The 122874-nt window shown below is 42.8% G+C and overlaps 8 protein-coding genes and 1 long non-coding RNA gene across 30 annotated transcripts; 3 read left to right on the top strand and 6 right to left on the bottom strand.

Moving 5' to 3' along the window:
- Nucleotides 1-64841: 64841 nt before the first annotated feature.
- Nucleotides 64842-70784, top strand: LOC127345136 (PHD finger protein ALFIN-LIKE 5). 2 transcript variants are annotated; one of them, XM_051371568.2, is made up of 5 exons: nt 64842-65078; nt 65171-65203; nt 66085-66313; nt 70036-70171; nt 70249-70784. In XM_051371568.2, the coding sequence occupies exons 1-5, from the start codon at nt 64973-64975 to the stop codon at nt 70534-70536; spliced, it is 792 nt and encodes a 263-aa protein (XP_051227528.1). In that variant the 5' UTR covers nt 64842-64972; the 3' UTR covers nt 70537-70784. The 2 variants fall into 2 exon arrangements, with proteins under 2 accessions (XP_051227528.1, XP_051227527.1); XM_051371567.2 differs by having other exon boundaries at nt 70246-70709.
- Nucleotides 70785-71070: 286 nt separating this feature from the next.
- LOC127345140 (uncharacterized) lies at nt 71071-73731 on the top strand. The gene is made up of 6 exons (XM_051371573.2): nt 71071-71515; nt 72101-72176; nt 72482-72612; nt 72715-72785; nt 72929-73010; nt 73417-73731. Exons 1-6 carry the CDS (start codon nt 71156-71158, stop codon nt 73435-73437), a joined length of 741 nt encoding a protein of 246 aa, XP_051227533.1. The 5' UTR covers nt 71071-71155; the 3' UTR covers nt 73438-73731.
- Nucleotides 73732-73805: 74 nt separating this feature from the next.
- On the bottom strand, nt 73806-76628 carry LOC127345139 (2-C-methyl-D-erythritol 4-phosphate cytidylyltransferase, chloroplastic). The gene is made up of 12 exons (XM_051371572.2): nt 76433-76628; nt 76213-76286; nt 76046-76117; nt 75573-75628; nt 75407-75486; nt 75162-75244; nt 74986-75063; nt 74643-74711; nt 74452-74520; nt 74290-74336; nt 74118-74208; nt 73806-74034 (listed from the first exon to the last, which is right to left on the bottom strand). Exons 1-12 carry the CDS (start codon nt 76557-76559, stop codon nt 73981-73983), a joined length of 900 nt encoding a protein of 299 aa, XP_051227532.1. The 5' UTR covers nt 76560-76628; the 3' UTR covers nt 73806-73980.
- Nucleotides 76629-77635: 1007 nt separating this feature from the next.
- LOC127345137 (protein NRT1/ PTR FAMILY 4.5) lies at nt 77636-80694 on the bottom strand. The gene is made up of 5 exons (XM_051371569.2): nt 80491-80694; nt 80182-80399; nt 78966-79406; nt 78778-78884; nt 77636-78701 (listed from the first exon to the last, which is right to left on the bottom strand). Exons 1-5 carry the CDS (start codon nt 80576-80578, stop codon nt 77888-77890), a joined length of 1668 nt encoding a protein of 555 aa, XP_051227529.1. The 5' UTR covers nt 80579-80694; the 3' UTR covers nt 77636-77887.
- Nucleotides 80695-81203: 509 nt separating this feature from the next.
- Nucleotides 81204-85819, bottom strand: LOC127345138 (protein root UVB sensitive 6). The gene is made up of 14 exons (XM_051371570.2): nt 85375-85819; nt 84590-84688; nt 84392-84505; nt 84069-84140; nt 83856-83966; nt 83622-83741; nt 83332-83433; nt 83177-83249; nt 82615-82695; nt 82472-82536; nt 82285-82386; nt 82012-82191; nt 81698-81896; nt 81204-81579 (listed from the first exon to the last, which is right to left on the bottom strand). The coding sequence occupies exons 1-13, from the start codon at nt 85711-85713 to the stop codon at nt 81828-81830; spliced, it is 1527 nt and encodes a 508-aa protein (XP_051227530.1). The 5' UTR covers nt 85714-85819; the 3' UTR covers nt 81204-81579; nt 81698-81827.
- Nucleotides 85820-92666: 6847 nt separating this feature from the next.
- On the bottom strand, nt 92667-93191 carry LOC139838214 (uncharacterized). The gene has a single exon (XM_071827595.1). It carries the CDS (start codon nt 93189-93191, stop codon nt 92667-92669), a length of 525 nt encoding a protein of 174 aa, XP_071683696.1.
- Nucleotides 93192-105888: 12697 nt separating this feature from the next.
- LOC127345141 (uncharacterized) lies at nt 105889-117576 on the top strand. Of its 8 annotated transcripts, none has more exons than XR_011756130.1 (10): nt 112915-113266; nt 113532-113614; nt 113964-114019; nt 114218-114332; nt 115169-115781; nt 115875-116425; nt 116527-116598; nt 116875-116975; nt 117099-117360; nt 117464-117576. XR_011756130.1 is itself a non-coding variant. In XM_051371574.2 (4 exons), the coding sequence occupies exons 1-4, from the start codon at nt 106100-106102 to the stop codon at nt 114235-114237; spliced, it is 540 nt and encodes a 179-aa protein (XP_051227534.1). In that variant the 5' UTR covers nt 105889-106099; the 3' UTR covers nt 114238-115776. The 8 variants fall into 8 exon arrangements, 1 of the variants encoding a protein (XP_051227534.1); XR_011756129.1 differs by having other exon boundaries at nt 112915-113435; XR_011756128.1 differs by having other exon boundaries at nt 112915-113435; nt 113532-113708.
- Nucleotides 107010-112732, bottom strand: LOC127345143 (uncharacterized). 14 transcript variants are annotated; one of them, XR_011756143.1, is made up of 11 exons: nt 112139-112731; nt 111436-111845; nt 111088-111170; nt 110683-110738; nt 110370-110484; nt 108921-109533; nt 108276-108826; nt 108103-108174; nt 107726-107826; nt 107341-107602; nt 107010-107237 (listed from the first exon to the last, which is right to left on the bottom strand). XR_011756143.1 is itself a non-coding variant. In XM_071828562.1 (4 exons), the coding sequence occupies exons 1-4, from the start codon at nt 112517-112519 to the stop codon at nt 110465-110467; spliced, it is 540 nt and encodes a 179-aa protein (XP_071684663.1). In that variant the 5' UTR covers nt 112520-112732; the 3' UTR covers nt 108926-110464. The 14 variants fall into 14 exon arrangements, 1 of the variants encoding a protein (XP_071684663.1); XR_011756139.1 differs by having other exon boundaries at nt 107011-107237; nt 110966-111170; nt 111267-111845; XR_011756140.1 differs by having other exon boundaries at nt 107011-107237; nt 110994-111170; nt 111267-111845.
- LOC127345144 (uncharacterized) lies at nt 115963-117118 on the bottom strand. The gene is made up of 3 exons (XR_007878467.2): nt 116714-117118; nt 116492-116603; nt 115963-116339 (listed from the first exon to the last, which is right to left on the bottom strand). It is a non-coding gene; the product is annotated as an uncharacterized lncRNA (long non-coding RNA).
- Nucleotides 117577-122874: the final 5298 nt, after the last annotated feature.

The following is a 122874-nucleotide window of genomic DNA, read 5'->3' as shown; positions in this document are numbered from 1 at the left end:
AGAAGAATGAGAATGATGACAGCCTCGTTTTAGCCGATTACGAAGGTGAAGACTTGCCAACAATTGAGTGGAACAGGAGAATCCCCAGCTTGTAGAAGGCACCGTGTTTCAAACGATGATGGACTGCCGTAATGCAATTACTACATATCACATTCTCACTAAGAATAATTTTGAGGTTATTAAAATTGAGCCAGGTAGGTTCACAATTAAATGCCCATACCCAAGGTGTAGGTTTAGGCTGCATGCATCCATAATGCGCAGAAGCAGCTTGGTTCAGGTACTACGCCAACCAGTTGTGTATTTAGATCACGGTGTAAAATTTGTTATCTATTACTGACATCCCTTATCATTATGTTTCAGATAAAGAAGAATAAGGAGATCCATAGGTGTCCACCTCTAGGGGAGAGCCGTAGCTGAAAACAAAGCTAGCGAAGACTAGGTGGTTGGCAGATATAATCCTAGATTGGCTGAGAGAAGATCCTTCACTTGGTCCAACAAAGCACTCGTAAAAAGGTGGTTGAGAAGTATAAAATGGAAGTACCTTACATGAGGATGTTCTATGCAAAGGAAATGGCTCTTGACAAGATCAATGGTCCATGGAATGAAAGCTTTCAGTTGCTTTACACTTTCAAAGCTGAAGTGGAGATGGCTAGTCCAAGCAGTGTTGTAGCGATAGACAAGCATACAGTTCCCTACAAATTGAAAAGCGGGAAGGTAATGCACAAGGAATGTTTTAGAAGGGCTTTTGTTTGTTTCAAAGCGTCTTGAAAGGCTTTTTGGACGGTTGCGAGGCCTTATTTGGCCGTGGATGCATCAGCTCTTCATGGCAGGTTTAAAGGACAGCTAGTTGCTGCCATCTGCAGCTTGATGGACATAATTGGATGTTCCCTGTTGCTTATGGGGTTTTGGAGGTTGAGTCACAGAAAGTTGGACTTGGTTTCGCAGAATTTGCGCGACCTTATAGGTCATCCACCAGGACTTGTTATCCACACGTACGCTTGCAAAGGTTTGGAGACTGCGGTAGAAGCAAGTATTCCCTGGAGTGGAGCATAGGGAATGTATGCGACACTTGGTACAGAATTTTACAAAGAAATTCAAGGGTAAAGTTTTTACTGACAACCTATGGCCAGCTTCATACACATGCAGCTCTAGGAAGCATCTGTTTCATTTGGATGTGTTGTATAAACAAAAACCTAGGGTGAAGGAGTACTTGGATGAACATCATGGTAGGGTGTGGTCAAGAAGCCAATTCAATGAAATTTGCAAGGTAGACTATGTAACAAGTAACCTTGCGGAGAGTTTCAATTCAAAGGTCAAGTCATTGAAAGGGCTTATGCTGTGGCAAATATTTGATAAGATTAGGCAGATGATCATGATAAAGATCGATCTGCGTCAAAGAATTGCATCCACAAATTATGTTGGCCATCTCATGCTCCCATCTTTGATTAAGTCTTTGCATGCCAGGGCAAAACAATTGAGGATGCAATGCGTCAGAAAAGGAATGGAGGCTGAGGTAACCTACACTGACAAAGAAAACAGGCAGTGGAGGTATCCAGTGAGTTTGGTTGATAGGACATGCCATTGTAGGGGATGGCAGATCCGTGGGATACCCTGCATACACGCATTGTTTTTCATGAGTGTTATAGGGGGTGAAGATGGTGAAGTTGATCAGTATGTGTCAGAGTATTTCTCTGTTGCCAAATTTAGGGCTGCATATGCTATGAATGTTCCTATCTTGTTGGGAAAAGACCAATGGATGAAAGTCGATCCAGGCTTCAAACTGTACTCTCCAGTATTGACTAGACCGGTAGGTAGGCCGAGCAAGAATAGGATCAGAGCTAGTGCAGAGGGTGGTGCACCGATTCGAAAACATAAGTGCAAACGTTGTGGAATCCCTGGACACATTGCTAGGCTTTGTAAAAATGGAGTTGACCCAGCTTTTGGAATGGAAGATCAGGCGGGAGCAGAAAATGCAGAGGAGAATGAAGCAGCAATTCAACTTGAGATTGAAGCAGCAGTTCAACATGAGGTGATTGAACCAGCAAATGCAGAGGAGATTGAAGCAGTGATGCGTGTGGTTGACACGTCCGTTGGGAACCCCAAGAGGAAGGTGTGATGCGCACAGCGGCAAGTTTCCCTCAGTAAGAAACCAAGGTTTAATCGAACCAGTAGGAGTCAAGAAGCACGTTGAAGGTTGATGGCGGCGGGATGTAGTGCGGCGCAACACCAGAGATTCCGGCGCCAACGTGGAACCTGCACAACACAACCAAAGTACTTTGCCCCAACGAAACAGTGAGATTGTCAATCTCACCGGCTTGCTGTAACAAAGGATTAACCGTATTGTGTGGAAGATGATTTGTTGCAGAAAACAGTAAAACAAGTATTGCAGTAGATTGTATTTCAGTATAGAGAATTGGACCGGGGTCCACAGTTCACTAGAGGTGTCTCTCCCATAAGATAAACAGCATGTTGGGTGAACAAATTACAGTTGGGCAATTGACAAATAAAGAGGGCATGACCATGCACATACATATTATGATGAGTATAGTGAGATTTAATTGGGCATTACGACAAAGTACATAGACCGCTATCCAAAGATGCATCTATGCCTAAAAAGTCCACCTTCAAAGTTATCATCCGAACCCCCTCCAGTATTAAGTTGCTAACAACAGACAATTGCATTAAGTATTGCGCGTAATGTAATCAGTGACTACATCCTTGAACATAGCACCAATGTTTTATCCCTAGTGGCAACAGCACATCCATAACCTTAGAGGTTCTTGTCACCCCTCCAGATTCACGGAGACATGAACCCACTATCGAGCATAAATACTCCCTCTTGGAGTTACTAGCATCAACTTGGCCAGAGCATCTACTAATAACGGAGAGCATGCAAGATCATAAACAACACATAGACATAACTTTGATAATCAACATAACATAGTATTCTCTATTCATCGGATCCCAACAAACGCAACATATAGAATTACAGATAGATGATCTTGATCATGTTAGACAGCTCACAAGATCCGACAATTAAGCACAATGGGGAGAAGACAACCATCTAGCTACTGCTATGGACCCATAGTCCAGGGGTAGACTACTCACACATCACTCCGGAGGCGACCATGGCAGCGTAGAGTCCTCCGGGAGATGATTCCCCTCTCCGGCAGGGTGCCGGAGGCGATCTCCTGAATCCCCTGAGATGGGATTGGCGGCGGCGGCGTCTCTGGAAGGTTTTCCGTATCGTGGCTCTCGGTACTGGGGGTTTCGCGACGGAGGCTTTAAGTAGGCGGAAGGGCAGGTCAGGAGGCGGCACGAGGGGCCCACACCACAGGGCCGCGCGGCCAAGGGGGGGGCGCCGCCCTAGGGTGTTGCCACCTCGTGGCCCCACTTCGTCTCCTCTTCGGTCTTCTGGAAGCTTCGTGGCAAAATAGGACCCTGGGCGTTGATTTCGTCCAATTCCGAGAATATTTCATTACTAGGATTTCTGAAACCAAAAACAGCAGAAAACAGCAACTGGCACTTCGGCATCTTGTTAATAGGTTAGTTCCAGAAAATGCACGAATCAAGAGAGGAGTATGATGCAACATGATCAAGGAGAGTGAAAGCTCTAAGCTTGGGGATGCCCCGGTGGTTCACCCCTGCATATATTAAGAAGACTCAAGCGTCTAAGCTTGGGGATGCCCAAGGCATCCCCTTCTTCATCGACAACATTATCGTGTTCCTCCTGAAACTATATTTTTATTCCATCACATCTTATGTGCTTTTTCTTGGAGCGTCGGTTTGTTTTTGTTTTTGTTTTGTTTGAATAAAATGGATCCTAGCATTCACTTTATGGGAGAGAGACACGCTCCGCTGTAGCATATGTACAAGTATGTCCTTAGTTTCTACTCATAGTATTCATGGCGAAGTTTCTTCTTCGTTAAATTGTTATATGGTTGGAATTGGAAAATGATACATGTAGTAATTGCTATTAATGTCTTGGGTAATGTGATACTTGGCAATTGTTGTGCTCATGATTAAGCTCTTGCATCATATACTTTGCACCCATTAATGAAGAAATACATAGAGCTTGCTAAAATTTGGTTTGCATAATTGGTTTCTCTAAGGTCTAGATAATTTCTAGTATTGAGTTTGAACAACAAGGAAGACGGTGTAGAGTCTTATAATGTTTACAATATGTCTTTTATGTGAGTTTTGCTGCACCGGTTCATCCTTGTGTTTGTTTCAAATAACCTTGCTAGCCTAAACCTTGTATCGAGAGGGAATACTTCTCATGCATCCAAATCCTTGAGCCAAACAACACTATGCCATTTGTGTCCACCATACCTACCTACTACATGGTATTTTCCGCCATTCCAAAGTAAATTGCTTGAGTGCTGCCTTTAAAATTCCATCATTCACCTTTGCAATATATAGCTCATGGGACAAATAGCTTAAAAACTATTGTGGTATTGAATATGTAATTATGCACTTTATCTCTTATTAAGTTGCTTGTTGTGCGATAACCATGTTCACTGAGGACGCCATCAACTATTCATTGTTGAATTTCATGTGAGTTGCTATGCATGTCCGTCTTGTCTGAAGTAAGAGAGATCTACCACCTTATGGTTAAGCATGCATAATGTTAGAGAAGAACATTGGGCCGCTAACTAAAGCCATGATCCATGGTGGAAGTTTCAGTTTTGGACATATATCCTCAATCTCAAATGAGAAAATTATTAATTGTTGCTACATGCTTATGCATAAAAGAGGAGTCCATTATCTGTTGTCTAAGTTGTCCCGGTATGGATGTCTAAGTTGAAGAATAATCAATAGCGAGAAATCCAATGCGAGCTTTCTCCTTAGACCTTTGTACAGGCGGCATAGAGGTACCCCTTTGTGACACTTGGTAAAAACATGTGCATTGTGATGATCCGGTAGTCCAAGCTAATTAGGACAAGGTGCGGGCACTATTAGTACACTATGCATGAGGCTTGCAACTTATAAGATATAATTTACATGATGCATATGCTTTATTACTACCGTTGACAAAATTGTTTCATGTTTTCAAAATCAAAGCTCTAGCACAAATATAGCAATCGATGCTTTTCCTCTATGAAGGACCATTCTTTTACTTTCAATGTTGAGTCAGTTCACCTATTTCTCTCCACCTCAAGAAGCAAACACTTGTGTGAACTGTGCATTGATTCCAACATACTTGCATATTGCACTTATTATATTACTCTATGTTGACAATATCCATGAGATATACATGTTACAAGTTGAAAGCAACCGCTGAAACTTAATCTTCTTTTGTGTTGCTTCAATGCTTTTACTTTGAATTATTGCTTTATGAGTTAACTCTTATGCAAGACTTATTGATGCTTGTCTTGAAGTGCTATTCATGAAAAGTCTTTGCTTTATGATTCACTTGTTTACTCATGTCATATACATTGTTTTGATCGCTGCATTCACTACATATGCTTTACAAATAGTATGATCAAGATTATGATGGCATGTCACTCCGTAAATTATCTCGTGTTATCGTTTTACCTGCTCGGGACGAGCAGAACTAAGCTTGGGGATGCTGATACGTCTCCGACGTATCGATAATTTCTTATGTTCCATGCCACATTATTGATGTTATCTACATGTTTTATGCACACTTTATGTCATATTCGTGCATTTTCTGGAACTAACCTATTAACAAGATGCCGAAGTGCCGATTCTTTGTTTTCTGCTGTTTTTGGTTTCAGAAATCCTAGTAAGGAAATATTCTCGGAATTGGACGAAATCAAAGCCCGTGGGCCTATTTTTCCACGAAGCTTCCGTAAGTCCGAAGACGAAACGAAGTGGGGCCACAGTGGTGCCCAAACCCTAGGCGGCGCGGCCCACCCCCGGCCGCGCCGGCCCGTGGTCCGGGGCCCTGTGCCCCCTCCCGACTTGCCCTTCCGCCTACTTAAAGCCTCCGTGACGAAACCCCCGCATCGAGAGCCACGATACGGAAAACCTTCCGCAGACGCCGCCTACGCCGATCCCATCTCGGGGGATCCAGAGATCGCCTCCGGCACCCTGCCGGAGAGGGGAATCATCTCTGGAGGACTCTACGCCGCCATGGTCGCCTCCGGTGTGATGTGTGAGTAGTCTACCCCTGGACTATGGGTCCATAGCAGTAGCTAGATGGTTGTCTTCTCCCCATTGTGCTATCATTGTCGGATCTTGTGAGCTGCCTAACATGATCAAGATCATCTATCCGTAATTCTATATGTTGCGTTTGTTGGGATCCGATGAATAGAGAATACTTGTTATGTTGATTATCAAAGTTATATCTACGTGTTGTTTATGATCTTGCATGCTTTCCGTTACTAGTAGATGCTCTGGCCAAGTAGATGCTTGTAACTCCAAGAGGGAGTACTTATGCTCGATAGTGGGTTCATGCCTGCATTGACACCGGGACAAGTGATGTAAAGTTCTAAGGTTGTGTTGTCTTTGTTGCCACTAGGGATAAAACATTGATGCTATGTCTAAGGATGTAGTTGTTGATTACATTACGCACCATACTTAATGCAATTGTCTGTTGCTTTGCAACTTAATACCGGAGGGGGTTCGGATGATAACCTGAAGGTGGACTTTTTAGGCATAGATGCAGTTGGATGGCGGTCTATGTACTTTGTCGTAATGCCCAATTAAATCTCACTATACTCATCATGATATGTATGTGCATGGTCATGCTCTCTTTATTTGTCAATTGCCCAACTGTAATTTGTTCACCCAACATGCTGTTTATCTTATGGGAGAGACACCTCTAGTGAACTGTGGACCCCGGTCCAATTCTCTTTACTGAAATACAATCTACTGCAATACTTGTTCTACTGTTTTCTGCAAACAATCATCTTCCACACAATACGGTTAATCCTTTGTTACAGCAAGCCGGTGAGATTGACAACCTCACTGTTTCGTTGGGGCAAAGTACTTTGGTTGTGTTGTGCAGGTTCCACGTTGGCGCCGGAATCCCTGGTGTTGCGCCGCACTACATCTCGCCGCCATCAACCTTCAACGTGCTTCTTGACTCCTACTGGTCCGATTAAACCTTGGTTTCTTACTGAGGGAAACTTGCCGCTGTGCGCATCACACCTTCCTCTTGGGGTTCCCAACGGACGTGCCAACCACACGCATCAGTTAGTTCCAGAAAATGCACGAATATGACATAAAGTGTGCATAAAACATGTAGATAACATCAATAATGTGGCATGGAACATAAGAAATTATCGATACGTTGGAGACGTATCAGCATCCCCAAGCTTAGTTCTGCTCGTCCCGAGCAGGTAAAACGATAACAAAGATAATTTCTGGAGTGACATGCCATCATAACCTTGATCATACTATTTGTAAAGCATATGTAGTGAATGCAGCGATCAAAACAATGTATATGACATGAGTAAACAAGTGAATCATAAAGCAAAGACTTTTCATGAATAGTACTCCAAGACAAGCATCAATAAGTCTTGCATAAGAGTTAACTCATAAAGCAATAATTCATAGTAAAAGCATTGAAGCAACACAAAGGAAGATTAAGTTTCAGCGGTTTCTTTCAACTTATAACATGTATATCTCATGGATATTTTCAACATAGAGTAATATAATAAGTGCAATATGCAAGTATGTAGGAATCAATGCACAGTTCACACAAGTGTTTGCTTCTTGAGGTGGAGAGAAATAGGTGAACTGACTCAACAATGAAAGTAAAAGAATGGTCCTCCATAGAGGAAAAGCATCGATTGCTATATTTGTGCTAGAGCTTTGATTTTGAAAACATGAAACAATTTTGTCAACGGTAGTAATAAAGCATATGTATCATGTAAATTATATCTTACAAGTTGCAAGCCTCATGCATAGTATACTACTAGTGCCCGCACCTTGTCCTAATTAGCTTGGACTACGGGATCATCACAATGCACATGTTTTAACCAAGTGTCACAAAGGGGTACCTCTATGCCGCCTGTACAAAGGTCTAAGGAGAAAGCTCGCATTGGATTTCTCGCTATTAATTATTCTCAACTTAGACATCCATACCGGGACAACATAGACAATAGATAATGGACTCCTCTTTTATGCATAAGCATGTAACAACAATTAATAATTTTCTCATATGAGATTGAGGATATTGTCCAAAACTGAAACTTCCACCATGGATCATGGCTTTAGTTAGCGGCCCAATGTTCTTCTCTAACAATATGCATGCTTAACCATAAGGTGGTAGATCTCCCTTACTTCAGACAAGACGAACATGCACAGCAACTCACATGAAATTCAACAAAGAGTAGTTGATGGCGTCCCCAGTGAACATGGTTATCGCACAACAAGCAACTTAATAAGAGATAAAGTGCATAAGTACATATTCAATACCACAATAGTTTTTAAGCTATTTTTCCCATGAGCTATATATTGCAAAGGTTAATGATGGAATTTTAAAGGTAGCACTCAAGCAATTTACTTTGGAATGGCGGAGAAATACCATGTAGTAGGTAGGTATGGTGGACACAAATAGCATAGTGGTTGGCTCAAGTATTTTGGATGCATGAGAAGTATTCCCTCTCGATACAAGGTTTAGGCTAGCAAGGCTTATTTGAAACAAACACAAGGATGAACCGGTGCAGCAAAACTCACATAAAAGACATACTGTAAACATTATAAGAATCTACACCGTCTTCCTTGTTGTTCAAACTCAATACTACAAATTATCTAGACCTTAGAGAGACCAAATATGCAAACCAAATTTTAGCATGCTCTATGTATTTCTTCATTAATGGGTGCAAAGTATATGATGCAAGAGCTTAAACATGAGCACAACAATTGCCAAGTATCACATTACCCAAGACATTTATAGCAATTACTACATGTATCATTTTCCAATTCCAACCATATAACAATTTAACGAAGAAGAAACTTCGCCATGAATACTATGAGTAGAGCCTAAGGACATACTTGTCCATATGCTACAGCGGAGCGTGTCTCTCTCCCATAAAGTGAATGCTAGGATCCATTTTATTCAAACAAAACAAAAAAACAAAAATAAACCGACGCTCCAAGAAAAGCACATAAGATGTGATGGAATAAAAATATAGTTTCAGGGGAGGAACCTGATAATGTTGTCGATGAAGAAGGGGATGCCTTGGGCATCCCCAAGCTTAGACGCTTGAGTCTTCTTAGAATATGCAGGGGTGAACCACCGGGGCATCCCCAAGCTTAGAGCTTTCACTCTCCTTGATCATGTTGCATCATACTCCTCTCTTGATCCTTGAAAACTTCCTCCACACCAAACTTAGAACAACTCATTAGAGGGTTAGTGGATGATGCGTGTGGTTGGCACGTCCATTGGGAACCCCAAGAGGAAGGTGTGATGCGCACAGCGGCAAGTTTCCCTCAGTAAGAAACCAAGGTTTAATCGGACCAGTAGGAGTCAAGAAGCACGTTGAAGGTTGATGGCGGCGAGATGTAGTGCGGCGCAACACCAGTGATTCCGGCGCCAACGTGGAACCTGCACAACACAACCAAAGTACTTTGCCCCAACGAAACAGTGAGGTTGTCAATCTCACCGGCTTGCTGTAACAAAGAGTTAACCGTATTGTGTGGAAGATGATTGTTTGCAGAAAACAGTAGAACAAGTATTGCAGTAGATTGTATTTTAGTAAAGAGAATTGGACCGGGGTCCACAGTTCACTAGAGGTGTCTCTCCCATAAGACGAACAACATGTTGGGTGAACAAATTACAGTTGGGCAATTGACAAATAAAGAGAGCATGACCATGCACATACATATCATGATGAGTATAGTGAGATTTAATTGGGCATTACGACAAAGTACATAGACCGTCATCCAACTGCATCTATGCCTAAAAAGTCCACCTTCAAAGTTATCATCCGAACCCCCTCCGTATTAAGTTGCTAACAACAGACAATTGCATTAAGTATTGCGCGTAATGTAACTAGTGACTACATCCTTGAACATAGCACTAATGTTTTATCCCTAGTGGCAACAGCACATCCGTAATCTTAGTGGTTCTTGTCACTCCTCCAGATTCACGGAGACATGAACCCACTATCGAGCATAAATACTCCCTCTTGGAGTTACTAGCATCAACTTGGCCAGAGCATCTACTAATAACGGAGAGCATGCAAGATCATAAACAACACATAGATATAACTTCGATAATCAACATAACAAGTATTCTCTATTCATCGGATCCCAACAAACGCAACATATAGAATTACAGATAGATGATCTTGATCATGTTAGGCAGCTCACAAGATCCGACAATGATAGCACAATGGGGAGAAGACAACCATCTAGCTACCGCTATGGACCCATAGTCCAGGGGTAGACTACTCACACATCACACCGGAGGCGACCATGGCGGCGTAGAGTCCTCCGGGAGATGATTCCCCTCTCCGGCAGGGTGCGGAGGCGATCTCTGGATCCCCCGAGATGGGATCGGCGGCGGCGGCATCTCTGGAAGGTTTTCCGTATCGTGGCTCTCGGCATCGGGGGTTTCGTCACGGAGACTTTTTATAGGCGGAAGGGCAGGTCAAGAGGCGGCACGGGGGCCCCACACCACAGGGCCGCGCGGCCAAGGGGGGGGCCGCGCCGCCCTATGGTGTGGCCCCTCCGTGGCCCCTCTTCGTCTCTCCTTCGGACTTCTGGAAGCTTCGTGAGAAAATAGGCCCCTGGGCTTTGATTTCGTCCAATTCCGAGAATATTTCCTTACTAGGATTTCTGAAACCAAAAACAGCAGAAACAAAGAATCGGCACTTCGGCATCTTGTTAATAGGTTAGTTCCGTAAAATGCACGAATATGACATAAAGTGTGCATAAAACATGTAGATAACATCAATAATGTGGCATGGAACATAAGAAATTATCGATACGTCGGAGACGTATCAGCATCCCCAAGCTTAGTTCTGCTCGTCCCGAGCAGGTAAAACGATAACACAGATAATTTCTGGAGTGACATGCCATCATAATCTTGATCATACTATTTGTAAAGCATATGTAGTGAATGCAGCGATCGAAACAATGCATATGACATGAGTAAACAAGTGAATCATATAGCAAAGACTTTTCATGAATAGCACTTCAAGACAAGCATCAATAAGTCTTGCATAAGAGTTAACTCATAAAGCAATAATTCAAAGTAAATGCATTGAAACAACACAAAAGAAGATTAAGTTTCAGCGGTTGCTTTCAACTTGTAACATGTATATCTCATGGATATTGTCAACATAGAGTAATATAATAGATGCAATAAGCAAGTATGTAGGAATCAATGCACAGTTCACACAAGTGTTTGCTTCTTGAGGTGGAGAGAAATAGGTGAACTGACTCAACATTGAAAGTAAAAGAACTGTCCTCCATAGAGGAAAAGCATCGATTGCTATATTTGTGCTAGAGCTTTGATTTTGAAAACATGAAACAATTTTGTCAATGGTAGTAATAAAGCATATGCATCATGTAAATTATATCTTATAAGTTGCAAGCCTCATGCATAGTGTACTAATAGTGCCCGCACCTTGTCCTAATTAGCTTGGACTACCGGATCATCACAATGCATTGTTTTTACCAAGTGTCACAAAGGGGTACCTCTATGCCGCCTGTACAAAGGTCTAAGGAGAAAGCTCGCATTGGATTTCTCGCTATTGATTATTCTTCAACTTAGACATCCATACCGGGACAACATAGACAACAGATAATGGACTCCTCTTTTATGCATAAGCATATACCAACAATTAATAATTTTCTCATTTGAGATTTGAGGATTGTTGTCCAAAACTGAAACTTCCACCATGGATCATGGCTTTAGTTAGCGGCCCAATGTTCTTCTCTAACATATGCATGCTTAACCATATGGTGGTAGATCTCTCTTACTTCAGACAAGACGAACATGCATAGCAACTCACATGAAATTCAACAATGAATAGTTGATGGCGTCCCCAGTGAACATGGTTATCGCACAACAAGCAACTTAATAAGAGATAAAGTGCATAATTACATATTCAATACCACAATAGTTTTTAAGCTATTTGTCCCATGAGCTATATATTGCAAAGGTGAATGATGGAATTTTAAAGGTAGCACTCAAGCAATATACTTTGGAATGGCGGAAAATACCATGTAGTAGGTAGGTATGGTGGACACAAATGGCATAGTGGTTGGCTCAAGTATTTTGGATGCATGAGAAGTATTCCCTCTCGATACAAGGTTTAGGCTAGCAAGGCTTATTTGAAACAAACACAAGGATGAACCGGTGCAGCAAAACTCACATAAAAGACATATTGAAAACATTATAAGACTCTACACCGTCTTCCTTGTTGTTCAAACTCAAAACTAGAAATTATCTAGACCTTAGAGAAACCAAATATGCAAACCAAATTTTAGCATGCTCTATGTATTTCTTCATTAATGGGTGCAAAGCATATGATGCAAGAGCTTAAACATGAGCACAACAATTTCCAAGTATCACATTACCCAAGACATTAATAGCAATTACTACATGTATCATTTTCCAATTCCAACCATATAACAATTTAACGAAGGAGAAACTTCGCCATGAATACTATGAGTAGAAACCAAGGACATACTTGTCCATATGCTACAGCGGAGCGTGTCTCTCTCCCATAAAGTGAATGCTAGGATCCATTTTATTCAAACAACACAAAAAACAAAAACAAGCCGACGCTCCAAGAAAAAGCACATAAGATGTGATGGAATAAAAATATAGTTTCAGGGGAGGAACCTGATAATGTTGTCGATGAAGAAGGGGATGCCTTGGGCATCCCCAAGCTTAGACGCTTGAGTCTTCTTGATATATGCAGGGGTGAACCACCGGGTGCATCCCCAAGCTTAGAGCTTTCACTCTCCTTGATCATGTTGCATCATACTCCTCTCTTGATCCTTGAAAACTTCCTCCACACCAAACTCGAAACAACTCATTAGAGGGTTAGTGCACAATATAAATTGACATATTCAGAGGTGACACAATCATTCTTAACACTTCTGGACATTGCATAATGCTACTGGACATTAATGGATCAAAGAAATTCATCCAACATAGCGAAAGAGGCAATGCGAAATAAAAGGCAGAATCTGTCAAAACAGAACAGTTCGTATTGACGAATTTTAAAATGGTACCAGACTTGCTCAAATGAAAATTCTCAAATTGAATGAAAGTTGCGTACATATCTGAGGATCATGCACGTAAATTGGCTTAATTTTCTGAGCTACCTACAGGGAGGTGGACTCAGATTCGTGACAGCAAAGAAATCTGGAACTGTGCAGTAATCCAAATCTAGTACTTACTTTTCTATCAACGGCTTAACTTGGCACAACAAAACACAAAACTAAGATAAGGAGAGGTTGCTACAGTAGTAAACAACTTCCAAGACACAAAATAAAAACAAAGTACTGTAGGTAAAAACATGGGTTGTCTCCCATAAGCGCTTTTCTTTAACGCCTTTCAGCTAGGCGCAGAAAGTGTGTATCAAGTATTATCAAGAGACGAAGTGTCAACATCATAATTTGTTCTCATAATGGAATCAAAAGGTACCTTCATTCTCTTTCTAGGGAAGTGTTCCATACCTTTCTTGAGAGGAAATTGATATTTTATATTACCTTCCTTCATATCAATAATAGCACCAACAGTTCGAAGAAAAGGTCTTCCCAATATAATGGGACAAGATGCATTGCATTCAATATCCAAGACAACAAAATCAACGGGAACAAGGTTATTGTTAACGGTAATGCGAACATTATCAACTTTACCCAAAGGTTTCTTTGTAGAATGATCAGCAAGATTAACATCCAAATAACAATTTTTCAGCGGTGGCAAGTCAAGCATATTATAAATTTTCTTAGGCATAACAGAAATACTTGCACCAAGATCACATAAAGCATTACAATCAAAATCTTTAACCTTCATCTTAATGATGGGCTCCCAACCATCCTCTAGCTTTTTAGGAATAGAGGCTTCGCGCTCTAGTTTCTCTTCTCTAGCTTTTATAAGAGCATTTGTAATATGATGTGTAAAAGCCAAATTTATAGCACTAGCATTAGGACTTTTAGCAAGTTTTTGCAAGAACTTTATAACTTCAGAGATGTGGCAATCATCAAAATTCAAACCATTATAATCTAAAGCAATGGGATCATCATCCCCAATGTTGGAAAAAATTTCAGCAGCTTTATCAAAGGCAGTTTCAGCAGTTTTAGCAGGTTCATGCAGTTTTTCGCGCTTTGCATTAGAAGTGGAAACATTGCTAACACCAATTCTTTTATTAGTATGAGTAGGAGGTGCAGCAACATGTGTAGCATTAGCATTACTAGTGGTGGTAATAGTCCAAACTTTAGCTATATTCTTTTCTTTAGCTAGTTTTTCATTTTCTTCTCTATCCCACCTAGCACGCAGTTCAGCCATTAATCTTATATTCTCATTAATTCTAACTTGAATGGCATTTGCTGTAGTAGCAATTTTATTATGATGATTCTCATTAGGCAAAACTTTTGATTTCAAAAGATCAACATCAGCAGCAAGACTATCGACTTTAGAAGCAAGTATATCAATTTTCCCAAGCTTTTCTTCTACAGATTTGTTAAAAGCAGTTTGTGTACTAATAAATTCTTTAAGCATGGCTTCAAGTCCAGGGGGTGAACTCCTATTATTGTTGTAAGAATTCCCATAAGAATTACCATAGCCGTTGCCATTATTATAAGGATATGGTCTATAGTTGTTACTAGAATTGTTCCGGTAAGCATTGTTGTTGAAATTATTATTTTTAATGAAGTTTACATCAACATGTTCTTCTTGTGCAACCAATGAAGCTAATGGAACATTATTAGGATCAATAGTCCTATCATTCACAAGCATAGACATAATAGCATCAATCTTATCACTCAGGGAAGAGGTTTCTTCGACAGAATTTACCTTCTTACCTTGTGGAGCTCTTTCCGTGTGCCATTCAGAGTAATTGATCATCATATTATCAAGAAGCTTTGTTGCTTCACCAAGAGTGATGGACATAAAGGTACCTCCAGCAGCTGAATCCAATAAATTCCGTGAAGAAAAATTTAGTCCTGCATAGAAGGTTTGGGTGATCATCCAAGTAGTCATCCATGGGTTGGGCAATTTTTAACCAAAGATTTCATTCTTTCCCAAGCTTGAGCAACATGTTCAGTATCTAATTGTTTAAAATTCATTATGCTACTCCTCAAAGATATAATTTTAGCAGGGGATAATATCTACCAATAAAAGCATCCTTGCATTTAGTCCATGAATCAATACTATTCTTAGGCAGAGATAGCAACCAATCTTTAGCTCTTCCTCTTAATGAGAAAGGGAACAATTTTAGTTTAATAATATCACCATCTACATCTTTATATTTTTGCATTTCACATAGTTCAACAAAATTATTAAGATGGGCAGCAGCATCATCGTAACTAACACTTAAAAATTGCTCTCGCATAACAAGATTCAGTAAAGCAGGTTTAATTTCAAAGAATTCTGCTGTAGTAGCAGGTGGAGCAATAGGTGTGCATAAGAAATCATTATTATTTGTGGTTGTGAAGTCACATAACTTAGTGTTTTCAGCGTTGGCCATTTTAGCAACAGTAAATAAAGCAAACTAGATAAAGTAAATGCAAGTAAACTAATTTTTTTTGTGTTTTAGATATAGCAAACAAGATAGCAAATAAAGTAAAACTAGCAACTAATTTTTTTGTATTTTGATTTAGTGCAGCAAACAAAGTAGTAAATAAAACTAAGCAAGACAAAAACAAAGTAAAAAGATTGAGAAGTGGAGACTCCCCTTGCAGCGTGTCTTGATCTCCCCGGCAACGGCGCCAGAAATTTGCTTGATGCGTGTGGTTGGCACGTCCGTTGGGAACCCCAAGAGGAAGGTGTGATGCGCACAGCGGCAAGTTTCCCTCAGTAAGAAACCAAGGTTTAATCGGACCAGTAGGAGTCAAGAAGCACGTTGAAGGTTGATGGCGGCGAGATGTAGTGCGGCGCAACACCGGTGATTCCGGCGCCAACGTGGAACCTGCACAACACAACCAAAGTACTTTGCCCCAACGAAACAGTGAGGTTGTCAATCTCACCGGCTTGCTGTAACAAAGAGTTAACCGTATTGTGTGGAAGATGATTGTTTGCAGAAAACAGGAGAACAAGTATTGCAGTAGATTGTATTTCAGTAAAGAGAATTGGACCGGGGTCCACAGTTCACTAGAGGTGTCTCTCCCATAAGACGAACAGCATGTTGGGTGAACAAATTACAGTTGGGCAATTGACAAATAAAGAGAGCATGACCATGCACATACATATCATGATGAGTATAGTGAGATTTAATTGGGCATTACGACAAAGTACATAGACCGTCATCCAACTGCATCTATGCCTAAAAAGTCCACCTTCAAAGTTATCATCCGAACCCCCTCCAGTATTAAGTTGCTAACAACAGACAATTGCATTAAGTATTGCGCGTAATGTAACTAGTGACTACATCCTTGAACATAGCACTAATGTTTTATCCCTAGTGGCAACAGCACATCCGTAATCTTAGTGGTTCTTGTCACTCCTCCAGATTCACGGAGACATGAACCCACTATCGAGCATAAATACTCCCTCTTGGAGTTACTAGCATCAACTTGGCCAGAGCATCTACTAATAACGGAGAGCATGCAAGATCATAAACAACACATAGATATAACTTCGATAATCAACATAACAAGTATTCTCTATTCATCGGATCCCAACAAACGCAACATATAGAATTACAGATAGATGATCTTGATCATGTTAGGCAGCTCACAAGATCCGACAATGATAGCACAATGGGGAGAAGACAACCATCTAGCTACTGCTATGGACCCATAGTCCAGGGGTAGACTACTCACACATCACACCGGAGGCGACCATGGCGGCGTAGAGTCCTCCGGGAGATGATTCCCCTCTCCGGCAGGGTGCCGGAGGCGATCTCCTGGATCCCCCGAGATGGGATCGGCGGCGGCGGCGTCTCTGGAAGGTTTTCCGTATCGTGGCTCTCGGTCCTGGGGGTTTCGTCACGGAGACTTTTTATAGGCGGAAGGGCAGGTCAAGAGGCGGCACGGGGGCCCCACACCACAGGGCCGCGCGGCCAAGGGGGGGGCCGCGCCGCCCTATGGTGTGGCCCCTCCGTGGCCCCTCTTCGTCTCTCCTTCGGACTTCTGGAAGCTTCGTGAGAAAATAGGCCCCTGGGCTTTGATTTCGTCCAATTCCGAGAATATTTCCTTACTAGGATTTCTGAAACCAAAAACAGCAGAAAACAGCAACTGGCACTTCGGCATCTTGTTAATAGGTTAGTTCCAGAAAATGCACGAATATGACATAAAGTGTGCATAAAACATGTAGATAACATCAATAATGTGGCATGGAACATAAGAAATTATCGATACGTCGGAGACGTATCAGTGGACAATAAAAATTAACATGTTTAGAGGTGACATAATCATTCTTAACACTTCTGGACATTGCATAAAGCTACTGGACATTCATGGATCAAAGAAATTCATCCAACATAGCAAAAGAGGCAATGCGAAATAAAAGGCAGAATCTGTCAAAACAGAACAGTTCGTATTGACGAATTTTATCGAGGCACCAGACTTGCTCAAATGAAAATGCTCAAATTGAATGAAAGTTTCGTACATATCTGAGGATCACTCACGTAAATTGGCATAATTTTCTGAGTTACCTACAGAGAAAACAGCCCAGATTCGTGACAGCAAAGAAATCTGTTTCTGCGCAGTAATCCAAATCTAGTATGAACTTTACTATCAACGACTTTACTTGGCACAACAAAACACTAAACTAAGATAAGGAGAGGTTGCTACAGTAGTAAACAACTTCCAAGACACAAAATAAAAACAAAGTACTGTAGGTAAAAACATGGGTTGTCTCCCATAAGCGCTTTTCTTTAACGCCTTTCAGCTAGGCGCAGAAAGTGTGTATCAAGTATTATCAAGAGACGAAGTGTCAACATCATAATTTATTCTAATAATAGAATCAAAAGGTAACTTCATTCTCTTTCTAGGGAAGTGTTCCATACCTTTCTTGAGAGGAAATTGATATTTTATATTACCTTCCTTCATATCAATAATAGCACCAACAGTTCGAAGAAAAGGTCTTCCCAATATAATGGGACAAGATGCATTGCATTCAATATCCAAGACAACAAAATCAACGGGGACAAGGTTATTGTTAACGGTAATGCGAACATTATCAACTTTCCCCAAAGGTTTCTTTGTAGAATGATCAGCAAGATTAACATCCAAATAACAATTTTTCAGCGGTGGCAAGTCAAGCATATTATAAATTTTCTTAGGCATAACAGAAATACTTGCACCAAGATCACATAAAGCATTACAATCAAAATCTTTAACCTTCATATTAATGATGGGCTCCCAACCATCCTCTAGCTTTCTAGGAATAGAGGCTTCGCGCTCTAGTTTCTCTTCTCTAGCTTTTATGAGAGCATTTGTAATATGTTGCGTGAAAGCCAAATTTATAGCACTAGCATTAGGACTTTTAGCAAGTTTTTGCAAGAACTTTATAACTTCAGAGATCTGGCAATCATCAAAATTCAAACCATTATAATTTAAATCAATGGGATCATCATCCCCAATATTGGAAAAAATTTCAGCAGTTTTATCACAGGCAGTTTCAGCAGTTTTAGCAGTTTCAGGCAGTTTTGTACGCTTTGCACTAGGAGTAGAAACATTGCCAATACCAATTATTTTACCATTAATAGTAGGAGGTGCAGCAACATGTGAAGAATCAACATTACTTGTGGTGGTAATAGTCCAAACTTTAGCTACATTTTTCTCTTTAGCTAGTTTTTCATTTTCTTCTCTATCCCACCTAGCACGCAATTCGGCCATCAATCTTATATTCTCATTAATTCTAACTTGGATGGCATTTGCTGTAGTAACAATTTTATTTTCAATATCCCTATTAGGCATAACTTTCGATTTCAAAAGATCAACATCAGCAGCAAGACTATCGACTTTAGAAGCAAGTATATCAATTTTCCCAAGCTTTTCTTCAACAGATTTGTTAAAAGCAGTTTGTGTACTAATAAATTCTTTAAGCATGGCTTCAAGTCCAGGGGGTGTGTTCCTATTATTATTGTAAGAATTCCCATAAGAATTAGCATAACCGTTACCATTATTATAAGGATATGGCCTATAGTTATTACTAGAATTGTTCCGGTAAGCATTGTTGTTGAAATTATTATTTTTAATGAAGTTTACATCAACATGTTCTTCTTGTGCAACCAATGAAGCTAACGGAACATTATTAGGATCAACATTAGTCCTATCATTCACAAGCATAGACATAATAGCATCAATCTTATCACTCAAGGAAGAGGTTTCTTCGACAGAATTTACCTTCTTACCTTGTGGAGCTCTTTCCGTGTGCCATTCAGAGTAATTGATCATCTTATTATCAAGAAGCTTTGTTGCTTCACCAAGAGTGATGGACATAAAGGTACCTCCAGCAGCTAAATCCAATAAATTCCGCGAAGAAAAATTTAGTCCTGCATAGAAGGTTTGGATGATCATCCAAGTAGTCAGTCCATGGGTTGGGCAATTTTTAACCAAAGATTTCATTCTTTCCCATGCTTGTGCCACATGTTCAGTATCTAATTGTTTAAAATTCATTATGCTACTCCTCAAAGATATAATTTTAGCAGGGGGATAATATCTACCAATAAAAGCATCCTTGCATTTAGTCCATGAATCAATACTATTCTTAGGCAGAGATAGCAACCAATCTTTAGCTCTTCCTCTTAATGAGAAAGGGAACAATTTTAATTTTATAATGTCACCATCTACATCTTTATATTTTTGCATTTCACATAGTTCAACAAAATTATTAAGATGGGCAGCAGCATCGTCAGAACTAACACCAGAAAATTGCTCTCGCATAACAAGATTCAGTAAAGCAGGTTTAATTTCAAAGAATTCTGCTGTAGTAGCAGGTGGAGCAATAGGTGTGCATAAGAAATCATTATTATTTGTGGTTGTGAAGTCACACAACTTAGTATTTTCAGGGGTAGCCATTTTAGCAACAGTAAATAAAGCAAACTAGATAAAGTAAATGCAAGTAAATAATTTTTTTTGTGTTTTTGATATAGCAAACAAGATAGCAAATAAAGTAAAACTAGCAACTAATTTTTTTGTATTTTGATTTAGTGCAGCAAACAAAGTAGTAAATAAAACTAAGCAAGACAAAAACAAAGTAAAGAGATTGGGAAGTGGAGACTCCCTTTGCAGCGTGTCTTGATCTCCCTGGCAACGGCGCCAGAAATTTGCTTGATGCGTGTGGTTGACACGTCCGTTGGGAACCCCAAGAGGAAGGTGTGATGCGCACAGCGGCAAGTTTCCCTCAGTAAGAAACCAAGGTTTAATCGGACCAGTAGGAGTCAAGAAGCACGTTGAAGGTTGATGGCGGCGGGATGTAGTGCGGCGCAACACCAGAGATTCCGGTGCCAACGTGGAACCTGCACAACACAACCAAAGTACTTTGCCCCAACGAAACAGTGAGGTTGTCAATCTCACCGGCTTGCTGTAACAAAGGATTAACCGTATTGTGTGGAAGATGATTGTTTGCAGAAAACAGTAAAACAAGTATTGCAGTAGATTGTATTTCAGTATAGAGAATTGGACCGGAGTCCACAGTTCACTAGAGGTGTCTCTCCCATAAGATAAACAGCATGTTGGGTGAACAAATTACAGTTGGGCAATTGATAAATAAAGAGGGCATGACCATGCACATACATATTATGATGAGTATAGTGAGATTTAATTGGGCATTACGACAAAGTACATAGACCGCTATCCAGCATGCATCTATGCCTAAAAAGTCCACCTTCAAAGTTATCATCCGAACCCTCCAAAGTATTAAGTTGCTAACAATGCACAATTGCATTAAGTATTGCGCGTAATGTAATCAGTGACTACATCCTTGAACATAGCACCAATGTTTTATCCCTAGTGGCAACAGCACATCCATAACCTTAGAGGTTCTTGTCACCCCTCCAGATTCACGGAGACATGAACCCACTATCGAGCATATATACTCCCTCTTGGAGTTACTAGCATCAACTTGGCCAGAGCATCTACTAATAACGGAGAGCATGCAAGATCATAAACAACACATAGACATAACTTTGATAATCAACATAACATAGTATTCTCTATTCATCGGATCCCAACAAACGCAACATATAGAATTACAGATAGATGATCTTGATCATGTTAGGCAGCTCACAAGATCCGACAATTAAGCACAATGGGGAGAAGACAACCATCTAGCTACTGCTATGGACCCATAGTCCAGGGGTAGACTACTCACACATCACTCCGGAGGCGACCATGGCGGCGTAGAGTCCTCCGGGAGATGATTCCCCTCTCCGGCAGGGTGCCGGAGGCGATCTCCTGAATCCCCCGAGATGGGATTGGCGGCGGCGGCGTCTCTGGAAGGTTTTCCGTATCGTGGCTCTCGGTACTGGGGGTTTCGCGACGGAGGCTTTAAGTAGGCGGAAGGGCAGGTCAGGAGGTGGCACGAGGGGCCCACACCACAGGGCCACGCGGCCAAGGGGGGGCCGCGCCGCCCTAGGGTGTGGCCACCTCGTGGCCCCACTTCATCTCCTCTTCGGTCTTCTGGATGCTTCGTGGCAAAATAGGACCCTGGGCGTTGATTTCGTCCAATTCCGAGAATATTTCGTTACTAGGATTTCTGAAACCAAAAACAGTAGAAAACAGCAACTGGCACTTCGGCATCTTGTTAATAGGTTAGTTCCAGAAAATGCACGAATATGACATAAAGTGTGCATAAAACATGTAGATAACATCAATAATGTGGCATGGAACATAAGAAATTATCGATACGTTGGAGACGTATCAAGCAGCAGTTCAACATGAGGAGATTGAAGCAGCAAATGCAGAGGAGATTCAAGCAGCAGTTCAACATGAGGAGATTGAAGCAGCAAATGCAGAGGAGATTGAAGCAGCAGTTTAACATGAGGAGATTGAAGCAGCAAATGCAGAGGAGATTGAAGCAGCAATTGAACATGAGGAGATTGAACCGATGGATCGAGAGCAGAGGGAACAGATGGATGTAGAATGGCTTCAACCGATGAGTCTAGAGGAGAGGGAACAGTATAGTCGAGAATGCCTCGAAAGTAGTAAGGCCATGATAGAAGCTAACTTCGAAGAGTACATGGTAGAAGAAAAAGCACAAGCTTTGCAGAAGAAGAAGAACAAGAAAGAGGGCAAAAGGAAGGTAGACACCGGTAATATCCCTGGTAGGGTTACCCGGAGTAAGGTGGTGGCCCCGGCGAGTCACACCAGGAGCAAGAGAAAGATTTTATTCTGAACAACTAATTTAAATTTGTATGAACAATTTGTATTGTGGTTCCCTTTGTATTGGGGATCCCTTTGTGTTGAACAATTTGTATTGGGGATGCCTTTGTGTTGAACAATTTGAATTTGTATGAACAATTTGTATTGTGGTTCCCTTTGTATTGGGGATCCCTTTGTGTTGAACAATTTGAATTTGTATGAACAATTTGTATGCCACATTTAAGCCACATTTATCATTTTAGGGTTTTAGGGTTTTAGGGTTCAATTCAAAATAATTCAAAACATGGTGGAACCTTCCCATGGAGCCTTGTTATGTTACCTACAACCTAGAGAAATAATAATGGAAAAGGAAATATAGAGATATGAAGTTTTTATGCCAAAAGCTTCAAAACCACTTCCTAGTCCATGAGCTACTAGATATGAAGATGCAGGGCTTTCTGCTCAATGCACCTCCCAAATACCCACTATGCTTACAAACTTTGTCCAAATGAGTCCAAATTCTTCACACTTGTGTATCTTTGAGTAGCAAACAATATCTAGTCGGCCAAAATGTAATATATTGTTCAAATAACACAATTTTACAATTTTTATGCCAAAAGCTTCAATTTCCCTTAGTCCGTTTATTATTTGGGTGCCCCTGTTTTACTTAGTGTTACTCAGTTTTCCCCCTCCGGGCCCACTTGATTTACTCAGTCATACTCAGTTTTGCCCTTCCGATAAACATTTCCTCACTTTTCCCCCTCTTAGTTCTACTCAGTTTTCCTAACTTGTACTCACTGGCTGATCTCTGATTGGTCGAGATGTATGTCACATGGATCTTGGTTAGTTGAAAGCTCAACGAACGCTTGCACCGTTCGATCATTTATGATCGGACGGCCTATATCTCTCTCTCTACCACGATGGACGCATACGGAGACAAGAGCAGAGCACATACCTACCAATCCTGGCAGTCGCATATTCCAGTCGCATCCTCCTCTCTTACTACGGCGGTCGCGGCGGCGCGGATCTAACCGTGCGTGCGGCGGCGTGCGGCGGCGCGGATCTAACCGTGCGTGCGCCGTGGATCTAAGAGTGCCGGTGAGGATCTAACCGTCAGAAATAGTTGAAATGTCTCTCTCTGTCTCTCTGTCTCTAACCGGTGAGGATTCTATTCTCAGATCTGTTGAATGATGAAGAACACCAAGACGGCGGCCGTGCCGACAGTGGTCATCGATGCCACGAACATTGAAGCCATCGCCTACAACATCGCTTCGACGGCGTAGACCCAGCCTTCAATGTCGGAGCCTGTTGATGTCTCACTTCCGGTGCCGAGAGTGCGAATCGATGCCAAGACGATTGAAGCCATCGTCTACAACCGCGCTGCAAAGCCGCCGATCCAGCCCTCCGCAGATCCGTCGCTGATGAAGTACACCAAGACAGCGGCGGTTCCGACACTGGTCATCGATGCCACGAACATTGAAGCCATCGCCGATAACATCGCTTCAACGTTTGATGGCGCAGATGACCGTGTTCGACGCCGCAAATTGGGATAAATTATGATAAATTTGTATTTTTCAATTTCCAAATGGGATAAAATTGTTCGAACTACTACCTCCGTCTCAAAAAAAGCTTCTCCACGTTCTTGATGTGTCCATGTACATCCGTATGTATGATTTGAATTCTATCCCAACTTGATTGGGAAGATATTGATATGTATTTGATCCGGAGGCTGGTACATGCTTTCACTTTTGGGATCCCTTCACTTTTATAAAATGTTCATGCATTCTAAAATTATCGTGCGCATTACTTAGCACAAGTAGGAAATTGTACACCAAAATACAGTGCTTAGAGCCACAACAAAATACAGTGGTTAGAGCCATCTACTGAATAACAATTCTATACTAAATCGTCTACCAGAACACATAACTGCTAGGACAGGGATGACACCTAATAAAACTGCACAGATGAATCTACTTTTCTCCTCTCCCATCACTTTAAGTTCATGTTCTAGATTTTCTACCACTTGATCAAATACGGCAAGATCTGTCTCAACTCTCAACTTCTCCTTGCGAATAAGCTCTGAATTCTTCTTTTCTTCCTCCACAATACGCTTCAGCTCGAATATCATCAGGTTTTTACGGGCCAATTCATCACCTAAATTGGCCACCTTCTCCTCCAAATCCATCCTCTGGCTACACCACTGGGTTGATTCATCTTGGTATGCAATGTACCATGGATCATCGGCTTGCCTGGCTAACTGTAACAATAATGGAAAAAAGAACAACTAAAATCACCCCAACAGGCCATGGCGGAACTTCAAATTCAACGGTAGTACAGAGAGCTGAAGCTAGATACCTGCACTTCCGACGAGGTAGGAGAAGTAGAACGTGGCCACGACATGATCGAATCCCCACCCTTGCCGGTGTACCCGCTACGACCAGACATTGAGGACTATTTCGTACCTGCAAACTCCAATAAATTACGGGAACCGAATTGATTAGGGGGCGGGGGAGGCAGAAGCGGAGGTCTTACCAAGCTATACCAATTGGTGCGCGGAACAAATCCCGATCGTTGTGGGCGGCGGATCTGCTTGCTGCGGTGGGTACAATGCGTGCGGACGAAACAAGTGTTGGAGCCGTGGTTGACGTGCAGCGCCGCAGTTCGTCCGACGCCGCCGGGGGACAGAGCCGGCGGCGCGACGAGGCGCCGGCGATGGCTGCTCCGTCCGACGGTGGGGAACGAGCTGCCAGCGGTTCTCCGGTCTAGCTTAAAAATAATTAATTAGCGAACTTGTTGCTTCTCTCTATGATATTCTCTAAAGACATATATCGTAGCGGCAATATGTGAGTTTTCTGAAAAAATAGACGACCCACAGGTCATTGGCTGCGCAGGCCCAACAGAGCGGCAAGATACGATTTTTACTCTCTAAATAAGTAGACGATCTCACCGGGTCATTGGTTGCGGCAGCCACACGGGCGACAATATGTGTCTTTTCCTGAAAAATAGACGACCCCACTGGTCATTGGCTGCGGAGGCCCCACGTAGCGGCAATATATGATTTTCTCTAAATAAATAGACGACCCCACCGGTCATTGGCTGCGGCAGCCCACGAGCGGCAATATATGTCTTTTCCTGAAAAATAGACGACCCCACCGGTCATTGGCTGCAGCAGCCTACAGAGCAGCAATATATGTCTTTTCTGAAAAATAGACGACCCCATGGTCATTGGCTGCGGCAGCCCTATAGAGCGGCCCCATTTGTCATTGGCAGCACCGCGTATAAAATCATGAAATAAAACGGCCCACACGTCGGCCGATAGATGGATGGCTGCTCCGACGCAGCTCTCGACCCTGCCCGTCGGCCACGAGACGGTCAGGGAGGAGCTGCCCCTGTGCGGCCCCACCCGGTCAGACTAACGGTCAAGGCCTCTGACCTGACGGCTACCGGCCGTTCCAGCACTTGTGCGTGTTTCAAACTAGAGGAGGGGAAAACTGAGGAAAAACTAAGGGACTGGGGAAAACTGAGTACAACTAACGAACCAGGGGCACGAAAATAGAAATCCCAATAACTTAATGACGTGATCTTATGCTACGCTTAATTGGGTGTGTCCATTATATCATTCACATAATGACATAACCTTGTTATTAATAACATCCAATGTTCATGATCATGAAACGATGATCATCTATTAATCAACAAGCTAGTTTATACAAGAGGCTTACTAGGGACTCCTTGTTGTTCACATAACACACATGTATCAATGTTTCGGTTAATACAATTATAGCATGGTATGCAAACATTATCATAAACTCAAAGATATTATAATAACCATTTTATTATTGCCTCTTGGGCATATCTCCAAAAGTCTCCCACTTGCACTAGAGTCAATAATCTAGTTTACATTTGTAAAGATATAACACCTTGGTCTTCTGGTGCTTTATCATGTTTTGCTCACGGGAGAGGTTTTAGTCAACGGATCTGACATGCTCAGAACCGTATGTATTTTGTAATTCATTTGCGTCTCAACACATCACTCATTTCCAAATGAGTCGGCATTAAATATGTTTGGTCTTATGGTGGAACCTTAATTGCGCGGTCTGAAATATGTCACTAATATTGTCACACACAATATAGCTTCAAAGTTCTGACTTTGTCAGAACTACACCAAGTTCTCAAAGAACCTCTTGACTTTAACATCCTTTGTCATTGTCAAAAAATGACATACTCTGCCTTCGTTTGTAGAATCCGTCGCAATATTTAGAACTCTTCTAAATCTAGCATAGACAACTTCTAGCTCATTGTGCTACCTTTTAATCAACACTTAGTCTAATTTGAGATTGAAATTTTATTTTCATATGTGACAAAACAAATATTGGTGCAACACCTTACAGCGATTTGTTTGTCATTTCTCCATACAAAACTATATATATATCCTTGGTTCTTCTTAAGTACTCAAGAATATTCTTACTGTTTTTCAATGATCATCACATGAATCATTCTGGTACATGCTCATAACATTTTTAAGAGCACATGACATCTGATTGTGTACATATTATTTGTGATCTATAATCACTCATGTGTTTTTACTTATTGAGTGTCAGATACACTCAAGTCTTGTTAAAACTTCACATGACAAGAACATTTTCTTAATATTTCTATATTGAACTACTTCAATATTCAGTCTATGTACTTTGACTTAAACTTATTATGTGTTTCAATTTATCTTCATAGATCTTGACACTAAATTTGTTTCAGTCCATACCTTTTCATTGAAGTTAATTTCTCAATGAAACCTTTTTAATCAAGTATATAATTACATCACTTATAACCAACTATATGTCATCTACATAAAGTATTATAAATATGTCTCAGCACTCCCACTTAATTTCTTGCAAATGCAAGCCTCTTCATCGTTTCTGATGAAATCAAAAACTCTTTGACTATTTCATCTGGTGAAGATTCCAACTCCGTGATACTCACTTCATCCAATTGAAGTTCGTATACCTATCTAGTATTCTACGGACTAGCAAAACAATTGGTTGTATCTTGTATACACCTTTAATACACACTTCTGTTAAGTAGTGTATTTTGCCATCCTACTAGCATATCTCATAAAAGAAATATGTAGTGATTACTAGAATAATCCACATAGACTATAAGCATTGCTACGGAAGATCTAATCTTATCGTAGTCTGATGTCTACGCCCCCTCCTTTTCCTGTAGACAGTGTTGGGCCTCCAAGAGCAGAGGTTTGTAGAATAGCAGCAAGTTTCCCTTAAGTGGATCACCCAAGGTTTATCGAACTCAGGGAGGAAGAGGTCAAAGATATCCCTCTCATGCAACCCTGCAACCACAAAGCAAGAAGTCTCTTGTGTCCCCAACACACCAAATAGGTGCACTAGTTCGGCGAAGAGATAGTGAAATACAGGTGGTATAAATAAGTAGTAGCAACGGCACCAGAAAAGTGCTTTGCCCGGAGACGGTAAACAAGCGGTAGTAACGCAGCGTAGTAACGATAAAACGATAAACAAGCGGCGATAGCGATATTTAGGAACAAGGCCTAGGGATCATACTTTCACTAGTGGACACTCTCAACATTGATCACATAACAGAATAGATAAATGCATACTCTACACTCTTTTGTTGGATGATGAACACCATTGCGTAGGATTACACGAACCCTCAATGCCGGAGTTAACAAGCTCCACAATTCAATGTTCATATTTAAATAACCTTAGAGTGCATGAAAGATCAACACGACTAAACCAAGTACTAACATAGCATGCACACTGTCACCTTCACACTATGTAGGAGGAATAGATCACATCAATACCATCATAGCAATAGTTAACTTCATAATCTACAAGAGATCATAATCATAGCCTACGCCAAGTACTAACACGGATGCACACACTGTCACCATTACACCGTGCAGGAGGAATAAAACTACTTTAATAACATCACTAGAGTAGCACATAGATAAATTGTGATACAAAACACATTGCAATCATAAAGAGACATAAATAAGCACTTCACTATGCCATTCATAACAGTGAATAAGTATTCTGTGAAATATAGCCTAAGAGACCCACACGGTGCACACATTGTCACCTTTACACACGTGGGACAAGGAGTCTCCGGAGATCACATAAGTAAAATTCACTTGACTAGCATAACGACATCTAGATTACAAGCATCATCATATGAATCTCAATCATGTAAGGCAGCTCATGAGATTATTGTATTGAAGTACATAGGAGAGAGATAAACCACATAGCTACCGGTACAGCCCCGAGCCTCGATGGAGAACTACTCCCTCCTCATGGGAGACAGCAGCGTTGATGGAGATGGCGGTGGTGTCGATGGAGGAGCCTTCCGGGGGCACTTCCCCGTCCCGGCGGTGTGCCGGAACAGAGACTCCTGTCCCCCAGATCTTGGCTTCGCGATGGCGGCGGCTCTGGATGGTTTCTCGTACCGTGGCTTTTCTGTGTCGAGGTTTTAGGTCGAGGGGGCTTAAATAGGCGAAGAGGCGGCGTCAGAAGGTCAACGAGGCGATGACACCATAAGGCGGCGCGGCCAGGGCCTGGGCCGCGCCGGCCTATCATCTGGGGGCCCAGTGTCCCCTCTCTGGCGGCTCTCGGGTGTTCTGGATGCTTCCGGGGATTCTAAGATGCTGGGCGTTGATTTCGTCCGATTCCGAGAATATTTCCTTACTAGGATTTCTGAAACCAAAAACAGCAGAAAACAGCAACTTGCCCTTCGGCATCTCGTTAATAGGTTAGTTCCAGAAAATGCACGAATATGACATAAAGTGTGCATAAAACATGTAGATATCATCAATAATGTGGCATGGAACATAAGAAATTATCGATACGTCGGAGACGTATCAGCATCCCCAAGCTTAGTTTCTGCTCGTCCCGAGCAGGTAAACGGTAACAAAGATAATTTCTGGAGTGACATGCCATCATAACCTTGATCATACTATTGTAAGCACATGTAATGAATGCAGTGATCAAAGCAATGGTAATGACATGAGTAAACAACTAAATCATATAGCAAAGACTTTTCATGAATAGTACTTCAAGACAAGCATCAATTAGTCTTGCATAAGAGTTAACTCATAAAGCAATAATTCAAAGTAGAGGTATTGAAGCAACACAAAGGAAGATGAAGTTTCAGCGGTTGCTTTCAACTTGTAACATGTATATCTCATGGATAGTTGTCAACATAGAGTAATATAACAAATGCAATATGCAAGTATGTAGGAATCAATGCACAGTTCACACAAGTGTTTGCTTCTTGAGATGGAGAGAAATAGGTGAACTGACTCAACAATAAAAGTAAAAGAATGGTCCTTCAAAGAGCAAAGCATCGATTGCTATATTTGTGCTAGAGCTTTGATTTTGAAAACAAGAAACAATTTTGTCAACGGTAGTAGTAAAGCATATGTATCATGTAAATTATATCTTACAAGTTGCAAGCCTCATGCATAGTATACTAATAGTGCCCGCACCTTGTCCTAATTAGCTCGGACTACCGGGATCATCGCAATGCACATGTTTTAACCAAGTGTCACAAAGGGGTACCTCTATGCCGCCTGTACAAAGGTCTAAGGAGAAAGCTCGCATCGGATTTCTCGCTATTGATTATTCTCAACTTAGACATCCATACCGGGACAACATAGACAACAGATAATGGACTCCTCTTTTATGCATAAGCATGTAACAACAATTAATTTTCTCATATGAGATTGAGGATATTGTCCAAAACTGATACTTCCACCATGGATCATGGCTTTAGTTAGCGGCCCAATGTTCTTCTCTAACAATATGCATGCTCTAACCATAAGGTGGTAGATCGCTCTTACTTCAGACAAGACGAACATGCATAGCAACTCACATGAAATTCAACAAAGAGTAGTTGATGGCGTCCCCAGTGAACATGGTTATCGCACAACTAGCAACTTAATAAGAGATAAAGTGCATAAGTACATATTCAATACCACAATAGTTTTTAAGCTATTTGTCCCATGAGCTATATATTGTAAAGGTGAAGAATGGAAATTTAAAGGTAGCACTCAAGCAATTTACTTTGGAATGGCGGAGAAATACCATGTAGTAGGTAGGTATGGTGGACACAAATGGCATAGTGGTTGGCTCAAGTATTTTGGATGCATGAGAAGTATTCCCTCTCGATACAAGGTTTAGGCTAGCAAGGCTTATTTGAAACAAACACAAGGATGAACCGGTGCAGCAAAACTCACATAAAAGACATATTGAAAACATTATAAGACTCTACACCGTCTTCCTTGTTGTTCAAACTCAATACTAGAAATTATCTAGACCTTAGAGAGACCAAATATGCAAACCAAATTTTAGCCTGCTCTATGTATTTCTTCATTAATAGGTGCAAAGCATATGATGCAAGAGCTTAAACATGAGCACAACAATTGCCAAGAATCAAATTATCCAAGACATTTTAGCAATTACTACATGTAGCATTTCCCGATTCCAACTATATAACAATTTAACGAAGAAGATTCAACCTTCGCCATGAAAATTAAAGACTAAGAACACATGTGTTCATATGAACCAGCGGAGCGTGTCTCTCTCCCACACAAGCATTTATTCAAACAAAAACAAGAACAAGAAACATACAGACGCTCCAAGTAAAGTACATAAGATGTGACCGAATAAAAATATAGTTTCAAGAGAAGGAACCTGATAATTTATCGATGAAGAAGGGGATGCCTTGGGCATCCCCAAGCTTAGACGCTTGAGTCTTCTTGATATATGCAGGGGTGAACCATGGGGGCATCCCCAAGCTTAGAGCTTTCACTCTTCTTGATCACATTGTATCATCCTCCTCTCTTGACCCTTGAAAACTTCCTCCACACCAAACTCGAAACAAACTCATTAGAGGGTTAGTGCATAATCAAAAATCCACATGTTCAGAGGTGACACATTCATTCTTAACACTTCTGGACATTGCCCAAAGCTTCTGAAAGTTAATGGAACAAAGAAATCCATCCCACATAGCAAAAGAGGCAATGCGAAATAAAAGGCAGAATCTGTCAAAACAGAATAGTCCGTAAAGACGAATTTTATTGAGGCACCAGACTTGCTCAAATGAAAATTCTCAAATTTAATGAAAGTTGCGTATATATCTGAGGATCACTCACGTAAATTGGCATAATTTTCTGAGTTACCTACAGAGAATTTTGCCCAGATTCGTGACAGCAAAGAAATCTGTTTCTGCGCAGTAATCCAAATCTAGTATGAACCTTACTATCAACGACTTTACTTGGCACAACAAAACACAAAACTAAGATAAGGAGAGGTTGCTACAGTAGTAAACAACTTCCAAGACACAAATATAAAATAAAGTACTGTAGCAAAATAACACATGGGTTATCTCCCAAGAAGTTCTTTCTTTATAGCCATTAAGATGGGCTCAGCAGTTTTAATGATGCACTCGCAAGAAATAGTATTTGAAGCAAAAGAGAGCATCAAGAAGCAAATTCAAAACAAATTTAAGCCTAACATGCTTCTATGCATAGGAATCTTGTAAATAAATAAATTCAAGAAGCATAATGCAACAAGCATAGAAAGATAAAACAAGTGTAACTTCAAGATTTTAAGCATATAGAGAGGTGTTTTAGTAACATGAAAATTTCTACAACCATATTTTCCTCTCTCATAATAACTTTCAGTAGTATCATGAGCAAACTCAACAATATAACTATCAAATGAAACACTCTTATCATAAGTCTCACGCATAAAATTATTACTCTCCACATAAGCATAGGCAATTTTATTAGTTGTAGTGGGAGCAAATTCAACAAAGTAGCTATCATTATTATTCTCATCATCAAATATAGGAGGCATATTGTAATCATAATCAAATTTATCCTCCATAACAGGTGGCAACAAAAGGCTAATATCATTATAATCATCATAAATAGGAGGCAAAGTATCATCAAAGTAAATTTTCTCCTCAATTCCCGGGGGACTAAAAAGATCATGCTCATCAAAACCAGCTTCCCCAAGCTTAGAATTTTCCATAGCATTAGCAAAAATAGTGTTCAAAGCATTCATATTAATAACATTCCCATTAGCATGCATATAAAGTTCCATGGGTTTTTAAATTCTCTCTTCAAACACATCATGGCCTAATTCAAGATAAAGTTCATAAAGATCTCTCATATTTTTGTTGTTTTCCATCATGCCTAACTAGTGTAAACAAGAAACAAAAAGATGCAATTGTAGGATCTAAAGGAAATAGCTTCGAGCACAAATACAATGGCGCCAGAAAATTACCTGGAACCGAAGTATGAGTGCCTTTTACCTTTCCTCCCCGGCAACGGCGCCAGAAAATAGCTTGATGTCTACGCCCCCTCCTTTTCCTGTAGACAGTGTTGGGCCTCCAAGAGCAGAGGTTTGTAGAACAGCAGCAAGTTTCCCTTAAGTGGATCACCCAAGGTTTATCGAACTCAGGGAGGAAGAGGTCAAAGATATCCCTCTCATGCAACCCTGCAACCACAAAGCAAGAAGTCTCTTGTGTCCCCAACACACCAAATAGGTGCACTAGTTCGGCGAAGAGATAGTGAAATACAGGTGGTATAAATAAGTAGTAGCAACGGCACCAGAAAAGTGCTTTGCCCAGGACAGTAAACAAGCAGTAGTAACGCAGTAAAACAGTAAACAAGCAGCGATAGCAGTATTTAGGAACAAGGCCTAGGGATCATACTTTCACTAGTGGACACTCTCAACATTGATCACATAACAGAATAGATAAATGCATACTCTACACTCTTTTGTTGGATGATGAACACCATTGCGTAGGATTACACGAACCCTCAATGCCGGAGTTAACAAGCTCCACAATTCAATGTTCATATTTAAATAACCTTAGAGTGCATGAAAGATCAACACGACTAAACCAAGTACTAACATAGCATGCACACTGTCACCTTCACACTATGTAGGAGGAATAGATCACATCAATACCATCATAGCAATAGTTAACTTCATAATCTACAAGAGATCATAATCATAGCCTACGCCAAGTACTAACACGGATGCACACACTGTCACCATTACACCGTGCAGGAGGAATAAAACTACTTTAATAACATCAATAGAGTAGCACATAGATAAATTGTGATACAAAACACATTGCAATCATAAAGAGATATAAATAAGCACTTCACTATGCCATTCATAACAGTGAATAAGTATTCTGTGAAATATAGCCTAAGAGACCCACACGGTGCACACACTGTCACCTTTACACACGTGGGACAAGGAGTCTCCGGAGATCACATAAGTAAAATTCACTTGACTAGCATAACGACATCTAGATTACAAGCATCATCATATGAATCTCAATCATGTAAGGCAGCTCATGAGATTATTGTATTGAAGTACATAGGAGAGAGATGAACCACATAGCTACCGGTACAGCCCCGAGCCTCGATGGAGAACTACTCCCTCCTCATGGGAGATAGCAGCGTTGATGGAGATGGCGGTGGTGTCGATGGAGGAGCCTTCCGGGGGCACTTCCCTGTCCCGGCGGCGTGCCGGAACAGAGACTCCTATCCCCCAGATCTTGGCTTCGCGATGGCGGCGGCTCTGGATGGTTTCTCGTATCGTGGCTTTTCTGTGTCGAGGTTTTAGGTCGAGGGGGCTTAAATAGGCGAAGAGGCGGCGTCAGAAGGTCAACGAGGCGACGACACCATAAGGCGGCGCGGCCGGGGCACAGGCCGCGCTGGCCTATCATCTGGGGGCCCAGTGTCCCCTCTCTGGCGGCTCTCGGGTGTTCTGGATGCTTCCGGGGATTCTAAGGTGCTGGGCGTTGATTTCGTCCGATTCCGAGAATATTTCCTTACTAGGATTTCTGAAACCAAAACCAGCAGAAAACAGCAACTTGCCCTTCGGCATCTCGTTAATAGGTTAGTTCCAGAAAATGCATGAATATGACATAAAGTGTGCATAAAACATGTAGATATCATCAATAATGTGGCATGGAACATAAGAAATTATCGATACGTCGGAGACGTATCAGCATCCCCAAGCTTAGTTTCTGCTCGTCCCGAGCAGGTAAACGATAACAAAGATAATTTCTGGAGTGACATGCCATCATAACCTTGATCATACTATTGTAAGCACATGTAATGAATGCAGTGATCAAAGCAATGGTAATGACATGAGTAAACAACTAAATCATATAGCAAAGACTTTTCATGAATAGTACTTCAAGACAAGCATCAATTAGTCTTGCATAAGAGTTAACTCATAAAGCAATAATTCAAAGTAGAGGTATTGAAGCAACACAAAGGAAGATGAAGTTTCAGCGGTTGCTTTCAACTTGTAACATGTATATCTCATGGATAGTTGTCAACATAGAGTAATATAACAAATGCAATATGCAAGTATGTAGGAATCAATGCACAGTTCACACAAGTGTTTGCTTCTTGAGATGGAGAGAAATAGGTGAACTGACTCAACAATAAAAGTAAAAGAATGGTCCTTCAAAGAGCAAAGCATCGATTGCTATATTTGTGCTAGAGCTTTGATTTTGAAAACAAGAAACAATTTTGTCAACGGTAGTAGTAAAGCATATGTATCATGTAAATTATATCTTACAAGTTGCAAGCCTCATGCATAGTATACTAATAGTGCCCGCACCTTGTCCTAATTAGCTCGGACTACCGGGATCATCGCAATGCACATGTTTTAACCAAGTGTCACAAAGGGGTACCTCTATGCCGCCTGTACAAAGGTCTAAGGAGAAAGCTCGCATCGGATTTCTTGCTATTGATTATTCTCAACTTAGACATCCATACCGGGACAACATAGACAACAGATAATGGACTCCTCTTTTATGCATAAGCATGTAACAACAATTAATTTTCTCATATGAGATTGAGGATATTGTTCAAAACTGAAACTTCCAGCATGGATCATGGCTTTAGTTAGCGGCCCAATGTTCTTCTCTAACAATATGCATGCTCTAACCATAAGGTGGTAGATCGCTCTTACTTCAGACAAGACGAACATGCATAGCAACTCACATGAAATTCAACAAAGAGTAGTTGATGGCGTCCCCAGTGAACATGGTTATCGCACAACGAGCAACTTAATAAGAGATAAAGTGCATAAGTACATATTCAATACCACAATAGTTTTTAAGCTATTTGTCCCATGAGCTATATATTGTAAAGGTGAAGAATGGAAATTTAAAGGTAGCACTCAAGCAATTTACTTTGGAATGGCGGAGAAATACCATGTAGTAGGTAGGTATGGTGGACACAAATGGCATAGTGGTTGGCTCAAGGATTTTGGATGCATGAGAAGTATTCCCTCTCGATACAAGGTTTAGGCTAGCAAGGCTTATTTGAAACAAACACAAGGATGAACCGGTGCAGCAAAACTCACATAAAAGACATATTGAAAACATTATAAGACTCTACACCGTCTTCCTTGTTGTTCAAACTCAATACTAGAAATTATCTAGATTACAAGCATCATCATATGAATCTCAATCATGTAAGGCAGCTCATGAGATTATTGTATTGAAGTACATAGGAGAGAGATGAACCACATAGCTACCGGTACAGCCCCGAGCCTCGATGGAGAACTACTCTCTCCTCATGGGAGACAGCAGTGTTGATGGAGATGGCGGTGGTGTCGATGGAGGAGCCTTCCGGGGGCACTTCCCCGTCCCGGCGGTGTGCCGGAATAGAGACTTCTGTCCCCCAGATCTTGGCTTCGCGATGGCGGCGGCTCTGGATGGTTTCTCGTACCGTGGCTTTTCTGTGTCGAGGTTTTAGGTCGAGGGGGCTTAAATAGGCGAAGAGGCGGCGTCAGAAGGTCAACGAGGCGACAACACCATAAGGCGGCGCGGCCAGGGCCTGGGCCACGCCGGCCTATCATCTGGGGGCCCAGTGTCCCCTCTCTGGCGGCTCTCGGGTGTTCTGGATGCTTCTGGGGATTCTAAGATGCTGGGCGTTGATTTCGTCCGATTCCGAGAATATTTCCTTACTAGGATTTCTGAAACCAAAAACAGCAGAAAACAGCAACTGGCCCTTCGGCATCTCGTTAATAGGTTAGTTCCAGAAAATGCATGAATATGACATAAAGTGTGCATAAAACATGTAGATATCATCAATAATGTGGCATGGAACATAAGAAATTATCGATACGTCGGAGACGTATCATAGTCAACTCTTTGAACTTTGTCGTAAACAACTTTTCGACAAGTTGAACTTCTTCAAGGATATTTCATCCAAGTCCATCAATTTCATAGATCCATTTACTTTCAAAAAGTATTCATCTATCTTGGATTTCATGGCGTATAGCCATTTTAACGGAGTTAGGGCCCATCATAACTTCTTTGTTTGTAGTTGGTTTATCATTGTTCAAAATCAATCCTTTGTCCACAAATCATTTATTTGATCACAAAGTAAACCATACCTACAAGGTTCAATATGTACTTCGATCTCCATGGCTAAAACACTTTGTAGTCATGGGAGCCATGATCGTCGTGGTCACTTCTGAAACCAATTCCGATGCTGCGCTACTCTGATCATTATGCTCAGTTTCATAAACCTTATCAAATTTATTGTCCTCCCACTCAAATACTTCACGAGAAACAATTTCTCGGAAATAAGAAACATTGACAAACACTTTTGTCTTTGTCTCGTGGGAAGAATTCCCAATTAAATCTCTGGGATAACCAACAAAGACATTCATCCGATTTTGGTTGTAAACTCTTAGACCAAAATTTAAAGAAAAGACTATTAGGGTTTATACCCATACCATAACTTGTATGGTGTCATTTTATACGGATCATGATGATGCTCTATTCAGTGTAAAAGTGGTAGTCTCTAAAGCATAATCCACAAAAATATAATGGCATTAATATTTTATCTCATCATTGACCCAACAAGGTTTGGATACTTCTCTCGGATACTTCATCATCACTATGATACTCCAAGAAACGTGAGTTGTAGAACAATTTCATAACTCTCTTAGATGTTCGCTAAAACTAGTAATTCAAATATTTCCACTATGATCCAACCATAGATATTTTACTTTTCTATTACGATGATTTACACTTCATGCTGAAATTTATTTGAATCTATTCAAATGTTTCAAACTTCTTCCTTATCGAATATATCCACATATATATACTCAATTCATTGTTTGAAGTTTTCATGAAGTAGAAGAATCTCCCGCACGCAACTATGTCCAGTGAACCACATACATCATCATGTATGTTTTTACTAAGTTAGTTGTCCGTTCAACTCTTGGCCTATGAACGGTATTTTTGTCATTACTTTTAGAAAAGATTTTGCAAGCGCCAAACGATTCAAAAATCAAATGACTCCAAAAATTCATTTGCATGGAGTTCTGATACGCGTAGAGCATGCAACCGTTGGGAACCCCAAGAGGAAGGTGTGATGCGTACAGCGGCAAGTTTTCCCTCAGTATGAAACCAAGGTTTAATCGAACCAGTAGGAGCCAAGAAGCACGTTGAAGGTTGATGGCGGCGAGATGTAGTGCGGCGCAACACCAGGGATTCCAGCGCCAACGTGGAACCTGCACAACACAAACCAAGTACTTTGCCCCAACGAAACAGCGAGGTTGTCAATCTCACCGGCTTGCTGTAACAAAGGATTAGATGTATAGTGTGGATGATGATTGATTGCAGAAAACAGTAGAATAGTATTGCAGTAGATTGTATTTTAGTATAGAGAATTGGAACGGGGTCCACAGTTCACTAGAGGTGTCTCTCCCATAAGATAAACAGCATGTTGGGTGAACAAATTATAGTTGGGCAATTGACAAATAAAGAGGGCATGACCATGCACATACATATTATGATGAGTATAGTGAGATTTAATTGGGCATTACGACAAAGTACATAGACCGCTATCCAGAATGCATCTATGCCTAAAAAGTCCACCTTCAGGTTATCATCCGAACCCCCTCCAGTATTAAGTTGCTAACAACAGACAATTGCATTAAGTATTGCGCGTAATGTAATCAGTAACTACATCCTCGAACATAGCACCAATGTTTTATCCCTAGTGGCAACAGCACATCCATAATCTTAGAGATTTCTGTCACTTCCCCAGATTCATGGAGACATGAACCCACTATCGAGCATAAATACTCCCTCTTGGAGTTAAGAGTAAAAACTTGGCCAGAGCCTCTACTAATAACGGAGAGCATGCAAGATCATAAACAACACATAGATATAAATTGATAATCAACATAACATGGTATTCTCTATTCATCGGATCCCAACAAACACAACATATAGAATTACAGATAGATGATCTTGATCATGTTCGGCAGTTCACAAGACCCGACAATTAAGCACAATGAGGAGAAGACAACCATCTAGCTACTGCTATGGACCCATAGTCCAGGGGTAGACTACTCACACATCACTCCGGAGGCGACCATGGCGGCGTAGAGTCCTCCGGGAGATGATTCCCCTCTCCGGCAGGGTGCCGGAGGCGATCTCCTGAATCCCCCCGAGATGGGATTGGCGGCGGCGTCTCTGGAAGGTTTTCCGTATCGTGGCTCTCGGTGCGGGGGTTTCGCGACGAAGGCTTTAAGTAGGCGGAAGGGTAGGTCGGGGGCGACACGAGGGCCCGGGAGACGAGCGGCGCGGCCAAGGGTGGGGCCGCGCCGCCTGCCCTCCTGGCCACCTCGTGGCCCCACTCCGTTGACTCTTCGGTCTTCTGGAAGCTTCGTGGCAAAATAGGACCCTGGGCGTTGATTTCGTCCAATTCCGAGAATATTTCCTTACTAGGATTTCTGAAACCAAAAATAGCAGAAAACAGCAACTGGCACTTTGGCATCTTGTTAATAGGTTAGTTCCAGAAAATGCACAAATATGACATAAAGTGTGCGTAAAACATGTAGATATCATCAATAATGTGGCATGGAACATAAGAAATTATCGATACGTCGGAGACGTATCATCATCCCCAAGCTTAGTTTCTGCTCGTCCCGAGCAGGTAAACGATAAACAAAGATAATTTCTGGAGTGACATGCCATCATAACCTTGATCATACTATTTGTAAGCATATGTAGTGAATGCAGCGATCAAAACAATGTAAATGACATGAGTAAACAACTGAATCATATAGCAAAGACTTTTCATGAATAGTACTTCAAGACAAGCATCAATAAGTCTTGCATAAGAGTTAACTCATAAAGCAATAATTCAAAGTAGAGGTATTGAAGCAACACAAAGGAAGATGAAGTTTCAGCGGTTGCTTTCAACTTGTAACATGTATATCTCATGGATATTGTCAACATAGAGTAATATAACAAGTGCAATATGAAAGTATGTAGGAATCAATGCAAAGTTCACACAAGTGTTTGCTTCTTGAGGTGGAGAGAGATAGGTGAACTGACTCAACATAAAAGTAAAAGAATGGTCCTTCAAAGAGGAAAGCATCGATTGCTATATTTGTGCTAGAGCTTTGATTTTGAAAACAAGAAACAATTTTGTCAACGGTAGTAATAAAGCATATGTATCATGTAAATTATATCTTACAAGTTGCAAGCCTCATGCATAGTATACTAATAGTGCCCGCACCTTGTCCTAATTAGCTTGGACTACCGGGATTATCGCAATGCACATGTTTTAACCAAGTGTCACAAAGGGGTACCTCTATGCCGCCTGTACAAAGGTCTAAGGAGAAAGCTCGCATTGGATTTCTCGCTATTGATTATTCTCAACTTAGACATCCATACCGGGACAACATAGACAACAGATAATGGACTCCTCTTTTATGCATAAGCATGTAGCAACAATTAATTTTCTCATATGAGATTGAGGATATATGTCCAAAACTGAAACTTCCACCATGGATCATGGCTTTAGTTAGCGGCCCAATGTTCTTCTCTAACAATATGCCTTGTTGTAACCATAAGGTGGTAGATCGCCCTTACTTCAGACAAGACGAACATGCATAGCAACTCACATGATATTCAACAATGAGTAGTTGATGGCGTCCCCAGGAACATGGTTATCGCACAACGAGCAACTTAATAAGAGATAAAGTGCATAAGTACATATTCAATACCACAATAGTTTTTAAGCTATTTGTCCCATGAGCTATATATTGTAAAGGTGAAGAATGGAAATTTAAAGGTAGCACTCAAGCAATTTACTTTGGAATGGCGGAGAAATACCATGTAGTAGGTAGGTATGGTGGACACAAATGGCATAGTGGTTGGCTCAAGTATTTGGATGCATGAGAGGTATTCCCTCTCGATACAAGGTTTAGGCTAGCAAGGCTATTTGAAACAAACACAAGGATGAAGCGGTGCAGCAAAACTCACATAAAAGACATATTGAAAACATTATAAGACTCTACACCGTCTTCCTTGTTGTTCAAACTCAATACTAGAAATTATCTAGACCTTAGAGAGGCCAAATATGCAAACCAAATTTTAGCATGCTCTATGTATTTCTTCATTAATAGGTGCAAAGTATATGATGCAAGAGCTTAAACATGAGCACAACAATTGCCAAGTATCACATTATCCAAGACATTATAGTAATTTACTACATGTAGCATTTTCCAATTCCAACCATATAACAATTTAACGAAGAAGAAACTTCGCCATGAATATTATGAGTAGAGCCTTGATACGTCTCCGACGTATCGATAATTTCTTGTGTTCCATGCCACATTATTGATGATATCTACATGTTTTATGCACACTTTATGTCATATTCGTGCATTTTCTGGAACTAACCTATTAACAAGATGCCGAAGTGCCGATTCTTTGTTTTACTGCTGTTTTTGGTTTCAGAAATCCTAGTAAAGAAATATTCTCGGAATCGGACGAAATCAACGCCCAGGTTCCTATTTTGCCCGGAAGCATCCAGAACACACGAGAACCGCCAGAGAGGGGGCACAGGGCCACCAGACCCTAGGCCGGCGCGGCCAAGGGGGGGCCGCGCCCCCCTATAGTGTGGGCCCCCCAGAAGTCCACCGACCTTGCCCTTCCGTCTATTTAAAGCCTTCGTCGCGAAAACCCTGATACGTTCGACGAAACCAAAGAAAACCTTCCAGAGCCGCCGCCATCGCGAAGCCAGGATCTGGGGGACAGGAGTCTCTGTTCCGGCACACCGCCGGGACGGGGAAGTGCCCCCAGAAGGCTCCTCCATCGACACCACCGCCATCTCCATCAACGCTGCTGTCTCCCATGAGGAGGGAGTAGTTCTCCATCGAGGCTCGGGGTTGTACCGGTAGCTATGTGGTTCATCTCTCTCCTATGTACTTCAATACAATAATCTCATGAGCTGCCTTACATGATTGAGATTCATATGATGATGCTTGTAATCTAGATGTCGTTATGCTAGTCAAGTGAATTTTACTTGTGTGATCTCCGGAGACTCCTTGTCCCACGTGTGTAAAGGTGACAGTGTGTGCACCGTGTGGGTCTCTTAGGCTATATTTCACAGAATACTTATTCACTGTTATGAATGGCATAGTGAAGTGCTTATTTATATCTCTTTATGATTGCAATGTGTTTTGTATCACAATTCATCTATGTGCTACTCTAGTAATGTTATTAAAGTAGTTTTATTCCTCCTGCACGGTGTAATGGTGACAGTGTGTGCATCCGTGTTAGTACTTGGCGTAGGCTATGATTATGATCTCTTGTAGATTATGAAGTTAACTATTGCTATGATGGTATTAATGTGATCTATTCCTCCTACATAGTGTGAAGGTGACAGTGTGCATACTATGTTAGTACTTGGTTTAGTCTTATTGATCTTTCATGCACTCTAAGGTTATTTAAATATGAACATTGAATTGTGGAGCTTGTTAACTCCGGCATTGAGGATTCGTGTAATCCTACGCAATGTGTTCATCATTGATACGTCTCCGACGTATCGATAATTTCTTATGTTCCATGCCACATTATTGATGTTATCTACATGTTTTATGCACACTTTATGTCATATTCGTGCATTTTCTGGAACTAACCTATTAACAAGATGCCGAAGTGCCAGTTCCTGTTTTCTGCTGTTTTTGGTTTCAGAAATCCTAGTAAAGAAATATTCTCGGAATTGGATGAAATCAACGCTCAGGTTCCTATTTTACCCGAAAGCATCCAGAACACCCGAGAGCCACCAGGGAGGGGGCACAGGCCCACCAAACCCTAGGCCGGCGCGGCCAGGGGGGCCCCGCGCCACCCTATGGTGTGGGCACCCCTTCGACCCTCTGGCGCCGCCTCTTCGCCTATTTAAAGCCTCCGTCGCGAAAACCCTGAGACGTTCGACGAAACCCACAGAAACCTTCCAGAGCCGCCGCCATCGCGACGCCAAGATCTGGGGGACAGGAGTCTCTGTTCCGGCACGCCGCCGGAACGGGGAAGTGCCCCCGGAAGGCTTCTCCATCGACACCGCTGCCATCTCCACCACCGTCTTCACCGCCATCGCTGCCTCCATGATGAGGAGGGAGTAATCCACCCCGAGGCTAAGGGCTCCGCTGTAGCTATGTGGTTCATCTCTCTCCCATGTACCTCAATACAATAATCTCATGAGCTGCTTTACATGATTGAGATTCATATGAGTTTTGTATCACTATTCATCTATGTGCTACTCTAGTGATGTTATTAAAGTAGTTTTATTTCTCCTGCACGGTGTAATGGTGACAGTGTGTGCATCCGTGTTAGTACTTGGCGTATGCTATGATTATGATCTCTTGTAGATTATGAAGTTAACTATTGCTATGATAGTATTGATATGATCTATGCCTCCTTTCTTAGCATGAAGGTGACAGTGTGCATGCTACGTTAGTACTTGGTTTAGTTGTGTTGATCTATCTTACACTCTAAGGTTATTTAAATATGAACATTGAATTGTGGAGCTTGTTAACTCCGGCATTGAGGGTTCGTGTAATCCTACGCAATGTGTTCATCATCCAACAAGAGTGTAGAGTATGCATTTATCTATTCTGTTATGTGATCAATGTTGAGAGTGTCCACTAGTGAAAGTCTAATCCCTAGGCCTTGTTCCTAAATACTGCTGCGTTACTACTGCTTGTTTACTGTTTCACTGTGTTACTACTGCTGCAATACTACCACCATCAACTACACGCCAGCAAGCTATTTTCTGGCACCGTTGCTACTGCTCATATATATTCATACCACCTGTATTTCACTATCTCTTCGCCGAACTAGTGCACCTATTAGGTGTGTTGGGGACACAAGAGACTTCTTGCTTTGTGGTTGCAGGGTTGCATGAGAGGGATATCTTTGACCTCTTCCTCCCTGAGTTCGATAAACCTTGGGTGATCCACTTAAGGGAAAACTTGCTGCTGTTCTACAAACCTCTGCTCTTGGAGGCCCAACACTGTCTACGGGGAAAAGGAGGGCGTAGACATCAAGCTATTTTTAAAGGCGCCGTTGCCGGGGAGGAAAGGTAAAAGGTACTCACACTCCGGACCTCGGCTACCAAGCTATTTTCCGGCGCCGTAAGTACTCGAAGCTATTTCCTTTAGATCCTGCAATTGCATCTTTTTGTTTCTTGTTTACACTAGTTTGGCATAATGGACAAGAATGAGCTTCTATTTCTGTTTCCTGATTTAAAACATGGATTGTTTGATGCGAAAATTAAAAAACCTATAGAATCTTATTTGCATGCTGGTAGTAATATTAGTATGAACGCTTTGAACACCATTGTTGCTAATAATATGGAAAATTCTAAGCTTGGGGAAGCTGGTTTGCATGATATTTTTAGTCCCCCAAGCATTGAGGAGGAAATTTACTTTGATGATACTTTGCCTCCTATTTATGATGATTATAATGATAGTAGTCTTTTGTTACCGCCTGTTATGGAGGATGAATTTGATTATGATTACAATATGCCTCCTATATTTGATGATGAGAATAATAATGATAGCTACTTTGTTGAATTTGCTCCCACTACAACTAATAAAATTGATTATGCTTATGTGGAGAGTAATAATTTTATGCATGAGACTCATGATAAGAATGCTTTATGTGATAGTTATATTGTTGAGTTTGCTCATGATGTTACTGAAAGTTATTATGAGAGAGAAAAATATGGTTGTAGAAATTTTCATGTTACTAAAATACCTCTCTATGTGCTGAAATTTTTCAAGCTACACTTGTTTTATCTTCCTATGCTTGTTACTTTGCTCTTCATGAACTTGTTTATTTACAAGATTCCTATGCATAGGAAGCATGTTAGACTTAAATGTGTTTTTAATTTGCCTTTTGATGCTCTCTTTTGCTTCAACTACTATTTCTTGCGAGCGCATCATTAAAACTGCTGAGCCCATCTTAACGGCTATAAAGAAAGAACTTCTTGGGAGATAACCCATGTGTTATTTTGCTACAGTACTTTGTTTTATATTTGTGTCTTGGAAGTTGTTTACTACTGTAGCAACCTCTCCTTATCTTATTTTTGTGTTTTGTTGTGCCAAGTGAAGCCTCTAATCGAAGGTTGATACTAGATTTGGATTACTGCGCAGTTCCAGATTTCTTTGCTGTCACGAATCTGGGTCTACCTCCCTGTAGGTAGCTCAGAAAATTAAGCCAATTTACGTGCATGATCCTCAGATATGTACGCAACTTTCATTCAATTTGAGCATTTTCATTTGAGCAATTCTGGTGGCCTAATAAAATTCGTCAATACGAACTGTTCTGTTTTGACAGATTCTGCCTTTTATTTCGCATTGCCTCTTTTGCTATGTTGGATGAATTTCTTTGATCCATTAATGTCCAGTAGCTTTATGCAATGTCCAGAAGTGTTAAGAATGATTGTGTCACCTCTGAATATGTTAATTTTTATTGTCACTAACCCTCTAATGAGTTGTTCTAAGTTTGGTGTGAAGGAAGTTTTCAAGGGTCAAGAGAGGAGGATGATATACTATGATCAAGAAGAGTGAAAGCTCTAATCTTGGGAATGCCCCGGTGGTTCACCCCTGCATATTTCAAGAAGACTCAAGCGTCTAAGCTTGGGGATGCCCAAGGCATCCCCTTCTTCATCGACAAATTATCAGGTTCCTTCTCTTGAAACTATATTTTTATTCGGTCACATCTTATGTGCTTTGCTTGGAGCGTCTGTATGCTTTTATTTTTGTTTGTGTTTGAATAAATTGGATTACATCATGCTTGTGTGGGAGAGAGACACGCTCCGCTGTTGCATATGGACAAGTATGTCCTTAGTTTCTACTCATAGTATTCATGGCGAAGTTTCTTCTTCGTTAAATTGTTATATGGTTGGAATTGGAAAATAATACATGTAGTAATTTGCTATGATGTTTTGGGTAATGTGATACTTGGCAATTGTTGTGCTCATGTTTAAGCTCTTGCATCATATGCTTTGCACCCATTAATGAAGAAATACATAGAGCATGCTAAAATTTGGTTTGCATATTTGGTCTCTCTAAGGTCTAGATAATTTCTAGTATTGAGTTTGAACAACAAGGAAGAAGGTGTAGAGTCTTATAATGTTTTCAATATGTCTTTTATGTGAGTTTTGCTGCACCGGTTCATCCTTGTGTTTGTTTCAAATAGCCTTGCTAGCCTAAACCTTGTATTGAGAGGGAATACTTCTCATGCATCCAAATACTTGAGCCAACCACTATGCCATTTGTGTCCACCATACCTACCTACTACATGGTATTTTCCGCCATTCCAAAGTAAATTGCTTGAGTGCTACCTTTAAAATTCCATCATTCACCTTTGCAATATATAGCTCATGGGACAAATAGCTTAAAAACTATTGTGGTATTGAATATGTACTTATGCACTTTATCTCTTATTAAGTTGCTTGTTGTGCGATAACCATGTTCACTGGGGACGCCATCAACTACTCTTTGTTGAATTTCATGTGAGTTGCTATGCATGTTCGTCTTGTCTGAAGTAAGAGAGATCTACCACCTTATGGTTAAGCATGCATATTGTTAGAGAAGAACATTGGGCCGCTAACTAAAGCCATGATCCATGGTGGAAGTTTCAGTTTTGGACATATATCCTCAATCTCATATGAGAAAATTAATTGTCGTTACATGCTTATGCATAAAAGAGGAGTCCATTATCTGTTGTCTATGTTGTCCCGGTATGGATGTCTAAGTTGAGAATAATCAATAGCGAGAAATCCAATGCGAGCTTTCTCCTTAGACCTTTGTACAGGCGGCATAGAGGTACCCCTTTGTGACACTTGGTTAAAACATGTGCATTGCGATGATCCGGTAGTCCAAGCTAATTAGGACAAGGTGTGGGCACTATTAGTACACTATGCATGAGGCTTGCAACTTGTAAGATATAATTTACATGATACATATGCTTTATTACTACCGTTGACAAAATTGTTTCATGTTTTCAAAATCAAAGCTCTAGCACAAATATAGCAATCGATGCTTTTCCTCTATGGAGGACCATTCTTTTACTTTCATTGTTGAGTCAGTTCACCTATTTCTCTCCACCTCAAGAAGCAAACACTTGTGTGAACTGTGCATTGATTCCTACATACTTGCATATTGCACTTATTATATTACTCTATGTTGACAATTATCCATGAGAAATACATGTTATAAGTTGAAAGCAACCGCTGAAACTTAATCTTCCTTTGTGTTGCTTCAATGCCCTTACTTTGAATTATTGCTTTATGAGTTAACTCTTATGCAAGACTTATTGATGCTTGTCTTGAAGTACTATTCATGAAAAGTCTTTGCTTTATGATTCACTTGTTTACTCATGTCATATACATTGTTTTGATCGCTGCATTCACTACATATGCTTTACAAATAGTATGATCAAGGTTATGATGGCATGTCACTCCAGAAATTATCTTTGTTTATCGTTTACCTGCTCGGGACGAGCAGAAACTAAGCTTGGGGATGCTGATACGTCTCCGACGTATCGATAATTTCTTATGTTCCATGTCACATTATTGATGTTATCTACATGTTTTATGCACACTTTATGTCATATTCGTGCATTTTCTGGAACTAACCTATTAACAAGATGCCGAAGTGCCAGTTCCTGTTTTCTGCTGTTTTTGGTTTCAGAAATCCTAGTAAAGAAATATTCTCGGAATTGGACGAAATCAACGCTCAGGTTCCTATTTTACCCGGAAGCATCCAGAACACCCGAGAGCCACCAGGGAGGGGGCACAGGCCCACCAAACCCTAGGCCGGCGCGGCCAGGGGGGGCCCGCGCCACCCTATGGTGTGGGCACCCCTTCGACCCTCTGGCGCCGCCTCTTCGCCTATTTAAAGCCTCCGTCGCGAAAACCCTGAGACGTTCGACGAAACCCATAGAAACCTTCCAGAGCCGCCGCCATCGCGACGCCAAGATCTGGGGGACAGGAGTCTCTGTTCCGGCACGCCGCCGGAACGGGGAAGTGCCCCCGGAAGGCTTCTCCATCGACACCGCTGCCATCTCCACCACCGTCTTCACCGCCATCGCTGCCTCCATGATGAGGAGGGAGTAATCCACCCCCGAGGCTGAGGGCTCCGCTGTAGCTATGTGGTTCATCTCTCTCCCATGTACCTCAATACAATAATCTCATGAGCTGCTTTACATGATTGAGATTCATATGAGTTTTGTATCACTATTCATCTATGTGCTACTCTAGTGATGTTATTAAAGTAGTTTTATTCCTCCTGCACGGTGTAATGGTGACAGTGTGTGCATCCGTGTTAGTACTTGGCGTATGCTATGATTATGATCTCTTGTAGATTATGAAGTTAACTATTGCTATGATAGTATTGATATGATCTATGCCTCCTTTCTTAGCATGAAGGTGACAGTGTGCATGCTACGTTAGTACTTGGTTTAGTTGTGTTGATCTATCTTACACTCTAAGGTTATTTAAATATGAACATTGAATTGTGGAGCTTGTTAACTCTGGCATTGAGGGTTCGTGTAATCCTACGCAATGTGTTCATCATCCAACAAGAGTGTAGAGTATGCATTTATCTATTCTGTTATGTGATCAATGTTGAGAGTGTCCACTAGTGAAAGTCTAATCCCTAGGCCTTGTTCCTAAATACTGCTGCGTTACTACTGCTTGTTTCTTTGTTTCACCGTGTTACTACTGCTGCAATACTACCACCATCAACTACACGCCCGGCAAGCTATTTTTACGCACCGTTACTCTTGCTCATATATATTCATACCACCTGTATTTCACTATCTCTTCGCCGAACTAGTGCACCTATTAGGTGTGTTGGGGACACAAGAGACTTCTTGCTTTGTGGTTGCAGGGTTGCATGAGAGGGATATCTTTGACCTCTTCCTCCCTGAGTTCGATAAACCTTGGGTGATCCACTTAAGGGAAAACTTGCTGCTGTTCTACAAACCTCTGCTCTTGGAGGCCCAACACTGTCTACAGGAAAAGGAGGGGGCGTAGACATCAATCATCCAACAAGAGTGTAGAGTATGCATTTATCTATTCTGTTATGTGATCAAAGTTGAGAGTGTCCACTAGTGAAAGTCTAATCCCTAGGCCTTGTTCCTAAATACTGCTATCGCTGCTTGTTTACTGTTTTACTGCGTTACTACTGCTGCGTTACTACTGCTTGTTTATTGTCCTGGGCAAAGCACTTTTCTGGTGCCGTTGCCACTGCTCATATATATTTATACCACCTGTATTTCACTATCTCTTCGCCGAACTAGTGCACCTACTAGGTGTGTTGGGGACACAAGAGACTTCTTGCTTTGTGGTTGCAGGGTTGCATGAGAGGGATATCTTTGACCTCTTCCTCCCTGAGTTCGATAAACCTTGGGTGATCCACTTAAGGGAAACTTGCTGCTGTTCTACAAACCTCTGCTCTTGGAGGCCCAACACTGTCTACAGGAAAAGGAGGGGGCGTAGACATCAAGCTATTTTCTGGCGCCCGTTCTTGGGGAGGAAAGGTAAAAGGTACTCACACTCCGGATCTTGGCTACTAAGCTATTTTCGCCGTTGTAAGTACTCGAAGCTATTTCCTTTAGATCCTGCAATTGCATCTTTTTGTTTCTTGTTTACACTAGTTTGGCATAATGGACAAAAATGAGCTTCTTATTCTATTTCCTGATTTAAGACATGGATGGTTTGATGCGAAAATTAAAAAACCTATGGAACCTTATTTGCATGCTGGTAGTAATATTAGTATGAACGCTTTGAACACCATTGTTGATAATAATATAGAAAATTCTAAGCTTGGAGAAGCTGGTTTTGATGAGCATGATATTTTTAGTCCCCCGGGCAATGAGGAGGAAATTTACTTTGATGATACTTTGCCTCCTATTTATGATGATTATAATGATAGAAGTCTTTTGTTGCCACCTGTTATGGAGGATAAATTTGATTATGATTACAATATGCCTCCTATATTTGATGATGAGAATAATAATGATAGCTACTTTGTTGAATTTGCTCCCACTACAACTAATAAAATTGACTATGCTTATGTTGGGAGTAGCAATAATTTTATGCATGAGACTCATGATAAGAATGTTTTATGTGATAGTTATATTGTTGAGTTTGCTCATGATGCTACTGAAAGTTATTATGAGAGAGGGAAATATGGTGGTAGAAATTTTCATGTTACTAAAACACCTCTCTATGTGCTGAAATTTTTGAAGCTACACTTGTTTTATCTTTATATGCTTGTTGCATTATGCTTCATGAACTTGTTTACTTACAAGATTCCTTTTCATAGGAAGCATGTTAGACTTAAATGTGTTTTGAATTTGCCTTTTGATGCTCTCTTTTGCTTCAAATATTATTTCTTGCGAGTGCATCATTAAAACTGCTGAGCCCATCTTAATGGCTATAAAGAAAGAACTTCTTGGGAGATAACCCATGTGTTATTTTGCTACAGTACTTTGTTTTTATTTTGTGTCTTGGAAGTTGTTTACTACTATAGCAACCTCTCCTTATCTTAGTTTTGTGTTTGGTTGTGCCAAGTGAAGCCTCTAATCGAAGGTTGATACTAGATTTGGATTTCTGCGCAGAAACAGATTTCTATCTGTCACGAATCTGGGCTGTTTTCTCTGTAGATAACTCAGAAAAATATGCCAATTTACGTGCGTGTTCCTCAGATATGTACGCAACTTTCATTAGTTTTGAGTTTTCTGATCTGAGCAACGGAAGTATTTATTAAAAATTCGTTTTTACGGACTGTTCTGTTTTGACAGATTCTGCCTTTTATTTCGCATTGCTTCTTTCGCTGTGTTGGGTGGATTTCTTTGTTCCATTACCTTTCAGTAGCTTTGAGCAATGTCCAGAAGTGTTAAGAATGATTGTGTCACCTCTGAACATGTGAGTTTTTGATTATATACTAACCCCTCTAATGAAGTTTATGAGAAGTTTGGTGTGAAGGAAGTTTTCAAGGGTCAAGAGAGGAGGACGATATACTATGATCAAGAAGAGTGAAAGCTCTAAGCTTGGGGATGCCCCGGTGGTTCATCCCTGCATATATCAAGAAGACTCAAGCGTCTAAGCTTGGGGATGCCCAAGGCATTCCCTTCTTCATCGACAACATTATCAGGTTCCTCCCCTGAAACTATATTTTTATTCCGTCACATCTTATGTGCTTTGCTTGGAGCGTCGGTTTGTTTTTGTTTTTGTTTTTGTTTGAATAAATGGATCCTAGCATTCATTGTGTGGGAGAGAGACACGCTCCGCTGTTGCATATGGACAAATATGTCCTTAGTTTCTACTCATAGTATTCATGGCGAAGTTTCTTCTTCGTTAAATTGTTATATGGTTGGAATTGGAAAATTATACATGTAGTAATTTGCTATAATGTCTTGGATAATGTGATACTTGGCAATTGTTGTGCTCATGTTTAAGCTCTTGCATCATATGCTTTGCACCCATTAATGAAGAAATACATAGAGCATGCTAAAATTTGGTTTGCATATTTGGTCTCTCTAAGGTCTAGATAATTTCTAGTATTGAGTTTGAACAACAAGGAAGACGGCGTAGAGTCTTATAATGTTTACAATATGTCTTTTATGTGAGTTTTGCTGCACCGTTCATCCTTGTGTTTGTTTCAAATAGCCTTGCTAGCCTAAGCCTTGTATCGAGAGGGAATACTTCTCATGCATCCAAAATACTTGAGCCAACCACTATGCCATTTGTGTCCACCATACCTACCTACTACATGGTATTTCTCCGCCATTCCAAAGTAAATTGGTTGAGTGCTACCTTTAAAATTCCATCATTCACCTTTGCAATATATAGCTCATGGGACAAATAGCTTAAAAACTATTGTGGTATTGAATATGTACTTATGCACTTTATCTCTTATTAAGTTGCTTGTTGTGCGATAACCATGTTCCTGGGGACGCCATCAACTACTCTTTGTTGAATATCATGTGAGTTTCTATGCATGTTCGTCTTGTCTGAAGTAAGAGCGATCTACCACCTTATGGTTAGAGCATGCATATTGTTAGAGAAGAACATTGGGCCGCTAACTAAAGCCATGATCCATGGTGGAAGTTTCAGTTTTGGACATATATCCTCAATCTCAAATGAGAAAAATTAATTGTTGTTACATGCTTATGCATAAAAGAGGAGTCCATTATCTGTTGTCTATGTTGTCCCGGTATGGATGTCTAAGTTGAGAATAATCAATAGCGAGAAATCCAATGCGAGCTTTCTCCTTAGACCTTTGTACAGGCGGCATAGAGGTACCCCTTTGTGACACTTGGTTAAAACATGTGCATTACGATGATCCGGTAGTCCAAGCTAATTAGGACAAGGTGCGGGCACTATTAGTATACTATGCATGAGGCTTGCAACTTGTAAGATATAATTTACATGATACATATGCTTTATTACTACCGTTGACAAAATTGTTTCATGTTTTCAAAATAAAAGCTCTAGCACAAATATAGCAATCGATGCTTTCCTCTATGGAGGACCATTCTTTTACTTTCATTGTTGAGTCAGTTCACCTATTTATCTCCACCTCAAGAAGCAAACACTTGTGTGAACTGTGCATTGATTCCTACATACTTGCATATTGCATTTATTATATTACTCTATGTTGACAATATCCATGAGATATACATGTTATAAGTTGAAAGCAACCGCTGAAACTTAATCTTCCTTTGTGTTGCTTCAATGCTTTTACTTTGAATTATTGTTTTATGAGTTAACTCTTATGCAAGACTTATTGATGCTTGTCTTGAAGTACTATTCATGAAAAGTCTTTGCTTTATGATTCACTTGTTTACTCATGTCATATACATTGTTTTGATCGCTGCATTCACTACATATGCTTTACAAATAGTATGATCAAGGTTATGATGGCATGTCACTCCAGAAATTATCTTTATTATCGTTTTACCTGCTCGGGACGAGCAGAACTAAGCTTGGGGATGCTGATACGTCTCCGACGTATCGATAATTTCTTGTGTTCCATGCCACATTATTGATGATATCTACATGTTTTATGCACACTTTATGTCATATTCGTGCATTTTCTGGAACTAACCTATTAACAAGAGGGCGAAGTGCCGATTCTTTGTTTCTGCTGTTTTTGGTTTCGTAAATCCTAGTAAAGAAATATTCTCGGAATCGGCGGACGAAATCAACGCCCGGGTTCCTATTTTGCCCGGAAGCATCCGAACACACGAGAACCGCCAGAGAGGGGGCACAGGGCCACCAGACCCTAGGCCGGCGCGGCCAAGGGGGGGGGCGCGCCCCCCTATAGTGTGGGCCCCCCAGAAGTCCACTGACCTTGCCCTTCCGCCTATTTAAAGCCTCCATCGCGAAAACCCTGATACGTTCGACGAAACCAGAGAAAACCTTCCAGAGCCGCCGCCATCGCGAAGCCAAGATCTGGGGGACAGGAGTCTCTGTTCCGGCACGCCGCCGGGACGGGGAAGTGCTCCCGGAAGGCTCCTCCATCGACACCACCGCCATCTCCATCAACGCTGCTGTCTCCCATGAGGAGGGAGTAGTTCTCCATCGAGGCTCGGGGCTGTACCGGTAGCTATGTGGTTCATCTCTCTCCTATGTACTTCAATACAATAATCTCATGAGCTGCCTTACATGATTGAGATTCATATGATGATGCTTGTAATCTAGATGTCGTTATGCTAGTCAAGTGAATTTTACTTATGTGATCTCCGGAGACTCCTTGTCCCACGTGTGTAAAGGTGACAGTGTGTGCACCGTGTGGGTCTCTTAGGCTATATTTCACAGAATACTTATTCACTGTTATGAATGGCATAGTGAAGTGCTTATTTATATCTCTTTATGATTGCAATGTGTTTTGTATCACAATTCATCTATGTGCTACTCTAGTAATGTTATTAAAGTAGTTTTATTCCTCCTGCACGGTGTAATGGTGACAGTGTGTGCATCCGTGTTAGTACTTGGCGTAGGCTATGATTATGATCTCTTGTAGATTATGAAGTTAACTATTGCTATGATGGTATTAATGTGATCTATTCCTCCTACATAGTGTGAAGGTGACAGTGTGCATACTATGTTAGTACTTGGTTTAGTCTTATTGATCTTTCATGCACTCTAAGGTTATTTAAATATGAACATTGAATTGTGGAGCTTGTTAACTCCGGCATTGATGATTTGTGTAATCCTACGCAATGTGTTCATCATCCAACAAGAGTGTAGAGTATGCATTTATCTATTCTGTTTTGTGATCAAAGTTGAGAGTGTCCACTAGTGAAAGTCTAATCCCTAGGCCTTGTTCCTAAATACTGCTATCATTTGCTTGTTTCTTGTTTCTTGCGTTACTACTGCTGCGTTACTACTGCTTGTTCTACCGTCCTGGGCAAAGCACTTTTTAAGTGCCGTTACTTGCTCATATATATTTATACCACCTGTATTTCACTATCTCTTCGCCGAACTAGTGCACCTACTAGGTGTGTTGGGGACACAAGAGACTTCTTGCTTTGTGGTTGCAGGGTTGCATGAGAGGGATATCTTTGACCTCTTCCTCCCTGAGTTCGATAAACCTTGGGTGATCCACTTAAGGGAAACTTGCTGCTGTTCTACAAACCTCTGCTCTTGGAGGCCCAACACTGTCTACAGGAAAAGGAGGGGGCGTAGACATCAAGCCTAAGGACATACTTGTCCATATGCAACAGCGGAGCGTGTCTCTCTCCCACACAAAGAATGCTAGGATCCATTTTATTCAAACAAAACAAAAACAAAAACAAACCGACGCTCCAAGTAAAGCACATAAGATGTGACAGAATAAAAATATAGTTTCAGGGGAGGAACCTGATAATGTTGTCGATGAAGGAGGGGATGCCTTGGGCATCCCCAAGCTTAGACGCTTGAGTCTTCTTGATATATGCAGGGGTGAACCACCGGGGCATCCCCAAGCTTAGAGCTTTCACTCTCCTTGATCATGTTGTATCATCTCCCTCTCTTGATCCTTGAAAACTTCCTCCACACCAAACTCAAAACAACTCATTAGAGAGTTAGTGCACAATCAAAATATACATGTTCAGAGGTGACATAATCATTCTTAACACTTCTGGAGATTGCACAAAGCTACTGAAAGTCAATGGAATCAAAATATCCATCGAACATAACAAAACAGGCAATGCGAAATAAAAGGTAGAATCTGTCAAAACAGAACAGTTCGTATTGAAGAATTTTATTGAGGCACCAGACTTGCTCAAATGAAAATGCTCAAATTGAATGAAAGTTGCGCACATATCTGAGGATCACTCACGTAAATTGGCATAATTTTCTGAGTTACCTACATAGAATTTTGCCCAGATTCGTGACAGCAAAGAAATCTGTTTCTGCGCAGTAATCCAAATCTAGTATGAACCTTACTATCAACGACTTTACTTGGCACAACAAAACACTAAACTAAGATAAGGAGAGGTTGCTACAGTAGTAAACAACTTCCAAGACACAAAATAAAAACAAAGTACTGTAGTAAAAACATGGGTTGTCTCCCATAAGCGCTTTTCTTTAACGCCTTTCAGCTAGGCGCAGAAAGTGTGTATCAAGTGTTATCAAGAGATGAAGTGTCAACATCATAATTTGTTCTAATAATAGAATCAAAAGGTAACTTCATTCTCTTTCTAGGGAAGTGTTCCATACCTTTCTTGAGAGGAAATTGATATTTAATATTACCTTCCTTCATATCAATGATAGCACCAACAGTTCGAAGAAAAGGTCTTCCCAATATGATGGGACAAGATGCATTGCATTCAATATCCAAGACAACAAAATCAACGGGGACAAGGTTATTGTTAACGGTAATGCGAACATTATCAACTTTCCCCAAAGGTTTCTTTGTAGAATGATCAGCAAGATTAACATCCAAATAACAATTTTTCAATGGTGGCAAGTTAAGCATATTGTAAATTTTCTTAGGCATAACAGAAATACTTGCACCAAGATCACATAAAGCATTACAATCAAAATCATTGACCTTCATCTTAATGATGGGCTCCCAACCATCCTCTAGCTTTCTAGGAATAGAAGCTTCGCGTTCTAATTTCTCTTCTCTAGCTTTTATGAGAGCATTTGTAATATGTTTCGTGAAAGCCAAATTTATAGCACTAGCATTAGGACTTTTAGCAAGTTTTTGTAAGAACTTTATAACTTCAGAGATGTGGCAATCATCAAAATTCAAACCATTATAATCTAAAGCAATGGGATCATCATCCCCAATGTTGGAAAAAATTTCAGCAGTTTTATCACAGACAGTTTTAGCAGTTTCAGGCAGTTTTTCGCGCTTTGTATTTGAAGTGGAAACATTGCTAACACCAATTCTTTTATTAGTATTAGTAGGAGGTGCAGCAACTTGTGTAGCATTAGCATTACTAGTGGTGGTAATAGTCCAAACTTTAGCTATATTATCTTCTTTTTCATTTTCTTCTCTTTCCCACCTAGCACGCAATTCGGCCATCAATCTTATATTCTCATTAATTCTAACTTGGATGGCATTTGCTGTAGTAACAATTTTATTATGATGATTTTCATTAGGCATAACTTTCGATTTCAAAAGATCAACATCAGCAGCAAGACTATCGACTTTAGAAGCAAGTATATCAATTTTCCCAAGCTTTTCTTCAACAGATTTGTTAAAAGCAGTTTTTGTACTAATAAATTCTTTAAGCATGGCTTCAAGTCCAGGGGGTGAATTCCTATTATTGTTGTAAAAATTCCCATAAGAATTACCATAGCCGTTGCCATTATTATAAGGATATGGCCTATAGTTGTTACTAGAATTGTTCCGGTAAGCATTGTTGTTGAAATTATTATTTTTAATGAAGTTTACATCAACATGTTCTTCTTGTGCAACCAATGAAGCTAACGGAACATTATTAGGATCAACATTAGTCCTATCATTCACAAGCATAGACATAATAGCATCAATCTTATCACTCAAGGAAGAGGTTTCTTCGACAGAATTTACCTTCTTACCTTGTGGAGCTCTTTCCGTGTGCCATTCAGAGTAATTGATCATCATATTATCAAGAAGCTTTGTTGCTTCACCAAGAGTGATGGACATAAAGGTACCTCCAGCAGCTGAATCCAATAGGTTCCGTGAAGAAAAATTCAGTCCTGCATAAAAGGTTTGGATGATCATCCAAGTAGTCAGTCCATGGGTTGGGCAATTTTTAACCAAAGATTTCATTCTTTCCCATGCTTGTGCAACATGCTCAGTATCCAATTGTTTAAAATTCATTATGCTACTCCTCAAAGATATAATTTTAGCAGGGGGATAATATCTACCAATAAAAGCATCCTTGCATTTAGTCCATGAATCAATACTATTCTTAGGCAGAGATAGCAACCAATCTTTAGCTCTTCCTCTTAATGAGAAAGGGAACAATTTTAATTTTATAATGTCACCATCTACATCTTTATACTTTTGCATTTCACATTCACATAGTTCAACAAAATTATTGAGATGGGCAGCAGCATCATCAGAACTAACACCAGAAAATTGCTCTCTCATAACAAGATTCAGTAAAGCAGGTTTAATTTCAAAGAATTCTGCTGTAGTAGCAGGTGGAGCAATAGGTGTGCATAAGAAATCATTATTATTTGTGGTTGTGAAGTCACACAACTTAGTATTTTCAGGAGTACCCATTTCAGCAACAGTAAATAAAGCAAACTAGATAAAGTAAATGTAAGTAACTAATTTTTTTGTGTTTTTGATATAGAAAACAAGATAGTAAATAAAGTAAAGCTAGCAACTAATTTTTTTGTATTTTGATTTAGTGCAGCAAACAAAGTAGTAAATAAAATAAAGCAAGACAAAAACAAAGTAAAGAGATTGGGATGTGGAGACTTCCCTTGCAGCGTGTCTTGATCTCCCCGGCAACGGCGCCATAAAACAGTCTTGATACGCGTACAGCACGCGACCGTTGGGAACCCCAAGAGGAAGGTGTGATGCGTACAGCGGCAAGTTTTCCCTCAGTATGAAACCAAGGTTTAATCGAACCAGTAGGAGCCAAGAAGCACGTTGAAGGTTGATGGCGGCGAGATGTAGTGCGGCGCAACACCAGGGATTCCGGCGCCAACGTGGAACCTGCACAACACAAACCAAGTACTTTGCCCCAACGAAACAGCGAGGTTGTCAATCTCACCGGCTTGCTGTAACAAAGGATTAGATGTATAGTGTGGATGATGATTGATTGCAGAAAACAGTAGAATAGTATTGCAGTAGATTGTATTTCAGTATAGAGAATTGGACCGGGATCCACAGTTCACTAGAGGTGTCTCTCCCATAAGATAAACAGCATGTTGGGTGAACAAATTACAGTTGGGCAATTGACAAATAAAGAGGGCATGACCATGCACATACATATTATGATGAGTATAGTGAGATTTAATTGGGCATTACGACAAAGTACATAGACCGCTATCCAGCATGCATCTATGCCTAAAAAGTCCACCTTCAGGTTATCATCCGAACCCCCTCCGGTATTAAGTTGCTAACAACAGACAATTGCATTAAGTATTGCGCGTAATGTAATCAGTAACTATATCCTCGAACATAGCACCAATGTTTTATCCCTAGTGGCAACAGCACATCCATAATCTTAGAGATTTCTGTCACTTCCCCAGATTCACGGAGACATGAACCCACTATCGAGCATAAATACTCCCTCTTGGAGTTAAGAGTAAAAATTTGGTCAGAGCCTCTACTAATAACGGAGAGCATGCAAGATCATAAACAACACATAGATATAAATTGATAATCAACATAACATGGTATTCTCTATTCATCGGATCCCAACAAACACAACATATAGAATTACAGATAGATGATCTTGATCATGTTCGGCAGCTCACAAGACCCGACAATTAAGCACAATGAGGAGAAGACAACCATCTAGCTACTGCTATGGACCCATAGTCCAGGGGTAGACTACTCACACATCACTCCGGAGGCGACCATGGCGGCGTAGAGTCCTCCGGGAGATGATTCCCCTCTACGGCAGGGTGCCGGAGGCGATCTTCTGAATCCCCCGAGATGGGATTGGCGGCGGCGTCTCTGGAAGGTTTTCCGTATCGTGGCTCTCGGTACTGGGGGTTTCGCGACGAAGGCTTTAAGTAGGCGGAAGGGTAGGTCAGGGGGCGACGCGAGGGGCCCAGGAGACAGGGCGGCGCGGCCAAGGGTGGGGCCGCGCCGCCTGCCCTCCTGGCCACCTCGTGGCCCCACTCCGTTGACTCTTCGGTCTTCTGGAAGCTTCGTGGCAAAATAGGACCCTGGGCGTTGATTTCGTCCAATTCCGAGAATATTTCCTTACTAGGATTTCTGAAACCAAAAACAGCAGAAAACATCAACTGGCACTTCGGCATCTTGTTAATAGGTTAGTTCCAGAAAATGCACGAATATGACATAAAGTGTGCATAAAACATGTAGATGTCATCAATAATGTGGCATGGAACATAAGAAATTATCGATACGTCGGAGACGTATCAAGTTCCTTCATGCGTTCCTTTCTAACATGACCTAAATGGCGGTTCCACAAATAAGTGGAATTCAAATCATTTGCCTTATGACATTTTAGCGTCAGTGTTATGTATGTGTGTTTCACCATTAAGATTTATAATAACTTATCCATCGTACATGGAGTAATGTCATAATTTGAACAACTCATTGTTTTCATTTGACCAGAGCAAAATAACAATTATTAAGTTCTTTATTATAAATTCTAAGGGCTAGATAGAATGCTAACGACGAACATAATAACACTTTATTTTGTTCTAGACGTGCATTCCTATCATATTCCTTGTCAGTCACTTGGCCATTGTATTCTTGTATTGCGTTGTTTTGTATGACACTTCATACCAACCAATATAGTACTAATACCCAAGAATTTCACAGTGTGACTTAACTAGGAATACAACCATAATATGTATATCATTTATATACACCTGAGCTAGACTTTCTAGTCTTTTCTTTTCTTTTTGCCAAAATATCTTTTGCAGTTTCTTTTTTAGCTTTCCTCATTATTCAGAAAAACACTTTAACATTATTAACTTCTAGGTTTGTTGGTCAAATACCAATAACCTTGAGGTTCTTACTTTAAGTTGATCATCATATGACAAGTGTTTCAGATTTCACTATTAGTAACTTTGTAATATGATGAACAATTTCACTCATAATTTTATCCATCATATCATGACGACTTTCCGAGACCATGTCTGTACATGCTAGGCTCGTAAAGTTTTAACCTTGGTATTCGTATGTGCAAATCTGGCTTGCACCCGTTGTATGCACACGTAGAATCTATCACACCCGATCATCACGTGATGCTTCGAAACGACGAGTCTTAGCAACGATGCATACTAAGGACGATCACTTCATGGATATGCGAATATCGTTAGTGCCCCAATAGTTGGAGGATTGGGACGCCTTGCGTCTTCAACCTTCGTACATTCCCATAAAACTTATGAGTTTATGTAGTCTCACCAAATTATATTCTATCATCTTGCAATAAGGTCTTAGATATCACATATATCTCAAACCTTGATTATTTCTGAAAACTAAATTTTCAGCTCCTTACTTTTCAAACATATTTGAACTTTCAAGTTTCACGGAGACAAGATAACTTTAGGTACTAATTGAAACCATAGTTCTTTGAATCAACAATGTGAGGTTTACTAAAAGTTTGCAATAGAACTTAATTAATTCTTGATTCTTTAACAATACGGTACCAATCCGTAAAGTTTCTTGTCAGATTTTAACAGTATTTCTATCTCAATAACAAGACTAGCGCATGGTAGAAAAACGGATGCCAATACTACAAAAATTAATTCAAAATACTACTCAGACTATGTTTATGATAATTAGTTCATGTTTTAATCTAATTACTAATGAACTCCCACTTAATACAACATCCCTCATAGTTGTTAAGTGGTACACAATCCAAATCCACTACACCAAAACCGATCATCACGTGAGATGATGTAGCTTCAATGGTGAACATCAACATGTTGATCATATCATCCATATGACTCGTGTTCAACCTTTCGGTGTCCGTTGTCCCGAGGCCATGTCTGTACATGCTAGGCTCATCAAGCAAACCCAAGTATTCCGCGTGTGCAACATGGCTTACACCCGTTGTATATGAACGTTGAATCTATCACATCCGATCATCACGAGATGCTTTGAAACGACAAACTTTGGCAACGGTGCATACGAGGGGAGAACACTTTATTATCTTGATATTAATGTGAGGGATCATCTTATAATGCTACCGCCGCGTTCTAAGCAAAATAAGATGCATAAAGGATTAACATCACATGCAATTCATATGTGATATGATATGGCCCTTTTGTCTTTGCGCCTTCGATCTTCATCTCCAAAGCACGGACATGATCTCCATCATCAACGGGCATGATCTCCATCATCGTCGGCGTAGCGTCAAGGTCCATGGCGCCGTCTTCATGGTTGTTCACCTCATGTAGCAACTATTACAACTACTTTGAAATACTACTCAACATGAAATTCAAAGACAACCATAAGGCTCCTGCCGGTTGCCACAATACAATAATGATCATCTCATACATATTCATCATCACATCATGGCCATATCACATCACCAAACCCTGCAAAAACAAGTTAGACGTCTCTAATTTGGTTTGCATATTTTACGTGGTTTAGGGTTTTCGAGTAAGATCTAATCTACCTACGAACATGAACCACAACGGTGATACTAATGTTGTCAATAGAAGAGTAAATTGAATCTTCACTATAGTAGGAGAGACAGACACCCGCAAAGCCTCTTATGCAATACAAGTTGCATGTCGAACGAGGAACAAGTCTCATGAACGCGGTCATGTAAAGTTAGTCCGAGCCGCTTCATCCCACTATGCCACAAAGATGCAAAGTACTCAAACTAAAAACAATAAGACCATCAACGCCCACAAAACCATTGTGTTCTACTCGTGCAACCATCTATGCATAGACACGGCTCTGATACCACTGTAGGGATTCGTTGCATAGAAAACAAAAAATTTCCTACCGCGAGAACGCAATCCAAGCCAAGATGCAATCTAGAAGACGGGAGCAACGAGGAGATGATCAAGACCCACCCTTGAAGATTTCCAAAGCCTATAAGAGTAGGCTCTTATTGCTGCGGTAGACGATCACTTGCCGCTTGCAAAAGCGCGTAGAAGATCTTGATCACGGTGCCACGATCGGGCAGCACCTCCGTACTCGGTCACACGTTCGGTGTTGATGAAGACGATGTCCTTCTCCCCGTTCCAGCGGGCAGCGGAAGAAGTAGAGCCTCCGCGGAATCCCGGCCGCAAGACGGCGCGGGGGCGGTGGTGGTGGAGAACTCCGGCAGGGCTTCGCCTATGCGCTGCGGGAGTTTGTATGTGGAGGAGGGGAGGCTAGGGTTTGGGGAGAGGGGGCTATGGGCGCCGGCCTCAAGGGGGCAGGGGTGGTGCAGCCAAGCCATGGGCTGCCCCCTCCCTCTCCTCCTCATTATATAGGTGGAACCCCAAGGGTTTGCCCAAAGTCTTCGAATAAGACCCCAACAGAAAAACTTCCTTATGGACGAAACCTAGAGGGACAGGGACTCTCCCCTTCCCCCTTTTCTTGGCCGGCCAAGGAGGTGGAGTCCACCATGGACTCCACCCTCCCACTTGGTTGGCTGGTTAGGGTTTATGGAGTCCCTCCGGGACTCCTTCTTCCATAGTGATTTATTCCGGATAATTCTAGAAACCACCTTCCATAAATTCACCGGATCATTTCCAAACTTGGAAAGTGACTTCCTATATATGAATCTTATTCTCCGGACCATTCCGGAACTCCTCGTGATGTCCCGGATCCCATCCGAGACTCCGAACAAAACTTCGAACTCCATTCCATATTCCGTATCTACTTAAACGACATCAAACCTTAAGTGTGTCACCCTACGGTTCGCGAACTATGTAGACATGGTTGAGAACTCTCTCCGACCAATAACCAATAGCGGGATCTGGAGATCCATAATGGCTCCCACATATTCAACGATGACTTTAGTGATCGAATGAACCATTCACATACGATACCAATTCCCTTTGTCACGCGATATTTTACTTGTCCGAGGTTTGATCATCGGTATCTCTATACCTCGTTCAACCTCGTCTCATGACAAGTACTCTTTACTGCATCCGTGGTATGTGGTCTCTTATGAACCATTCATATGCTTGCAAGCTATTAGACGACATTCCACCGAGAGGGCCCAGAGTATATCTATCCGTCATCGGGATGGACAAATCCCACTGTTGATCCATATGCCTCAACTCATACTTTCCGGATACTTAATCCCACCTTTATAACCACCCATTTATGCAGTGGCGTTTGATGTAATCAAAGTACCTTTCCGGTATAAGTGATTTACATGATCTCATGGTCATAAGGACTAGGTAACTATGTATCGAAAGCTTATAGCAAATAACTTAATGACGTGATCTTATGCTACGCTTAATTGGGTGTGTCCATTATATCATTCACATAATGACATAACCTTATTATTAATAACATCCAATGTTCATGATCATGAAACGATGATCATCTATTAATCAACAAGCTAGTTTATACAAGAGCTTACTAGGGACTCCTTGTTGTTCACATAACACATATGTATCAATGTTTCGGTTAATACAATTATAGCATGGTATGTAAACATTATCATAAACTCAAAGATATTATAATAACCATTTTATTATTGCCTCTTGGGCATATCTCCAACAAGACATTGCCAGTTGAAGAAAGAAGGGACATCACGTTAAGAGTTAGGTCAAAATAAAAAGGTTACTTGATATATCGTGGAGATCCTATGGTCAGTTTTTATATTTTGAGGGAGATCCAATGGTCAGAATTGGTGACCGGAATTATAAAGTGCCAAATCGCACCATTGATAAATAAGCCCTCAAAATCCCTCTCTCCGGGGTGGAGGGCAGTATCAATCTGACCCCCGAAACGAAGATCGTGGTCTTGGCAGCGCTCTGTTTCGCGAAACGTTGTGTCCTTCCAGGGGTAGATTTTTAGGGTATATAAAGCACCTCGCGAAGGGGGAGGCGAGACGACGACCGAGGGCCGAACGGGCCTGGGTGGCGCGCACAAAGAAGTAGGGCGCGCCACCTAGCCTCGTTCGGGCCTCGTGGCTCCCCTCTCGTGATCCAAAGCTCCAGGTCCCTTCTTTTGGTGAAAAACTTCCGTGGTATTTTTTCCTAATTTTTTCCTACAAAAACTTGACAAAAAAGAGACTTGACTAAAAACAACATCAGATTCAACTTTTTTATCCAGGTATGGTGAAATTCCGGAGTAAATCATTGAGCAAAGTGCTTGAAAAAGTAGATACATTTGAGATGTATCAGTATGATATTTCTCTCAGCTGGTAATCAAATATGTGTTGATAGTGCTACATGTAACATACCTACCACGGCTAAGGTTTTTCTTAAATCGCGTGCACACACTCCATTTATCTACCGGTCATCCCCTACTTCTTTGGGTTCAACGGGTTGTGACCTCGTCGGAGTTGCGAGGCAGAGTGGGATTCAACCATGCCTAACTTCCTGACAAGGTTAGAGTTGTAGGGTGGAGTCGTCAACGATGAGTATGGAAACCAGGGAGGCAACTTCATTAAAGAGATTGAGTTTACAAGACGAATGGGAGCTACCGACGACAGAGAAGAGGTAGGGGAATTGGTCGAAGAGGCATGGTTAGGAGGAAAATATTGGACCGATGCTAGAGAAGGTACTTGTGCCTACCAACTCTAGTTAGATGGACACGAAAAACGATAAACTGTTGTGACGAACGGCTGAGATTTGCCATAGCCGAACACACGAAACGGATCGACCAAGCCCACCCAAGCCGCCCACAGATAGTCGCGGAAACACCCCCAGAGTTCCCCGGAAATAAAACCCACTCCTCCTCCATCTCCACCTCCATCTCCAGGCTGCCCTCCCTTTCTATTTCTCTCTCCCTGCCGCTCCCCTCCCACCACCGCCGCCTACTCCCCGTCGCCGCCCCCCGCCTCCACGCTCGCCCCAACCCTAGACGCCATTGCCCACGCCCCCATGGACGGCGGCGGCGCCGGAGCGGCCTACACCGCGCGCACGGCGGAGGAGGTCTTCCGCGACCTCCGCGGCCGCCGCGCCGGCATGATCAGGGCCCTTACCGACGGTACGCCCCTCCCTACCGAATCGGCCCCCTATTCCCTTCAGCCTGCCTTGATTCGCCTGATTCAGCTCTTGTTTCCTTTGCTGCTGTTGCAGATGTGGACAAGTTTTTCAAGCTCTGCGACCCCGGTGAGCGCGTTCGATCTCTTCGGTTCCCCCTTCTCTGTCGGGGATTATGGAATGTAGAGGCTTCTTGTGTTCTGGTCGTTTGAGTTTGGCCGCTTTGCTGTGAGATTGGAAGCTAAAATTGGAGAAATCTTCTTTTCCTTCTCTCTCTCTCTCTCACGTGGTGCCTGGAGTTCGGAATTACTGGTGGCTACGGGTTTTGTTGGGAGATTGGTACTCGGGGCCGTAGTTCATCCAGACACAGAAAAGTATTCCGGGGGGCCTTGATTGGAACTGGGGAATCAGTCTTCGTTTCTTGTTGGAACCTAGCACTGCCGCTGTTGCCGTCAGACTGAGATTGGTAGATTAGAGAAAAAGAACTACTCTTCTGAAATACGCAGAATATTTTAGGCCAATGGGTGGCATGGGTTATTGACCAGTTGACTTTCGGTGTGCTTCGGTGTCTTTGCGGGTCTGCATACTTGAGTATGCGCTCTTGGTTTATTAGATTCATTTCTCTTGCCAATTCAGCGAGTCGTGACATAATGCCAGGACTGGATAGTAGTTGCACTGAATATATCAATGCTTCTTTTGCTCCATTCATAGCACACTGCATTGATATCGCACTGCGCTTGGTTGGTTGCTTGCTTGCGTTATTTACCCTATTCATTCGTGTTGCTCTATTTACACCATTCATGTACCCAGTGCCAAGTTTTGGTTGCTTACCATTGTTGAATATTATATTATGATGGTCCACATGCCTCACACTTGCACTCTAGTGAGCAACTGTGCATACTAGTAGAGCGGCTTCTGAGCTCTAATCACTGTAACTATGGACATAATTACTCACTCTGATGCTGTACAGTGTTATTGCTGCTGCTACTGATTCCATTTGCTTTGAACAGAAAAGGAGAACTTGTGCCTTTATGGATATCCCAATGAGACATGGGAAGTGACCTTGCCAGCTGAGGAAGTGCCCCCAGAGATCCCTGAACCAGCATTAGGAATCAACTTTGCTAGGGATGGAATGAATGAGAAGGATTGGTTGGCGCTAGTTGCAGTTCACAGTGATTCCTGGTTACTGTCTGTAGCATTCTACTTTGGAGCCCGCTTTGGCTTTGACAAAGAAACTAGGTAATGATTCTACTATGGTTGAACTGTGCACAGTCCTTACCCTCCCCTCCCCTCATGTGCACTTTTGATTATGTTATGAACAGTACGCAGTAGGGGTTCATGTTTTAGGATTAATTACTGGCGTTTCTGGTTGTTAGCTTGTGATTCTTTTTATTAAAAGATGCCTTAGTGTAGACTGATATTTCAAGTAGAATGAGTGCAAAATTTAAAAGATTGTTATGGCTACACCAAAGCAAGGTGTGACTCTTTGATATTCTTGAGTCGTATTTTAATGACTATCACTCTAATATTTACTGGAAGTTCTGTCTGAGATGACACAGAAGTACGTTCTACTGCACCTAAGTACACCATTTCTGATACACCTTTTATTTCAATAAAAAGAGATGGGAAGGGTTCCACTGCACCTAAGTCAGAGAAGACTTATTGTAATCCACCTAATTCTCGTGAGGAAAATCTTTTACTGTTGCTCCGATGCACACAATCTCTTAATGTTAGGGTTGTATATGGAATGTGTAATGTTCAAATTTGTTAATGCAGAAAATGTAAACGAAATGGTATGTTATTATGGTCCCTAACTTGTTCTTAGTGTTTTCCATTTGCAGTTATTTCACTTCTTTTTGTCAGTAGAGAATAGGACAATAGAACCATGTTTTAGCATGATATTTTGTAGGCTATTTTGCCATTCATGATTCATAAAGGTTACACAACATTATTTATACCTTCCAGTATCTTGTTCTGTCTTTTCGTGTATAATATATGAGGAATTACATATTCTAAAAGAACTACTGTAGAACCATTATTTAGGAAATCTACTTTGGCTCATAGGTGTAGATGCACTCATTATCCAAAAAACATATTTAAAAATGTTAAAAATTCTGAAAAAATATCTGGGTGTACATCTAGACATTCTATGTTCGCACACAAATTCGTGAAAAAAGACATATTTTGTGTTCTCTGTAAAAAAAAACAATTTTCGGTGCTCCAAAATAGTCTTCACCGGTATTGCCACAAAAATATATTTTTTCACACAGATTTTTTTTCTTCATTTTTTAAATATTCTGAACCAAATTCAAAATGCATTTTTCATAATGGGTGCATCTAGACATATGAGCCAAAACACCATGTTCCATGATTTACACTTTTGTTGTCCTGACTATATCATTGTAACAAAAATAACTTATGCAAATTTTAAGACATTACTTTATTAGTGCATCAGGCATCTCAACCTGTGTTTTAGTGTCTATCAGTTGTGTTGCATGGAGAAACGGTTATAGTTTCAGACTCACATGCTATAATCGCTGCATATACTTTTGAACTGCCACTTGGAATTTAAAGCTTTATGTACAGTTCTATGGCTGCGCTTTTGATTCTCATCTTCCTTTGTTATTATACACTAGATCTGGACTAGACTATGCTTTTTTCACAGTTGATCATTATTCATGTTGCGACGGATGATTTTAGTTGAGAAAGTGGTTCTGTTACTATGAGTAGTTGCTTCCTTACTGCAGTTTGTGTTGTAACATCATGCTGTACTTTTTGGACAGCATAATGCTACTTACATAAATTTTGCAAAACCAGATTATGGTAAATGAAAAATGTTACCAGGCACTTCAGTACACAATGTTATAAGAGGGTTTGAAACTTTGAACGCGAGGTAACATGATTAAACATTACAAAATCAAATGATCTTCAGCTTGCATTCTTATATTTGAAAGTAAGAACTGCCATTAATCATTTACAAATCTCTGGCAATCTTTTTCCAAAGGAAAGCAACAAATCTATGGCATTTCAATTTTCTAGGCCTAACACAATGCTTCCCCTAAACTCTTTTCATGCACAATGTAGTGAGCAGTAGAATTAATCTTTTGTGTGTGAAACTAATGTTTTGTTGTGTACCGTGTTAGATTGAGTATTCATTCTTAAGTTGTCTCTTGTAGGCAATTCAAACTTTAAATGGTTGTCAACAATGGCCATAATTGAATGACCTTGGGACAAGTATTCTATGTCCATATTTCTACCCTAATACTTTTTAGATGACAAAGGAAATCCATGGATAGATCTCCCTGTACCCCTTTATAATTAATGACATGGTAGGCATCAGGAAATAATTAAGAGTTATGTATAGCCATATTAAAACCCGTATGGCCATTTGGATCCGTACACGTCGTGGCGTCGTACACTTGGTATGGATGTATTCTTACATCGTTTTCGTATGGTCTGTATGGCCCTGTACCATCGCCAACTGCTCATGGTTGCCCCGTCCTCATCCCCTACCGCTCATGGTGGCACGCCTGCAACGGTGGTCGCCAACATGAGTGGTTGTAGTTGTTAACCCTGATGAAGGAGCTTAATGCAGTTTTTGCCCCTGAGGAACGAGCTGATTTTGTGCCCTCGACAGAAATGAAGGAGCGTAGGCAGAGCAGTGCCACGACAAGCAGGAGGCGTCCGGCGGCCTGGGAGGAGCGGGTGGTGGTTGTGATGGCTAGCTAACTCGAGGTGTAGTGTAGATGAGATAGGTGTGGTTTTTCCTTGGACTCCGGGCCGACCGATGGAGAGACCCGTGCATATAATGTGTTTCAGTTTCAACAGCGGCCGATCGGAAACCTGTATCTGGTTAAACTGCCACTGCCAGCGACTAGCCTCTGTACTTGTAAATAATGCTGAAGAATTCACAGCTTGCTGGCACCGTCGGGGGCATCAAGCTGTGGAGCCGGCGGGCGGCTAAAGTAGTGTCTCAAGCTCGTCGGCGGCGTCAGCATGAGAAAAATGTGGCCAAAACCGACGAGGTGTAGGCGGGCGGGACCGATTAGTGGCCGCCAGCGAAGAGCGGAGATGGTCGCCTCCGAGGAGCAGAGATGGGCGCCCTGTTTTCGTGGGATCACAAGCAGGACGTGAGAAGGAGGGTCGTGATTGGGACGCTGGGTTCGCTGCGGAAATAACGTATAGAATAGGTGAGTATGTGGGTATACAGGGCTTGGATATGGGCTTTGCCTGACCAACCTGATTTAATACTCTTAATTAACTAATTAAGGGATTTCTCTGTGTGTGTGTGTGGGGGGGGGGGTACGGAAACGGGGCTCTTGTGTTTTTTATTTACTTTGATATATTGTGGCATTTTCTAATTCATATTAGATGATGGAGACGTTGTTCTGGACATTAAAACCTTGGTAATAATAGTTCTCATGCAGGATCTCATATTGGATAAATGGCTAGGGAACAATGGGGTGTCGGGGTGAATCACTCCATTGTCTTTCTGTGGATTTCCTTTACAGAAGGACCTTGATATTTTCTTCTCTCCTTTAACATTGTTTTCTCCCATGTTTCCTGTGGGAACATAGGATGGTAACCTGTACCTGATTGTGTCCCAAGTAAGAAGCAGTGCTGAGTGGCTAATTATTTTGAGGATAATAATATTGTTTTCTTAGCTGAATCAAGACAACCTCATAATCCTAAGACAGAGAGGAGAGACGTTTCCTATCCTGTTGGAAAAAAATGATTAGCTTATCTTTGGTCCCATGGGATTATTGTATCTTTCAGAAACTATTTTTATTTGCAACTATGGGGGAGCTATTTGTGTCTTACTGAAAGGTTACTTTGCAAAATCTTTACAGTCACACTGTACATTATCTGGATTTGTTATGTTTTAGTTGATTAATTTATGCTGGTGACACTTGTAAACCTTTTAAGACTTCATTTTCATGCTGCTTTATTTTCTGTTCCAGGAGGCGACTCTTCAACATGATAAACAACTTGCCCACTATATATGAGGTAGTGACAGGAGCTGCCAAGAGACAGTCCAAGGAGAAGACACCCAACACCAACAGTAGTAGCAAGAGCAACAAGCCTAGTTCGAAAGTGGTAAGTGCAAATGCCCTTCTTGTAATTATATGCATCCTACCTGGACTCCTGGTCATGACACTTTGTGCCTGCAGCAGTCGAGGGCCGAACCTCGTGCGAAGGCTAAGCTGTCAGCCCCCAAGGATGAAGACGAGGATAGCGGCGACGACGGCGGTGATGATGAGGAAGAAGAGCACGACAACACCCTGTGCGGAACCTGTGGGACCAACGATGGCAAGGACGAGTTCTGGATCTGCTGCGACAACTGCGAGAAGTGGTACCATGGGAAGTGCGTCAAGATCACCCCCGCCCGGGCGGAGCATATCAAGCAGTACCGGTGCCCAGACTGCGGCAACGGCAACAGCAACAAGAGGATCAAGACATGAGCAGTGGCAAAAAGTGTCATCGGAGGAAAGTTGCTCGCTGCAAGGAAAAAACCATCTGCGTCAAGAGCGTCAAGGTCTCTAGATATCATCATTATTTATGGCTTAGTTTCCAACTAGTCTGTAAGCGTGTGTGTTTTTTATTTAAGAAACTTGAGATTTTCGTGTGTTGTTGACATCAGCCTGTAAACTGTCGGCTCAGGGTACTGCCAACTGACCATTTCTTCATTATTCGTGGATCCTCTAGTTCATGACTCTGTTGCCATCATTCGGCCTGAAATTTGCACTGATCTTGAATTGCTAGAATATGTCTTAAATCTGTTGTTCATCATTCGTTTCTCCATGTACTGTGTTGTTGCCTGTGTTCTGTGTGTTGCAGAACAACATGGCGCAAGTACTGGACTGACCAGTTCTTATCTTCAGATGGAGGACACGCGGCCTAGCGGGCCTACGCGACGTGGACGACGAGAGCCCATGCGGCCCGCACAATCACGGCGAAGCCCAAGTAGTGAAACCTGGCCACTATCAGAGCCCAAACCCACAGAAATATTCCATCCGGCCGAAGAAGACGATCCATCCACCGCGCCGCATCCGACCCTTCTTCCTCCTCCGCTCCGGCGGGATGGCGCGAGCCCTCCTCCGACTAACCACCCGCTGCTGCTCCCCTCTCTACGCCCCCTCCAGCCTACCTTCGCGGCTCCGGAGCCACGGCCTACCTCCCACCCTCCGCTTCCCGTCCCTCTCCTTCTCCGCCTCCGCCGCGTCCACCAGCTCGCATGGCCCCAGCAGCGGCGACGGTGGCGGCAAGGAGGAGGACGATGACCAGGCAAAGTACGAAAACTACCTGGGGATGAGCGACGACGAGCTCATGGCGCAGTGCGACATGGGCACGTTCAAGTCGTCGGGGCCCGGCGGCCAGCACCGCAACAAGCGCGAGTCCGCCGTCCGGCTCCGCCACCACCCCACAGGCATCGTCGCCCAGGTCGGCTTCCGCTAACCCGCTCTATTATCTCCTTGTGCTTTTGCTTTGACGGGGGCTGATTCTAGCTGTAGAGTTGCAGCGTCTCGGCGGTGGGATTCAGCTTTCATGTACTCTGTACTATTTTTTCCCCTTCCATATGATTTACCTACTACGTACCTCTTCGATTATGAAGAAAATGGGAGGCGCATTGCCTAATTGGGAGATTCCGCCGGCTTGTCGCCAAGTAACATATAGATAAATTAGTGCACCCACAACCACAAGGTTGAATTGATGAAGATCGATGTATCATCCTTCCCATTGATGGTGCGGCAGCCTTCATCCATCTCTGTAACCCAAACACATGATGCACCAACCTTCTTAAATGAACATTACAATGCTTACCGAGTTCCTACTGTTTGAAGAGTAGGAATATTGGTTTCCCCATTAAGTCGAAAATGTGGCAGAAAGTACGAGACTTACAAACTGAACTTCAGATCAGCTAAATGCATGATTTCATATTTCCATTACTGTCAACTATCTTATGGTAGAACTAGCTCTTTTCCCCTCTTTTGCGTGATAGTTTATTCTCATTATGGTTCCCCACAGGCTGTGGAGGATAGGTCACAACATAAGAATCGGTCATCCGCTTTATCTCGGCTTCGGACCTTGATTGCGCTTAAAGGTCAGTGTGACGTGCTTCAGTTTTTGCAGGTTGTTTTTTTCTTTGCTCACCAAATGTAAAAGTAATTTCGTGCACACCCAAATTATGATGTTGTAACCTATGCAAAATCAGCAAACCATTTTGTTTGTTGCAAATGACCTCCAGGAAACAACCTAATGTTTCATAATTTTTTATCTTGATCACCATGCACTTGCCATAATTTACAGCAGTGAGAATAATTAAGCTATGTTTACATTTCATTTCCATTTTCAACTTCCATGCTAGCCATACAATACTTTGGTTGTTCACCAACTCAATCTTATCAGTTAGGAGGCCGATAAACCTCGACAACTACACTCCTCCGGTTGAGCTTCTTCAGATTCTGCCCCTGAAGTCTACCATTCGATCAAAGGATGTTGGCAACCAGATTGGCCCAAATAACATTAAATTTTCTCCGGTATGATTCTCTTTGTACACACATGCCAAGTTTTTTTTTTATTTCACCCTCAGCGTTGCCAATTTTAATCCCTTATTTTCCACATTCTCATTTGGTGAGCAGGGAATGCAAGCTCTATTGGATCTTCTATTTGCTGTTGAAGGTTCTGTATCAGAGGCAGCGAAAATTCTAGGGTAATGCATGGCTTTCTAGTCGTTTTTGGAAGTTTGACTAAACAATCAATCTATTATCAAAAAGGATGCTAGTTGTCAGCATTGCATTTGGGTTTATAAAGCCACCTTCTATATAGTATGCTGAACAATTTTACATATTGCAGCTTAAGCACTGGTGCTCTGTCACGGTTAATTTTATCAGATGATTCTTTGCGAGCGGCTGCAAATGAACTGCGAGCTTCCAAGGTATTCTTGCAAATTAGGGCCTGGCCTGTTATACATATCTGTTCATTAAGGAGAGACTATCACAGATTACATGCAAAAAATCATCATTCCAGAGTCTTGTCACTCAGGTCCCAGTGTACAAAAACATAGTTGTACCAATACTAGGATCTCAGTGTCTAAATCGCTAGATAATTACATGATCTCTTACTTTACAGTATTCTTTAGAAATAATATTGTTTGAAACTTTTTGTTAGCTAAACAATGGGTTAGTTTGTGTGACATCTAATTTTGCCATATGAGTCATAAGTTTGAGTATTGGCTGAACTCTAAACCCAATATTTTCACTCTCAAGATATTTAGTTTGTTGCATGCTTATTGCTTGCTACTCTAAAATGAAGACGATCTTAACAGTGTTTTGTCTCTGCAGGGACTGAAGCCACTGAGATGAGACCCTTTGTCATGCTGTCATCTTCAGCTGTGGCACAGGTGCCAAGGTGTTAATTACTGTTGATTTCATGGCATGCCTTTGGAACTTATACCCAATTCCTGTGCAAGGAATGCAAACATACTCATGGTTACTGCCAACAGGGCTATCGTGCCAGCTTGTTTGCCACCCAAATTTGTGACTTTGTTGTGGTACAGTGCAATTGTACTCTCATGTATTGCCATTGCCGGATGATGCCTTGAAAAATTGGAGCTATTTAGTATAAACTTAAGAGATACAACTCTTTCTTTTGCTAAACTGCTTTTCACCGTTGTGTGGCAATTGTAACGATACAAAGCTCCTTTTGATGTGTCAAGTATGAACTCAAACAGAAATTGCCATATTTTCATTGGCACAGAAAGAATGTTACATAGAAGTTATATATCTCGTGTATGAGCTACATGTTCATTTTCCTAGCTTCCAAAATTGTGGATGGGTGCAGGAATGCTGTGCTGATAAATTCATACAGGTGCCTCTCAAATCAGGTAAATATTGTTAATTTTAGCCCTATTTCCCATTCATCAAGCGCTCAGCTAGGAGCAAGTCATCAGGAGTTGTCACCTGCAACAAGTTTACCTTTTGAGTACCAGTTTACTCAAAAATAACAATTCAGAATGTTATAGTTCACATGGCTAATATGATACCTTAATGTTTGTATAAGAGCCCTCAGTGATATAGACAGGATGTTTCAAGTATTCTACGATTGAAACATCGTCAGTGACCTCAAGGTCATCCCTGTGAATGCAAAGTTTATTTAGCAAGGAGAAATGGAAATCAATATATCAAGTCAACTGTATTTCCTGTGATCTGGCTAACCTTTTAACAAGCTCGAAACCATCTTTGAGCAGCTTGGGCTCCATCACCTATAATCAGAATATATTTTGTACTCAAATATGTTTTTTCGCACAAATAGAAAAAATGAACACCAAATAGGAGCATGGAATATGTTCTTGTTATAAAGGGCATTACTATGATTACCTGTGGAGTTTGCATTTCCCACAGAGTTTTCCTATCAAGGGTTTTTACGACAAAGGAATCGCTGTTGGCCTGAAGAGAGAGGGAGGTCATTTAAGCTGTATAGTATAGTTATTAGTCAAATCAAAGTTGGTCAAGGATCTTTGCGAGCTCATCGTGTTAGTGATTTTATGGATGTATAAAGTAATAGTCACCTCCTTTATAGTAGCTTTGACAGGGACACCAAGAACAGCTGCTCCATGCACTGCAGCATCTTCTAAGACCTAAGTCAGTATAAACAAAGATCACTATTATTCCTTGGTAGACCTGCAAAGCCTTTACATATATACCCTCTATATAAAGTTGGCAACCTGAAAATATAGCTATTATAAAACACGAAAGCACAAGGATTAAGTAAGAACTTTTTCAATTGTTCTCAAGGAAGCACAAAGAAGTTTTAAGCCAGATCGGTTATCCGAGCAGTCATGCATGAAGAATATATTCACAAAAAAACATCAGTTGCAAGTTGCATGGGAGAATTAATTGTTGGCTGGTAACCTTTTTGACATCTTCAGAAGATACCAAGGGTCTTGCAGAATCATGGACGCAGACAAGTTCTGAATCTCCATCAATTTCCTGTGAACATTTTTTTTTGTTTACAATATTCATGAAGATCTTTACAATATTTATACACAAAAGCAACATAAGCAGCAACATTGTGGGGTATCACTAACCTGAAGTCCATTAAAAACAGAGTCTTGTCGCTCTTTACCCGGGCATGTAAATTTAATAGGTATTTGCAAGTTTTCAACCGAACCTGTGGAAACAGTTAAGTCATTGGAAATCTTATTCAGAGGCAACAACGTAGCAGTCTTTAAATTTAGTCACAGAACTTAGTTTTAGTAAGTTATTATAGATACTTATAATAGATACAAGCATGCTGAAGACAATGAATGTAGGATGAGTCAAGCCAATGAACCTTCAAATATGTTTTTGTAGGATGGATCACACACCACCACGACTTCTTTCACTTCCTTCATTCCACAGAACGTCCTTAAACTGCAGAACAAAATGCAAAGATTCCATATCTACATGAAACTGCCAAATCAAAGAACTCGAAAAGGTTATCTGGTGGAGAAATGAACCTGTGCACGGCAATTGGCGCTCCCAGCAGCGGTAGATACTGCTTGGGCATGTTTGCCTGCAAGAAGAGGTGCAGAAAACTTAGGCATACCAACCATCCAGCAAAAGGATATGTTAGTTCACTGCAAAATGCTGTAATTATTTAGAACCAGCACATCAAAATTTGATATCATCGTCATGAACTACACCGCAGTCTGTTCATTCTGTTTTGCCCTAATCGTAATGTTCAAGAGAGGCAGCGCAATCTCTTATACATTACATGTATCTTCACTTATTGTATGAGGTCCCGTATAGATACACCATGAGAATATGTATCAACAATGGAAGAAGAGCTATGCCGTTTCCGACCAAAATAATCAGACTGATGAACCTGACCAAAAGCAGTATACAGGGCACACCAAGAACGTAGGTTTCAGAAATCAGAACAACAGCCAGTCAGCAAGAGCTATGTTTGGCGCATGAGATAGAACATTACCCCCATTCTCTTCCCTTGCCCTCCGGACAACAGGATCACCGAGACGCTCCTCTCCTTCACAGCCTCCTGGCCCTGACAAAACAAAAGGCTCGTTTCAGCAACTCCTCATGGTCAAAACAGCGGCACGGGCGTCCCCCCGCCGCCGTCTCCGACGAAATCCACCGCACCTGCGCGCCATCCTGTACGGAGGCGCAGATGGCCGAATGCAGATGCCTCCGCGGAGCGACCCGGCAGCTCCCACCTGACCACAGTTGACCACAAGAAAAGCACCAAGCGTCAGAACAGCAGCTACGAACAATCCGACTGGAATTCTAGCTAATTCACACCCAAGACAAACGGACAAGTGGCGATTGGCCTGGAGCAACAGACAGAGCAACCTGCCCTTACCAATCCGAAGGCGGCGCCCGCGGCGGGACGCCGGGAGCAGCACGGCTGTGGGGGAAGCCGACGGCGGAGGCGTCGTCGGGACGGAAGGGAGCCGCGCCTGGAGGTGGCTGGAGAGGCGGAGCTCCATTCCGGAGGAAGATGGGATGTAGCTGACGATGAGTTGCACGGAGAAGACAAAGATTTGGAGGAGGAATCCTGAAGAAGTGAAGCGAAGTGTGCCGATGCCAAGGATACCATGCCGGTCAATCCCCGCCGTCGGTCAGCATGCTCTTCTTTTTTCCATCACGTGCTAGGCTTTTCTAATCTTTTTTTTTTTTGTGCTTGCAAGGACTTTTCCAATCATTCGGCTGCTGAAATCGTTGATCATCTTCTCTTAGATGCACTGTCTGAATTGATTACGCGGAAGTGAAGTTTTCTCTAATTCTCAAAAAAGTTTGCGGGCGGCGAGTTTGGTGGTGTCGAGGCCGAGTCCTCGCGGGGCTTCGGTGTGACCGATCGCCCAGGGGTTGTGGATGGGGTTTTTTCGGAAGAAATTCTTACCGGCTCACCCGACACCGACGCGATGCCGCCCGCGGGTGGCATCAGTTCTTCCTGGAGGGTGTCGTGGTTACCCTTCATCCACTTCCCTCTGTGTACTAGGGGAAACCCTAGGATCTTCTTGTCTGGGCAGCAACGGTCGCTTTCCTTCTTAAAAGTGTTGCTTGGTGCATGACGATCCAGTGCTGGGAGTGTGGTAGTACTTATCTGGTGCAGTGGTGACAGGTCACCGTTGTTTAGTTGACCCGCCTCTGTCGCCATTTTGTTGTTTATTTCTCTTCTTTTGGGCGTGTGTTTGCTGCTGCCTCATCATTTTTTCGTTTCGAGACTCCTGATTGTATCATGTGGTTGCTATATTAGGATAGCGGGCCGAAATCCTGTTTCAAGAACCTCATTGATCTATTAGGGTCTTTTTTAATTCATATGATAGAAAAAAATATAGAAATAGAAAAAGCATAGGATTAAAATTTCATGCATACTTGAATTCTATGTTAAGATGAGTATGTTTGAGTGTAGTAAAGGAAATTTCATGAGGTAATGACCTAATATTTTTTTCCTTATAGGATTTGCTTTACAAGATTTTTATAGAATTAGTTTCTACACGATATGTTCTCATGAATCAAATAACTTGTATAATTGTTTTCATAGTATCCAAATTCTACACAATTACGATACAAATACTATGAATCAAAAGAGCCTTTAATAATCATCCACAATAGTAAATACTATTATATACTACACATAGTTCCTTAGAGCACCTAGCAATGACTACGAACACTAATGCGAGCCAGAGATGCATTGCTGTCCAAGGCATGCATGCTTAGTAGATAGCGTTGCGGTCCAAGGTGTGCTGACTTGGTTAGCCAGACACCTCCATCTTTTCTGAAGTAAAATGTCTGAAGCATGGAGGATGCGATTTCAAGATGAATCATGGTAGACCGATTGCTCGACGCTCCGTGGATTGTGCTGGTAGCTGTACTTCTTGGCCCAGTACACGTAGTTGACGAACCCAAGCGTTCCGACAGCAGCAACAACCCAGTAGAACAGATCAAGCCGGCCGTCGTCCAAGCTCGCGCCCTCGAGCCAGCCTCCCTGCTGCCCACGCCTTGTAACCACGTTCACCACTTCCACCAGGAGCGTGGCCATGAGCGACGCGAGCCCGAGGTCGCACCAGAACAGCGCGGTGGCGATGGACTTCATGCCCCGCGGCGCCTCGCTGTTGAAGAACTCGAGGAGCCCCGTGAAGGACGTCACGTCCGACACGCCGAGCAGCAGGAACTGCGGCGCGAGCCAGAACAGGGACATCTTCTTCTCCAAGTCATCCTTCCTCTTCCTCTCGACGATCGCCGCGATGACCGAGGAGAGTGTCACAGAGACGAAGCCCACTCCGACGCGCTGCAGGTGGGTGACGCCCCCGGCGAGGCCCGTGCGCCGGCGCAGGAACGGCACGAGGAACCGGTCGTAGACGGCGAGCATCGCCATCTGGAACGCGGTGGGAATGATGAAGAGCGTCGCGGGGGACACGTTGATACTGCCCAGCCTCGTGTCCGTCATGGCGCCCTGCTGCACGGTGAACGTGAAGACGATGATGTCCGGCATGTACCCGATGATGGAGCTGAGGAAGAGAGGGAGTACGCCGAGCACGGACTTCGTCTCTTCGACCTTCGTCGCGCTGCAGACTGACCAGGCTCCGTTGTTGCCACGGTTGGTGATGCAAGCTTTGTCGAGGAATCTGGCAAGATGCAGGGAAGAGCTTAAAACAGGGAATGCTAATAAGCCAGAAAAGGTATTGTTTCCATGAATCTCACTTCAGATTATTTGTTTCAGAGAGTGCGCCAACAGAACCTGTCCATGTCCCACGACTGCTTTCCTTGGGAAGTTCAAGCTTCCTGTTCCTGAATGCAACCACAAGAACCTGCAGAGGAAAAGATTGCAGTTAACGACTGTTTGACTAGTGAATGGCATTGCATCTTATATTCTGACTTCTGAGCGCAACCTGCAGAACTCTAGTTAGAGGGCTTCCTTCCGGCACTTGGTTGCGATAGAAAGGGAGACCAGCAGCAACTACGAGCAATCCGAGTAGAATCAGGATGGCACACACCCCAAAACCAATATCCCACCCTTTGTAGTTCTCGAGCCACACTATGAGAATCAGCCCTATAAAACCTCCGAGTGAGATTCCAAAGGAATACCAGTTGAAGAAGCTGGACTGCCGCTGGGACTCGGAGGGATCTTCATGGTCAAACTGGTCCGCCCCGAGGGATGGCAAGCAAACACGCATAGTACCATCACCAAATGCACACATGTACAAGGCTGCGTACAGCAAGGTAGCATTCCAGCCATGGACCTCTTCGCAGTTGTTCAGCTCTGCCTTACTGTCGCAAGGTGGTGGATGGAGTGAGGGAGAGTAGGCTTGCAACGCGAGCAATCCGTATCCCTGCGAAAATGAGTGTTTTGTTATGCTATAAACTATGTTGCATGTATAATTGCCTATACAAGGTGCATCAAACAGATGTGAGCCAGTGTACATTTGATTAAGAACGGGGGGTTACAATCTAAACCAGTTTCAAATCATCGACACCCTTACGCGTAAAGTTTGATAGGATAATACCAATAAGGAGATGACAATACTAGTACTAGAATTTTATACCAAAAGGTATCTCTTCATATCCACGTCAATTGTATTTTATGGTAAAGGACATGCGAGATTAGGATTCTACCGTTGTCAGGACCTGAGGTGTATTATAACATGATGACAAATTACAAGGCAGTTCCTAAGTTTCAGAATTTGGTCTATATGTAAGAGGCGTGTTGTTGTTTTAGTTAGATACATTTAAAGTCCATTCTCACCCTCTCCCCTAATAATTTTGAACACCCATACATTTCAGCTATTGAAAAAGTAGGTGGCAATTTTCCTCAAATGTTGGTGAGAGAGATCACATTATAGTTAGGAGACTTACAATATAAAAAGGAGCAAATTTATGTTATCTCGGCAGCGATCTATGCAATCAATTTTAGCACCGGTCTAAGGATAGTTAAATAGTAGGATTTCATATTCACTTATTTAACTGATATAGACTGATACAGCCGCCTACGTTCCCCTGGATCACAAGAACAGTTACCTTGGATCATAACAGCAAATCAGAAGCCATGTACAAGTCAAAAAAATCAGAAACCATGTAGATAACTGAAGAAACAAAGATGCATACTACCAGAAACATAAACGGAGCAAAGAGGAGCATAGTTCTAGCACGAGTAATGTAGGAGTCCGAGAGGAACGCTGCTATCAGTGCAAACCCAGAAGTGGCACCAATAAAATTAGTGGCTGTAGTTGTGGAGCCCGAGATCCCCATATGCATCGTTCCGTGGAGGTAAGTGACCAGATTCAGCAGGTTTGGGACAATAACCACGTTGGTTACCACATTCAGGACTGAAAGATGGAATCGTATGCAAAAATGCTTCAGTTGGTTTGATCTCAGAAGAAGAAGCTTGGAAATAGGGAAACTGATATAGTGACTCACCGTGCAGAAACCATGTTGCTTTGACTCCGCCATGCACCTCTCCATTGATGGCTCTCCCCCTCCAATCCACAAAGCCTCCAAGCACCATGGTGCTTCTTCCTCCTAATGTTGCTGCCTGGCTGTCTGTCCATGGCAGTGCAGACAATAGGAGCTGTATATATTGCAAGGTCAAAAGATCAGTAGTGGTGCGAAGTAGAAAAAAAAAATTCGGGTCATCTACAATAAGATTACATAGGTCCAAAAGTAAAAAATAGAGAGCAAGTAGTTTGACAGCATCCTGAGAGCGATATTTTGCAAGTTAGCTCAGAATTCGTCGTTAACTGTGCCAAAATCAGCACACGACAGCAGAATACCAATACAGGCTTGTATGCTGGATTGCACCACGAAGAACAGGTCAACAGTCTGTATGATATTGTAGCATCTGCGCCATAAAGAGGAAAAACTTGAATCTTTCTTAGGTGTCCAAGCTCCGAGCGTTTGTGGAGAATTGAGAGGATTACACATGTCGATCTTCAGGCAGAAGGGCAAAAGCAGCAGCCAGACATGTGGAAGTGAACAGCTTGTTTCGTTCTAGTATCAGGTAGCAGCTGTACTTTATGTGGCTCAGCACCAGACAATGCAATTGCAGGCATATGGGCAGACAGGTTCATCATAGGCATCACAATCAGCAAGACACAGACACAGACAGGTCGCAGCCCACTCATCGAGCAAGATTTGAACCAGCAGTAAAGGCTTCCGATTATTACAACAAACATGTATGTACAGGGTATCCACTGCACTTTGCATCGACATAAACTCTCCATCTGGGAAAACTGAGAACTTTCAAACCGCCCTAAGAGGTGGACGAGAAATAGTTCTCGAAGACTCGAAAGTACAGCAGGTCAGCAAAAAAGAAACAACTCTTGTAACATTCGACTCCGCAGCCGACAGAACACTATACCAGTTACAGGTTTACAGTTAGAAGTCCTCCGTCAGAGAGCAGCAAACATAAATACAAGTCCATCAACCTACTCATATGCAGTTAGCAGTTGGAGGTCGCCTTCGTCTTCTCATGGCTCGCCATAAGCATATCCCCCGTTATTTTGGCACCTGACAAGTTTCAAACATGAAATGATTGGTCAAACTGGTTGCTGCAGCAGTTAGTTCAGCAGCAGCTGCTACATAAAGTATAGGGATTGTACGAAATGGTAGGCTCCCTGATTCGCACCTAGGCCGAGCTCCAACATATGCTAGTTCAGCTACTAACAACTCGTCAGCATCCCGTCAGTCTTGTCAGAAAGTTAGCCTGACAGCTAGAGATGGTATCATCCCGTCGATGGTAAATGGAAATAGTAAAATCATTGCGGTCTTGTGACACATAATCGAGCCTTCCCAGGGTTAAGGAGTGATTCTGACATTATCCAACCCTGGCACAGACCGAAAAGGAATGTGGTTAGTCATGTAGCAAGTTAGGCTTGTCACAATTATATCTATTAGTTGGAATGTTGATAGCACATTTATCACAAAGAAGAGGAGTGTTACCTGTTCTTTTGCTTTCTTCCTGAATGTTCCGTAAGAGGACGACACAATTTTGCTAGATTCTGCAATGTGTGCCAGAAAATCCATGTTTCGTGGGTGCAGGCTTCCATAATGATCTGATCGATCGGGGTTCATCCTCTTTCGCTCATGTGTTTTATTAATGAAGTGCAGCAACACATGAGCCTGTACAATAGAACGCCGTTGTCAGAACACAGGATAATTAGGAACCAAAACACACCTAAGGCCAAGATTATGGCAAAGCAAACAGCTGCTTACATGGAAAGCAGCTTTGAGAATGTCGTCTGGCTTTGCTTGGTCCTTGAGCAAAGCATATACTTTATCCTTAGTTGGGTTATATGTTACCATGTATCTCTCATCCTATAATTAAGATAGAAAGTATTGGTCATGCTGAAAGAAGGAATGCAGGAAATATAATATGTAGTGGCCAGGGAGCTGGAGGTACCTCAAACAATGGCCTTGTGGCAACAAATGAAACAGGTTCTTGAAAAGCTTCTCCAAACCGTGACCCTGAAATAATGTATCAGACTGTAAGAAACCATTCCATGTGTAACGAAAGGGCCAGTCAAAAGAAGTACTAGTACAAACCTATTTCAACCGGCTCATGCCGCCAAGGATGAATAAATATCGTCTCCTGTGAGTTTCCTTCCTTCAAGGTGGGAACGTACCCTGTAAAATAGGAAATTGGAGATTCAAGTACTACACATAACCACAAATAAAGCAGTAGAAGCTTCTAAAGGAGATTTCAATTTAGAACTCCCACAGATTTTACAAGGTCAATACTTCGAGCTCAATACAATAAATGAAAGGGAGAACGACAATCCCGAGCCATTATTTTCTATGTGTAGATTTTTTGTGTCAAAACCATTGTGCCAACACACAAGAAAAGTTTAAGTTTTCACCATGCTTATGTGTTACTCAAAATGAACTTGGTGCCCGTGAAGTCGTTTCTAAGCCCTTTGAACTCTCTGCTTTGATGTGCATCATATTATATTTGACTTCAGTTTAGGAATTATCTCGCAGAGGCAAGTGCCACTTTACTAATTCGAATAAATAATTAATAAAGACCAGTGTCGTGGCCATATAAAAAATTTTCTAGAAGCAATCTAACACTTTCCAGAACAACTCAAAAGAGAAATTTGTGACCTACCTGTCTTAATAAAGGAATCCACTGCAACAGTAAACCTTGCCCTGTTCAGGGTATTCAACACAACAGACCTCACCTGGTAAGAATCTCAGTATCAATATAGGACTTACAATGTGAAGAAAATATCTCAAGAAATGAAGTAAAGCAGTGAAGTGAACCTCGTGATATGAACTCAGGAGATATCCACATGACAGGAGGGCAAATGAAGTCACCAATGATGGGTTCCGTTTTGTGATAAAGATGCTCAAACCAGTGCCCAGCTTCATGTGAAATCAACAAAAACAAATGTCAGAAATGCAGCTAAATTAAGTGACCATGTACTCATACAACCATTAGCTTTGGCATACAAACATACCCCAACAATATATGGCAATACTAAAACAATGCAAGCCTGATTAATGTGCCACTTGGACAGAAAATGCTGTAAAGGAAACATGCTTATAATTACCAGATCTGCAATATTCCCCACAGATTCTCCTTTAGCAGTCACATCTCCAATATTTTCGCCTCTTGAATATGCCTTGTAGATTGGAGTGCGAGTTGAGGTTGATGTAACCGCAGCAACATTCTAAAACGTTACAGACGCAAGCAGAATTAGTCATCAGTACTTTGGAAATGGAGTAGCGAGTCTATGCATTCAAAGTCAAATTGTTGCAACTTGCAATAACCAACGAGGACAAACCTTTACAACATTTGCGACACAGGCCATAGGCAAGAAAAACTGAGGGAAGGCCGCAGTAGCTAACTCTATCCCAGCGCCTATCTCCAGCAATAGATCACTAGAGAAGCGGAGCTACAAATAAAATTCAGTTTTAGTTAGTCATCACATGGGACGAGGAAAAAGGAAAAGAGTGTAGATAACTAGATACTACTACACAAATGTAAAGATGCTTACCTGCTTTACGTCATTGTCGAACTTCTTTCCTTGTCGTGCAAAAAGCATTTTTCCAACACGTCCAGCACCGTCCTGAAGCAAGAGCGCGATCACAACTATATGATTAGAAGAAAGCATTTATGTTTGCTAATTACCAATAAAAAGCAAAGAAGAGCACTGCAGCCTGCCAAATAATAGCTATTGCTATCAGATGGCCAATAACTCTAGAAGGATAAGAGGTTCATGAAGTTTATATATAGGGCTGCTCTAGTACAAGACAATGAAAATTACGACTTGTCTTTGAATGAATATATTGATTCTTGAGTAGACATGATTTGATTTACCTTGAGGATCCAGTTGATAGCAATGGCACCCGGGGTCACCTTGCTTTGAGAGACTCCAACAGAGCTCAGCAAGGTTCTTGTCGTGAACACCCCCATCGCTCCACCAAAGAAATGCTGAGCGGTGAAAAAAAACGTTAGCATGATACGACTGCATCTGAATCAAGAAAATGAATAACGAACACAAGTTGTAAACTGTACCTTGAGAGCTCTCCAGGTCATGTATGGGACGTACGAAGGAGTAACGCTGTCTGGAAACCCTTCAGGCACAACGTATGATCTTACGAAAGCCATAATTTCCTGCAGCCATAGTGTGCAAATAAATGGTGTTATTTACTGAAACTGGATGGTCAATGTACTAGCTCTTAAATTTGGAGTGATTTTAACCTTCCACACCATACTTGAACCTTGCCGTAACGTAACAACAGAGAAGCTACTTAATAAAAGTCGAAAACTGATACAGAACAAAACTCCAAAACAATTCAACGAATTTTGCTCTAAAACAAAGATATTCAAGTGACAACTTCCATATGTGTTAACTCTAAAAGACTTGCACATATCTATGTAGTCAGCAATTAAGTTAACCTGGCATCAGGTACTGCAAGACCAAAGTTGCTGCAAACCACCTTCGCCCCAACTAAAAAATTGACGGCGAAAACGATACTTGCCATGGACTTAAAAAACAAATATAGTTTGTCGAGAAACAACAAAGTCATAGCAGTCGTGGAAGCAGGACGCAATTTAATGTTTCGGCTTCACCTAGATTGCCTCGGAAGTATCGAGTCAGCACAGTCCCAGAGCAAAATCAAAGTCCCGAACAACCAAATCGGCTGATGGCTACACCTACCATGAATCAACTCTCCCAGAATCCCCCCAACCAATTCACCCAAATCAAACTCGAGACCTAGCGCAACCAAAACACAACCACCACCAGGGACCACGACGACAGGGAGGATCTCAGAATTGTAGGTGCGGGAGCGGCTCACCTCGGCGGGCGGCAGCGGAGACTGGAGCGGCACGGCCCTGACGGAGGCGCCGAGGGGCACGGCGGACCCCCCGCGCCTGCCCTTCCTCCTGCTGCTGTTCCCGGAGGCGGCGTCGACGACGTACTTCCAGCGCCTCCCTTCGATCTCCTCGAGGCAGAGGAAGCCCTCGAGCGCGGGGGCCGGCGCGGGGGCGTCGAGCCTGGCGCCAGGGGCCGGGTCGGCGAGGGTGGACTTGACGGCCTCGCGCACCGCGAAGCGCGCGTCGGGGGGCGAGGGCGGCGGCGCCGTGACTGTCTGCGTCGCGGCCGGGGACCGCTTGATCCCCACCGTCGGCGCCATGGCTACGGCGAGGGGGAGGTGGAGGTCTGCTTAGTCAGGCTGGCGGTCGGGGTGGGGAGAGAAACAACGGAGGGGGGAGTTATATTAGCGGAGCTGCGGAAATGCCAAGATGCAGGCTGCAAGACCCGACGGAGAAAAGAGGAAAAAGGTGGTTTTATAGAGGAGAGAGAAGTTTCTCTACCTTGCTCTGCTACGAGGCACCAGCACTAGGGCGGGCCGACGCATTTCATACGTCCAAAATGTCCGTTTGTGTCGGCCCGCGGATACCATTCGATACACGGATCGTTTGTGTCAGGGTACCTCCAGCGGTGTGGATGCATTTTATTAACGGAGACAGCGTCAAGCTCATTAATGTTGTTTTACGTTCCGTCGAGGACTGCCGTCGCCGATTAACTATTCCCGCGCGATGACGGTTGTTTCCGCGCGCGCCCAATATATTCGCAAGATTCGTCGGCATTTCGAGCGCGCGGGAAACGACCTGCGCGACAACGATGTTTCCCACCCCGCCGTGGCTATATATGGTCGACACCGGCGGGGGTGACGGCCACACCTCAAGCTATAGCATCCATCCATGGCCAACCACAACCGTAGTTGGGAACACGTTGTTCAGATGTGCCGCCACCTCCACCCGGATGAGGACGAGGAGGTAGTCGCCGTCGGCGTTGAGGCCAAGCAGTTGGACCGAGAGGCGGAAGCGGCAGAGCGCACGGAAGGGCGCCTCGCGACGACCAGGGCGGAGATCGCCAACACCATGGTCGATCTCGCCGACGCCAGGGCGGAGCTCGCGGAGGCGCGGGCGGCCATGGCGGCCCCTCCAGCGGACGATGACCCCCACCACAGTGCCGGCCGCTCGAGTGCGCCGGCGTCCGGTTCGTTACGGTCGCGTCCTTCGAGTCCCTGGGCGGGGACGCATCGCGCCGTCGAGGCTTGGTTGGCGGAGGAGGAAGCCCATAGCTATGCGATTGCCATGGCTCGGGGATTAATGTGCTCCGACCTGGACTAACTCGAGCATAGGGGCCCTTCTCCCGCGCGGGTCGAGCAGGAGAAACGGGAGCTGGCGGGCGCCATCGCTGCCAGGGACGAAGCAGTGGCGGAGGCGGCTAGGGACAGGGCCCGCTTCCTCGCCCAGCTGGCGGGGTTGCAGGCGGCGGTCCAGGCGAAGGAGGAGGCGGAGGCGGCGGCCCAGGCGGCGACGGAGGCGGAGGCCAGCTCTATCGCCAGGGCAGTCCTGTGGGACTCCTCTCTGGCCGAGGCCCTCGAACGCCGCAGGTGCCAGGAGGAGATGTACGTTCGCTGCCGTGCGCGGCGCGTGGAGTGCGCGAAGCGCTCCCGCTTCGACGATGGCGCCGGCCCTTCCGGCGGCCAGTAGTAGGCCGCGCGACTGCGAGTAACCGAGGCGGGTGTAAGTCGCGCGACGGCGAGTAGGTACGGCCATTGTAGTTTTAGGTAACTCGACTAACCATCTCTGTAAAGATGGCCCTTTTGGCCAATTAATAGTAATGAACAAATATTATGGTTACCTAGTCACTGCCCATCGGCCCCGGATGCAACGAACGCGAACACTTTCCGCGACAGCGCAGCGTCCGCGGAGACGCAAACCTGGCGCATATTTGGGCCAGGTTTGCATCGCCGCGGACGGCCCGGTCACTATGCGTCGCCCCGCTGGAGGAGGGTCCGGACGCATTTTCGGTCATGGCGGTCGCAAACGGTCGCTCAGCGTCTGTTTGCATCGCGCCGCTGTAGATGCCCTTAGAGAAACTTTAACGGAGGCGCTATATAGCGTCCGTCGACCGCTTGTCCCTCATGGGAGGTGCTGAAATACATCGCGTTTCAATAAGCAGCAAACACTAGCCCACCGAAGACACTAAAATACAGCGCGCGACACCAACTCGACCAACAATGATTAACAAGGTCAAACAAGTCAAACAAATAGACCAATAAATGATTCTAAAATCTCCAAATCTCAACTTAGATAGCATAGTTCAAATAATGATATGGTTCAAATACAAAATGATAATTCCACACAACCAAGTCCAACACGAATTTAACTCAAATACAAACAAACATATCATTTGTCAACATCTTCATGGTGTAGTTGGCTGTCCTACCTCTTGGTGGTTCAATCGTATCCTCACCAGGCATCAGGTAATATACTACAAACTCATTTTTTTTCTTCCCCATTTTTTATCACCGAAATCAGAGTGTGAGAAAGAAGAGGCAGCATTCATACGTGCCATAAATGTCTCGTCGTCAACACTACATTGCAGTTGAATGAACACATCATTGTCTACATTCATCTATCTTAAAAGAACAACAAAAAAGAGGCATTTTTTACCTTGTTGTCACTTGGTCGAGCAGGTTGCGCACGCTAAAAGTCGCTCCGATCGATGCCGTCGGCAGTGGATGGTATTGAGAGTTTGGTAAAGGAGATCGAGTGGGGCGATGAAATACGACTATCTTGGCCGCCTTCTTGGTCAGCATTTGGGTGCCCGTCGTGCGACCGCGGTCGGGCGCTCTAGCCCATCCTTTCGACGCGAGCAGCGGCGCAGGAGGCACGACGCATGGCTGTGAGTTCGGCCGCGGCGGCATGAATAGGATGTGGGCGGCGCCTGTGCCGACAGTGTTAGGGTTTGTTCCGTGCGGCGGCAGAACTGCTGCGCCGGTGCCGGTTGTGGCGGGGACCGAGTAGGGAGGGGTTGGCAGAGTAGCTGAGGACCCGCCCATCGCGGGAATGTCGCCAGATACCACGCGGAGGTGAAGGGGAATGGATGGCGTGTGAGCAGGGGAATTTTCCATTAGGACGGTTTTGGTGTTTGCGCACGAGCCACGACGATAGCATGCGCTCGACTAGAAGCGTAAATTTGGGACATCGGAGGACGTAAAATGGGGCGTACGAAAAAGGTTTGCAGCTCGCATAATTTTAACGTGTCTGCTAGAGGACGTAAAACGAGCATCAGCGGTTATTTTAATGCAATAGGTGTTGAAGTTGCTCTTATCATGGCTTTACCTTGAGGGCAGGTCGGGCGGGTCCCGCCCGTCATGGTGATAGGATGAGAAGGCCAACGTGGTGGTCCAGATGTGTGTGGTACCGGGGACACGTACTGCTACGGGCACAGGCAGCTGGCAACCCGCTACCATAAAACGGGTGGCTGTTTGTGGGGTAGGACCGATACCTGGGCCACATGTCAGTGAGTCTATGAACTCTCAGATGGCTGGCCCGAGGGAGGTGGGGCCGTTCGGGTGAGCGGCAGCAGGACCAGACCAGGTTGGAATGGTCTGTGAGATATTTTCGGGGGCGCGTGTGGGCCAGGGGAATCAGATCCAGATCCCTCGTGCGGGCGGTAAGTACGAGGTGGGTGCATGCGCTGCGCTGCCGTGAAAGTGGTTAACAAGCTGTTTTGCTCCAAATCATCGGTGGCACTGCACGTAGCAGCGCGCGCGTTTCTTCGTGATCATCACAGGGTAAAGACAATACATGCGCGCATCATCATACAACAGATGTCACGCAGCTCATCAGGTGACCGTGAACACGTGCAAAGCGCTCGCGGAACCGGTCGTGAATCCATTTCACGAGTTTGGATGCATGAGGCGAGTGCTCGAACATGTGTAAAGTATTACGACGTAAGAGCATCTCCAGTCGCGTCCCCCAAACCGTTCCTCAACCGCGCCGGATTGAGCGTTTGGGGGACGTGTTTTGTTTGTGCCGTCTTTGGGGGACGTCGCTCCCCAGCCGCGTCCCCCAAACGCCGCCCCGAATCAGAAATTCAAATAGATGCATTCAAAAGAGATCGTTCCCGCCGATTCGTCGCGATCAGAGTAGCGGCGATCGATCAAAGAAATCTTGAGCGCGCGATCATATTACGGGCCGGTGGTGCATGCAAATTAGAAGAAAGGGAAGGGGTTGGGCGACGGCGTCGTATCCTGAGTCGACGCGAGGCCGTCGAGCACGACGACCTCGTCGCGATCTGCTGTTCTTTGTGCATGGTGCGTACGCTCGTCGCCGACGCAGAGGCCGACGCAGTGTAGCGATGAAGACGCGTCGACTGCTCTTCTTCTTGCCGGCCTTGCCGTCTGCCGCTGCCGGCCGCCGCGTCCGCCGCTACCCGGACGCCGCGTCATGGACGCCATTTTGGCTTCGATGTCGTCGAGAATCGGCCTTTGAAGAAGTTGTGCGCCGCTCGCGTCGCGGAGACATTCCCTACGTCAACGTTCTCGGCGGGGACATGTCGTCCTGCGTTTCTTGAGCTCCGGCTTCTCCTCTTGCCTCTTGGCTGACTCCGCCCACCTTTCGTCGTTCTTTTCGGCGCGGGAGAGAAAGGTCGAGGAGACGTCGGCGAGGCATTTCGTGATCGACGCTGCATCTTCTCGGACGACGCGGCGTCGGCCAAGGCGGCCTTGGCAGCCTTGTTGCCCGATAGGACATACTGTCGAAGTTGCCAGCGGCGCGTCCAGATCAATGGCGTCCTTCCCCTTGGACAGCGACAGGCGCGTCAACCGCCATTTCTCATTCACTTTGAGCTTGCTATAGCAATGCATCAGCGCGAACGGCTTGTGACCTTCCGAGTGCCTCGAGTACAATTCCATGGCCATATCAAACTAACCAAAGGAAGCAGAGTCATTTCATCGAACACAATGTAGGCGCTACGGATTTTTCCTGTGCCGCTGACTGGTCGGCCCCGCCACTCCCCGTCTCGCTTTTCGTTGTGTCCGGCGTCCCCGGTGCGTCCCCTGTGGGACGGGGACGGGCTCGGGGCGCTGGACACCGAATGGGAGCGCGCCGGACAAAAAAAGGCTTTGAGGGATGCGGCTGGAACGCATTTTCTGTCCGGCGCGCCCCAAATCCCTTTGGGGGACGCTTTGGAGGACGCAACTGGAGATGCTCTAAACGAGTGGAAAACCAAAAAACCTCGAGTTTCCTTTCGCGGGATCGTGCCAAGAGGCTCTGCACCCACCCTGGCGTCACTCTCGTCCGTTTCAGTTCAGCGCGCGCTAGCGGACAGGGTCTGGCGTGAGCCATACGGGCATATGCAGCCACGGCATGCATGCATGCATGTCGCGCGCGTGAAGCGGTGACGGCCGTCGTGAGGGGCGGCAGACGGACGGCCGGGCAGCGTCCCAGGTGTTGAGCCGCGGGCGGCGCTGTTGGGCCATGTGGCCGCCGCGCCGCCGATTTTGCGTGGACAAGTGTACGTCCCAGGGTTTCCCGGCCAGCACGGCGGCGCCGCCTGCGCGCGCGCTTTGGCCCCGGCCGCCTGGTGGGTGGCAGGCTGGCAGCTCGGACGTGCGCCGCGCGCGGCGCCTACTTCTTCCGGCTCCAGACCCGCTTCATGGCACCACAGTGTTTTCTGTATACTTCGGTTTTTTTTCCTTCTCTGATTCTGATAGCGAGTGCTAGCTACCGCGCGCTCAGTTAATTAAGCGGCAGGCAATTACACATGAGAAGGAAAATGGGTGAAGATTACGTGCGAGAGGTTTTTGCTCGCTTAGTTTGACTTGCGCAAACGACAGGTGAAGTTTGGTGGTTACCGGTTAGGTTGGTTTCACCGAACGAGGTTGTACTTGTACACAACTCTGTTAGAGTCGTATGCGCGCGGCCGGCTGCTGAGGCATAGGAACTCACTCATCCCACTGGTATGGTCAAAGCGTTTTTCAGGTTTCGCGAATCATGTGCCCTAACCAGCAGGCCAACACATTTGGTGTGATCGACCTGGCTTGGGGGCTTGTGGTCTGATCAGCATGGAAAAAAATGGAGTACTGTCTGTTGTTCATTAATAAATAAATGACTGGTCGAGTCCTTCTTTATACATAAACGTCACAGAGTCATCAAGCCCAAAGCAATTTTTTTACATCATAGGACAAATGCATCTCGTTTTCACCCTCTGCCTAGGTCACATCTCACAAGGAAAGTGTTTGGCTCATTGCTTAGGGCATCTCCAGCGGGCGGTGTCCGCTAGCGTCCGTTTGCGTCGCGTGGCGGACGCGACAAAGACTATTTTTGTTCGCGTGTCCATTTGCGCCTGGGTGTGCCTCCAGCGGCCCGACGTATTTTTGCGTTGGCATGAAATATGAAGTTTGAAAACAACAAAATAAAGAGATTCAACTAAGTCATAGTCCTTATTACATCCAAATTTTAAAAAATCTACATGCAAATAAGATGGTATTCCTCTAAGCATGATCTTCATGGCCAGCCAATGCCCACTGATGCTTAATCAGATCCTTCTGCAGCCGTTTGCACACGTTCTCGTCAGTGACTTCTACATTCATATGTAGATAGTTCTTCCAAGATAAAGCCCCAGGGAGTGGCGCAACTAGCTCACTTTGGAAGTCCCAGTGGTTCTCATTGCGGCCATCAGGACGCTCGTTCTCAACGATCATGTTGTGCATGATCACGCAACATGTCATCGCCTCATGCATGGTCTTCAGCGACCATGTTCTTGTCGGGTGACGGATAATTGCCCACCGAGCTTGGAGCACACCAAATCCGCGCTCCACATCTTTCTTGCAAGCCTCTTGCATCTTGGCAAACCTCCTCGTTTTCTCGGAGTTTGGATTACGGACAGTCTCCACCAGTGTGGCCTAGTCAGGGTAGATGCCATCAGCAAGATAATATGGCTTGTCATATTCATTTCCATTGATCTCATAGCTCACCCGGGGAGGTTTGCCTTGCATGAGCCGGTTGAAAACGGGTGATCGGTGCAACACATTGATGTTATTGTTGGAACCGGCCATGCCAAAGAATGAATGCTCAATCCATAAATCTTGAGATATGACAGCTTCAAGAATGACAGTACGCCCCTTGCATGCCCGCTGTACTGACACTGCCATCCAAATGGACAGTTCTTCCACTCCCAGTGCATGCAATCTATGCTGCCAATCATTTCTGGGAACCCTCTAGACTCGTTGATAGACAACAGTCGCCTTGTATCCTCAACAGTTGGCTCCCTACAGTAATACTATCCGAACACGGCAATCACGACTCGGCAAAACCGGTACATGGACTCAAGGCAGGTGGTCTCACACATTCGAAGATACTCATCGAATATATCAGCAGCCATTCCATATGATAGCATGCGAATAGCGGCGGGGCATTTTTGGTAGGAGGTGAAGCCTAGCGCACATGTTGCATCAGGCATGCATTGGAAGTACGGGTCGTAGTCTCTGACGCCCCGGAGAATGACCAAGAACAACTCCCTTGACATCCTGCACCGGCACCAGAACATTTTTTCCTTGAACACCGGATCGTTGAGGAGGAAGTGGTCCTTGTGGAGCCGGAACTGCCCTTCCACTCTGTTGCGCGGCAGGTTTTTTGAGCGGCCCTTGACAGAGCCCTGGTGCACCGGCCCCTCATTTGAAGTGAATTCGTGGATCATAGAGGCCGCAGTACTTGCCAATGTATGCGTCGACTGATCGGACTCCTCGTCGGAAGAGGAGCCAACGACCTCGGCGTGGAACTTCTGCAGCATCTTCCACATGTCCATCTGCGTGGGAACGAAGTGTGGATCAATGGCCGCGCACAATAGCGCCGAAAACAGGAGAAGAAACCTACCGACGCAATTGACCGAACAGGTCGTGGGCGGCGCGGAAGGGCGGCGCAACCGGCAGCGTTTGGCCCCAAAACAGCCGGCAGGTTCACGCTCGAGCCAATCCCGAGTAAGATCGCGCTCTCCCACGCGGCGACAACTGAGCCGGACGGCGAGTACTGCGACGCAGCGGCGGGACGACGGTGGCTGGGGTTGGGGTGATGGCGTCGCACTAGGGCAGCAAAGAAGGGGAAAAGAAGCAAATCGAAACGGTCGATTTCGTTGTCCCTAACTTGCGGGACCTGGTAGGAAAAGCAGGACGCTCGGCGCGACCGCGCAGCATCCGTGGAGACGCAAACCTGGCGTATACTTGGACCAGGTTTACGTCGCCGCGGACCGGCCCAGTCACTATGCATCGCCCCGCTAGAGGAGGGTCCAGACGCATTTTCGATCACGTCCGTTTGCGTCGCGCTGGAGATGCCCTTACACCAGACGATCAAATCCGGGTTTGACAAGACATGACTCCTCTCTCGCAAAGGTTCCATCATTTGGACCCTTCGTGAAACAATCGTCTAGCATCGTTTCTCCACGGCGCGCGATCTTGAACTTAGCGCGCGATGCAAGCAACGCAAAGAGACGGCTGAAAATTTCTTCTACTACCTCTGTTCACAGATAGATGTCTTAGATTTGTTAAAATTTAGATGTATGTAGACACTTTAGTGTATAGATACATCTAAATTTAGATAAACATAAGAGATATATTTATGGACTGAGGGAGTAGAATACATCCAGCTTAATTATGATTTTCTTTAGATGATAACTAGAAGGATACCTCGCGCGTTGCAGCAGGAATCTTCTAAGAAATTATATTGTCTAAATGAAATGGTATAATACATATGTAATATAAATTTTCTATAGAAGTATACAATATTCAATTGGTTAAAATAGTTGAGATGCTAAATTTAATTAATATTATTTTTATATTTGATGGCTATAATATATTTTAATCAAAAAATGACGACATAGATAGCTTGCATGCAAGGATACATCAATAATGAATGTTAGTGGCAGTGACATGGACATTTGATTGGCTAATGGAATAGATGATGTGGACGGCTTGCATGTAAAGATAGACTAACATTAATTGTAGTTAGTGGGATTTTGCTTTATAAGAAGTATAGATAAGAAGATGCAACGCGTCTTAGGCACCCATATAAGCTTCCGCCGCTGAATCGTCGCCTGCAGAGGTAATATCCACACCTTCAATTCTTTTTCATTTCCATGTGAGAAATTTAATTCGGTTCCAGAATGCATGTGCTCTCTCCAACTAACAAACATATTTTGAGTTGTCAAAACTTTCCAAGAAAAGATCGAGTTTGTACGCATATCTCAACAATCTATGTGCGTTTGTACAGCAAGAAAAAACAATATCCTTTATAGTCAATGTAAATAAGACAAAAACCGGAAAGCAAAACATATTTCACAAAAAAAAGGCTTATTTTTAGCACCAATCTTATCTTTCTACACTGCTCAAACAACAAGTTGATTTTTCATGAAAATAATTTGGGCTGATTTAGCATGTGAAGATACACACATGAATTTTTTCATAGAATTTTTTAACATTTCAAAATTTCTAAAAGGTAGATTTAAAAATAAAGGGAGCATATACACCCAAGAGCAAAAATATCACCCCCGTTGTGTAAATCTACAAAGATGTTATAAAATCTTTGTGCGTAAATTCAATTTGACTTCCGGGTGCATATGCTCCCACTACCAAAAAACATTTTTCAAAGTGGCAATAAATTTGGACCAAAAATTTTACATGTACAACTCCACGATTTATATGTGGGTTCACCAAGTTTCACAAAACTGATATTTTATGTGGTCTATGTAAAAAATAATAAAATATGTTGTGAAAAATCTTACTTTTAGTATTGTTTTTTATATTTTTTTTTTTACATACACCACACGACAAGTTGATTTTTCATGAAACGACTTTATGGGTGCATACCACGTGAACATGCATGTGTGAATTTTTTGTTGCATTAAAATGTGTCAAAAATGCATTTGCTTCTTTGTGGCACCAGCTCAGGGTCCACCTACTACTCTTGCAAGTTTTAGGATAACAAAATCTAGCTTCATATCCAAATCAGCACACACCTTTCGTTCAACTTGTGCAGTTTCCTTGTCAAAATGAAGAGGAAAAACAAATTAGTTGGAACAGTGAAGAGCATGAGAAAGTCTCAACAAGTTAACTATAGTAGCCAAATCCCGCAGAAAATACTAAACTATCCATTTGACATTTATTTTTTTAGTTTAAGCGCTATAATACAATATCTACCTACAGTACCACTACGATCTCTCCCATCAGTAGTTATAGTGATAATAGAATTCGCCTATTTTCCCTCTGCCCCAAAACCTTTTTGCTATTTTCCTTCAAAAGAAACGTCCCAACTTCCTCCATTTTTTCTTCTTATTCCTACCAACTAGTAGTACCTCTATGTTTAATTTCTTTCCACGAGAACTAGCGGCTTCCAAGTACCTCTTCTCCCCCTATGCTTCCATGAATAACCTCAAAGGCAGTGTGGCCCATCCGAGCGACGGAGCCCCTGGCAAGGCGCTAGTGATCCTCTCGCCGGATGGCCAGGCGCACAACATAAGATGCTAGTGTTCTATGTCATCTTGTGTTGCATATTACTATAGTTGGTTATTATCATTGCCAACGTCGTTTGTGCCCACCATCGTCCTCTTCTGTTAACTCAAACCTCCCTAGGCTTTGCTGGATTATGCTCCCCTACTCCGGCTGGACTATGAGATGCTCAATAGACGAGCTACCACTCCCAACGGCAAGAACAACTGCCTATCGATCAGCGCCAACGTGTTCATATTTTCTGAAATCTTCACTACATGAAGCTAAATATTGAGCCACCAAACATGCATTGTGCCTAGTAACAAGTAAGCTTAAATGGGAAATAATCTAGTGACCAATGGAAGTTTGTGTGTGAGTGTAAAAAATGGAAGATAACTCCCAAATTCATCTTCACCATCTTCCTCTTCTACCAAGCATGGTCTTGTCATATTATGCTCGCTACCCTCTGGTTGGACTATGCGACGCTCAATTTCGTCGAGATTACCCCTCCCAGAGGCCATAACAACGGCCTAGCGATCAACACCAATGTGGCCGCGCTCGCAAAAGTCTCCACAAGATGAAGAGGGGGTTTGAATTACATGAAATGCATTGTTGTTGGTAACAAGTAAGCCTAAATGGGAAATCATCTATTAAGCGATGGAAGTTTCCTTGCGAGGGCAAAGAAAGAAGGATACCTTCCAAGTGCCTCTTCGGAGTGGCGAAGCTACATTCTATTTAGGAGAGCCGTTGCCCCCTCCCGCCCATGAACATTTTGCGAAGTAACCCCACACATGCCCCCACCCCTAACAAACATACCTATCTCCGGATGTACTTCTAGTGCCATCTGTTTGCCTGGCAGGACGGCTTCCCAGTGTCGGTGCACGTGCAACTTGGCCACCATATGTACAACTACTTCGACATCATGGTCAACAGGCCACCGTGGCGTGGCGGAGGGCCATGGAGGTGGCGGCCCATCAAGTTCGAACTCTGCGGCCGCTTCCGGACTAAGATCGATATCGCTTGGTGGATCTTGTACAAGTATAGTGCAAACCACGCTACACTCTACGGCTCAAGCCGCCGCCCTGCGGATCCCTCGTTTTCCATGCAGTCTGCGACCCAGCATTATTCTCCTATTAGTTTCCCCTCTCTCGCCTGCTACATACTCCCTTGGTTTCAAATTAATTGTTTGCATGTATCTAGGACTACAACATGTCTAGATACATTCCTCTATACCGGTTTATTAGGATATCACCCATTTAGATATAAAAACTTTGAACATTAATTTCATCGACAAAATATAACATATATATTAAAAAAAATACTATTGAAAAGTTCTTTTGAATATAAATCCGGGGAGTGGTGTTTTGGACATGGGATCATCTGCTCCCTATATTTTGAAATGCATCTTACACATATTTTAAATTTCAAAAAAATTGAAACAAAAAATTCGCACGTACATCTTCACGTGCTACGCGCTCACAAAGTCGTTTCATAAAAAATAAACTTATCATGTGATGTGCGTAAAAAAGACAAAATTCAGTGCTGAAAACAATGCTTTTCACAGGATAAGTTTTCTCTTTTTTTACATAGGCCACAAAAAATATTATTTTTTCGTAAAACTTGACGCATATACATATATTATGGAGATGTACATGTAGAATTTTTTGTCAAAATTTTTCCACACTTCAAAATATGTTTTGTTGGTAGAGGGAGCATACGCACCCGGGAGCTGAATTGAATTTCCGATAAATCCGATGGTATAATCTTTGTGGCATATATCTCACATTTTGGTGACCAAATTAGTGATCGAAGTTTTTATAGAAGTGTCTAGTACCCTAATAAACCGGTATGGAGTGAGTATCAAGGATTGAATGTTTTATGAAGATTGAAGGTATCTCCAGGATTTTGAGTTACACGGCATGTATTGTGGCTGGTAACAAGTAAGCCTAAAGCAATGAAAGTTCGCCTGCGAGTGTAAAAAGGGAAGATAAATTCCAAGAGAGGCCGTTGCCCCCGTCCCCCAATCCCCAACAATATTCTGCGTAGTAAGTTAGTAAACCATCCATTTTTTCCTTTAACCAACGTCAAAAATTAACTCCACTAGTGATTTACCTCCATTTCGAAAAAGAAAACTATACCGCCACTGATTTACCTACGGGCGTAGTCAATTCAGTTCTGCAGCTAGAGAACAACCAAAAGTCCAAAACTAAGCTAGCGAAGTAACTCTCTCGGTACCGCTAGAAAAAGAAATTGTGAGCAATTCAAAGCAGGACAGTGGATGTTGGACATATCAGCGCGCAGGCAGGCGCATCTGGAAGTTTCACTTTGAACAAGTTTATAGACTGTCTCAAACCGAACAAAAAAAATATTTTTGGTGTCTAAAATGGGTCAACTCAGTCCTAGGCCCGGGTCACTGTTCTTTAGATCGTAGGACAAAAAGCATTTGTGTAAACAAGCCTGCAAGGACCAAACGGTTGGTTTCGTTTTCGCCCTCAGGGTCACAGCGCTCACAAGATAAGTGTTGCCACATCGCTTACACCATACGATCGAGTTTGACGACAACTTTCGATCTCCAGGCTACTAAGCATTGTCCCGTTGAGTTGAGCGATGCAAGCAATGCATAGTCGACACAGCTGAAAATATCCTGCTGCTCCCGTTCAGCTCAACTACGATTCTTCCATCGGACTGACCTGGTTGTGTTAGATACTAAAGAGGCAGCACCTCTCGGTATCCGTCTAGTGTATGCCGCTGCCGCCACTACTGACTCTCCTTTGAATCGTTAATTAGTACGGTATATACAGTCGTCGATCTGCTGTAGAAAACCTAGAACAGGGGGAGAGGTAGCAGATACTACAAGCTAACGATGTGTCGCTACTGATTTTACCTATGTGCGTAGTCAATTCAGGTCCGCGGCAACAGCAACAAATAACCAAATTACGCCGACCAATTGACTCTATGGTGCTGCCAGAAATTAAAAAGTTGTGAGCAAGTCGAAGCTAGAGAGTGAGACGGGCGGCAAGAGCGCATCACGGCTTTGCCGGCTAGCTGCACACATGTTTGTCTGCCGACGCAGGCGTATCAGACTTATTCAGACATCTTGTCTGGTTAGTTTCAGCAGCGGCGCCGCGCGCACCGATCGATGTCGACGCCTCTGGTTTCAGGAGCTCCCAAATCGGAAAGCTCCTCTCCGCAGTTTGATCGACGTTTCTACGCGTCCGTGCCAGATGCTACCAGTCGTGTCGTGTCGACCACACGCGACAGAAACCGGCAGAAAGTACTCGATTTGTTTAGCACATTATTAGACCAAGTTTGAATATTTTTCATCAGAAGTTCAGAACAGAGGAAGAAGCTGGAATCGGTCGAGTTCATGGAGTAGCTGGCCAACACTCGAACGATTCCACCTGCATGCATGAACCACGCGTCGTGCGCCGGCGACAGTCGATAACTCGATGTTTCGATATATGGGTGTAGATTATCAGCGCACTCTCGAGACTTCCTCCTCTCAGGCGTGCTTGCACATAGACGCTGCTCCCGTTTTTCCTCTTGTCTTTCACTTCACGCCAAGGAGTGCCGCACACGTGCACCTTGATGAGAATACGAGATACTATTCTACGTACTGAACATTCAGGAATGTGTGTGCTAACGTTTGCATTAGTAGCAGGCGACAGTGGCAGGCGACAACAGGCGGAAATTCCATGGAATCCATGAGGTCCAATGATGGAGTGAGGACTAGATTGTGTTTTCTCCAAAAGTGTCTTTGGCACATAATCACCAGTGCATCTGATTTTTAAAAATCGTATTATTCAGATTTCATAAAAAGTGAAGTTAAATGCCCATATACGTATAAACATTTCGAAGGTACGGTATAATTTTTGGAGAAAAATATGTTTTATTTTAAGCTATAGAAAAAAGATAAATTTCTGACAAAATCTACCTCTATACGTAGTTATATATTTTTCCTGTAGCTTAAAATACAATGCAATTTGTACGAAAACTTCACACAAATATTCAGAACATGTGTATGTATTCGTGTAATAAATGTGACGTTTTTTGAAACATAAATATATAATTTTTAAATATTTTGAAAACTGGAAGCAGTGATGCTCATGTACACCAAATCTGCTTCCGTGTTTTCTCCTCTTTCGCTTTGATATTTTCAAACGAATGCTGATACGAACATGCGCATTACCAAATATATGGATACGTAGCCAATATTACTCGAATTCAAGGCAGGTATACGTTATAAATAAAGAGCCGTACTTTCTCTCAAAAAAAGAACCCTTGCCTTTTGTTTAGCTACCATGGCTCTAGTATGGATTTACGTTTTTAATTATGTTATACTGATTCACAAAATTCCAGCAAGTTGATATATTATGATTACGTACAAAAATTATTGGATGTAGATGGACTGTAGCCCAGAAAATAACCCATATAGCCTATAATTACTGAAATCTCGCGGTCCATCTTTGGTGGTAGCTTGGGGATAGCATTGAGGATAAAGTTTAGTCCCACGTAGTTAGTTGGAAGAAAGTTAGAGTGATTTATAAGGGATGCACTTTTAATTCTCCCAACTGAGTGAGAAAAGAAGTAGTCCTCGCGCACTTCTCCTCCTCCATTGCGCGTCTCATATGTGCGCCGCGTTTCGTAACTCGAGTTTGAGTTCAATACCGGTTTTGTGGAAGCCTAAGCATGCTTGCCGGTTCGGTCGGCGACTTCCCTCCCTAACTATACCAGGCGACATAACATATCTAGAACATGGGTGTTCAATCTGTCTCTCTCACGACCAAGTTTCTTTTACGGTGCTGCTCTTTAAAGTCGGCCCATCCCGGCGACCGTCCGGGCAAGCAGGTCTCCGAAACCCCGCCCGCCGAGATCCTGCACCGGAAGATGGTCGCTAAGATTTTTGGGGAGCGTCTCGGCACAACTGCTCGCTATTGTTCAAGCTTTTCATCGCCGGTTCGTCTGTTTCCTTGTCAGATCCGGCTACTCCGACTACACCATGGAACACAACAACAACAATAGCCATGATGATGCTGCTGCTAGAGCGATCTTTCCGGTGCCGACGTACGTGTTTAATCCTCTCTTTGTTTGCACTAGTACTTACTCCATATTCAACGCGCTCTGGAGACTTCCTCCTCTCAGCAGCCGTACTTGCACAAAGACACCGCTCCCGTTTTTCCTCTTTTCTTTCACTTCACGCCAAGGAGAACCGTACAAGTTTTTTTTCTTCGAAATATGGCATCCCAGCCTATGCATCAAGTGATGCATACGGCCTCTTTTATTAGAACTTTGACCAGCAAAAACAAGCAGTATTAGGTTCCCTTATTACAGTTCATGGATCACAAAGTGTCTCAACAAAAATTAACCATCTAAAAAAGAGTAACATGCCGCGCCTTTGTATCAACATGTCAATCGTCGATCAGCACACCAGCCGTACTGGCTGTAGAAATCCCGTGTAACCGTTGCCGGTCGATATTAAACAAGTGCACCCTGATGAGACGTCCTACGTACTAAACAATAGGGCATGTATCATGTTAGAGAAGTTTTTCTTCTCTTACTAGTCCATATTATCTAGAGAAGATGCTAATTTTTTACTATTAGTATCTAGCAATTAATGAAAATCAATTTGTCTTAGTAGAAAATTAGGTAGAGAAGGGAAGATATACGGTACAATGAAGAAGACACCTTCTCTTATTTTTCTAAGAAAACATCCTTTAACTAAGGGAAGAAAACTTTGTCTTTCTTCATTCTCTCCTCCAATTAAACAAAAAATTTCAAGGTAAAAGTCCTTTTATTTAGCTTGAGACTCTATCACCGTGGCTCTAAGTACGTATCTATTTTTTTAATTTTCTGATTCACATGATCCCAGCAAGATAATACATTATGATTACTTAAACAAATTCCGAAATTGGGAGGAGAAAAAGACAAGAGCTGTAAAGCGGCATAAGAGAGAGGAAGAAAGATAAATGAGCAAATTCGATTTTTTTAGCATTATTACCTATAAAAAAGCTGCAGGCTTTCGCTCGCACGAGAGGTCTCCAATGCACTGCTCATGTGCGGATAAACAGTGCCTCATATAAACAGTGCCTTGGCCTTTTTTTCTAGTAAAATTTTTCTTTAAAATTTCCTAATTTTTTACATTTGAGGACAGTAAATCTTCAGCTTTGACAAAAAAAATTGACAGTAGTTTGTCAGCAAAAAGCTTTATCTTTGACACTAATTGTTCGACATTACCTACTTGGTTGTATTTTGGTGAGGGTAGTTAAGTATTTCATTTTATAAAATACTTTATCGATACAAATCTTCAGTTTCCAGTAGCTTACCGATGTTAGTATCAAATAGTAATTTTTTGAGATGTCTAAACCTTAGTTCTTTTGCACCTCTACTATAAAAATAACTGCTTTATCGTCTAGATTCTTTTGTTCGAAAAAATATTAATGCAGATTTAAAATATACTCCCTCCGTCCCAAAATGTAAGGCGTCTAAGGATTGGTCAAAAGTAAAACCTTACAAAATTTGACCAAATATTTAGAAAAAAATATTTACATCTACAATATCAAATTGACATATTAAGAAAATATACTTTAGGGTGAAACTATTGATAATGATTTAGTGTTGTAAATATTTATATTTTTGTGTATAAACTTGGTCAAACTTTAAAAACATTGATTTTTAACTAATCCTTAGACGCCTTATATATTAGGACGGAGGGAGTACTTATTATTTGGTGAATACTACTCCCTTCTCCTACATTGACAACATTCGCAGCCTATTTTACCCAAGGAAAATATTAGTGTGTTTGTCTATGGTGCCATCAGAAAAATGTATTTATTCCACCGCCTGTCGCCCATTTTACATGGGAAAATTCTACCGTCTTCTTCTACGATTGTCTTCGAAAAAATATACTTTGCTCCATCTTCCACCATCTTTGTCAGCCGGCGAAAATACTACCATCTTATTTTTGTAGCAACCGTGGAAACCAAATACTTCACCATCTGCCGTTTTAGTTGCCAAAAATACTACTACCTTCTCTATGTTTAAAAATAACTTGCTCTATCATCGGTCACCTTTTTCAACCGCGGCGCATTGCCTAGCTCCGGGCACTACAACTGTAGTGTGGTATACTATCCTATTTTTTCCATCGCCCTACAATTATTCGGTGACTTTTATCCTTAATACCCTATTTTTTCATAGCTTCATGATCACCTACGGGCACTGGAAATAAATTATGGACAATGCCTCTACAACACTTGTACATTATTTGAACGGTGCTTCCGCACCATCACTTCTGTAATATTTCTATAGTATTTTAACCAACAGCCTAGATACCAAGGGCACGGTGTATTATCGCGCCAACCTTCCTAGTTATCATCACGGAGAACATTTTCCAGCTTTTTCCTATTTCATATGTTAAAGGCAAATCGACTTAATCCAACGTTTCGTATCTTTTTTCTAACATTCTTTGAAGGAGTATATGTTTCCGCTTGAGGCGTACAAGATGAAAACCTTCATATATGACTCCTAGAGGGGGACACGGGCTAGTTAACTATCTCAATAGAGTATAAGGACATCTTCAGTCTGTCCCCGCAAACAGATCAAAAGTGACAGTTTGTGTCCGAACGAACAAAAAATGCGTCGGTCTCAAGGCCATCTGCTCGACGCAAACTGACAAGTATATTCGTGGTGACGTATTTTCTGGACCAGAAATGTGTCACCGTGGACACAACGCGGTCAGCGCGCGTGATCGCTTTCTCTCGCCCGGCCCGCCTGGCAGTGGGTGCATGTTTCATTGCTTGTGCCTACCACAGCCGTTAGCGCCACCATCAATGGAACACTTAGGCTACGGCGTCCGCGCTAGTCCTGGCGCTCGACGGCTGGACTTCTGCGCCGCCATAAATGGCACGTGCTTGGAGCCCCACGCCATATTGAAGGCCTCCGTTTCCACCGTCCTTTAAATGGACACCGACAAGATCCTGCCATCGCCCACACCTCCCTCAACAAACACCCTTCTTCTTGCCACATCTTGCTCCTAGCACGCCAGCAGCCACCGCCCTCGTCGACAAAGCCATGGGGAAGAAGGGCTTCCCATGGAGGCACCCGAAGAAGGACAACGTCGAGGCCAGGTCCTCGGTGGCAAAGAAGAAGGAGGCGAAGCCACTCAACTGGTTGCACGTCCGCATCAACGTCGCCTAGGCCCTGTACAACAGCAGGACGTTGTGCGAAGGCTGGGACGACGTACACCTGCCCGACGGGTGGATCGTCGGCTACCAACCTGTGCCCATTAAGCCGGTGCCATGTTTGGGCCTGGCGCGGCACGATGAGATTGTCCATAGGCGGTCCCTCCTACCGCTGGACCTCCGCGTTGACCCCGTATATGCCGTCAACTCCCCAATGTGGGGCGCGTTCTCGACGATTGAGTACGACCCGAGGCGGCGGTCTGGTTTCCTTGGCGACGAGTACGTGTACGGCCAGTCTCCTTGTCCGCGCCGGGCCCTAAGGGACCTGAAGTGGAGGATGTGGCTCCGCCTAAGGCCGAGGAGCAGCTCGTCGGCAGCAACGACATCTCGGGCGAGGAGAACCGGGATGACACCGATGGCTACATCGGCCTCCTACTGTACGAGGCGCAGAAGGCTAGGGAGGAGGGCGGGCTCGACTAGCTCACCGCACAGCCGTACGAGCTGATAGATGAGGAGGCGACGAGTCTCGTCGTCATAGCTGTCGGAATCGCCGCCGCAGCCACAGCCCCGGTATGCCACCACGCACATGCCGACAGGAGGAAGAGGATTTCAGGCTAGCCTTACAGGCCTCTTATCCTCCTCCGCCCAAACCATCGCCGTGGGATCAGTGGCCTGCGCCGGTAGCGTTCGCCCCCACTGGTATACGACATGCTGCCGCCAGTGCCCAACTGGCCATGGGAGACACCGGTCTTGGTTAACCTGGCAAAGACGATGAGCAGTAGTCATCGGTGCGTAGGCTAGGGTTTGGAGGCACGTTTTATTTTTTTTCTTATGCTTTTCCTTTTTTTAACCTACATAAATTATGTTGTTTTATATATATCACGGAAAAGTACGAAAGAAATGCGTTAGTCCGCTGGGCTACCACGACCCAAACGGACAAACGAGGCTAGACAGTAGCCATTTTCGTGTCCGCAACCCGCTCCAAACGGATCAAAACATACATTTTTCGTCGGTCCCTGGAGATGCCCTATGATTTGTTTGAGGAATGAGATATGGATAGGATGTTTAGGAATTCAGTTAGGGACCCGCCGAAGATCTAGTGAAAACCTTTGTTTTGTTAAACTCTTCCAACTCTTGGTGAATTTGGAGTTAGAATATCCTCTTCAAAAAAACTTGAGAGACAACCTTAAGCACTCAAACCAACTAAATAAACCCAAGAAACCACACCCTCCATCATCCCATACTATTTGAGTTTTTATATGCAATCGACATTCAAACATAATACTACCTCGGGACTGAAAAGATTGACGCAAGCACCTGCCAAAAACGTACATGCACATGCCTCCCTCCGCGTCGATTAAATCCGACCGGAGGGAGTACTTCAGAAATATTAACATTGCGATCTATTTTTTTTGAAAGAGAAAATAGCCCCAGCATGCACATAGCGTCATTTAGGTCGAATTTCAAAATATTCAGAATTTATATTATATCTCATGGTCACGTGAGGTGTACAAAAAAAATCAGTCAGCGGAAGAATAAAACTCCCATATGTCGCACATGTATCTATGCACTAGAACTAAGGATAGAATTAAGTGGATTGGCTCATCGAAGTGCACTTGAACTAAGGATACGATTAAGTGGACTAGCAGGATGCCCACGCGTTGCTACGAAACAACAAAAACAATCTCTACTACTTAAAAAGAAGGAACGTGTTCCCCCTTCTCCCCTCCTTTGGTCGTCCTCTCTTTGGTCGTGCGGCTCCCTCCCTTGATCGCTCACCCGCCTGGGCTAGGCATCAACATGGGCCGACCTCAGCCCATCGCTTCAACCGCATCACCTCATTGAGAAGAAGCAAGTCCACGATACCCAGCTAGCGTTCGCTCGAGGAAAAAACACAACCGACGGAAACCCTAGCCACCCACGCTGCCTAGCTCCCCTCCGCCGTCCCATTCCTCGCCTCCCCTCCGCCGCCCCTTCGCTTCCTCCTCTCTGCCACGTCCAGCTCCCCATGAACAGGACCGAGAGGATGTAGCCCTTCCTCACCGGCGCTCGGTCCGCAGATGCGACGCGCGAGAGTGAAGGATGAGCGGCAGTGGCCCACTCCCTCCTCTTCGCTGCCGCCCTCCCTCCCCTGGCCATCGCCTCTCTTTCCCCACACCGCTTCCTCTCATTCTCCCAGCGGGCTCGTTTCTCCTCTGTGGACGAAATCCATGGGAATCACGATCGACAGCGTGGAGGATGCGGCAGTGGCATGGGAAGTCAACGGCGCCGACGAGGATGGAGACAGAAAATCAGTGGTTCGGTTTGCATCTTATATTTGTCATGTGGCCGACGTACTGGGCTCCAGCGCCGTCGTTGGAGGCGAGGGCCATCGTGGGCGTGCAGACTGCGCACAGCTTTGCCTCGCATGGATGTCACTGCTTCGACTGCCACCCAAACGTGTAAGTGTCGTTCCTTCTCTCCCTCTCTCTCTTGTCTGATTAAAGTTTGAGGAGATTTCTTTCCCGTATGGGCTTGTAGAAGTGTTAATTGTGGAGGTTCAGTTTACGATTTGATCTGGTTGGTTCGGTAAGATCAGAAAATGAGAAGGGCTACGATCTGTACATGTTTAGGTATTATCCGGATTATTTCCTTGGTTGCCGAAAGTACACATGGTTTTGTGGGTTTCTCTTTATTTTGAAGTTCAGATTGTGCTTATATATAGTGTTGATAATTTAGACTCTGTAGATTGCAGGTATGCCAAGAAACATCCATCGGAATATATTAAGTACTTCCATTTGTATAGACTAGTTAAAATGCCCGTGCGTTGCCACGGGTGACAATACATGTAAAGAAACAAAAATATATTTCCAAGATGACATTGGTTCAAACACTTCGTGTCTTGCTACACCAATCATATCTGTCAAAAACTCTCAGTTCAACAGTACAACAATCTTTCTGGTGGAGTCAAAAATCAAAATTGGTCCTGTCTTCTTCTTTATTTCCAAGCAACAGCCTTCGGCCCTTTTCATGGATCAAAATTCATTAAAACATTACAACTATGCATAAAACAGGCTAGTGAAGCAACACTTTACGAAACCCAATTATCCCAAAAATCAGCAAGTGGCAACACTGAAGGCCTGAATTTACCTGTGTTATTTGCCTACTTTGTATGCTAGTAAAAATAGCTTCGAAAATTGGCCACTTTGATAGTTCAATCTAGCAAAGAACATGAATTATGGTATAACCTTCTCTGAGCAAAGAACACTCTAAGCATATGAGTATTTATGTAGACAGACATGGAGAAGATGTGGTGAATCACCTTTCCGGGAGTTCACAAGCCCTTCTCTTTGGCTAAGTTGTTGCCAGCCGAAAAAACAGTTGAAAAATACTGATGACAATGTAATTGCTAATTAATACGAATAATGTTATAAACAGGAACATAATCGCCTATTCTAGAAAAGATCACTATCTCAGGCTTCTTGTTATTACTTAAGTGATAGAAGTCTGCCATGATGATGAAGTTTCGCTCTCTGTGCATCACCAATCTGACTAACAATTTCTCCTCGCTTTGGAGCCAGAATCTGGACATATTGATATGTGTAAGTATAAAGTTCACAAAATATAGTGTCACTGTGTCAAACAAATTTCTAAGCAGTGAGCAGTGCCCCTTAAATATATGGAATTTCAGTCACACCACCGCTAACCTTCAATACATACATAGGCATTACTCGCCTCCAGCCTGGTCATCAGCCTTCGACGCCATGGAAGCCATGGCCGCCATGGCCGCCGTACGCACCGACAGCACCTGCGTAGCAGAGAGGAAGATACCAAAGGACAACTCAATAGAGATGCCATCGCACGTTAACTCAGTAGTCGGCGCAGCGCCATCCGGGCTCGAGCGGGCACGTGGGAAAGCTGACAGTGGGGTGGGACTATGGTCTACCAGAGACTTGATTTACTGGATAGGTAAAACAAATGTGTTGGCAGTTGTTGATACAATTTAATTCGCAGGAACGTATGCATGTTCATAACATATCATTAACTTGAAAAAATCTAATGATGGCGTGTACTTGCAGTGTACCAGTGGATCTCGGCGGCCGGGCAGCGCTGCAACAGGGACGGGCGTGGATAATCCTCCGAAGATGGCGTGTACCTGCGATGGTACCAGCAGATTGTTTTATATGATAGGTAAAACAAATGGGGCTGCAATTGATGATACAGTTCGATTGGTTTGAACAGATGCATGTTCCTAACCTCTCACCGCCCTTGATGATGAACAACTTTAGATCACGAAGATATCACATCTTGAAGGAAATTCTTATTATGGCTTGTACCTGCAGTGTACCGGTAGATCTTGGCGGCTTGTCTGCAGCAGCGACATGCACGGACGATCATCTGAAGATGGCCTGTACCAGGTAGTTTGAAGATTGCAGGTCCTGCTTTAGTAGTAGAGATATGACTGCATCCTGGGTGCAATTCAGGGTCCCCTTTAATTGACAGTGATGAGATTGCGTCATTTTAGCCTTGATGAGATTACATATCTTTTGCATGAGATGATACCTGCCTAATGTCTGGGGTGAGATTACGTACCTTTGTGACTGCATATATCTCGCCCCAGGTTCTCATTTAATTGATTTAATTGTGTTAGCGTTATTGTGAGATTACATACCTTTGGAGCGTGATACCTGGTCATTTATGTGAGATTGATTTTTTCCTTTGTAGCGTGATTCATGTCGCATGATTTAATTCTTGACTAATGCTTGGGGGGGCGCCTCCTCGCCGTACAATGGCAGCCCAATCAAGGCCTAATATAATTTTTCGTCTGTCCACTCATTAGTAAATCAAAGTTGAGTGCCCTAAGATTATTGCTTGGAGAAAATCAAAGTCGAGTGCCCTTACATCACTTGGTAACTCCACAATAAAGCAAATACAGAATTCTGTCATCAACAGCTGGCATAAAGAAAACACATCTCCTTATTTCCAACGATACACAAATGACAGTGCAGAACAAAAGAAAAATTGCCAATATATGGATGCTTCGCTAACTTTGATATAGCTCTTGTCCACTGAGCTATTTGCAAGAGTTTGCTTCTCAAACATCAGAGAGAGTTTTCAGCCAATTGCTTTTCCACCTGTGTAGCTTGCCTTGAATGAAATTTGATTCTTTGAACTAATGTGCACATGAAGCACGAAGTGGTTCACCTAGATAGCCATCATATTTATGTAAACAGCTGATTTCTGGTTCTTGCAGTTTCTGGTTCACGCATTGGACATGCAAAACTGTTTGCCTCGGTAAATTAAGACAGAAGAAATTAACAACCACTGAATGTAATATCAGTCACCATGATTTATCTTTCTATTGCGAGCCAAAGTGCAACAAGAAAACAGAAGAAGTAACACAGCTTGCACTTACTTCTTCTCATTCAGCTTGGTTTGAGATATCTATCAACTATTCGACGTGAATCAAGCTCCTAGTAAGCTTTCACCTCTTGTGCTCACATGGATTGGTTTGCTGTAGGATCCCACACAGCAACAAAGTCAGTCTATGCTGTCATGATACAGGGATTTCAAGATTTCATGATACAGATGTAGTATCCTGTCCACATAGATCGACTTTATGTATATATAGTTGAATATCACCATTGTGAAATAGAACGAACAATAAATAGTGCTTAAAGGTCGTAACCATTGATTTAAGGTTATAATTTATGACAACAGATTAGAATAAACCAGGGAAGAACTCGACCAATATTAAAAGAAAAGGTGGACTTCAATTGCTACAAGCATACAATCTAAGCGTAGAAATAAAGATCTAATAATCTATATGCAAATTTGTAATTATTTCTGAAAACATATCCATTCGACAGTCCCTAAAGAAGATGCGTATATTTAATCATAGGATAATGGATAAGAGAAGAAGCACGGATAGTAAACAACACAAAATCAGTAGTCTCAGATATTTGTTTGTACAACCATAACTTCCCTAAATCATCCTCTCCTCACACACAAAATCTGAAGCAAATTTTATTCAAAATAATAGATCATGCAAACACAATTTACAAATTGGTCCCTTGTGTACTAATACGTTTAATGCCACCTAATTCTATTATGCTTGCTCAGCATCAAACTGAAAATAGACTGATTAAATGTAATATTATACATTATAACGGTTAGCGCGCACTCACAGCGATATAACTTAGATAGCGTGCAAACCTAGTGAATACAAAAAAACTCAAAATTTAATGGCATATAAACACTGCATTATAACAGCCAAATAATAAAGGCAGCTGAATCTTATTAGAAAAAACCTGCAAAGGATATTCAACGTGGCAAGGATGCAACACACACCTTCAGATAAGAATAGTCAGGTTACTTAACCAGAAAGGCTGATGGGTTGATTTCATCACATCAGGTATATTATGTAAGGCAAGAGCAGAAGCAAGTTAATTCCCACGCGAACACCCTGTATTTTCACATTATACCAATATAATTAGAGCAAGCTAATCAGAAATGGTAATTTAGCTCTTCGAAAATTGCAACAGTCAAGGTAGGCCCTAGTAACTTGTCTATTAGAAAAAATGCAAGGTGAAGTCTAAGTCCTAAAACCTCTTTAGAACATCAATTATGTGAATATAATAACATGAATACACAAAGGAATTACCTTCACAGACCCAAGAAACACCACCATTCCATCGGGAAAATTGTGCAAGCTGATTCCTGCAGCTCACAATAAGTATGAATTTAAATGATTGTAGCCTCAAGGAAGGAAAACTTCACAGAATTTTATTAAGGAACCTCGTGTGGCATGAAATAGTTCAAATAATAATGTCACCTAAAAGAAAGTTTGACAAGTACAGGCCTGATAGAGCAAGCGAGCCTAATAATTTAGACATGTTCTTAGTTTTTTACCGACAGATGTAATGATACCACTGAATAAGACTTACCGGCGATGCTTTTGCATCATATCTTTACCTGAACCATCATCATCAGTATGCTTTCCACAAACAAGAACTAAATTGTACTCATCATCCAGTAAGAAAACAGATTAATATGGTGATGTACTTGCCCCTGTAGATTGTTCATTCCAACTTTTTTCTTGCTTGTTGGCTCTTGAATAAACTCTGACAACCAAACCGAATAAAAGAACTCCTGCAATAAAATTAGAAAAAATGTTGCAATTTGTTACCTGAGACGTACTGAAAATCCAGGACATAGATTCTAGAATCTGAAGCAAATTTGACTCACTCGGAGATTGTCCTTCAAGAAGCCTATAGTATTGAGTGCATTGTGTGCCAAGTACAGAAACGAAATGTTTAACATAAGTCCCTCTGGATCAGCAGACTGAGAACACAACGGGGAAGGAAACGAAAACTCTTTACCAATAGAACAATGAAGAGGACGCAACATCGCATACCTATGATACGAAGTGTGATTAAGTGGGTTATGGTTTGTAGGCAGCGATAGCGAGTTTACGTTCAACTGATATCCCACAGACTATTGATCTCCTCAAGCAATTGATATCCCACAGACTATTGATCTCCTCAAGCAACTAATATTCTACAGACTATTGATCTCCTCAAGCAATATCAAGTAACTGAACCCATCTGACTTCATAGATAAAATACCGCAGGGCATCATAGCAGTATACTTGGTAAATTTAGGCGGTAGAGTCATCATCAGTACATTCCTTCGGCAGGGGCCATTTAGTTCTGAAAGAAGGGTAATCCAATAAACCCAATGTTCTTCACAATATATGGATTTTTCACTTTATATCTATACAAATGGAAGTACTTAATATATTCCGATGGATGTTTCTTGGCATACCTGCAATCTACAGAGTCTAAATTATCAACACTATATATAAGCACAATCTGAACTTCAAAATAAAGAGAAACCCACAAAACCATGTGTACTTTCGGCAACCAAGGAAATAATCCGGATAATACCTAAACATGTACAGATCGTAGCCCTTCTCATTTTCTGATCTTACCGAACCAACCAGATCAAATCGTAAACTGAACCTCCACAATTAACACTTCTACAAGCCCATACGGGAAAGAAATCTCCTCAAACTTTAATCAGACAAGAGAGAGAGGGAGAGAAGGAACGACACTTACACGTTTGGGTGGCAGTCGAAGCAGTGACATCCATGCGAGGCAAAGCTGTGCGCAGTCTGCACGCCCACGATGGCCCTCGCCTCCAACGACGGCGCTGGAGCCCAGTACGTCGGCCACATGACAAATATAAGATGCAAACCGAACCACTGATTTTCTGTCTCCATCCTCGTCGGCGCCGTTGACTTCCCATGCCACTGCCGCATCCTCCACGCTGTCGATCGTGATTCCCATGGATTTCGTCCACAGAGGAGAAACGAGCCCGCTGGGAGAATGAGAGGAAGCGGTGTGGGGAAAGAGAGGCGATGGCCAGGGGAGGGAGGGCGGCAGCGAAGAGGAGGGAGTGGGCCACTGCCGCTCATCCTTCACTCTCGCGCGTCGCATCTGCGGACCGAGCGCCGGTGAGGAAGGGCTACATCCTCTCGGTCCTGTTCATGGGGAGCTGGACGTGGCAGAGAGGAGGAAGCGAAGGGGCGGCGGAGGGGAGGCGAGGAATGGGACGGCGGAGGGGAGCTAGGCAGCGTGGGTGGCTAGGGTTTCCGTCGGTTGTGTTTTTTCCTCGAGCGAACGCTAGCTGGGTATCGTGGACTTGCTTCTTCTCAATGAGGTGATGCGGTTGAAGCGATGGGCTGAGGTCGGCCCATGTTGATGCCTAGCCCAGGCGGGTGAGCGATCAAGGGAGGGAGCCGCACGACCAAAGAGAGGACGACCAAAGGAGGGGAGAAGGGGGAACACGTTCCTTCTTTTTAAGTAGTAGAGATAAGTAGTAGAGATATAAAGTGAAAAATCCATATATTGTGAAGAACATTGGGTTTATTGGATTACCCTTCTTTCAGAACTAAATGGCCCCTGCCGAAGGAATGTACTGATGATGACTCTACCGCCTAAATTTACCAAGTATACTGCTATGATGCCCTGCGGTATTTTATCTATGAAGTCAGATGGGTTCAGTTACTTGATATTGCTTGAGGAGATCAATAGTCTGTAGAATATTAGTTGCTTGAGGAGATCAATAGTCTGTGGGATATCAATTGCTTGAGGAGATCAATAGTCTGTGGGATATCAGTTGAACGTAAACTCGCTATCGCTGCCTACAAACCATAACCCACTTAATCACACTTCGTATCATAGGTATGCGATGTTGCGTCCTCTTCATTGTTCTATTGGTAAAGAGTTTTCGTTTCCTTCCCCGTTGTGTTCTCAGTCTGCTGATCCAGAGGGACTTATGTTAAACATTTCGTTTCTGTACTTGGCACACAATGCACTCAATACTATAGGCTTCTTGAAGGACAATCTCCGAGTGAGTCAAATTTGCTTCAGATTCTAGAATCTATGTCCTGGATTTTCAGTACGTCTCAGGTAACAAATTGCAACATTTTTTCTAATTTTATTGCAGGAGTTCTTTTATTCGGTTTGGTTGTCAGAGTTTATTCAAGAGCCAACAAGCAAGAAAAAAGTTGGAATGAACAATCTACAGGGGCAAGTACATCACCATATTAATCTGTTTTCTTACTGGATGATGAGTACAATTTAGTTCTTGTTTGTGGAAAGCATACTGATGATGATGGTTCAGGTAAAGATATGATGCAAAAGCATTGCCGGTAAGTCTTATTCAGTGGTATCATTACATCTGTCGGTAAAAAACTAAGAACATGTCTAAATTATTAGGCTCGCTTGCTCTATCAGGCCTGTACTTGTCAAACTTTCTTTTAGGTGACATTATTATTTGAACTATTTCATGCCACACGAGGTTCCTTAATAAAATTCTGTGAAGTTTTCCTTCCTTGAGGCTACAATCATTTAAATTCATACTTATTGTGAGCTGCAGGAATCAGCTTGCACAATTTTCCCGATGGAATGGTGGTGTTTCTTGGGTCTGTGAAGGTAATTCCTTTGTGTATTCATGTTATTATATTCACATAATTGATGTTCTAAAGAGGTTTTAGGACTTAGACTTCACCTTGCATTTTTTCTAATAGACAAGTTACTAGGGCCTACCTTGACTGTTGCAATTTTCGAAGAGCTAAATTACCATTTCTGATTAGCTTGCTCTAATTATATTGGTATAATGTGAAAATACAGGGTGTTCGCGTGGGAATTAACTTGCTTCTGCTCTTGCCTTACATAATATACCTGATGTGATGAAATCAACCCATCAGCCTTTCTGGTTAAGTAACCTGACTATTCTTATCTGAAGGTGTGTGTTGCATCCTTGCCACGTTGAATATCCTTTGCAGGTTTTTTCTAATAAGATTCAGCTGCCTTTATTATTTGGCTGTTATAATGCAGTGTTTATATGCCATTAAATTTTGAGTTTTTTTGTATTCACTAGGTTTGCACGCTATCTAAGTTATATCGCTGTGAGTGCGCGCTAACCGTTATAATGTATAATATTACATTTAATCAGTCTATTTTCAGTTTGATGCTGAGCAAGCATAATAGAATTAGGTGGCATTAAACGTATTAGTACACAAGGGACCAATTTGTAAATTGTGTTTGCATGATCTATTATTTTGAATAAAATTTGCTTCAGATTTTGTGTGTGAGGAGAGGATGATTTAGGGAAGTTATGGTTGTACAAACAAATATCTGAGACTACTGATTTTGTGTTGTTTACTATCCGTGCTTCTTCTCTTATCCATTATCCTATGATTAAATATACGCATCTTCTTTAGGGACTGTCGAATGGATATGTTTTCAGAAATAATTACAAATTTGCATATAGATTATTAGATCTTTATTTCTACGCTTAGATTGTATGCTTGTAGCAATTGAAGTCCACCTTTTCTTTTAATATTGGTCGAGTTCTTCCCTGGTTTATTCTAATCTGTTGTCATAAATTATAACCTTAAATCAATGGTTACGACCTTTAAGCACTATTTATTGTTCGTTCTATTTCACAATGGTGATATTCAACTATATATACATAAAGTCGATCTATGTGGACAGGATACTACATCTGTATCATGAAATCTTGAAATCCCTGTATCATGACAGCATAGACTGACTTTGTTGCTGTGTGGGATCCTACAGCAAACCAATCCATGTGAGCACAAGAGGTGAAAGCTTACTAGGAGCTTGATTCACGTCGAATAGTTGATAGATATCTCAAACCAAGCTGAATGAGAAGAAGTAAGTGCAAGCTGTGTTACTTCTTCTGTTTTCTTGTTGCACTTTGGCTCGCAATAGAAAGATAAATCATGGTGACTGATATTACATTCAGTGGTTGTTAATTTCTTCTGTCTTAATTTACCGAGGCAAACAGTTTTGCATGTCCAATGCGTGAACCAGAAACTGCAAGAACCAGAAATCAGCTGTTTACATAAATATGATGGCTATCTAGGTGAACCACTTCGTGCTTCATGTGCACATTAGTTCAAAGAATCAAATTTCATTCAAGGCAAGCTACACAGGTGGAAAAGCAATTGGCTGAAAACTCTCTCTGATGTTTGAGAAGCAAACTCTTGCAAATAGCTCAGTGGACAAGAGCTATATCAAAGTTAGCGAAGCATCCATATATTGGCAATTTTTCTTTTGTTCTGCACTGTCATTTGTGTATCGTTGGAAATAAGGAGATGTGTTTTCTTTATGCCAGCTGTTGATGACAGAATTCTGTATTTGCTTTATTGTGGAGTTACCAAGTGATGTAAGGGCACTCGACTTTGATTTTCTCCAAGCAATAATCTTAGGGCACTCAACTTTGATTTACTAATGAGTGGACAGACGAAAATTATATTAGGCCTTGATTGGGCTGCCATTGTACGGCGAGGAGGCGCCCCCCCAAGCATTAGTCAAGAATTAAATCATGCGACATGAATCACGCTACAAAGGAAAAAATCAATCTCACATAAATGACCAGGTATCACGCTCCAAAGGTATGTAATCTCACAATAACGCTAACACAATTAAATCAATTAAATGAGAACCTGGGGCGAGATATATGCAGTCACAAAGGTACGTAATCTCACCCCAGACATTAGGCAGGTATCATCTCATGCAAAAGATATGTAATCTCATCAAGGCTAAAATGACGCAATCTCATCACTGTCAATTAAAGGGGACCCTGAATTGCACCCAGGATGCAGTCATATCTCTACTACTAAAGCAGGACCTGCAATCTTCAAACTACCTGGTACAGGCCATCTTCAGATGATCGTCCGTGCATGTCGCTGCTGCAGACAAGCCGCCAAGATCTACCGGTACACTGCAGGTACAAGCCATAATAAGAATTTCCTTCAAGATGTGATATCTTCGTGATCTAAAGTTGTTCATCATCAAGGGCGGTGAGAGGTTAGGAACATGCATCTGTTCAAACCAATCGAACTGTATCATCAATTGCAGCCCCATTTGTTTTACCTATCATATAAAACAATCTGCTGGTACCATCGCAGGTACACGCCATCTTCGGAGGATTATCCACGCCCGTCCCTGTTGCAGCGCTGCCCGGCCGCCGAGATCCACTGGTACACTGCAAGTACACGCCATCATTAGATTTTTTCAAGTTAATGATATGTTATGAACATGCATACGTTCCTGCGAATTAAATTGTATCAACAACTGCCAACACATTTGTTTTACCTATCCAGTAAATCAAGTCTCTGGTAGACCATAGTCCCACCCCACTGTCAGCTTTCCCACGTGCCCGCTCGAGCCCGGATGGCGCCGCGCCGACTACTGAGTTAACGTGCGATGGCATCTCTATTGAGTTGTCCTTTGGTATCTTCCTCTCTGCTACGCAGGTGCTGTCGGTGCGTACGGCGGCCATGGCGGCCATGGCTTCCATGGCGTCGAAGGCTGATGACCAGGCTGGAGGCGAGTAATGCCTATGTATGTATTGAAGGTTAGCGGTGGTGTGACTGAAATTCCATATATTTAAGGGGCACTGCTCACTGCTTAGAAATTTGTTTGACACAGTGACACTATATTTTGTGAACTTTATACTTACACATATCAATATGTCCAGATTCTGGCTCCAAAGCGAGGAGAAATTGTTAGTCAGATTGGTGATGCACAGAGAGCGAAACTTCATCATCATGGCAGACTTCTATCACTTAAGTAATAACAAGAAGCCTGAGATAGTGATCTTTTCTAGAATAGGCGATTATGTTCCTGTTTATAACATTATTCGTATTAATTAGCAATTACATTGTCATCAGTATTTTTCAACTGTTTTTTCGGCTGGCAACAACTTAGCCAAAGAGAAGGGCTTGTGAACTCCCGGAAAGGTGATTCACCACATCTTCTCCATGTCTGTCTACATAAATACTCATATGCTTAGAGTGTTCTTTGCTCAGAGAAGGTTATACCATAATTCATGTTCTTTGCTAGATTGAACTATCAAAGTGGCCAATTTTCGAAGCTATTTTTACTAGCATACAAAGTAGGCAAATAACACAGGTAAATTCAGGCCTTCAGTGTTGCCACTTGCTGATTTTTGGGATAATTGGGTTTCGTAAAGTGTTGCTTCACTAGCCTGTTTTATGCATAGTTGTAATGTTTTAATGAATTTTGATCCATGAAAAGGGCCGAAGGCTGTTGCTTGGAAATAAAGAAGAAGACAGGACCAATTTTGATTTTTGACTCCACCAGAAAGATTGTTGTACTGTTGAACTGAGAGTTTTTGACAGATATGATTGGTGTAGCAAGACACGAAGTGTTTGAACCAATGTCATCTTGGAAATATATTTTTGTTTCTTTACATGTATTGTCACCCGTGGCAACGCACGGGCATTTTAACTAGTTAACTTACAAAAATAGCAAATAAGGCATCCGCAAATGCTGGCATGTTTAACATACCTTATAATCAACACTACTTTTTTTGGCCGTGCTATTCACTGCATTAGTTTTTCATGAACATGGTTTAATTGCTCACATGGCTACAATCTAAGAACCATGAAGCCCTCATAGGCGCCACCCTCATCAGCAACACTGTTATTAGGCCGAGGGCTCGATACCTGATGTAATAAGATAGCAACACGATAAGAGCAACTTCGAACCAAGCACGAAGCTATCGATCAAGTAATAGCTTCAACACTCTATAGCTGGTTAGGCAACGCGGGCCGCTGCACTCGGACCAGGAGCTCTTCAACGGCAGCTTGGAGTACGCTCACCGGTGTAGCTACAGCAAAGTCGGGGGAGGGAGGGGAGGGGGGGGGGGGGGGAGTGCTGTACACCGACCTGGTCGGCGTGTACGGGCCACCGCACACCCCACCGACCAGGCCGGTTCGTTGGGCCGCGGCCCATTAATAGTAGGTACATTTTTTCATTTTTTTGCTGTTTCTTTTCTGTTAATATTTTTCATTTTCAATATCTAACTTTTAAAAATATATTTCGGAGAACAAAATTTCAAAATCTGTTCAGATTCGAAATTTTGGAAATTTTGAAAATGTTCAGATTTTTATTTAATTTTTTTCTAAATTTGAACATTTTTGGATATGGACATAATTTAAATATGAACATTTTTAAAATTTGTAAAATTTATTTTTTCCAAAAATTAACATTCTTAGTTATGAACATTTTTGAATTTGAACATTTTTCCAAATTTGAACGCTTTATATATTTGAACGGATTTCAAATTTGAACGCTTTTGTAATTTGAACATTTTTTGTATTTGAACATTTTTTAAATTTGAACGGATTTCAAATTTGAACATTTTTTTGTATTTGAACGGTTTTAAAATTTGAACGTTTTTAAAATTTGTACATTTTTAAAATTTTGAACTTTTTCAATTTTGAATTTTTTTTCTGAATTTGAACTATTTTCAAATTTGAACAAAAATAAAAATAAACAAAACAAAAAAAGAAACAAAAAGGAACATAAAAGAAAAAAGGAAAAGAAAAGAAAAGAAAAAAGACAAAAAAGAAAGAGAAACAGAAACAGAAAAAAGAGGCGAACGGGCCGACCAGGCCGGCCCATACCGCGCGCGGGGGGTGTGCGGCGCGCGGTAGCGGCCAACCTGGTCGGTGCGGATTTGGCCCATTTGCCCCCCCCCCACCCACCCCCCCCCCCCAAGACTATTGGGCCAAGCTCCGCCACTGAGTATGCTATGGTGAGGCAGTACAACCACACCCTGGCGAAGTTATCGATAGTTATCGACCAACTTTGGTTCGGTAATGGTGAACAAGTGTGGTTGATTTATAGCTGGAACACTCGCTGTTCAATATGAATTGTTAGGTACTGAAACCTTAGAGCATCTCCAGTCGCGTCCCCCAAACCGTCCCCCAAACCGCGCCGGATCGAGCGTTTGGGGGACGTGTTTTGTTCGTGCCGCGTTTGGGGGACGTCGCTCCCCAGCCGCGTCCCCCAAACGCCGCCCCCAAACATTAAAAGTACTTTTTTTGGCTAGAAAAAAACTATTTACTAATATTCAAATCGGTTGAACATAAACAAATTATATATAAAACTTCGGAAAAATATAATTAAATACATATAAACTATCTACTTCTTCTTCTTCGCTGATGGCCCCGCCTCGTCGTCGTCATCGCGGTGGCGCTTCCTGCTCGCCACCTCTTCCGAAGAGGCGGTGTCGGCGCCCGACGCGTCGGAGTCCTCCTCGTCGTCGGCGGTGAACGTCGGCTGCGCCTTTGCCTTTGCCTTTGCCTTGGCCTTGGCCGCCTTGGCCTTGGCCGCCTTCGCCTTCGCACGGGCCACCGCCGCCGCCGCGTCCTCGCTCTCTTCTTCCTCCGCGTCCTCCTCCCAGCCCAGCCATTCCTCCTCGCTGTCAACTGGCGGCGGGGAATCGTCGCCGCTGCTCGGCGTCCTGGCTCTCTCCCACCAATGGCGCCAGCCAGCAGGCTTTCCCTCGCTGGAGGTGTCAGACGGGAGCTGGGAGATGTAGCTCATCGTCGCTGGAGGTGTCGGATGGAGGCTTGGATGAATGGTGGCGTACGTACGGCGTACGTACGGGTCTTATTGAGCGCGGATGAACGGCGGCGCAGAAGTCGAAGAGAGCAGCGGTTGCTCTTCCGAGGAGTCGGCGCTCCATTCCGGCGGGGTTGGCGCGCCGTCGACGCGGTTGCAAATGCGACGGTTCCGCTTCCTGGCAACTGCACCGTCGCTACGTATGTGGCGGTTCAGCGTCCGAGCCGCTGACGAGTCGGCCCCGCCACTCCCCGCGCGCTTTTCGTTGTGTCCGGCGTCCCCGGTGCGTCCCCTGTGGGACGGGGACGGGCTCGGGACGCCGGACACCGTATCGGGCCGCGCCGGACAAAAAAGGCCTTTGGGGCGCGCGGCTGGGAACGTTTTTTTGTCCGGCGCGCCCCAAATCGCTTTGGGGGACGGTTTGGGGGACGCGACTGGAGATGCTCTTAGCATCTAAATATTCATTATACACACAAAAAGAGTAACTAAATTAGGATGTTGGATTGTCTTAAACCGGAAAAGGCTCATTCCATGTGAAAACAGAGTAATAGATTCTGCATTGTATGCTTACTTGTTCAATTGTGCCAGTGAATTTATACACACTGAATACATGGTCTTCTTGATTAGTTCTATAGCCTCAGCACAATATGACTCATGTTTAAAGCCGTCCAAATGAGAGCTAGTTTCAGTCGAGCAAGTCCTCTAAACGATGCAGCTCAGCAGCAGTTTGTGCAAAATAATTCAGAGATGTGCATCCTAAAACCATCAGAAAGGGGTCGCAGGAAAGAAATAGACACAAACAAGCGCGAGGTACAGCTAGAAGCTCATATCACAATGTTTACAAACTCAAAAGAGCAATGTACCGCCGTTATAAAGAAAAGGTGAGGATACACTATGAGTCTATGATCTAGCTACAATAGAGCGCAGGATGTGCATTTTACGGAGCAAAAATATATATAGAATCTAGAGGGGCAAAATTCATTAGTTGTTCACGGAAACTCTTCCAGCTGGTTAGCATCTACAGCCTGGATAAATTATCTAATCTGAAAGAACCTTCCCCAGCTCAGGATCATTTGGTCTGACCAATGCATCATATCCTCCTCTTTCCGTGTAGAATATCTCATCTTTCTCCATAGGAGCATCATCTTCTTTCTCCACAGAAGTAAAAATGATTCTGTACACTATTGTAATAAGACTTTTCCTGAAATATAGATGTCTGAAATAATTGAACATAGTTTGTACTATATTCGCACTATCCCCATCAGCATCATTTTTGCATAATTCAGAATAATCAAGCCTTCTCATAATTACCAACTAATCAACTCATATAGGGCACCAAACCACCACCTTAGATCATTGTTACATTACATTGAATTTATTATTACCAGTTGTGCATATACGAACTCTTAGGAGGACAAATAATTAACTAAAAAATATTTTGATAAGGAATCAACAAATATCTGCCCTCACATAACGTTAATAATCTTCAGTTACAAGCAGCCACATCAACATACACTATTCGAACATAAATCCTGCAGTAAAATTGGCCTACCAAATACAAAATTCAGTTTGGAACAACAGAGAAAACGAAACAGAAGTGGGTATGATACATGTATATATACACGAAAAGTGAGAAAATTCCATTATTGGCTCATCGTCTTGGAAACTATGGACAAGTCATAATAGGTAATAACATTAAGAACATGAAATTCCCATGTTATGTGTTCTAGTGGAGGCACACATTATGTACAAAGGCATTCCATCAAATCTATGGAAAATTGTAATAGATGCACCCAACAACCCCGAGTGCAGTTTTTGACACCCTTGAACGGCTAAAAATTAATATATGACCACCGACCCGGTGCATTCTCCCCATGATTTAAGATTAGTCTCACCACTTCTCTATTATGTAATATATTCTAGCAAATAGATTGTAAGAGAAGAGAAAGACAATGAAAGCTAGCTTGAAACAGGAGACACCGAGAACGTAAATCTTGCTATGAAGTGAAAAGTAAGTCTAATGTGTTGTGTTGCTCGCGCTCGACACCTTTTTCTACTGTCGGGTGGTCTTCGCCTGACTTGTTGAGACAGAAATATGTTGTCCTTATGCGATCTTTCTCGCTCATAATCTGAATGTGATTACAATACAACATCTCTCGGCTTGTGTCTCGCATGGTTCCTTCCTTTATTTTTCTCCATGTGATGGCCTTTCTACATAAGCTCCTAAGAAGTTTTTTTAATATCTTTGAAATGAAAATGGATTTGGGTTGGCACTTTTGCATCTGTTGTGGTCTAGTAAAAATATACAACATCTCTCGCTGCATGCATGTTTCCTTTTTTAATTTTAATTTTGAGAACTTCATCTTAACTCTAAATGAACTGTGCATTATTAGTATCTCTTCGCCAACACATCCCGATTTGGGGAGTTCCCCTGGAAGTTCCATTACATCATTCAACGCAAAAAAATATGTGCCAAGAGATGCCCCACAAACATCTCCGTCAAAAAGGCCTCGCTTTCGATTGGGGAAGACATGTATAAATCAACGATAACGTCCGCGTTGGTATAGGTCAACCAATGCATCAGTGGCGGTTTGAGCTCTGATGCCCCTAAGTCGGGAGACCATATCCTAAGCAACAAACATAGCCATGTTGGTTGTGATATTGCTAATGTAGTGACTCAAGACTTACATTATCCTATTCTTTTCATAAGAAAATCTTTAGAATACATGCTTTAATCTTTAGAATACATGCTTTAAGTTTTATAGTAAACTTATGTTTTCTCGCATTAAAATCAAATTATGGTGCACCATTAGTTGCACTAGAACTCTCTATGGAAAACATTATATGGGCCCCCGTAGCCGAAGCTCTAGTTGAAGTCA

The sequence above is a fragment of the Lolium perenne genome, chromosome 3 (genome assembly GCF_019359855.2).
Source record: "Lolium perenne isolate Kyuss_39 chromosome 3, Kyuss_2.0, whole genome shotgun sequence".
Classification (NCBI taxonomy): Eukaryota; Viridiplantae; Streptophyta; class Magnoliopsida; order Poales; family Poaceae; genus Lolium; species Lolium perenne.
Note: the sequence above shows the minus strand (reverse complement) of the source record. Positions and strands in the feature narration are given on the sequence as shown.

Excerpts from the sequence above, each read along its gene's own strand:
- LOC127345136 (XM_051371567.2), top strand. The coding sequence starts at position 64,973 with ATGGACGGCGGCGGCGCCGGAGCGGCCTACACCGCGCGCACGGCGGAG. Across the intron at positions 66,314-70,035 it reads GGCTTTGACAAAGAAACTAG|GAGGCGACTCTTCAACATGA; the intron begins GTAATGATTCTA and ends TTTCTGTTCCAG. Across the intron at positions 70,172-70,245 it reads ACAAGCCTAGTTCGAAAGTG|CAGTCGAGGGCCGAACCTCG; the intron begins GTAAGTGCAAAT and ends TTGTGCCTGCAG.
- LOC127345141 (XM_051371574.2), top strand. The coding sequence starts at position 106,100 with ATGCGACGCGCGAGAGTGAAGGATGAGCGGCAGTGGCCCACTCCCTCC. Across the intron at positions 113,615-113,963 it reads GGAATGAACAATCTACAGGG|GAATCAGCTTGCACAATTTT; the intron begins GCAAGTACATCA and ends TGTGAGCTGCAG. Across the intron at positions 114,020-114,217 it reads TGTTTCTTGGGTCTGTGAAG|GGTGTTCGCGTGGGAATTAA; the intron begins GTAATTCCTTTG and ends GTGAAAATACAG.
- LOC127345140 (XM_051371573.2), top strand. The coding sequence starts at position 71,156 with ATGGCGCGAGCCCTCCTCCGACTAACCACCCGCTGCTGCTCCCCTCTC. Across the intron at positions 71,516-72,100 it reads CCACAGGCATCGTCGCCCAG|GCTGTGGAGGATAGGTCACA; the intron begins GTCGGCTTCCGC and ends GGTTCCCCACAG. Across the intron at positions 73,011-73,416 it reads ATGAACTGCGAGCTTCCAAG|GGACTGAAGCCACTGAGATG; the intron begins GTATTCTTGCAA and ends TTGTCTCTGCAG.
- LOC127345139 (XM_051371572.2), bottom strand. The coding sequence starts at position 76,559 with ATGGAGCTCCGCCTCTCCAGCCACCTCCAGGCGCGGCTCCCTTCCGTC. Across the intron at positions 74,712-74,985 it reads CTTCTGAAGATGTCAAAAAG|GTCTTAGAAGATGCTGCAGT; the intron begins GTTACCAGCCAA and ends ATACTGACTTAG. Across the intron at positions 74,521-74,642 it reads TCAAAGCTACTATAAAGGAG|GCCAACAGCGATTCCTTTGT; the intron begins GTGACTATTACT and ends CTCTCTCTTCAG.
- LOC127345138 (XM_051371570.2), bottom strand. The coding sequence starts at position 85,713 with ATGGCGCCGACGGTGGGGATCAAGCGGTCCCCGGCCGCGACGCAGACA. Across the intron at positions 83,434-83,621 it reads TGGGGAATATTGCAGATCTG|CTGGGCACTGGTTTGAGCAT; the intron begins GTAATTATAAGC and ends TTTCACATGAAG. Across the intron at positions 81,897-82,011 it reads GGAAGAAAGCAAAAGAACAG|GGTTGGATAATGTCAGAATC; the intron begins GTAACACTCCTC and ends GGTCTGTGCCAG.
- LOC127345137 (XM_051371569.2), bottom strand. The coding sequence starts at position 80,578 with ATGGTGCTTGGAGGCTTTGTGGATTGGAGGGGGAGAGCCATCAATGGA. Across the intron at positions 80,400-80,490 it reads AGCAACATGGTTTCTGCACG|TCCTGAATGTGGTAACCAAC; the intron begins GTGAGTCACTAT and ends TCCATCTTTCAG. Across the intron at positions 78,885-78,965 it reads CTCTAACTAGAGTTCTGCAG|GTTCTTGTGGTTGCATTCAG; the intron begins GTTGCGCTCAGA and ends TTTCCTCTGCAG.
- LOC139838214 (XM_071827595.1), bottom strand. The coding sequence starts at position 93,191 with ATGGACATGTGGAAGATGCTGCAGAAGTTCCACGCCGAGGTCGTTGGC.
- LOC127345143 (XM_071828562.1), bottom strand. The coding sequence starts at position 112,519 with ATGCGACGCGCGAGAGTGAAGGATGAGCGGCAGTGGCCCACTCCCTCC. Across the intron at positions 110,739-111,087 it reads GGAATGAACAATCTACAGGG|GAATCAGCTTGCACAATTTT; the intron begins GCAAGTACATCA and ends TGTGAGCTGCAG. Across the intron at positions 110,485-110,682 it reads TGTTTCTTGGGTCTGTGAAG|GGTGTTCGCGTGGGAATTAA; the intron begins GTAATTCCTTTG and ends GTGAAAATACAG.